Genomic DNA, 116,279 nt, shown 5'->3' on the forward strand with positions numbered 1-116,279 from the left:
TCCAAAGGATGTGCAGTCCGAGCGGGAGGTGAACATCTTTGCAAGGGCATCCGCTACTTGCACTACTACAGAAATGATATACTACGTCGCTTAATAGAAGGCGGTTTTTTAAATAACCGCCTTCTATTATATTTTGTTATACTACGACACATAATAGACGTCAGTTTTCTAAATAACCGTCTTCTATTATATACTACGGCACATAATAGACGGCGGTCTTTAAATAACCGCCTTCTATTATATACTACGACACTTAATAGACGGCGGTCTTTAAATAACCGCCGTCTATTATATACGGCGTCACTTAATAGACGGCGGCTGTTAAATAATCGCCTTCTAATATATATTTACGTCACTTAATAGACGGCAGTTTTAAATAACCGCCTTCTAATACATATTTACGCCACTTAATAGACAACGGTTTTAAATAACCGCCGTCTAATATATATTTACGTCAATTAATAGACGGCGGTTCTTAAATAACCGCCGTCTAATATATATTTACGTCACTTAATAGACGGCGGTTGTAAATAACCGCCTTCTAATATATATTTACGTCACTTAATAGACGGCGGTTTTAAATAACCGCCTTCTAATATATATTTACGCCACTTAATAGACGGCGGTTTTAAATAACCGCCGTCTAATATATATATATATTTACGTCAATTAATAGACGGCGGTTCTTAAATAACCGCAGTCTAATTTATATTTACGTCACTTAATAGACGGCGGTTGTAAATAACCGCCTTCTAATATATATTTACGTCACTTAATAGACGACGATTTTAAATAACCGCCTTCTAATATATATTTACGCCACTTAATAGACGGCGGTTCTTAAATAACCGCCTTCTAATATATATTTACGTCACTTATAGACGGCGGTTCTTAAATAACCGCCATCTAATTTATATTTACGTCACTTAATAGACGGCGGTTGTAAATAACCGCCTTCTAATATATATTTACGTCACTTAATAGACGGCGGTTTTAAATAACCGATTTCTAATATATATTTATGTCACTTAATAAACGGCGGTTCTTAAATAACTGCCTTCTAATATATATTTACGTTACTAAATAGACGGCGGTCGCCGTGTAAAGGTGTGATACTCCATATTTTTTGGGCATTGTACGAGGACCGTATGTGCATACGACTAATTTTATTAAATTTTCCAAAATCAATATTATTCATTAAGCTTAATAGTTTCTTAATCCAAGAAAACCTAGTATTTTTTAATTATATACATGTGCACGTATATTATGTTCCTACATAGCATAATTAACCATCTCCCTTGTGGTATGATGGTATTCGGTATGGACCTTCAAAAAGGCAGGCCAGGGATCGATTCCCATCCCAAGTGTTGGTTCGAATATTGTTGATAAAAATGATCCTTGGCCTTACACTGCACCGTGGGCTCCCTGAGCATAACTCGGATTATGGTGCGCTTGGTACTTGGTTGTGCCGAGGAGTGACACGACCCCCGGAGCCATCGAATATATAATGTAATTTAATTTTATTTTCTTTTAAGGTGAAAAATATATGTATAGACGGCGGTTCCTCAAGACAACCGCCGTTTATACATATGCATAGACGGCGGTTCTTACAGTGAACCGCCGTCTATTCATATGTATTGACGGCGGTTCTTATATTGTACCGCTGTCTATACATATGAATAGACGGCGGTTCCTCAAGAAAAGCGCCGTCTATACATATAATTGTTGAGATTACACGACATACATCGTGAGATTAGACGGCGGTTAGCAACCGCCGTGTTTTAGAAGTATACACGGCGGTTCAAATAACCATCGTAGAAAGTTTTTATTTACAAAGGCGGTCACTTACACGGCACTTCAAGAACCGCCGTGTATTTATAAAAATAACCTCCGTGGTAAGTCTGTTTTGTAATAGTGTTGATTTTGATCACGATTGAACAATTGGTTTGATCTGCCAAACTTCCATGCTCCGTAATTCTTTTTTGCATGCTTCTAGGATATTATGAGCCGCTATCCCTGGTCTATCATCTCCATTCATGTACCTTGTGATTTCTACTGCGTCACTGTAGAACGTTTGATTCTTTAAAACTCCTAGCTTTTCCTCCCTTTTTCATAGATTTTATAATACAAGTAAGCTCATTAATTGTAAATAAAAAAAAAATATCCCTAATAATAAGTTACTTAATTTGCGTAAATCTATATCTTCCATAAACACAAAACTTCAGCTAAATATATTTTCCATCATTAACCAAAGGTCAAGGGTTTGATCATTGGCTTTGGGTATGGAACAACATTAAATTTTCAAGCCAGCTGTCCCACCTAAAAAAAAAAAGTACCTACAATTCAGCAAGGGAATTAGTCACTGTGTCTGATGATGAAAACCCTGGATCTATGCAAAAAAATAATAATAAAATAATAAAAATTCATTAACTGCATTCTCATACATCTTCACTTTAGGCCAAAAATTCAAGTAAACCAAGTTGTTGACTCTAGACGTACGAATTTGAAGACAGGTGGATTGAAGACCTCACTAAGTTGGAGAAGGGATGCAACCAAGAAGAATCCTCTATAGATTTACCTAACACTATGTTGGAAAAATAGCATTAAAATGGCATTTTAAGTGGCTATTTTGTGGTACAATTATCATGGGTGCAAATCAAATTCCAACTAGACGAGATTGAAAAAGGCTTGATTCAAGCCCGAGCTCGTGTGCGCGGGCACGAATGTCCTCCGGAAATTGACTGGCCTTGCGGGCTAAGTTATGCCAACTTTCGGTATCAGTTTTTCCAACGCACTAGCCACTTGGGTTCGGGCTCGGTCCAGGCCAAACTGGACTATGGTTTCGGCTTGTGAGGCCGAAACCGAAACTAAGTAGCAGCATTTGTTTCGGCCTTGTGGGCCGAAACTAATGTCTCGGCCTGGGGCTGAGACTTGGCCTAATGGCCGAAACTGATGTCTCGGCCTGGGGCCGAGACTTGGTCTAATGTCTCGGCTTGGGGCCGAGACTTTACAAGGCCGAAAGTTTCGGCTTTGGAAGGCTGAACGTGTGATTAAATTCTTCAACTGCAGAATTAATTTTGGATTAATTCCAATTTCAATTTTGAATTTAAATCCCATGTAACGGTTTGCTGTTTCAGATGTTACAAAGCTAAGGTTAATGGCTTTGTTTAATGCTATAAAGTACTCCATTCCTATATAAGAAGGGTAGAAGGCAGAAGCTTTTACACACCAAGAAAGCACAGAGCTCTACACGAAATTTGTTTTCAAGCTACAAAACACTTATGCTTCTACTCCTTTCTTTGCCTAATTGTGTTCAAGGCTGTTGCTCTAGTTCGCCGGGTTCGTTCGTTTGGGTGCTCAAACGTCAAACCGTAGCGCGTTTTATCCTGGGAAACCTAGGCCACGGCGCTCCTAGCACTTTTGGGAGGTGGCAAATAAGGTTTTAAGGAAAGAGTGGTCTCTTGACTCACGCTAAAAACTCTTACCCAAACACGAGCCATCATTTCCTTCTCTCGGTTTTGGATTATGCTTCTAAGCAAAATCCGTTCTCCATATTTGTTTTGCCGTTGGATTGGACCTATAATCTGAGGATTATTTGTTCCTTTTTGGTTGATATATATTGGTATATCTTTTTCGTAGATATACATATATATACATAACCGTTGGATCCGTTTTATATATATTTGTGTGTATATATATTTTTTGGATAAATATCAAATAATATTTTATATACTTGTGTGTGTATATATAAATATTATTTTACGATATTAAATCGATTTTGGTTCATTATCACCAACACACTATGCTTTCAAAATGTAAAATAACGTATATTTAACTAATTTTATAACTTATAAAAAAAACATTAAATACAACCCCATTTATGGTACTAGCTAGGCGGGTAAGGAAATGGCAAGTAGTTATCAAGTAAAAATATTGTCGGTCACAACTAAAAATATATGGCTAACATTCTAAGTTGTAACAAAACTAGATATACATACTACAACACATAATATTGATGGATCCGGCCAATGTCACATTGAATATTGAGGGATCCGGCCAAGGTCTTCCAACATAGTAGGCCATGAGAAATATTACCGAGTATGAAAGAAATCAAATGCACACATTAAAGGGCAGGTTTATTTTGTCCTTTGGAACAAAGAATATATGTACCTTCATATAATATTACGACGATGAAGACTGGATAAATAATAATAATAATAATAATAATAATAATAATAATAATAATAATAATAATAATAATAATAATAAAAAGATTTAGGGGCCATAACCATATTTTAAAATAGTTTGGGATGTTTGCTCCTACTCCAATCTACCTATACCCATCAAAGTCCCCACCCCCAACTCCCAACAAATGTGCACAAGATGATGAAGAATTATATTTCTTTTTTAAATAATAGTGATGATATATAATTAACTTAAAAGAAAAAATATTGAAGATTTATCATTATACATAATACATTAAGTTCTCTCTTGATGGTTATATTGTCATTGGTAGGTAACGGGTTCATAAACATTAGTCAAGGTACACACATCACTCCCAACGTATCTACGTGTAGCTATTAATGAGATATCTCTTGCATTGTATTTTATCAACATCATATAATAGACACATATTGATAAATTGATGAGCTCTCGTAATTGTAATGAGACTACCAATCGAATTCATGTGTTCAGATTAAACCATGACAATTTTTTTGGGTTAACCCATATCCATTATCTCATCAAATAGTAAATTTAGATTTAAATTTCTTCACATTCGTCTTTCTCGTACAAAGGCAAATATTATTATTCAAGTTGTTTCCTAGTATTTGTACGTACTCGGCTGTTACTATATTCCTCTTCTTCAAATCAACAATATGTTAGTTAGTTAAAACTGTTGAACAATACGTTCAGACACCAAACGCTCCTACTTCGGATACGCTATGTTTTATGGGCCAAATTTCTTTTGTTTGAGTTCTAAGAAATATGACACATGTCCAACTCAAGACTCAACTATAGAAGCAAATTAAAATATACGATTTTAGATTTTATTTCATTATATTTACATAATAACCAATATTATGTTTCGATGATAGAATATTGGAGTTAACTTTTTAAATCTCTATTTTTTTTATTTACACAAAAATATGATCGCTATCCATATGTGAATTATGGGCAATGCTAATTTTGTGACACTAGTTGACAAAGAATTATAGTAAAATAACTTAATCTCGATTGATCATATTTAATTAGGTATAACTGAGAAAGTTAATGAGAAACTTTTACAAAAAAATCAAATTAAAATGTTATAATAATTACCAAATCAAATGGTGGACCAACTCTTTAAATCTCCATCTAACATGGTTCATTGTATGTTCTTTCTAACACTATATTAATTATGAAATTTGTGTCCGAGGGATGTGAATTAAATTCTTTTGCCGTGATTATATTATTCTTCCCAAATGGGTGAAGGTAGACCCCACTCTAATTGAGACATATAAACGACAAAAATATCATCAGAGTCCACTGGAGTGATATAATTAATGTTACATTGGACAAGTGGCCCCAGAACTCTTGTGCCATTAATTAGTCATGTAATTATTGTTTTAATTTATTGTTAAATAATGCGCGCTATCGTGGGAGAAAAATCATGGAATCAACCAGAAATTATATCATTGGAATTCCCTGTTTATAATGTTGTGTGTGGTGACACGACAAAGATAATTATATATTTGTCCACCTTTACAATCTTAACAATGCAATAGAGATAATATCTAAAATGATTTCTCAAATTAATAGAGATATATAAAGCACTATAATATTCCTCAATCTCACTCGACCTAAATAGTGCGCCTCCTGACCTATCAAGTCATGGGACTAGTCCCACCTAGCCACCTAGGCAAACCAATGTCTACGTGTAACACCCTCTCATATGTCTATCAATCCGTCTGATTCAACTTGGTATATATAAATATGTTGCGTGATCAAATTTGACCGAATTATTGGCAAGCGCCACCTACCTCCACCTACCCATCTCCTATAATGAAATCTGTGTGTCTATCGTTCTAATAAAGTCCATAAATCAGCCCTGAAAACTTAGAAATGGCCCATGTAAAACATAGTATTATTTTTTGTCAAAGGCCTAGTATAACAAAAACCAATAGTCATTTCAAAAGAAAAACCAATAGGTGATGCAATGGACTCGGGTCAAAATACACAATTTATATACTAAATGTTAAGGAATTGTGAACATTCAGCATGTAAATTGTGAACATTTAGTATATAAAATTGTAAACATTCAATATGTAAATTGTAAACATTTAGGCCTTGTTTGGTAAAAAATTGGCCTATAGGCCAATTTTGGCTTATTTGACCACTATTAATTGTTTGATTTAGTTAAAATATCAATATAAATGTTTGGTTAATTAGCTTTTTGCTACTCCAAAAGGCTATAATTAAAAAAGCTACTCCTAGCAACTTTTTCAATTAGCTTTTTGAGAAAAGAAATTATACCAAACAGCTATCAGCTAACAGCTAATTTACCAAACACTTTTCTACAATCAGCTAATGTTATCAACTATTTAGACCCTCTAATTAATACAATCAGCTAACAGCAAACAGCTATCGGCTAACAGCCATTTTACCAAACAGGGCCTTAGTATATAAAAATTATGAACATTCAGTATCTAAATTGTGAACATTCAATATATAAATTTGCCAACAAAAACTTAATAAGATGTACATGCTATGCTACAAAAAGACCTGGGATGAATTTCCTAACTATATCCATCAGATTCTATCCTCTAGTATGGGTCAAATTGTTAAAGTCAACCTATGACCTGTAGTTAGAGTATTCAATTAATTGAATAGCAAAAAGAATGAGCGATATAAGATGTTAGAGGATTTGGGAAAAGTTAAACAAAGATCCATAATCCGAATTTGTAAATGATTTCATTTTCTTTCTTAGGCCCAAGTGCCTATGTTAAAATACCTTCGAAATGAACAATGTAAGAGATTCGATTATCACTTTCTAGCAATAAAAAACACTTATACAGTTGTGTTTTTCCCCGACCGATTACCTCGTAGCATAAAACCACTAGCTGTGTTTCATGTCACAACCATTTCCAGGATATATGGCATGTGTAGTGAGTTTGTGGTTGGTAGTTTTGAGGAATGATTGAAGAAAGTTGAAGAATGTGGTGACAATTATACCAACGACGTTCCAATGTGTAATGAAATTTTGATTAGAATTGGGATAGTGGTTTCAAGGAGTCTTTCAATGGGAACTATTGTGGAGACCTTTTTGACAATTTGTGTCCCTAACTATTACATTCACAATCAAATTAATTCATTCAAACCAGCAGCCTCAATACAACATTCTTCACGTAAATCATAACACATATGACTTCTGCCCAGTTTTAACCTGTTCTGCTCCACTCACCTTACCAAACCTCTTCGGTTCACACACTCATATATGGGATTTAGAATTTTATTTCATTTTCTAAGTACATTTCACTTTAATACTCTTTGTAAAGTAAGTTAACACTTTATTTTACTGACCTAGTCGATTATGGACAATCAAAGTTGAAGGTTAAAGATGACCTACTAGGTTGCTCTATTGCGCCTAAGTCCACTTCGTATTTATCGTGATTGTATTTTTTTTTTCCCCTTTTGAAGTGTAAAAATACTGAAATAAAGTTATTTCCTTTTTAAATGAAATATAAGTTGACAAAGAAATATGATGGTAACCTAAAATAACGGTCAAACGGACATTGAATACTCTGTACCAAGAAATGTATACAAGTACTCCAAAATCTAACGACCAAATCCGTATGTACAGAACGAGTGGAACACACGGCAGAGAGGGGCGCGTTGGTGTGGGAAGCGGAAGAGCAATTACTGTCTCATCGGGTGTTGGGAAAACTCAAAAAAACTTACCCACAACAACACTCAAACGTCAGAGTGTCAGAAAAAGAGGAGTTGTGCCCTGAGCCGCTGTAACAAATGAATTCCATTTTCATTTTAAATGAATAATCACTCACTTTCTCTCTCCACCGGTCCATCGGTCATCACCGCCCAAAGCCCAGTCAAAGTTACTCAAAACCATGGCCCCACCACCACTTCCGCTGTCTCCTTCATCTCAGACACCACAAAATCTGCTATTTCCCGTTGTACCCCTTCCTCCACGTGGGGGTCTGACACCACCCCTCTTCCGTTTTTACCGTTTTACCCCCTTCATCTTCCTCGTTAAACCAATAACTACGTGACACCATTCCCCATCAACACCTGCCAAAAGCTACTCCGCCACTCAATTCCTACTTCTCTCCATCTTACGCAACCACCGTTACTGTTTTTTCCCCCTTCCCTTTTTACCCTTTTTTCTTTCCTCTCTAGAAATAAATTGTGTGTTATCCAACAATCAATTTAAGCTTTTAGTTGGGATGGAACACATGTTTTAATTTATTATAAGAGTCAGATCAAAGGTCATGAATTCGAATCTCTGCATCAACCCATGTAATACAATCAGTAACATTTAATTTTTTTTGTATATAATAATGAGAGTATAATTTATTGAAGAAAAATGTGTAATAATGATTGTGGTGACAGGGCGGTGAAGTACGCTCTTCATTGAATGACAAAACTCCGGAACAAGCAAAGAATTAAAAGCGGAGGAGAGGTGGAGGCGCCGCTGCCTGCCGCCGGGCAGTGGCCGCCGTACGCAGATGATTAGAATTACTGTTTGGGGAGGCTATAGGGCTGGCGTCATGGGGGGTTGTCTTTCTGCTACATCGTGTGGGTTGTGTAGTCACATGACTAAAAGGCCGCGCCGCGACACGTCTTATCAGGCGGCGGCTATTTCCTCCCCTACTATGCCCCATGCTCTCTGACTCTTCTGTCCATCACTGGGTCCCACCACTCATTTTTCCATTTTTTTAATTCACTTTTGCGTCTTTCTCCGCTTGCTTCTCTAGGTTTCGTGGGACCCGCCTCTGCCGCGGTCCCACCCGACCATTTTTCATATATATTTAACGCCGCTGGCTTCATTATTTATTTATTTCTAATTTTCTTCCCGATTGATTCTGATCCGTTTTACGATCCAACCCTTTTTTTAATCTTTAATTTAAAGGTGTTTTTCTTTGTGATAAAAGATAATGTAGCAGTATTTAAGAATAAATAATATAATGAAAAATGATGGTTACAAGAAAGCGCAGTGATCTAAGAATCTTGGGAAATATAAAATAAAAAGGATAGTATTAATTGATGTTGGATAAAAATGCAACGGTGGATACATAGGGGGGAAGATGACCGAGTCATGAGCGACACGGAATAACTCGCTGTTGTTTATTTAGGGTGAGGTCGTGCCGTCCAGCCGACGATTACGGGTGACACGGTGGGTCCCTTCAAAGGTTGTTTTTTTTTTTTTTTTTTTTTTTTTAAATAAAAATAAATAATTTCTCTGCTCTTTTTAGGTTTGCCAAGCTAACGTTGTTTCTGCGTTCTAAACAAACCAAACATATATACTCTCTCTCTCTCTCTCTCTGTGTACTCTCTCCCATGGCGTCCACCCGTGAGGGCCACTACAGAGGAGTGAGAAAGCGGCCATGGGGCCGTTACGCCGCCGAGATACGCGACCCGTGGAAGAAAACCCGTGTATGGTTGGGCACTTTCGACACACCAGAGGAAGCTGCGTTAGCCTACGATGGAGCCGCCAGGTCTCTCCGGGGCGCCAAGGCAAAAACCAATTTCCCTCCGCCGCCGTCTGTGGCGGCGCCTCCTGTTCTCACGCTCGATCTAAACCTCCCGACGGACAACACCAGTAACCACCACCACCGCCGCTGCTGGCCGCCACCATCCGGCCGCATCATGATCGGGGAGTTTCTCCAGACCGGAGTCCTCAAGGACGTCGCCTTGAACGTCGTCCCTCCTGACGTCGTCAATGTCGCTCCTCCCTCTGCCTCTCCGCCGTCCGACACCGGCGGCGCTGCAAGCTTCTTCTCTATCGTCAGACGCGGGCTGCCTATCGACTTGAACGAGCCGCCGCCGTTGTGGATGTGAACTTTTTCTTACATAAAGCCTACCCTTTTGAGAGCCACTCCGGTGATCTTACTCTTAACACTTCGTATGATTCTCTAACTCCATTTTCATGTTCAGGGAGACTGGAGTTTTCTGGAGATATTATATCTCTTCTTTATGCGGATAAATTTCTTGTATATATTTTTCTTATAATCATGAATATTAATCTGCCCAGATCTTTTTAGACAATCTCTTTTTTCTTGCTTCAGATCGATGCATCCATTATCTTCTTTCATGCATATATTATACTGCAATAATATATATTAGAATATTACAAGTTCAATTATGGCGAACGGCTTATTGGCACTTAATCTAGATTGATTTACTTAATTATGATACATACTTAGATAATGGTTGCTGATTTTTCTCGTTAAAATATATATATATATATATATATATATATATATATATATATATATATATATATTTGCATAAGTACATGCACATAGACCGCACAAGAAAGCATATAAATCTCTCTATATATTTTGTGTATAATTGAATTTGTATTTTGATGTTGGGTATCTTTGGGGCAGTGAATTTCCCAACGCAAATCCATGTTTTAAAGCACTGTGATCTGTCGTTGTACTGTCGATATAAATTAAAATATCAGCACCCGCAGTACTATCTTAATTAGCTTAATCAAGATTGTTACGAAATTATGATTAAAATATCAGCACCACAGATCATCATATACTAAATTTGTTCGCTTAACTGGGGGATTCTGTATATGTATGTTTGTATGACTGTTTTTATGCTTATTTTTGAAGTTACCAGGCTGATTGTACGTTACAGTAGACTGTGCTTCGCATGTTTTAGACTTTTAGCTATCGTAGGTAGACTTTTAGAATCATAATCCTGATTTCTCATTTTATATATAAGATTTTAGACTTTTTTTTTTTATATATTTACGAGAAAACTCACAACTACTAAGGTGTTCATAGATTGAAGTTGTAGAGATTAAAATTTAAATTTTTTAATTACCAAACAATTTATAAGAAGTTTACTGTGGATGCTCCCAACAATTTCCTTATTTGAGGAACACCTATAATATCATTCATCAAAATCAAATGGACAGTCGTAGGACTTAAAACCCAAGTAACTTGGTATCCAAAGAATTACATTATAAGATTTTGTTTGTTTTCTCAACAACAAGAACAACAACAAGATTCATTGGATAATTGAATGCGAAGTGTTAAATTATAATTTGTCCATCTTAATTAATGTTCATTTTAGTCTATGGTGTCTTTTGTTCTCTTAGAAAATTAATGTAGCATTAAATGTGATTGATTGAAATACGAACTGACATAAAATCCTATCTTATTATGATTTATGACCATAAGCAAATCTTTGATAGATTGTCTTAAAAGGTTTACATGAACTTCATCCGCTCAGATTTATTATTGACAAATTGATGATTGTGAACAAAGATACATAATTGAGTCTTGGGGCTTCTCAATTTTAATTTGTGCACAAAAACAAGTTTGTTTCAACCATCCAATTATTTTCATTACAACTCTTAATGTGCAAGCATCCACAAGATTCCACATGGATCCCAAAGCATTAGACATCCAAACATTCAAATTCAACATTTTATTGAAGAAATCATTAGATCTCAAGTGATTGTTATTATATTTTAACATTTTATGCACACAATTTTCTTTAAAGTTGATGAAACAAATAACATAATTCTACCTGCAACCACTATGCAATAATATATGGTATATACAGAATAAAACTCATTACAAAATAATCATTTACAAATCATACATAAGAAGCAATTACGTATACTAAAATGACTCTATGCGACTAGTTCGACCAAATAATATGAGTGTCCAACGTCAGGGTTAGAACTAAATAAGGAACGTTGGTTGATTCATAGTACGTAATACATAGAAACACGAATTGTGGGCTGTAGTTATTACGGCGGGAGTAAGTGGCACGCGCTGTGGAAAATGGGGCAAGGAGGAGGAAAGGCAGCCATACATACTGGACTGTAAAAAGAGATTCTTTTGACTGTAGTATAGTGTGATGGCAAAAGGAGAAAAGGGGATGACGAGCGTGTGAGCATGATGCAAGTGTTGCCTTTTTCCCCTATTTTCTGCATTGGTTTTCTACAACCTTCTCATTGGCTATCACTGCTTTTCTTTATTTGTTTTATTATTATTATTATTATTATTATTATTATTATTATTATTATTATTTACCTTTACATTAAATTTCTAATATATATTTATCTTGCTAATACATTATACATATGCATTAATCCAAAGCTTATCATCACAGGCCAGACAGCCCTTCAAACAATTCATAAAGTAGTAACAGAAGTAGCCAATAAAATTGCAGCCTTCATTATAATCATAACAGTCAAACATTTCCTATGTTACATCTTTATATTAAACAATTGTTAGTTGGTATATATAAAATTTAAGGCCACTTACATTTAACAATAAAAATAAACAGTCAATTTTTACCATTGAAGAAATTACAATAACATTTGTTTAGATTATATAATTGTTTTAACTTTTATTACTTCTAAAAATATTATTGTTTCTTTGTACTAATTTTATTGGTTGGTGTTATAAAAACTTTTAACAATTAGTCAATAGGCTTTAAAATAACCAGTTAATGAATAAGTGAAAATCTATTGTTTTTTTTTTGAAACCAAACAAAAGATTGAATAATGGATTATTTTAAAAAAGTCGAAATAAAGTCAAGAGGGATAGAGTCCCAGTAACAATATTTGGCCATCTAGGAGTTTATTGGTATTTATTTTTAATACTAATGAAGTTTTTAAATTCATTTGTACGTTTATTTTCTAGTTTGACATACAATATTCACAAAAAGTTAAGAGGGATTATCTAAAATATGACGTACAAATTACATGTTATTTTAATGAGTTATGAACTATTCTATGCATATTTGTCTTTATGATGCACCTTATAAGAATCAATCCTCTTATCTTATAATACTACGTGTTCAAGTACTAAGTATATAAATAACAAATATGTAATAAAAATAAAAAGTTTAGAGAAGATTGATTGTCATTGTTGGGTGGGGGCGAGGGAATTTGTCCCGAAAAATAGGTGTAAATGGATAAGATGGGGTAGTGGGTGTTGGGGTTAGGGTTAGGGTTAGGTTTAGGATTAGAGGATAGAGTTATTCATTATAGCATGGGACATGTGCGCCCCTCATTTTCCACTCTTCTGTCTCCTCCCATTCTCCTAACCATTTAAAAAAAAAAAATAGAATAATTATTACTGTAATACATCACTGATTACAGTATTCTCCCATTAATTATGTTCAATTAAATATGGTGTTGCATCCCACGTTATTTTGTGGCTGCTGCATTCCCAATTTCCCAAGTTTAATTCATGCTTTCTTTTGACTAATTAATGAATCCTGTTGCCTGCTGGCCAACTTGCAACATATTAAATTACATATATTAATTTCGCAAATGCAAAGATGGGGAGACTGACAATATATAAATTTTCTCATATTTTGGTTTTTATTAAAATTATTATGCCAACCAACAATAAATAATAGAATTACTTAATCAATAAATATATATAAAAAATAACATCAATACGTGATGCAATATAACAAATAAATAAATCTATAATTTATGATAATTAGTAAAGGTTGTTATCAAATCTCAAAACCGTAGCTAAAAAGTTCGTCCCTCCAAAAATGGGTCTTTGACCAAATGTTACGCAATATAAGTGAAATAGTAAATATGGAAATGATCGGTCAGAGATTAATAATAATAATAATAATAATAATAATAACATAACGCTGTTTTCTTTTAATGTGCATAATAATTAGAATAATCTGGAAGCGATACAAAGGACAATACATGTACAAAGGATGGGGGTTAGGTTAAAAGAAAATATAAAAGGAGTCAAAAGATTTGCGGTGTTCAGATGAATATAGTAATGTTTTTATTTACGTTAACTCTTCCGTAAAAACAGCCGACAAGACACCCGTTATAGATAAGGATTCTTTATAAGTGGCACCGATAATGACAGTTTAAGAATCAAAGAATATAAATAATGAGCGGGTAATGTGGATGGCATGGGCGGCCCGCGGCCCTCATACAGTAGCCTAGATTATACGTACTTTAGTTAATGGAATACGATTATGGATCCAGTCATCGTAATCATTGTGCGTTGAATCCGTCAGAAAACATCCTTAATTTCCAGAAACAGCCAAAGAAGAAAAGCAGCTGGGTAGCAGAAAATATATAAAACAAACAGCCCACAGAAAACCCAGTTTTTTTTTTGTTTTTTTTTTTTTACATCAGGTTTTCAGCTAACGTCAAACTACTAAGCCCTCAAAATTCCCGTCAAGAATCATTTAATAAAGTAAATCGCGAGTAGCGTTATCAATGCTTAGGTTTTCACCTATTGTACACTCTGCACACAAAAGGTCTTTGTTACATCTGATCAATCAAGGACACTCAATGACCCTCAAATTCTCAGTGTAATACACTAGGTTTCCAGCTAAATCCTCAAAACTCCTGTTAAGAGTTGCTAAAGAATGTAAATAGCGAGTTGCCTAATTAGTTCTTAAGTTCATACCAGACCCTTTGCTTGTACGTTTGCACACGTACAAAGGGTCTTCGCTATTAGACTAAATATATATCACGTGCATATAATATGTGATTAACCTCTAGCCATAGTTCTTCAGACGGTTGAACGATCCGGACAGCGGCAGATAACACGAGTATTTTGTCTCTCACTTTACTCATATCTTTCTAGAAGGTGTACGAGGTATGTAATATGAGCACTGAGAGGATTAGTGACCTTAGATAACCACTGACCATCATTGTGGTTGTATGTTTTTAGGTCTCCTAAACCCTAACCAGACTCCTAATCATAATGGTAGTTAAGTAGTTTAGCTATTAGGTTATTAGTGTTGCACCACATATCAAATACTGAATATTATCCTAACTTATCCTAATGTTATAATAATAATAACGGATAAACGTTACATTCGCCACTTTTAATCGGTCAAGATTTCTCAATAATCTAGTATAAATTCTCGAAATAATCCAGGTGAAATCAACTGAACTAGTCTTGCTCCATAGAAAACTCGATTTAATTATTGAAGGGCTGCTAGAATGGACGGAAGAAATTAAAAGGTGGTGAAAAATGTGAGAGGGGATGGGTGCAGGGAGCAGGGTGAAGAAGACAAAGAAGTGGAGGGGTATGAGGTTGAAAATGTCAGGAGGTGAGGCTGACAAATTTATGAGAAAAATGGTGAAGTGATGGGAGATGAAGATGGAAGAGTAGCGAGACACGCAAGTCCCCACAACAGTAAAAATATCACTTTTTCTTCCTTTCTTTCTTGTATACCTAATAAAGCTTTGGCAGTAGCGGCAAACAGCTGCAGAGCAGCCAGGCAGACAGAAAAAGAAAAGTCAGTCTCAACAGATTCCCCCCTCCCCTCCCCTCCCCTCACTTCATCATTTCTTTTTCTTCCCCCCCTTTTCCCACCCCCACTACCAACCGGCCGTCATTTCCATACCCAACTTTCTTTCTTTAATTATTAACTTATTTAATTAACAAATTATTAGCACAAATATAATATTATACCAACATTTTAGCCCAATCGGATAGTGAATGGATAAATTATTATGACTCAGTAATTTATTAAGTTAGAAGATCAGTGTCTGACACTTATGTCAGAGAACTCAATCATATGTTATTACTTTGATCTATCATTCAATAATTAACTGAGTTGTATGTGCAGATTGAAGACTTGGAGGTTAAAACCCTGATATAATGTGTTATAGTGTAAGGTTTTAGGTTAATTAAGCATTTATTCCAAAAAAAAAAAAGTTAAAAATTGTAGAATCTGATGATGATATCTATGAAGAAAAAGTAAATTTTCATGAAATAGGGTTTTACAAAGTGAATTTGTCTGCCTAGGATGGTTCAGTGGACGCTATTAGGGTCTGAGCCACTGAGCAAAAGACTCTGTAACCCTCTTCTCATGCGTTTGGTTCTCATTCAAATTTAGTGATAAATAATAATAAAAGAACACTATAAAAAAATTGTGTTGTCACATCTTTATAATATTTTATTACTGTTAATTTTTGTGGTGGGTTACAGTGCATACTATTAGCTTGGAAAACACAGTTGTAGCTTCTAAATCTTAATTATGAGCTTTCATTTCATTTAATGATATGATTTATATCGTACACAGATTTTATCAACCCTGTCACGGGCTCATATCCTAAAATTATTATTATAATTATTTATTATAGGTATTACTGATAATAAAAAGAAAGAAAAAATAAAAAGTTGTATTTAATGATGGGTGTTGTAACGTGGAGAGTGGAGACCACCAACGGTCTGACGAAGGAGACGAGCCGTTACGGCGGTCGTACGTTAGCAGTATGGTTTGTGGTGTCTTGTGGACTCCGTCACGCCTCCATGTGGCTTTTGCGTTGACGTAGCGCAGCAATTTCACCAGTGATATCTTTGACTAGGTTTTGCCTTCACATTGCTCACCAAAGTTATACATTTAATATTTAATTTTTATTTTTAAAGGTGTGAAAGAAAAATTAATAATAGGGAAAATAATTGTGGGTTGGTTATGCAATTTAATGTTAGGAAATCCAATTTTACGAGTGTTGAAAAAGTTACGAATATGATATTTTTATCGTTCAAAATTAAAAATTTTAAAGGGCTATTTTAAAAATGAGAATTTTAAAGGGCTCTATCAATTGAAGCAAGCTGAGGCTATTTCAGTTAGGGAAGAATTTAAGTGGTTGAAGAGATTGGGAGTAGATAATATTCAAGTTGAATCGGATGCGTTACTTATAATTCAAGGGCTAAAAAATACTGGTTGTGTTTCCTCTTTTTATTTTGGTCCTAGATGATATTAAAGAATTAACTATGAATTTCTCATGTATTAGCGTTATGTATGTTAAGAGATCTGCGAACATGACAGCTCATCGCGTTGCTTGGGAGACCGTGTTCTTTGCTAATTGTAAGGGGTGGAATTTCAACCCTCCAATTTTTTGTCTGATGTAATTTGCCGGGAGGCTCAGTAATGAATCATTTGTTCATTAGGCTAACTTGACATTTAATGCACATATGAGTAACAATGATAAACTTTCTCGAAAATCTAAGAATGACATAACATATCATATTATTGCACACTGTAAATTATATTACTCCTACAGGTAGGTTGCAGGGCTTAGAAATTGGGCCAGTGTAAAACTGTGCTCCCATGTGATGTAGGCAGGGTAAAGAAAACAAACGTTGAGGCCTAAAAAGTTGCATACCTTAAAAACAAATATGGGTCCAGTGTTTTCAAGTGTAATCTTATGTGGGACAGTAGAACAAGAATTAGTGGGATATGCTTGTCCCTCTTTCAACTTATGAATGCAGACATGTAAGACCCCTCTCTACAACAGGTTTTTGGGGCTATCATGTTACACGCCTAACTAGCTTCTTACCTATTCACAGTACGATGTATCATTATATTTTTGTCCACTTTTCAATCCTCAATTTTATCTACATCGCGTTATATATATATATATATATATATATATATATATATATATATATATATATATATATATATATATATATATATATATATACACTCTTGTTTGATTTATATGAATGTGACATAAGATTGAGTTAGAAATTTCACAAAATATTATGAAGCTTATAGGTTAATTAAAAAGGTTATCTCAATTAAGGGGAGATTTTGTGATAGATAATCATAAAGAGTAGAATCCGAACAGTGGATTGGCTACCACATTTTTATAATTAAAAACAGCTAATTATTGGTGTGGCACAATCTTTCTCATAGTTGTGGCTGTACTAGCCATCATTTTGACCGTAACAGTTGTATAGGGTTTTTTATTTTTTATTTTTTGGTTTAAAAAACAAAAAGGCACCCCACACAAAATTATGGCAGTCAAAATCTTCCTTAGCTTATAGGTAAATATCAATTTGATCTTCTATAAAACTATGTTGAATAGAAAACAAAGAGGAATCAATATAATCACCCTTGAATAAGACCTCAATAATATATAAAAAATGTCTTAATACAAAAATAAGCAAGGTGATTTTATTATCTTAAAGAACGCATTACTTGGACTTTTCAAGGGTTTCCAAGCATTTAATTTCTTGTTGGCATTCAATAGGTTAAGTATAGACTCTCCAAAATTCACTTTGCTCATCAACAAATAAACAATTATCTCGTAACTACACTCTACCTAAACACAATGAAAATCCTAATCCGAAGCGACATGTTGACTGTTACGCACAATCCAAACCGCAACTTTCTCTCTAGTATAAAACTTAATATTATAAGAGAAACGAATAGATTTTGGCAAGTAGGTTTGTCCTATAATGCTATCACTTACAATATTTTGTACAACTTAGGATTTGTATAGAAATTTTAGTACAATGGATTTGTTGAGATTCCAAGATTGAACAACTCTTAGCAATTTGAGAAGTATTTAGAAACTGTCAATTCAAAAGTCACTCACCCTCAAAACATTTATAGAATTTTATAGCATTGAATAAGAGACACATGTCAATATATAGGTTGTAATTTGATTTTTTTTGTTTTGTAAAATTAAATAATTGTTGGAGCATGAGATCGGAGGGTTGGACCTTGAAATAGTGCGAGATGTAAAGTTTGAAAATTTAAATAGTGAGTCTCGATTTAGAGACAGAGAAGATAATTTGTGTCGCCCAGAATATTACAAATTCATAATTAATTATCGGCAAGTCGTACAACGTTATTTTTCTTTCTTATTTACGCCAGAGAAGCAGCCGTCCGCGCCCACCTTCCTTGTTTCTTGCTTTCACATTTCTTATTCCATGTCTGAATCTACGCATCTTCTGTTCCTTTTCAAATTAAAATAAAAACAGAAAGTATAAATAAATTTCGCAATTATTACAGTTTTAAGTGTTTTTTTTTTCAATGTTGGCGACAAACGTGGCGCCGAAGGATTTACATGTCTCTTTCCTGGTGTCCAAATTGTGGGGCCCGCGCTCCACTAACGCCCCCCGTCACCGCTACACCAAACGGCTTTGCACTTACGCAGCCCTACTTGCCGGCGGATGCTGTCTGTCTCTATCCGACACATCACCTCCCACCGTGGCAAACCAAAGCTTTTGAACGTAGGAAATAAATTAAATTAAAATTTCAAAAAAAAATAATGTGGCGGGACCTACCCCTTGTGGAAAATAATGGAGTTGAGTTCGCGAATAAGAAAAAGCAAGTAGAAATTGGTTTCCTTTCTCCATACCCCCTTTGAAAATTTCCTAATTACACTCAAGTCCTTAGAAGAACATTGCGCGGACTATAATAAATAATAATAATTTGTGCAATTTTTTTTTTTTTTGGGTTGTATTGCCACCCTTGAAAAAAAAAATATACTTTTTACATTTTGATAGATCGATTAAATAATATTTTTTTAAAAAACGAAATATTATTTGGAGAAAAATAGGGGGTAAATGTTTTTGTAGGTATCCCATAACGTGTCATATCGTACAAATTCCGTCAAATTTCATTAAATTTGAGTGGTGGAATAAAGAAATGAGTAAACGCCGGCAGCGCACCAGTGGGGTGTGTTGGGGGGGGGGGGGGGTGAGGTCATAGTAGTTAGCTGTGTTGAATTTGTCAGCAAGTACGTAATAAGAAGCATCAATTCTCTTCCATCTCCTATACTCTTTTCTATATTCCATCTTCTTTTCTTCTCAATTTCAATTTGGGAATTTTATATTTTTGGTGATAATTTATTAGTATTGTGCTACAGCTATATTAGCCTCCATACGTGCCACATTTCATGTTAGTGGTCCAACCAAACTCCCAAGATCACCAGACCATAAATAAAAAGTATATATGAATTTTAACATATTGAAGTAAAGAACTTTTATAAAAAATTAATTAATTAAACACTTATATTGACCATTTAACCAAATTAAATAATTAAAATTGATTGATAAGTTAATTATGTTATCAAACAGGTCTATAATAAAGTTTTAGCCTTTTAATATAAAACTTTATGTAACTGAAATTTAGATTTGTAAGAAAAATCTGCCGTGTAAATCACATTGGTATTTTTTATTTCTAATAGTTTTAAATAAAACTTTAGATTTATATCAATTACTAGAGAACTATCAGTCTACAGCGTAATATTATTTGACATTTATTTGTTATGTTTCAAGAAGAATAAAATAATGCGTTAAATTAACGTACACAAAAATTATACATGTAAGACTTTATACTAGAATTAAGGACGTGGGCGTTGTTTGACAAAAGTAGCTAATACGGAATAATTGGTATACGGAGAAGCAGTTGGGTGATAAAGATTTCCATCCATCCAAACGGAGCATAAAGCTTCTATTATTACAGCTTTATCTTTTGTTGCCGTCTCGTCCACTTTAAATAAGAAGAAAGAAAAATTCAGCCTCCAAAATGGGACGCACAGCACCACGTGGCCGCAAGTCCGGCCGACACTCTCTCTGTCTAAATTTATCTCAAACTAATCTTCTATGTACTAACACCTCGTACCCCACTGGTCCCTCACCGCCGGGTTGCCGCCAAATCCGGATCTTCCGGCGCCGACTACACTTGCCAGATTTCATGATAATAATTTTCTTTGTAATATAATGATTGTACAGATCTGTGTTCTTGTAACAAAAACTGGAAAACTGATCCGATTAAAGATGTAATTAAGATGAGAATTGCAGGCTCATCGGAAAGATGAGCGCTGGATAACAACAGCCGGAAACCATAAAGATTTTTCTCTGTTGCAAAAAGGGAGATCAGATCAATTTAAAGTATTCACATGATCGGCGTCATTCATGGATCGCCGGAATCACTCGCCGTTATCCTATATCCTACCACCTCTTTTTTGTTTTTTCCTTTTTTTGGTTTAATGAAAAAGGAAATTACACCTAAAATTAACCAAAAAAAAAACAAAAAACAAAAAACAAAAAAGATTTTTGAGAGATTGGAGTTGAGAATATCAAAGAGCGCCGGTTCCGAGACTCTCAGGCGGTGGGTGGTTGAGATCGAAATTGTTAATGGGCCCAACCTTTCGCGGTTCGCGATAGCCGACGTTCAAGTCAATGACCGATGAAGAGTCGGACTCGCTGTGGTCCCCGAAGTTGGCGTTGGTGGCGAAGAAATTGAGGGTCTCGGCTTGGCGGTTGAGAGGAGGGTTCACCGCCACGGCACGGGCAAGCGCGTTGAGATAAACTAACTGGCTGACGGGATAGACGCCAGCCGGGTACGCGCCGGGGACCATGTGAGGAACGACGCGGTGGGGGTTCGGTATCGGAAACATCACCGGTGCACGGCCGCCGAGGCTTAGATCCAGAGGCGACGAGTCCGCCATCACGGCGGGCGAGATACGACCGCCCCCGCCGCCGTCGCGGCTCGACGACTCAACAGTGCTGCTCGGGCTAGGACTCTGTCCGTTTCCGCCGGCGTTCTTCTCACAAACGCTATTCTTCACGACGCGTAATTGCGTGGCAAAATTGATCGGAAGGAGATCCTCCGGCACCGGAAAATTAGTCTTGGCCTTGGAACCCCGGAACTCCCTGGCCGCCTTATCGTAAGCCCTGGCCGCCTCCTCCGCCGTATCAAACGTCCCGAGCCAAACGCGGCTCTTCTTGCCGGGATCCCTGATCTCCGCCGCGTACCTCCCCCACGGCCTCTTCCTCACACCCCTAAAATGCACTTGCTCCTTCCGAATATCGTGCAACTTCGCCGCCGCAACCGCCATCGCCGTCCCCTTCTCCTTGGGAGCCATTCCAATTCCAACAAATATATATAATTATTATTATGCGCTCCGGGCGTGTAAATAAATTATGGGTGTGGGCTGCAGTGATAGAAACATGGAAATGAAGCGTACGGCTGTGAGACAAGAAAGGGGAGCGGGGTGATATATATATAGCACAAATTGTGAAGCAAAGGCTTTGACTGACAGGAAATAGCCGCCCCAAATGGCTAATTGTGGGACCCGGAAGGTGACGTGTAATGTCGAATTTGTTGACGGCACTACCTCACTGGAACACGTGGGGAATTGCGTACGTACATCTCTCTCACTACTGTCTACTCAATCAATCCGTATATATTGCAGTATTCCCAGCCTATAAGTGAGCTATGTATACATAAATACACAATATTTGTTATTATTATTTTAAATGTGAATTAAATTAAAATAATTCTTGGATTTTCATTGTATATATTTTTAATATCTTAATTTTTGATTATTTGATAAGCACATGATAGCATACCAGTCACCCTATCGAATTAAGCTAACGATTATTATTCGTATTCTTAACGGAATAGAGCATCAATTATGTAAAAATTACTTTTTTTTTTTTAAATTTTAAAAAAAAAAATGAATACTCGGTAGTTTATTCCGAGGTAAACATTTATGCTAGATTCCTTTTCAACTCCCATTGATATGTTTTAAATATGCTGTTGCTGTACAAGTATGAAAGTGGGTATTAAGAAAAGGATACGAAACAAAGACCATAACGGCTGTCCGGCCCGTTCCCAGCTTCTCGCCGCGTAATAGGGATCCGTTCCCATATTCCACACTAGCCCATGGTTTTGTCCAAAACCACCAGGTTTCTCATCACGCCAAACTTTTTACACCTATTCAGTGTAAAATGTAAATTACTCATTAAGTTATGTACACATTTATATAAATTCTAATTTTCTTTGTGAGACCCTAAGCTGTATTGATCAGACCTTAATTATATACTTTGTACCATACTCAGACTAATTTTCATTCGCATCGGGTTTGTCTAATTAAGGAGCAAAGTGTTGGTCAGATTGGTACTTTCAGATGAGAGAGGGTTCAAAAATTATCCATTTTTTTTTTCACTAAAGAATTCATAATTCATAATTACTATTCAATGTGTACTTTGAGTAAATTTAATTTTTATTGTCCAACTATCTCAAACTAAGAAGGCGAATAAGACACACTAATTGAGAATGCAACTTTAAATCGTGTGGTTATTATGTTAATTGTCTGATCAACTTGACTGATATTGTCGTCTATGTCTTTTGATTTTAACCAATGAGGAATGGATGATCGAGTTCATTTATGTTCTTGTAAATATTTTCTTTAAAATTTGGATTTATGGAAAAGAAGAAAAAAAAAAAAACAGTAGGGAAATGGTTCACAAGGTTGCTAGGTATATCTTTATCATGAAAATAATAACGAAATAAATTAGTTTTTGTAAAGAAGTTCAATTAGGTTATAGGATGAAGGCATTCAAAAAAAAAAAAAAAAAAAAAAAAAAAGGTTATAGGAAGAAGATATGGTCGGCAGATATGCGTGTGTGTGAAGAGGCACTTAGAATAATTATTACATTGTTAAGCGTTTATGATTATGATTTGTTTAAGGCCGCCATGCTGCCATTATTCAAAGCATTCTCGTAAAAAAGGTTGCCCCAAAGACATGTCGATTCCGTTAATTATTTAAATTTACAAGTTGCCCCCACCCTCTCAATTATTGTTTATTTTTTATTCCTAATTTAATTAGCTTATAATGCACTCGTGTTTCCCTCTCCAGCAGCCACATTTGCTGTACGCCCATCCTTCACATGTGTCATTACGCGTCCCAATTAACTAACTTTTCACTTTTTATCAAATTAATTACTGATTAATTAAACTTAAAAAATATTGGGTATAAACAACTCATATCCCATATGTTTGGCCTGCTAATACTGCGATTAAGTTAACATTTAGACAATGAGCATTTGATAATTAATTTATTTATTTCGAAATCTCAATGTTTAAGGAAACAATTAAACTCAAGAATGAATTCAGGCCTCAAAATAAATCCAAATATCCTTAACTTAATGGGAGGTCAGCTCAATAGTTCGGCTAGCAAATTCACATGAAGTGTTGTCAATATGTTTAGAGACAATTCATAAATTAACACAATAAAAAATTATTATGCACGTAAGTTAGACATGAATCTATTATTTAACATGGAGTTACGATTAGTTGATTTACTCAACTTTATTATAAGTACCAACAACTTGATTTGTATCGTATACAAATTTAAATGCATAATTTTCTTGTACAGAACTCAAAGATTTATTTATAGAAAAAAAAGGAAGAAAGAATAAAGAAATGTTGCCGTGGGTTTTGCTTCGTTCCTTTCTTAATTATTGGAGTGTAAAATAATCTACGTATAGACTCCAAGTAGCAAGAAAATCCCCTAGCAGCAAATGACCAACAGATCCTGCTTGCTGCTATTTGATTTTTTTAGAAGATTTTTTTCTTGTTTTTTATTTTGTTTTTTTTTTTTAAAAAAAAGAGAGAAAAATTTCATTGGTGATGTGGACAGACCAAACAACCACACCACCATGACTAAATTAACAACACGAATTAATTAATATTTAGTCGGACCAACCGATCGAATAAGATTCTGATAATCATCGATGTCTCCAAAATGATTTCTCGATCCTTAATTATTTTCGTTCGATCAAACGGCTCAAAAAGGTTTCCGAAAATTATTGCTGACTTTGGATAACATGATTGACTTTCCAGATACGTTATCAATATATTTTTTATTTTTATTTTCATTCAGCCGGCAGGCGGCAGCACATTACAACCAGAAGAAACGTATATCTTTCTTCTCTCTCTCTTTCTCCCAAATAAATAAATATATTTAAGACATTTATTAATTAATTATATGGGTTTCTTGGACCACACTGTTAAAGAAAAATAACGCTAAAATGTTGGGCGCATTTAGAACATGACCTATTTTGTGGTACCTGTCAACGCCACAATTTGACAATTGCGACGCGGTCGTTTTGTCAAGTTTCACGTTTAAGGTTTGGATGCGGTTTTTTTCTCGGTCTGGTGGCCTGTGAATTCCGCCGGTCATCGTTTCCGCGTTATAAGCATTCGGTTTGTATGTATTTACCAAAAAACAAAAATACATTTATTATGTTGGTAGACTAGAGTGCTTTGCCCGTGTGTGAAGACGATCACGGAAGAATGTCTATTGTAAGACACTGAGCTTGGCCCTCCTTTGGGTCCAAAAATAAAAATAAAAAATACATTATGATCAAGTGATAAAGTTGTGACTCTCCCAAACATAAGTAGTACTCAAAAAGAGGCAATTAACTTTAATTAAGTTGATCAAAAGATTGATTTGATAACCATAATGTTATAAGTTTAACCTTTTGTGAGAGCAGTCTATTGGCCTTCTTAATTTATGTCGGTTATATGCTAAATTACTTACTTGTTGTCCTTTGCCAGCTAGGGTCACAACCCGTGGTTTACCCAATGCGCAAATTAATATTGATGTGACAAGTACCAAGGTATACGATTGGGTTAGTAGTTCTATAGTTTTCTGTCAGTGATGAGATCCGTAAACGAAACAGGGTGCTCAGAAGCGCTTAATGTGTGAAAGGAGTCAAAAGGTCTTTCCTTCTAGCAATTAATGCACATTTTATAAGGCGACTATATCATGTCAAGTGTTCATATGAAATTGAAATTATAAGGTGATAGAGATGTGAGAATGACTATTCGTTTTTGTCCAGTGAGTATCTTCGAATTAATTGTGGCGCAAAAAGCTTAGTGACCGGTAATGTTAGGCTCTGTTTGGCAAATAAAACTAACTACACAACTAACTTAATTGAGATAACCTAAGAGTTTTGGTTGAGTGGAAGGAACTCATTAATCCAAGGCCAAGAGTTCGATTATTAGCTTTGGGTATAGAGCAGCCTTAGCTTAAATTTCCATGTCAGTTATTCTACTCAAAAGAGATGTCTACAAATCAACGAGGGAATTAATCACTGACTTCACTGTGTGTTCAACGGTGGAAACTCTGGGTACACCAAAACAAACTCAATTGGGGTTGGCATAAAATTCTTGGTTTCATACTTGTTTGACAAAATGCTAGGTGAGTTTAACGTGGTGGTCTGCAATGATGCATGGTGTCGCGTGGTGAGACCATATTCATTAATTACAAGCAGCTGAGATTAGTCAATTAATGATCCAAAGAGGCAGACAGCTAAGTGAAGTAATTAATGAATATAATCCATTTCAAGTATGAAACTTATTTAAAGCTTCTTCACTAAGCCCATTTTTGAGTGTTCAATTCCTTTACTGTACGAAAACAACACCTGATAAAGACGCTTCGCTTGATAGATAATCATGATATGCTCACAATTTTCTACGTTACATACATCTGAATTTGGCTCTTTCATATCACTATGGGGAAATTAAAGATTCTTCCTCCACACACCGACTGTTCATTTTATTCTTCTTTTATATGCATTGGGTTGTTAAAACTTGTTTCCACTGGCCATTTTCGTGTTCAGAATTCGGAACAATTTGATGGGCATTAAATTAAGTAGGTTTTGGAGGAGTTAGTAGATGTAGAATAGCTTCTCAAATAAGTTGAAATTAATATTTAAAGGGAAAAGGATCAAATAGGCCCTCGAACTTTAGCTTAAAAGTCAATTAGGCCCCTAAACTTTTTAAAGGTGCAATTACACCCATCAACAATTCATTTAAGTGCAATGAAACCCAAAAACAAATTAATGACCTGTTATCACAGGTCATTAGGGTTCAGGCCACCTTCCGGCAAAAAAAAAACAAAAAAGTGACCGGCGAAATTTTCGACAAAAGAAGTGACCGGCGAAATTTTCGACAAATCTGGGTTAGTTGCTGGTCACATTTTTTTTGTCGAAAAATTCGCTGGAAGGTGGCCTGAACCCTAATGACCTGTGATAGCAGGTCATTAACTTGTTTTTGCGTTTCATTGCACCTAAATGAATTGTTGATGGGTGTAATTGCACCTTTAAAAAGTTTAGGGGCCTAATTGACTTTTAAGCTAAAGTTCGATGGCCTATTTGACCCTTTTCCCATATTTAAATAATAACGTTAACGAGTGTTAGAGCATCCACATCAGTGGATATTATGGAGATAATGTCAGATGAATTATCTCGGGTGGGGATAATAACAAGTGTGGGGGGGAGTTATTGGTGGAGATACTTCTCCTGCAAATTCAAGGATAATGCAGAAAAAGAAGAAAAAGAAAGAGAAGAAAAAAGAGGCTGCAGCCCGCCCACACGGGCGCGTCAGGCGCGCCTGACCCATTTTTTTTTTGTTTTTTTTTTTTGTTTTTTAATATTTGATTTTGTTTTTTTTTTTATTTTTTTTTTTCCTCTCCTAATCACTTTTACATTATCGCCCAATTCTCCCCAACCATTATGGATGCTCTTAGGTCTAATTAAAAACTACTAGTTAAAAATTACTAAATGATGTTTATTGTATGTTAGAAAAGGTGGTATAGACAATAGAGTTGTAAAATCAGTCAAATCTAAGAATCATGAACTTTAAAACCACAACCTTAAAAAGATTAAGGCCCTGTTTGGTAAAATGGTTGTTAGCTGATAGCTGTTAACTGTTAGCTGATTGTGTTAATTAGAAGGTATAAATAGTTGATAACATTGGCTGATTATAGAAAAATGTTTGGTAAATTAGCTGTTAGCTGATAGCTGTTTGGTATAATTTATTTTCTCAAAAAGCTAATTGAAAAAGTTGCTTGGAGTAGCTTTTTTAATTTTAGCCTTTTGAAGTTGCAAAAAGTTAATTAACCAAACGTTTAACTAAATCAAACAATTAATAGTAGTCAAATAAGCCAAAATTGACCTATAGGCCAATTTTTTTACCAAACAAGTCCTAAGGATACTTGGTAATATTTTTTCAATTGAGTAAAGTAACATATGTATAGAAATCTTAAGCCAAAAACTTCGATCCTCTATTAACTTTACATAGGTATTAGATTGGCGATAAAATAAAAGAATTTAAACCGAAAAAAATGTGGTTGCATTTTGATAAATATTTTGATCTTTAAAGAGTATTGACTAACACTACAAAGTGCATTGATAAACATTACAAATACCACTTCATTTTTAAAAAAAGATTTACATGTATTAGAGTCATTGATATTATCCAGATTAATAGCTGATATTTACCTAAGGAATGGTTTTCACAAGATACACACACGAAGATGGGTTTGAAACCATAACTTTCTATCTGAATATATGTTATTGATTTTTTTAAGGAACTAAATTTATTAAATCCCTTATTTTTTATAACTCTAATATCCTGGATCTTATGAATCCACGGATAGTTATGCTGTGCATCCGTATACACCATGCATGGTACATACGGATGTCAAAACGACGTCGTTTTATTAAAAAACGCGCGTCTCCCCTTTAAAAAAATTCAGATTCGATTCCCAGCAACAACATTATATTGTTCATTCATTCTGGAATTTTAGTTCATAGATTATAGAATTATAGTTCATTGATTATGGAATTATAGTTCATCGATTATGGAATTATAGTTCATCGATTATGAAATTTTAGTTTATAGATTATGGAATTTTAGTTCATTCATTCTAAAATTTTTAGTTCATAGATTAGATTATGGAATTATAGTTCATCGATTATGGAATTATAGTTCATCGGTTATGGAATTATAGTTCATCGATTATGGAATTTTAGTTCATATGTTGTTGCTGGGAATCGAACCTGATTTTTTTTTTCTTTAAGGGGAGACGCGCGTTTATTAAAACGACGTCGTTTTTGCATCCGCATGCACCAAGTAAATATGAGTTGTTTAAATTATTTTAGGCCTCCTGCTACGTGTATGACAAATTTTACAAAGGAACATCTTTATGTAGCAGTGTGGTCCATAAAGTAAATATGATTTTAATTACACTTCAGTTTTATTTGACAATATTGCTTTGTCTTCAGTTTCATTTTCTCCCTGGATTAGTTTCATTATAGCAACACCAACTATCATTTTAATTCTACTACAGTTTCATTTAACTATATACATTATTGCATGAGCTCTATTTTGTAGTTTCATTTTTCACACACACTAGTTTCATTATAACAATACTACAATATCATTTTAATTATACTACAGTTTCATTTGACAATATATACGTTGCTGAATAAATTCTACTTGTTAGTTTCATTTTTCACACACACTAGTTTCATTATAGAAACACTGAAGTATCATTTTAATTGTACTTGATGAATATATTGTAAATGGAGCAAACCGACTCGGGAAGACGGAGCGAGGAATATGGAGTGGACCCTAGGTTGAATCCCGTGCTCGACCCGACCTCGGCCTAGGCCATAACCAGGCGCCTCGGCAGGTCAAGCTGCGGCTTTGGTCTCGGTCCGAATGCTGTCAAAAAGGAGATGCAACCTCCCCACCGCGTTAGGGGTCCGGTTAGAGGGTTTTCTATGTATAAATATCCTCCATTTTGTCTCATTAAGACATATTCTATCTCTTTTGTCCTAAACTACTCTTGTAATACCATTACATACCATTGTAATAGCTTGACAACTACATTGTTAATACAACATTTGGTCTCCGCAATCCTACAATACTTGTTTTTGCCTATTTTTCCTATCCAATTACATTATCCATTATTTATTGGGTTTGTTAATTCGGTCCACCCGAATTAATTAAATCCATCAGTACTACAATTTTATTCGTCAATTATGATTCACACAGCACTCTGTGGACCATGATCCACTGTATAACAATTTTACATGTATTAGGCTGGTTTCTTCTTTTGTTTCAAAGGTTATTAGCCCGATAACAAATTTATTTTAATCGACTAAACATTATAAATCAAACTGATTTAAGAACCAAAAATATCTTGTTCTCGGCCCAATATGTGGTTTATGGCATATAATTGCTTTTGCGCCCGATGTTCTCAGCCTGTGAAGCTTATTAGTCGTAACTCGGTCCATTTCAAGGCCCATGTAATATGTCATTTAACCCATGAACACTGACCCAATCACTACGGAAATGTTTACGAATTTAGAACTCAAAAGGGGGGAAATTATATCGTGCACAAGGACGCATAATGTATGTCATTTTGTATCTTTTCGCGTGTCTGTTGTTAATTTCTTTAAAAAAAAATCATATTTTAAATGTACAGAATTGTATAATAGAATACACAGAATTTTATATCCGAAAACACAAAATTTTATAACTGAAAATTCCCATGTTTTAAATGTACAGAATTATATAATAGAATGCATAGAATTTTATACCTGAAAATATAGAATTTTATAACTAAAAATTTCATGTTTTCGAATGTACATAATTATATAATAGAATGCACAGAATTTTATACCTGAAAATACAGAACTTACCAAAACAACGTTGTTTTGCGAGGTGCGGGACGCACATTGCTATGTGCGCCCTGGTGCACGGTATAACGATTGCAAAAGGGGTTAAAAAATAAAAAAGTCAAATAAGTCATCATCTTATTAGTAATTGTACAATTAAACCTGTGAACTAAAAAAATGTTTAAATTAAACTCTTGAACTTGTAAAAAGAAAAAAAAAAAAAAACCACAATTATCACTTTTAGCTCTTTAACTTGTAAAAAGAAAAAAAGCACAATTAACACTTTTAGCAAATTACAAAAGTAATGTGTTGAATGGCATGCCATTAGGTGATTTGGCATTAAGTTTAGTATTTTTTTTTGAACTGACGTGGCATAATAATAATAATAATAATAATAATAATAATAATAATAATTATTATTATTATTATTATTATTATTATTATTATTATTATTATTATTATTATTGATGATTGATATTTAAAAATTAAAAATTAAAAATTAAAATTTAAAAGAAATTGGACTTCCATCATAGTTGAAGGATGGAAATTATGTTTTTCCCCCTAATTTTTTATAAAAATTTAAATTGTTTAATGTATTATTATTATTATTATTATTATTATTATTATTATTATTATTATTATTATTATTATTATTATTATTATTTTACCATATCAGGTCTAAAAAAATATGTTGTTCTGCTCCAAATCATCTAAAACGTCAAATGGCATGTCTAGTCAATAGATTTTCATGCTAAAAGTGTTAATTACATTTTTTATAAGTTTAAAAGTGTAATTGAAACTTTTTAAATTAGAGGGTTAATTGCGTTTTTTTTTTTTTTGAGCCAAAGAGGGTTAATTGCGTTATGCATATTAATTTGAGGGTTTATTTGATATTTTGAAGAACAGAATAATATTGTGTTGCGACGTGGCAGAAAAAGTCAAAGTCAGCTAGTCTACTTGCAAGCTATAAATTATAAATAATGTATGTCAAAGTTTTATGCCCCATTTAATAAGTTGGGTTAACTGACGTCAATCGTCAAAGTCAACACCCTACTCCAACGCGCAATGCATAACTTTACTCTCCCCGCCCCTGACAAACTCCGTATTGCCGTCTCTGTCCTCTCTGCCCATTTTCCCTCAATATTTAAATACCTGAAATGACTTTACCAACCAAACTACTCCCAAAACCATCACGGGAAGCAAAGGCTATAGCTGTCATTTGACCCCCATCGACTTTTCACTACAAAACGCCACACTGCCCATACAAGAAGATCGTCAGAATCTAAGCTTCGAGTTTCGGGTTTCTTCTTCCATGGCGTTTCATCCGAATAACAGAATGGACCCGCAGACCGCGGCGGAAAAGGCGGTTTCCGTTATGGGCTTCGGGTACGACATGGCGGCGGATATACGTTTATCCGCTTGCAAGCCCGGCCCGTCTGGGTCGGGGCTGATCGAGCTTGATCGGAGCTCCACAAAGGACTTGGTTATGCCCGGTGGCGTTGTCGTCCGCAATGTTTCCACCTCCATCAAGTGTGATAAAGGTGAACGGACCCGGTTCCGCTCCGATGCTCTTACCTTTAACCAGGTACGTAATTTCTGGAAACTTCTTATTTCATTCGTAAATTTCTTAGTTGCATGTATATATATATGCCTATGTTAATTTCGTTCACGGAGAAATGATATTGTTAAGCGCGAGAAAATGAATGCTGGAGATTTTTCATATTTGTGTACCTTTCAAATTTCCATTCTGCATACTGAAATGAATATTTGAATTTCTCTTTTCAATTTTGGAATTAAATGCTGAGAATTTTACGTCTATTCAACTATTCTTTGCTTTTATTTTTCATTGACCTTAATTGCTTTGAAGACTTGACTTTGATCATTGACCTCAAAAGTAGCATTGGAGAGGTTTTTTTCTTTCTGGAAAGTTCAGACCTAAATTATGATATCACTTGACTTGATCATTCAATCATTTAAGAAAAATGTTTTTCCAATTGCTTTCAGATGTCGGAGCAATTCAATCAGGACGCAGATTTATCTGGTAAAATACCTTCTGGTCTATTTAACACAATGTTTGACCACAGAGGGTACTGGCAGAAGGATGCTGCTAGCACTAAACTTGTTGCTTTTGATGGTTGGTTCATTACCTTGTATAATGTCGAGTTGGAGCGCTGCCATGTTACTCTATGTGAGCAAGTAAGAAGAGAAGTTCCTTCTTCTTGGGATCCTCCTGCTCTTGCTGAGTAAGATTCTTATGCTGAATTTTTATATGCCAAGGATGACATACTAACAGATAAAGTATTTTATAAGCAATTACTGAAACAACAGAAATTATCTGAATAAAGTTTCTATTTTAAAAGAAGGCAGCATAGGAACTGGGAGTTGCCACTGCGTTGCTGGTAGAGAAAAATGTTTTCAAAGATCTTTTCGTGTTAATGATGAATGTGACTTCCAACTGGTACAAGAGGATACTCTCTAATTGTAGGAAATTACTGACTGTGGAACTAATGGCATGATTCTCCAGGTTCATTGAAAAATATGGCACCCATGTTGTTGTTGGATTAAAGATGGGAGGAAAGGATGTAATCCACATAAAGCAGCTTCAAAAATCAACTCTTGAACCTATTGAGGTGCAGAAATTGTTAAAACAATTAGCTGATGAGAAGTTTTCTGAAGATGGAAGTGAATGCCCAAAATCAAATCCTGACAATTCTAATGAAAGACTAAAGGTAATCCTATTTTAGGACTCTTTAGATCTCCTGACACATGCTCTCAAAGACCATAGATTCAGATGCATAATAATTGTAAAGTTCAAACTGATGCACTGATGGTACTTTCTTTTTGTCCACAGGATGAGAAGTCCATCTTCTGGGATCCCAGTTTACCATTTGCAAGCTCAATGAGACCGTCTATCACATCCCACTCAAAGAACAATGTATGCTATGCTTTCAGTTTCTACAGCAGTACCTTTTGAAGCGTTACAATTTTCTGCAGCTTTTTAAATAAAAGATAAATTCAAGCTAAGACATGATATTTTCGGTGCAGGACATAGTAAGCATTCATGTTCGTCGGGGTGGCAGTGATTGTGGTCAAAGTCATAGTAAGTGGCTTTCTACAGTGTCACAGTCTCCTAATGTTATATCAATGTCCTTTGTGCCTATTGCTTCACTATTGAATGGAGTTAAGGGCAGTGGATTTCTAAGCCATGCAATTAATCTATACCTACGATGTGAGTATGTCTAACTGTACATTCTCAGCGATTTTCTATTTACACTCTCCTACATTAGATAGCTTTATTGGATAATAATGGCCATGAGATTATGAGAGACATTCTTGTTTTCTTTAATAAAATTAGCAATAACTTGTGTAGTACATTGCCAGTAATACCATCTTCTGTTTGAGTATGTAGTCGATTACTTGAGTAAGAAATCTTTTTGTATAGTAGTGCTCCGATTTACTGGAATAGATACATATATGAATCAATATTAGCTGTTGCAAATATATAAAATTTAAACAGTTTTGGTATCTGATAAGAAATACTTGTGCAGACAAACCGCCAATAGAGGAACTCCTTCAATTTCTAGAATTTCAGTTACCTCGGAGGTGGGCTCCAGCATACAGTGATCTTCCCCTTGTTCATCGTCGCAGGAAGCAGGCTTCTCCGTCATTGCAGTTTACTTTTATGGGTCCAAAACTTTTTGTTAACACAGTGAAGGTGAACTTTTGTATGCCAAAACAAACATTATACATACATTTTAAACTTTATTATTGCATATTTGCATCTTCTCTATAATTAAATGGTAATAAGAGTTGTACAAGTAGAAAAGAAAGTGGAGAGATCACTGCTTCCTAACCCATTAGCTGTTGTCAACATACTGACCATTTATATGGTTAAATTGCTTTCCCCCTTTTTACCAAAAATAGTTGGATTGTCATGTCTTCCTCTTTGCAGCTCTAACAATGAGAATTTGCAGGTTGACTCTGGAAACCGGCCAGTCACTGGAATTCGGTTGTACTTGGAAGGTAAAAGGAGTGATCACCTAGCTATCCATCTGCAGCATTTATCAGCACTTCCAGAAAGCCTTCAACTGACAGATGATCACACCTATGAGCCCATTGATGTGAAGTTTGAGCAAGACTACTTTGAACCGGTTAAATGGAGCATATTTTCACATGTTTGCACAGCTCCAATCGAGTATCACGGGGCACGAATAGATGACTTTGCATCTATTGTGACCAAGGCCTGGTTCGAGGTGAAGATTATTGGCATGAAAAAAGTTCTGTTCCTGAGGCTTGGTTTCTCAATGGTGTCCTCTGCATTGATCCGAAGGTCAGAGTGGGACGAACCCTCAAACTCAGCTCGAAAGTCAGGACTGATATCAATGCTTATCACCACGCCATTCAGTACAAAGCTCACTCCACCTGAAAAACCAGCCAAGGCTGATCTGAATTCAGCCATTTATCCTGGCGGCCCTCCCACACCAGCAAAGCCACCAAAAATGTCACACTTTGTCGACACAAAAGAAATGGTGAGAGGCCCTGAGGATTCACCTGGCTATTGGGTGGTCACAGGCGCAAGGCTCTTTGTTGAGGACAGCAGAATAAGATTCAAGGTGAAGTATTCACTCCTAACAATACTGTCGGAGGATTCCTTGATGTAAGAATCAAAGTCGCTGAGTCCCTGCCTTATATATTTTTTCTTACGCTATACTAATTCTAAGCCTCAGAGCCCGTGTCAAAAGTCACTAGATGAGGTAAATTGCGAGTTGCCCGTCAATCCTAAGTAACCATTTGGTAGAGGTGAATTTTTTTTTTTTTTAACAGCATGGTGGTATAGTTCAAATGTTCAATCAATTCCTGTAGAAAGCAACTCAAATTTTAAGTAAATATTACAAAACATCTCTGTTCTTTGCCCCTCATCTGTCTGGCACATGTTTCCATTTCCTTTTGTTTAAAGGAGATTGTATATTTGTAAAGTGAAAGAGACACTGAAGAGCAATCCTATTCGAAGTTTTGTTACTGATAACATTTCTGCCAAGTGCAGACCTTAAAAATCCTCTTAAAGTTTACAGATTTACAGAATTACAGTGGCAACCTCAACTAAGTATAAATTCCAAACAAAAAGTTGGAAAGAAAATACAGTGAGGATGTTGATTTTTACAGTTATGATTAGGGACAACACCTCTTGTTGGGAGGATTCTGGGAATTATACATCAGTAATATATGACTTTGAGACGAGGCATGTGCCGGGTTGTTTAATACACCAAATTATTTTAACCCAGCGAGATCACCCCTTTTATCTGAATCTATATTGTTCAGTCACTATTATTTGCAAAATTCAAACTTACTGGTATTTGTCAGCTAACAAAGTCGAGGCAAGCATATCCTGGATAAAAAAAGCTCTTCCAGTGGCTTGCTCTATCCTTTTTTCTCGCTCTTCATAACTTAGCGATGGATCCAAACTGCAAGAATTAACGGAATAGAAAGAGAGTGGAATTATAAGGTTTTGTTAGTGTGTATATATATATACACGGCTAAACAAGCAGAAATGTAGAATCCATAGACCATAGTGACAAAAGAGTGCACATTTCCATCTTTGAGTGATTCGAATAACTACCTTAACTTCCATATGTGTTCAGATCCCGCACTCTTTGTAGGACTGTCCTCAATACTGGATACCACAGATTTTGAAATTTCTTCGACTTCAGACCCGGGGAAGTTGAGCACAAGAGACGAGAGGAAGGGATCACTAGGGGCACTAGATGAAGTTGCGGTGTTTGATCGATACCCGCTGCCTCCTAGAAGCACCTGTAGATGGGCTTCCCGAAGATCCCTTCCTAATAAAGAAAGTGCCTGACTGCTGGGAATCGCAACCCTGCGTAACCTCCGACGGCGCTGCAAGTATTTTTAAGTTCAGGAAACCTTAAATATTCCCAGGAAGCAGCTGCCTGACGGGATTAAAAGAGTTCATTCAGAAAGTAACAAAATAAACACATCAAAGGATATCTTGAGCAATTGTCCGTGCTGCAGTGTGATATGGCTTAACATGTCCCTCGAAACTTTAACAGAACAAATGGGACAAATCTGCAAGCAAAAGAAGAAGCTATAAGATTCTTGAAGCTAGAATTAACAAATAGTTTTACGAGCAGAATTAATGAAACAAAAGAAAATTTAAAATTTATGTTCCCATTCCCCTACGTCAAGGGCAGGCATAAATGCATAATGTGAAATAGATTCCTATGCTGTGTGTTAGATTAGACGGGAAAAAGGCTTATCTGCACACAACCCTTCAATGATAATTTTCTAGCATTTACTTAATCATCCAATCATATTCCGTCATGGATACCCATTACCTAAACAAACCACATATGTTCTTTTATAAACAAATGGCTAATATTTGCCATTCTGGAGAACAGATTTCCTTATACATGAATACTCAACCAGGCCATCAAACATATCAACCAGATAAGGAGTACTCGCTAACAGATTATTATAAATAGTCTCTGCAACAATGTATAACACTTGCCAATATTTCCTTCAATCAAAACTAGCAAAATTTCTTCAGGGAATAGAAGAAAAATGACCCCAAAAAAAAAAAAACAACTTTTTTTGGCCATAAAAGAACTTATTAGATTTCCAGAACGATAATATCAACTTTTCCCACCAATAGAAGCTAACCCAATAATTCAGACATTAAATTATACATCTAAATTTCTTTTCTTTTTTTTTTTTTTTAAATGGAATACGAGTAATGGTCTATACATATGGATATAGATATAGATACGTGTTGTATATATTGATGAAAACAGAACTTACGGTGACTTTGGACTCGCAAGAATGCTCGTCTTCCAGATGGGAGCAAAGGGAGGTAATATCGAAGTCCTCATAACAATACGGGCATGGGAAATCGGGTCGGGCCTCTTCTTCAACCTCGAAATCATCTAAGCTCAGCCGATCTACATATCACCCAGAAACAACAACAAAACAAAATCCGATCTTTATACGAATTAAAGCACCCCAAATCGATCAAAAGCAAAAGAAAGAAAAAAAGAGACAAACCCAATTGAGAGGTGTTGTTATGGTAGTATGTGTGATGGTGATGCTGCAAATTGAATTGCCGCTTGGCAGCTGCGAGGCGAGAGGTCCAGAAATCAGTATCCATGAATGAGAGAAACGGTGAACAAGCAAAAGACGAAAGAAAGTAATTTTTATTCTCTTTTCCTGATTTTAATGTCTTTTTTTGAGTGAATTGTGTTCTCGGTTGCTTTGACCTTTTCTTCTGGTGATGGTTAGCTGAAAATGAAAGAACATTATTGTATTTTCCAAGTCGGCAAGTCCTATTTTAATTTTAATTATAATAATTATATAGGATGTGTTCTTAACGGGTGCCCGCGACACTTTATTACGGTGTCTATCTAGGGATGTCAACGGGGCGGGGTGGGGGCGGGGGACATACCCCCATCCCCGTTCCCGATTTTCTTTCCATTCTCCGTCCCCATCCCCATCCCCGCCGGGGAATGAAAAATTCCCCCCATCCCCATCCCCACGGGGATTATTCGGGGACGGGGAATCCCCACCCCGTTAACAAGTTATAAAAAAAATAAAAATTAAACATTAAAAAACATTTAAATAAATAACTCATATATATCCATCCTCAACTCAAAGTTGTATTCAATATTTTACAATTAAACATTTTATTTAAATATGCATGACATACAATGACAAGAATACTTCTAAAATTATATATATTGTATACAAAGTACTACATTTGTGTGTGTTGTGTGGCAATATATATATCGGGGACGGGGCGGGGCGGGGAGAGTACTCCCTATCCCCGCCCCCGTCCCCAGCGGGGAATTCAAAATTGCCCCCATCCCCATCCCCGATCCCCTATTTCTGTTCCCATCCCCGTCCCCGTAAGGGCGGGGAATCGGGTTCCCCGTCAGGTGCGGGTTCAATTGACATCCCTATGTCTATCTAGTTCATTTCTAGATCAATGAATATTGTTACTTATATCTTAGTTAGGCCAGCTCGTTCTCAATCCGGTCATATTGTTTGGTCTTTCTCTATTCCAAATTGTATTCAACATTTGATTTAATAAAAATTGGTTCTTGGTTTTCAAAAATAATTGTATTTTTATAAGAATATATTATTAATAATAATCATGACATTTATTGTGTGGAAAAGAGAATACAAATTACAAACACAGTAAAGATATCGTGGACCTTGATTTAAAACGGTTGCTCCGTTTTTTACAAATAAAATTAATATATAAAAATATATAAAAAAATGAAATTTTTTTAAATAACACTTATATATATTTCTTTTTTTTAAAAAAATAAGACATTACTTTAATATATAATTTAGTTAATAAAAGTCATTATTGTAGGTAAGTCATGTATATATATTCACTATTTTAGTTTTTTTTTTTTTAAATATATATTCATTATTGTAAGTACATAAATTCATTATTGTAATAACATAGATTAATTGTTTTAAGTACATAGATTCACTACTGTTTGTGTCACTTTTATGTACATATAATGTGATATTATTTTTCAATCATTATACTGTAAACTATTATCCACATTGCAAGGTGAACCACTAACATATATGTTCATTTTTAATGTATTTTGAATTCTTTTTTTTTTTAATATACTAATTAAAAAAATCATTACATTAAAAATAAACATTCAATATCATTTTATTTATTTATTAATGGTCCAAACATTTTTTTTTAAAAAAAATCACATTAAAAGGTCAATTAGGCGAAGAATTACACTCTTTCTTCTCTCCAAAATTCTTTGGATGCGATGCTTTTAGGTGGATTGAAGTGAGAGGTAAGTATAAAGGATATCTAGTGTTAGTGTGCCTTCTTCGTACAATATTCAATGCAATTTTATTTTTATTTTATTTTTTTGCAATTTATATTAAAATATCTGTGCCTAACTGGGCATCAGGAGTTATATTAATTAGTGTTTCAACTTACCAAATTAGATGTCTAGAATATACGTGGATAATATTTAATTGAAAATCCTGTAATTAATTTATTATTATGAGTACACACACTTAAGGGGATATTTGGTTCATGGAAAATGTTTTTCAAAAGAAAATATTTTTCAAGTAGAGGAAAATGTTGTTTTCTAGTGTTTGGTTCATGGAATTCATTTTTCATTGGAAAATGAATTCCTCAAATTTGAGGAAAACAAAATCTTTGGTTGGACCAAAGATTTTGTTTTTCATGGAAGATGGGAAGAAAAAGTGGTATGGATTACCTATTTTACCCTTGTTTTCTTTTTTAATTATATTACTTTTATTTATTTGTATGGACATATAGGTCTTTATACTCGTTATTCCTTACAATTCCAAATCTAACCAAACAATAGAATTAGTATTCCCAGTAATTCTTTTTTCATCAACCAAACAATGAAATTAATCTTCATAATAATTGTTTTTTCATGGGATTTCAATTCCACTTCCTTTAAAATATTTTCCGCGAACCAAAGAGCTCTTAGAGGCAAGAAATATTGTGATTGTGTTTGGTAAAATAGTTAGTCTATTAGTCAATTTTGATTTGTTTGATCACTACTGTTTGTATGACTTGGTTAAACAATCAATATATATATATATATATATGATATGTTGATTAATTAACTTTCTGTACAGTTTATTGCTCTAAAACACTAAAATTCAAAAAGCTACGCAAAACATCTTTTTGAATAAACTTTTTGAAAAAGTCATTTTGTATGTAATCAGCTAACATCTAATTTACCAATCATCTTTCTATGGCAAATTATGCTGTGGAACCTGTCTACTTTGCAAGGTGGACACGACTCCAAAACTGTTCATAATTATGAATATATAGTTCTGTAATTATGAATATAGATATTCAATAATTATAAATATGAAGTTCAAAATTTATGAATATATATCTTTATAATTATTATGAGCATATAGTTCAGTAATTATGAACATAGAGTTATGTAATTGTGAATATAGAGTTCAATAATTATGAATATGAAGTTCAAAAATTATGAATATATAACTTTATAATTATGAATATATAGTTCAGTAATTAAGAAGATAGAATCGTGTCCACCTTGCAATGATTGTCATTCTACAATCAATTAATATTATCAACTAGTCAAAACCCACAAACCCAATCAACTAAGAGCTATCAGCTAACATCTATTTGCAAAACACTTCCGGCGCACCATGGCCTATGCCTCAAAAGTTATTTAAATTCTTTGATTGGCTCCGAGACTCTATAATCCTGATATTTAGAAACAAGGCAAAATATTTGTACGTGTTAAGCAGCTCATTGTTTTAGTCCATAACAAATTGTGGTTCCAGTTCAATGATGTGAAATAACACCAAACTCAAATTGTCCCTTTTGTATTATAATACCTGCACTAATAATCCACCATAAGACAAAATTCTAAATGTGTCTAAATAGAGAGCTCGACCACAAGTTTTTCATACTTTGCAACACCGTCATTTTATTTAATTATTTTCAACTAACACTTTGCACTTTATTACTCGAGTTCTATATTAATACAACGAAAAGAGTTAATTCTGTCCTGACAAAGCATGTAAGAAAATATAAATTATACTAACTCAGCAGACAAACCAAATGTCAGTGTGCACAAAGAATATATCTGTCCACTTTAGTCATAATCTCTACATTATTGCTGTTGAGTTTTAAACTTTAATCTATTCTCTCAAATACTACTACTTCTTGAACAAATGAGTTAAGTTCGTGCAGTCAATTACTATTTCAGTCTAATACTATGGTATTCAGTACTCATCACCGACTTGTTTTTTTTTTTTTTTTTTTTAATATAAAAATAATATATAATATTTTGTTTGGGAATGTATATAATGGTGAATTGAATATTATGAGGGTAGGGCAGAGGGGATCTTTTATTATGCTCAAGGGAGCAGAAATGCAGAACAGCAAATACAGAAAGAAGAAAACAAAAGAGCAGAATGGAGCTAGCTAGCTTATCTCCGATCCCCGGCCGGCCCCCAATCTGGGCTAGTTCTGGAACCCCATTCTCAGCTTCGTGCTGCTTTTACTGCGACTCATCTTCCCCATAACATTCTGCAACAATGGAACACAAACACCCTCCCCTTCTCCCTCTCCCTCTCCCTTTCCACCTTCTGAATGCGATCTTCTGTGATCAATATCACTCTGCAGATTTCCCTCAACCTGCACTTTCCCCGGAAACCCTCGGTTTCCCGGTGGCCTAATTCCGATCAGCCGCCCCAGAGACACGCTCCGGTCCGGGAAGAATGATGCCGTGGACTGAAACGTAGACTCAAATTCCAACATGTGACTCAGAAAGTTTCAGAAAGCTGAGGTTTTTAATATAGGATAAATTAAAGTTTTTACCTCGGTGTCGAGATTTGAAGAGGAAAGTGAGGAGAAACTTGGGGAAGAATATGTCGCCGTCGCCGTCGATGTCTCCAACAATCTCAGCCTAATATTCATGTTTCCTAGCCGGAGTGGCCACCCACTGGGAACCTCACTGTCCTGGAAACATATATGTTCTTAAATTAGCTTCTTTATCATCGTACCATTATATTCACAGTGTCAACAATAATCATCCAAACAAAACAGATACAAGAATCATTCATATATATATAGTATCTAACAAAACAAAACAAATTCAATATGCAAATCATCAAGATTATATTATAGTACCATACCGCTGGAATGACCATGGCTGATAGAGGATTTTCTGGGGAAAAAGACAGATAGAAATTATATATGCAGATAGGCCTAGGAAGATGTTGGTGATGAGTGAAGACTGAAGACTCTGATCGAATGGTTTTGAATCTTTTTTACATTCTTTCTTAAACATCAACTCATAATAGCATTGAATTGTCTGCCCCAGGTCCCACGTAGGAGTTCGCCCTTTATATCACCGCACTACTGATTTAATACCATGTTTGGCCATCCATGATTATCTCATTTTTCTTTTTGTCTTTTTTTTTTTTTTTTTTTGGGTTTGCTAATTTTCTAATCAAGCTCCTCCAGTAATAAATTTGTTGCTAAACAACAATAATAATAATGGTCCGTTGAGGGATGTTAATTGTTAAGCAGTGTGGATGATGATATATAGCAAATTAATAATTAATAATACACATAAAAGAGCCTAACAAGTGGTGGTTGGATGAATACAACACTCTTTAATGTTAGTTCATGTTTCAATATCATCAACCCCATAAACCCTACAACAAATCTTCATTTATAATTTTATTATTCTCTCCTTTTTAAAAAATGATATCGTCTTCTTAACATTGCATGCTTGGACAAATTATACTAAATTTTATAGTGTTAGATGTTGTTTCATTTGATAAATGTTTAATATATATGATTCGTTTTTTACAAATAATATAGTTAATGAATAAATAAAATAATATTATGTATCACAAACTTCACTGCATTGATGCAAGCTAACTACCATAGAAAAGTCATATTTTGGTGGTATGTAATATGTATATAGCAGAGCTGTATAACACAGTACATCCACCGACAGCTTTATTGACATGTTAAATTTAAAATATTTGTTTCTGCACGGAAACTCTTCAAGAATAGCATTTTCACATTTTAGAAATATTTATTTCTATTTATTTACAAAAACTTCCTAAATTGTTTTAATATTGTTTTCTCATTCTGTATTCGTGCAAAATTGGTAGCTGCATCCAAGGCCGTAGCCCTCCGTCACGAACGAGGGCGGCGATCAAGGCCGTAGCTCTCGTCCAGATCTAAAAAACAGTTATGGCCGTTTTTTCCTTTGTTGGCTATGGTCATTTTCTTTAGACGGTCGTGTTATTATTTTTTTTAAAAATTAATTATTATTATTATTATTATTATTTTAATTAGTTTATAATAAATAATATTTTTAATAAAGAAATAAAATAAGGACACATGTCAACACCGTATGCATTTAACCTGATAAACAAATAAACTTGAACTTATTAATTGAACAATTTTATCGATTTAGGGGACTTGAATGGAATTTTTTTCATTTAGGGGACCCGATTGCACTATCCAGTTGACTTAGGTGGCTAATTTGACACTTTTTCCTATATAAAATGTAGGAAGATTATGACCCTGTTTGGTATATGGTTGTTAGCTGTTAGAGAGTATGACTAGTTGATAACATTATCTGATTATAGAAATGTGTTTGGTAAATTAATTGTTAGCTGATAGTTGTTTGGTATAATTTATTTTATCAAAAAGTTAATTAAAAAAGTTGTTTTGAGTATCTTTTTGAATTTTAGCATTTTGGAGTAACAAAAAATGATTAACCAAACACTTATATTGATTTTTTAACTAAATCAAACAACTAATAGTGATCATATAAGCTAAAATTAGCACGCTAAATATTTTACCAAATAGGCCTATAATTGTTTAGAATTACTGATTGATTGGGATAGCAGAAGCATGTGGTGTTGTTGGTAGGTGAGAACAATCAACTTTCTTTCTTCTCAACATATTTACTTATTTAGATTTGAGGAGTCCCAGGATATGATGTAGTGTGTTACTTCTTTTATCATTCAAATTCACTCACTTGTTTTTTTTTTTTGTTTGTTTGTTTTTTTTTTTTAACTTCAAAAATTCAAATTTGGGTTATAGTTAAAGTGTTTGTTAAATTTAACGGTTTAAAAAGAAAAATTTAGCGTATAAAACACTAATCAGATTAAGTTAGATATGTGATAGTAGTTCTCATACAATGTGGGATCCATTCATTAATTTAGTCAAATGATAAAATGATTACCAGCCCAAAGATTTAATTTGAGTGGCAAAAACTTGTGTGAGATCGTCTCACGAATCTTTATCTGTGAAACGTATCGAGTCGAGTCAAGATGAAAATGTAATACTTATAGTAGTAAATGTAATACTAAATCATGAATAAAATGTTTATTATTTATATAAAAAAATGTAATACTTTAATTTTGATGAAAAATATTACTTTGACTTGAAGGCAAGGCATATAATCCACACATTTGAAATTTTGGAAGTATTGCATTTAGCGACTAAGGATATTCCAAATTGCTTGCATTTCGTGTTGAAAATTTGTAAATTATATGATTATAAGTTGAAAGTTTGTAAATTACATGTATGATTATAATAATTGCTTTGAATAATAATAATAATAATAACAACAACAACAATAATGTGATGATTTTATCATGATTGTGTTTACCATACACTGGGTATAAATATATAAAATGGGGATAGGAAAAGAATGATTTTATTACTCAGCGCGTTAGACTCAAAAGAGTATACACAATGTCTAAAACAACGGTCCAAATAAACACCACTAAGTTACTTGGATGTAATGAACAAACTATGACGTCTTAAAGGAGACAATGATGCCTATTTATAGTGTAGAGGCCCCTTCAAATGCATAACAAGTACTCCGTATATGACTTAGGTTATTCTCCATTCTTAGTCATATATGTGTCTCGCTTCAACCCTACTACTTTTGTTGCCAGTGTCCTTCGTCATAATATGTATAAGTTGATGTATTTTTATACACAAGTTAAGTAACTTGGGGGGTTGCGGCTTGTACGTGCTACTATGCTTGTGGTTAAGAAGTGTTTGAATCTTGTTGGCTGCACTTCTTTAGCTCATTTTGCTCCATCACCTTTTAATTTGGACCTCCTTGGCTCATTCCCTCCTTTAATCCAACAAGACCCCTCATCCCCTTTCACTCTTCTTGGGTCAACCTTTTTCAATAAAATGAGTCCAAAGTCATATACCACGATCATTATTGTGTGCACCATAGTCCAAAAAATACATAAAGTATATTATTTTTTAACTCATAAAATACATTATTTTAACACATAAGGTACATTATTCTAACTCATAAAATATATTATCTTTTCTAAAAAATATCATTATTCTAACACATAAAGTACATTATACATTATTTTAACTCATAAAATACATTATTCAAATGCATAAAGTACATTATTCTAACTCATAAAATACATTACCGTAGTGTAGGATATAAATTGCCTAGTAGTAGTCCGCGCATCTAAGGCAGCCTTGACCGACCCTTAAAGCCCAAGTTCACGAGCAGAGTTGGAACACCACAATTTACAAATGTAGTGGGTTCAGTCCAAGTCTCTTGAAGAAAGTTTAAGCCCAACATTTCAAAGACGTTGGATTTCGTCAATCGTTATATCGTGGACCAGAGTTCATAACAATTGTTATACCGTGGAACCAGTTTCACAGTATAATTTGTCAATTCACAGTGCACTGTGGATCCTGATTCAATACACAGAATTCATGTTCATAATACACATACACATAAACACGATATAATGAACATGAATTATGTGTATTATATAGCTGAGGACACATAAACACTTAACATAATACACAGAATTCATGTTCATAATACAAAGAATTTATGTTCATAATGCACAAAATTCATGTTCATTATATCGTGTTTATGTGTATATGTATTATGAACATAAATTTTGTGCATTATGAAGTCAAATTATGTGTATTGGACCAGGGTTCATAGTGCACTGTGCACCCTGGTCCACGATATAATTTGCCGGATTTCGTCCACTTACTTAGAAGTGTGGAGTATGATTTTTATAATTGATGATCACGAGTTTGATTGTTGTTATTATTCTCTCATTAGAGTCAATCATACAAGGTTTTTCTAGGTCTAGAGAAATTAACAAACACTACCGAATAATATGCATTAATCCATGAAGCACTTTAGGAAAAACTTACATGGGTCATTTGAATATACAACTACCTGTCCTGGATTATTAATTTTGGGTGGCAATTGATACAAGCCATAATGTGGGATGGCTAATCATTTAATAAGTGACTTTATTTTTTGGTCACTTTCTCAGTAAGATGTTTATTCTTAAAAAAAAAAAAAAAAAAAAAAAAAAAAAAAAAACTATAAAAAACATTCAATATTATATTATGAACTCCAATCACAATCCTCAGGGTTGATTAACATATGCAAACACTATATTCCATAATTATGAACTTACCTGCATGTTATTACTTTGTTTTAGTAAATAAGGCATTTTAATATTTTACGTGACTCGGTGACCTATGATCTAAATGATAGAACTCATAGAAGTGAAAGGGACATGCAAAAGGGTAAAACATGACTCTTGTATTTGAAAGTCACAAGTTTGATTATTGTCAACATTTTCTTGGTCGAACCGTCATACAAGGTCTTCTTAGTGTAGTAATTTACATCTCATGTGTGATTTGCAGATTATAACACTTTTAATTCCAATCTTGTTTCCTGTTCAAAAAATTATATGTTCACATTGTTTTTTTTTTTGGGGGCGGGGGGGGGGGGGGGGGGGGAGGGGGAGGGGTGCAGATTATTAACATTTCATTGAATACAGCCTTTTGAAAGGTATGCAGTGTAGTTATTACACTTCACTAATTGATTTCTACTTATGACTCCCGTGAATCTCTACTACAATATCTACAGTGAGCAAAAACATTCAATTAAATCAGCTGATTTTTTTTGGATAAACATAGGCCATATTTGGTAAAATAGTTCGTCTATAGGCTAATTTTGATTTATTTGACAACTATTAATTGTTTGACTTAGTTTAAAAATTAATATAAGTGTTTGGTTAATTAGCTTGTTGTACTTCAAAATGCTAAAATTCAAAAACCTACTCAAAACAACTTTTTCAATTGCTTTTTGAAAAAAAAAAATTATATCAAACAGCTATCAGCTAACAACTAATTTACCAAACACATTTCTAGCTATAATCAGCTAATCCTAAAAATGGGTGTCCGTCCATGAAATGAGGATGGTCTCTTTCGCCTTAACTAGAAGTCTGGAGTTGTAAAGAAAGACTGAATTTTTTTGAATGGTTGAAAAGGTGGTCGAGAAGTACAAAGTTTCCAAAAAATGAAAGGAAAGATAGATGGGAACAAAAAAAAAAAAAAAGTTGCAATGCAAGATCGATCCTTCTCCATTCACGGCACAAATGTCCATTAGTTGCCAGTATGGTATGGTAGTGACTGTTTTTGGCTCTACCTCCCTATTCATTCATTACTTGCATATGACTTTCGCCATCATATATTCATATCCTCCGCCCGCCGTCATCTCCTCTGTCCTATGCCATCTGGCATCTGCCATATCAGATCGACCAGTAGTTCAACCTCTTCTACCATCTAACTATATATTAATTAATTAAACAACAACCCACCTTAAAGAAAATATATACACTTAATTAAACAAATTAAATGATATTCCAACGATACTCTTTTTTTTTTTTTTTTGGTGCGCCGGGTAATCGAGAGGTACCAAAGATTAGTAAATTCTTCTAGAAGCAATGTTCCTAGCATCGCGGTTCAGAATGTTTCTAACACCATCACGGGTGAACCAGGACTGTTACGTTGTTCCTCATTGGCTGCCTTGACCCATGTTTACTAGGTAGTCAGTACATTGATTATCCTCACGAAAGAACATGGACAATCTCACACTCATGAAATTGGTATTCTATTATTTTTATTTAATATCTACCATATCATTCATTAATTTTTTTTATTTATTTTTTTTGTTCAAAATGACGATGCGACCAAAAAAATAGAGCCTATCCACAGATGACACTGACGCATTATATTGAATTGAATGAGCTCCATCTCTACATTATATATATATATATATATATATATATATATATATATATATATATATATATATATATATATATATATATATATATATATTATGACTGATCATCAAAAAGTCCCGTTCAGGAGAACTCTCTCTATTGGATATTGAGGTTAGGTTGATTGTGCCCAGAAAATCTTCCAATTTCATTTTGTGGTTTTTCGTACGTTGCATGGCATTATGTACGTAATTAATATGATGAATATTAATTATAAAATTGGAGTGACAGATGAATCACGCAGAGAACCAGACCACTTGAACACGAAATTTTGAAATTGATTTTATGTAGAAAAAGTTTGAGAAAAATAAATAAATAAACACATTACACTTTACTCACACGGGCATATCAGCATATATTATATGTGAAGACATGTGAAAATTATAATGAAAACAAACCGATCTTATTAATTTTCGGAGAATATATGTATATAAACTTTGACGTTCAAACAATTGACTGGCGTGATTGTCGCCGCACATGTGAAGGTGGGACTACAAAAAATAAATAAAGGAAGAATTTTAATATTATATTTTCCTTCTGAAAATTTAAAAAGAAAAAGAAAAAGAAGGGCATTATTCTAATTTATTTGTTGTTTTGAATTTTCTTTTTGGGGCAAACAAAAATCTGATAATTGTCCTTCTCATGTTTCCCTGTGTACTAAACAAATTAAAGAATCTTGAGGGAGGGACCAATTCCAAAGACGACAGAAAACTACTCCCCCAGCCGGAGAGAATGTGACGCAGTAAATGTTACTCTCCACTCCTTCCCAATGTTTCTTAAATCTTAAATCTTAAATGTAACACCACCAAAAAAAACGTATAATTAGCCAAGTCAGTCATACTAGTGACATGGTAATTATTGAATTTGATCCCGAACAGGGTGACCTATTGACTTTGTTAGTTGTATGGCCGGTTTATTCAGTTTGCACTATACTGTCAAGTAGCCACCAGAAAAACACTACATGGTTTTTGATTCAATATAATTATTTATATTTTGGTAGGTTTAATTTCTACCAGTTTGCTTTTTGTTTTATAAGAATAATGAAATAATGGTGATTATAGTCATTCTTGAATTAGAAAATTGAGAAAATGATTTCATATATAAAGAGATAGAGCACAACTGTACTCAAGGATAAATCTGTAGTTTAATTAACATTTTTATAAGTATTAAACATTTTATCATAGACATATATATATCAAACAGAAATGATATTGGAATAATAAATAAGACATGCATGCACTCGATGGTATGTATCATCATCATCATCACACATTTGCTCAAAATTACTTTAATTTAATCAGCTGTGTAAATTACGCAATGAAGATGAAAATCTCGATCTCAAGGCATGTCGTCTTCATCCTGGAACTGCTCCTCGTTCTGGTAGTTGTTGTTCTCCATGAAATTGTTGTTGCTGTTCTGGAACTGCTTTTTAAAATCTTCAAGGTTAATCCCTGCGTTCTCCAATGGATGTCTTGCGTACCTTTCAGTGTTGGTATCGTAGTAGTACTTCCCGTTCTCCAAGAACCTGGTGTCGCTCATGCCCATCTTCTCAACTTTGTTCCCCGCCGCCGCATTGTAGCGGTTGTTGGTGGTGGTGGGGAAGCTTTCTTCTTGGCGGCCGCCGCCGCCGTAGTAGTTGCTGCTGCGGCGGCTGTTGTAGTAGTTGTTTCTGGCGGTGTAGCTGTTGTAGCGGTTGTTGTTATCGGCGGCGGTGGTGAATTCCTCGCCGGCGAACTTGGAATCCTCGTTGTTCGTGTTGTCCTCCGGGACAGTCACGTAGGAGACAGGGTTGTAGTTCCTCGGAAGGTATCTCTTGTTGGGAACCTCCTCCTCGGTTTTGTACGGCAGTTTGTTGTTGTTGTTGTTGGTGGTGTACGGTTGGTCTAGGCCGCCGTTTTCGTTCTCCGGGATGAAGTTTTGTTCTTGCTGCTGGGGAATCACGGTGGTCTGCTCTGTATTGACGCCATAGTTGTTGTTGTTGTTGCCTGGGATTTTGTTGAAGAAATACTGGGTTTCTCTTGCATGAAGAATCTGGAGAGAGGATAAAAGTGTGAGGAGGAGGAAGAGAGAGAAACGGCGGGTGGGGACGGCCATGGCTACGCCGGAGACGGTGAAGGAGAGAATTGGAAGAGATGATGTTGCTTTGTTGTGTACTTGTTACTTCTTCCTATCCCCTTTATATAAGCTAGACTCTTGTTATATATTTAATAATAATAATAATTGTTATTATTATTTTATGTTTTTAGGGTGAAAATTGAAGAAGTGGGGAGTTGAGGGTTTATTATTATTGCGAATTATTTCTCCGGCAAAAGTTTCTATTGCTTAGGTGCAAATGGGGACAGGAAAATGGATGAAGCTAATGTGGTCCCTAGCCATAATTTCTTTGAAATTTAACCCAAGGCTCCACTGTTCACATGATGTTTATTTTCTATGATGTCGAGTTGATTGAAAATTCCTATATAAAAAAATTACAGATAATTCAAAAGTCAATAATTGTTACTCTCCCAAATGAGAGGTTACAGATTCAAATCTTAATAAAAAAAATATCTATAAATATATATATATACTATATTATAACAGAATTAATAATGCTCAGAAAAATAGATTGTGCACCCAATATAAATATATCATCTAAATTTAAATATGGTATTATGGGTGGGAAGGCACAGTAGTAAACGCCTATAGCGCGGCCTAAAAACCTTTGTCAGTAAGGCTTGGTAGGTCAGTATAATTTTGGCACTTTTTTCTTTGTTACCTCCAAATGGGAAAAAGATAAAGAAAATGGCATCAATTGAGAACTAAAGTGTAATTTATTGGCCATAGCTTTTAAGGTAAGACAACCTCCAAAGTAGCAGAGAATCCCGAGGTGGCAATTTCTTGTCAAGGTTGAATACATAAAGCTTTTGGAAAACCTTCCAATTTTAGAAAAAAAAAAAAAAGAGAAATTACATCAAATTTTATTACTCCGTATTTGATTAATACTTTTAATATATAATTTTTTTCCTCATAAAATTAATTTGAATTCGGTCTACTAAATTATTGTGAAAGGAAGCCTTATCTAAAATCTCAACTTTGCCGTTGTTCGTTTATTAACTGTTTTAAATTAGTAGATTTATTAGTACATAAGATTTGAAAATTCAAAAAAGGTTAAGAGGACAAAAAGAAAAAGGAAAACAGTAATAGAAAAGCATAGAATTGAATATTAGAAAATATAGGCGTTCAGTATTGCGGGGATTGTGGAGAGGTTGAGAGAGTGAGGGGCGTGGGGTATAAAAAATTATGGCATTTGATGAGTGCTCTCACTCCATGTGCATGCCCTCTAAAATGGGTTATGTCTACACCTAACATTTTTACTTCATTTATGTTAAGTGAATATCAACAACGACCCATTCTGTTAGACGGTTCACACTTTAAACTCTCTCAACTTCTATAAACTAAACTTTATATATCGAATATCAGGTAGTCCTAATTAAATATTTTGGGAATTATTACGAACCTTAATTACTCAGTAGTTGAGAGGGAGATGGGAGTAGATGAAGCACATTCAATATTACTCTAAAAGCTTAAGAGTGAAGATGGGGAGGGTTTAATTTCATTTTCTGCCTTGATGAAATAATTGAAAGTTGAACCACCAGAAGTGCAGGAGTTATGATGAGTTGGCTGATCGATGAGGAGGCAAGGGCACTGCAGCACATATAGTTTTGTATGTTGAGAATGTCAATTTCTATCTTGTTTTAAAGTCTACAGCGTATCTTTATAGGGAACATCAAAAATGGGGTTGGTTTTAGTTGCCATTCAATAAGAATGGAGAGAAACATGCATGCATGGTAGGGTTTCTCCAACACCTTTAGTTTTGCTCAGACCTATGGCAGTTTTGGTTTATTATCCCTACAACAATTATTGATAAATCTACTGACTCTATTACATTGTATTATCTGTTCATTTATACTTTCTCAATCAGTTAAGTACAAAGAGTCAACACCGGCTTCACTGATGCTACATCTCATGACCTCTCATATGAGAGAGTCACCACATGTCATCTGAGCACAAGATGCTTGACAATCTAATAATAATGTATTCAGAAAAATTAACAACTGTTATATATACTGTTGATTAATTGATCGTATTTTATAGACTATTAAGTCTTAGGTCATTATATTATTTTACTACAAATAGGACGATTGTATGTGTTTTCAGACCCGTTTGTTCTTTGATTGTGGATGTTAGCAAAAATATAGGAGTTATATATAACAAACTCTAGGTGTTGTCCCTTAACGGCCCTAAGAAGTTGATGGCTCAATCGGTCCTCCCAAATATCTAATATAAATAGGTCAATCAGTCAATCCTCTAGATACTTAAAAAAAAAAAATATATTGAATCTTGACATGGCTAATTTAGCTTGAGTTACCAATCTATCATTGATATTAACCTTATTAACAACAATATAATATACATCATTATATCATCTAGGACCGGTTATTGTTATTAATACTAACTACCATACCACTTTACAATAATTTTGTAATTGTAAGAGTTGGGGTTCAGCTTTTTGGAAGAATAATTTTTTAATTGTAGCAGTAAATTTGGTTAGGTATAGAATGAATATATGGGGACAATATTTGGTGGAGATTGACATGTGATTGTGGCAAACCGGTGGACAGTAAGTCTATCTAATTAATTAGTTCTACTTCTAGAAAAAATAAATATGCATGGCAATCTCATCTTCAATTCTCAACCAAAGTGTTTGACTAATAACCAAATCAAATCAATCTCCCGTACAATCTTTTCCTTAGTGTTGTTGATCAATCTATTCCGCGATTGACGCAACAATATACTGAAATTATAGTGTGAGGCCTTCAAACTTCAAAGTCTACCTCCACACTCTTCTCTCACTCATTGCCAACTGCTAAGTGGATGATGGAATACAAATTTTATATTTAAAGGTTACGAATTTTATTTTTGTCAATACCTTTTATATGCGATGGGATATTTTTAATTAATTTTTTAATAAGAACGAAATTTTTTCAGTATATATCTTCATATATGGACTCTTGAGTTTAATTTTCTTTATCACCCCAAGAAAACAAAGGTAGGTCACACAAATTCCCAAAAAAAACCCCGATATTTGTTGTTCCCAAAAGGTTGAATTCCCAACCTCAAGGGCCTACCACGGTCCGGCCCGATAGAGCTTCGTTCTAGAAGTATGTAAATCATGATAACTCAGTTGAATACAGAGATTAGACCTTTGCTTACTACGCACAAGGAGCCCCGGCCTTTCACTTTGAGAGGTTGATCCCACACCGTCGTTGGTGAAACTCGATCCTGGATTATTGTTCCGAAACCGCTTGTGAAACTCGATCCCGTGTCAGTCTTCCCGATAGTTAGGTTGATGAGCTCTAGTGGAGTGTTCCCTCCAAAAGGTCCAAAAAAATATGAATAGCTCTTTACTTTTTCTAATAGAAAAATATTACATGTACTCTCATAGTCTCATTCTATACTCTCAACTTTTACTCCACACTTATAATATTGATGTAGACACTTTAACAGGGACCCACATAAAAAATAAACTATCAAAGTCTGCCACATCAATAAGTAAATGTAAAGGAGTAAAATTTGGAACCACATATAGTAGAACTCGATCTTTCTATTATGTTATATTACGGCAGAAATCAAAGAATTAAGGTACAAAAAACAACTAAAACAACATCAAATCTTGACCCGACCTTTGCGATTCAGTCCATGAAACATTCAGTGCCAGCAAAAATATGAGAATCCCTAGGTGGAACCACAAGTTTGTCCAAAGATAGTGATATGACCAATTGACCAGTATATTTGTATTTCACACTCAAGAGAAAATTTCAATTTTGGTCACACGACTATGGGGGCTTTGTTAATTTCAGCACCTAACTTTTAAAAGTGTCAATTTAGTACCTTGAGTATGTAATTTTTGTTAATTTTGGTCACTCCGGCCAAATTGCCGGCCAAATTTGGCCAGAAAAATTTAATCAAACAGTTAGTCTAAAAGTTGAGGGGTAAAATGGTCTTTTAAATCCTTCCTCCTAATTGGTTTCTTGGTGGGCAGCGGCGAAGCTCCAGTGATGGGCAGCGGCGAGCAAAGCTTTGTCGAATGCTTCAAAGATATCAATGCTTGGTTGATGAATGGTGCAAACAACAGTTCTCCCGGTGTTGCGGCGAGCAAAGCTTTGTCGAATGCTTCAGATCTTCTCGAGCAGTTGTCTTGCTTGTGCTGGATGAAAAGAAGAACACCACCATGTAATTAAAAATCACAGAGAATCATAAATTAAGTTCAAATTAAGTTCAAACCACCAAAGAGAGAAAAATAATAATTAAAATGATGAAATGAAGGAAGCAACTTTATATTAACAATTAATGTAAAGCAAAAACCTATGCAGTATCACACCCAACAAAGTCACAAACTGAAAACACACTTTTCTGTGAATCCGCAATTTTTTGAGCTCCTCATCATGCCGTGGCTAAGCAATAGAGCACAAGAATCCAAGTTGAAACATCCATACAATATAAGAAATCTGATGGTCGCGACTTTGCTTCGCCGGAGATGAACGACCATCGAATCTGCCATGGTTGCTGTCGCCAAGCTCCGTCGAGATTCCGGAGACATTGATATACCCGCTACTTCACTCTGCCCAGCCACCCAGAGAGAACGCCACCGAAGAGCTTTGCTCGCCTAGAACAGGGGACATCACCGGAGCTTCGCCGCTGCCCACCAAGAAACCAATTAGGAGAAAGGATTTAAAAGACCATTTTACCCCTCAACTTTTAGACTAAATGTTTGATTAAATTTTTCCGGCCAAATTTGGCCGAAGTGATCAAAATTGACAAAAATTACATACTCAAGGTACTAAATTGACACTTTTAAAAGTTAGGTGCTGAAATTAACAAAGCCCCTATAGTCGTGTGACCAAAATTAAAATTTTCTCTCACACTCAATTTTCCGGTTATTACTTGCAATATTAAAGTGTCTACAAAGTAAATCTTGCAGAGCTTTTATGTGGTCCAATGGTATCCGGGTTGGACTTCCATTTGGAAGATTATAAGTTCGAGCCTCAGTGAAGGCGTTATTGGTTCTAATACTACAATGTAATAGAGCCAGGCGTTATTGGTTCTAATACTACAATGTAATAGAGCCAGTAACTTTCAAATAAAAAAAAATCTTGCAGAGCTTTTATGAAGTTGCCTATAAATGTGCACCGAATAATATTTTATAGTATTATTTATTTGCCAATTCCACCCACTATTAACAATTTTTAGACCCATTATTGGTGCTACTCACTCTTCAAGATTCATTCCACTCAAGTGATGCACCTACCATATTCCAAGTGCATGCCTTCTTAGGGATCTTAGCAGTCAAATTTATTACAGTTTCAAGGAATATATATTATGGATGTGTAACCTTTTTAAAGTTTATGTCTGTAATTCTTGCTATAAAGTCATTTTTCGAATATCTAAATGGAGTCTAAATTAAAAATTAAACATTATTTTGAGATTGAATTAAAAAAAAAAAGTAATACAAATAAAATAAGAATGGTACGTAACTGAGTATCTTTTAATTTAATTAAGAAAATATTGTGAAATAATAAAATGTTAATTTATTTACTACAATAAGGTATATATATATAGATAAGTAAATGTTTTTACTTTGTATTGATGTGATATATAGTTTTTTATCATTATTTTTAATCTTCTTTTGTTTTTGTATTTAAAAAAATTGAGCGGATTATATGTGTTTGAATGTTATTTAGAATGTAACTCTCAATTTTGATAACATACACAATAAAACTCATCCACTAACAATTGGATTAAATACCACTACTAAATTAATATTATAATAAATATTAATTTAATTTAATTTTAATTACTAAATGCTTAATTAATTTGAAGAAAGAGATTTAAAAAAAAAAAGTAATGTTATTAACCAATGAGACAATGACACCTAAACCTTTAATTTATTATTAAAACAACACATAGGTAGACAACAAATACTTTTTTTAAAGAGAAAAAATAGAAATATTGGTAACCTATGAGATATTGGCACATATGCTTTTCAAAACCTTATTTTACTAGAATAAATAATTTCTATTTGGCCCTACAGAGCTTAGCGTAGTGGTTTGTCGTCTGACTTGATGTCACGATGAAGACGACACATGAATAGAGAAAAATACTCAACATGATGGAAGGTGTGGATCTCGTGATTTACCTCTGCAATGAATTTAAGGTAGAATCTTGAGAGTTAGAATTAGTTTAACAAAGTTGAGGTCACCTAAGTATAAAAAATAAATAAATAAATTATTTTTGATAATAGGTCTTTCCACAAGTGGGCCAATGAATCCATAAGCAAAATGGATCACCCATCCAATATTGGGCCTATCAAGATTGAACTCTGCCATTGTCCATTAAGCAACCAATTGTTGATGTGGATCTTCATTTATTTTGGACTTCGGCCTTTTAGCTGATATTTGTTTTATCCAGTGGCGCAGTAAACATTATACCAATAGAAATTGTGTCATTTGTGTGGACCACGGCCCAAAAACAACGTCGTTTTGTTTAATTTTATTTTTTCGCGTACTCAGTTACAACATACATTTTTATAGCTTATAATGTATATTATTCTAAAGCATAATGTACATTATTTTTAAAACATAATGTACATTATGTTATTCCAAATGTTTCATTATTCTAAACCATGGTTGCAATAGGCGCTAGGCGTTAGTCAGACGGTAGAGTAGCGCCTAACACCTAGACGGCCTAGGCGGCTAACTGAAAAAATGAAAAGCAGTGCACGGGGTGCATATATGTCATATTATCCATACATACATACATACATACATACATATGTCATATAAATGAAAAAAATTAGCAAGGTCAAGCCGGCCGGGTTAACTCGGCTAACTCGACAGAAATTGACGAGTAAACTCGGCGTAATCGACCGAGTTAGGCGCTAGGCGGCCGAATTAGGCGCCTAGGCGGGAGCCTAGGGGGGAAATCGCCACGGCCTAGGGGCGCCTAGCGCCTAGGCGCCGATTACTCGGTGCCTAGGCGGGATTTTTGCAACCCTGTTCTAAACAAGTAATGTACATTATTTTAACGCATAATGTACATTATTCTAACACGCAATATACATTATTCTAACACATAATGTACATTATTTTTACTCATAATATTCACGACGATATTTTGGACCGTGGTACACACAATAATTTGCCCATTATAATTTATACATATCAAGAAAGGGGTTTTTTTTTTTTTTTTTTTTTTTTTTTTTTTGACAAGGATGTTTATTAGATGACAATATTGCTATGTTTTTAGTTTTACTTTTCCTCCACACTAGTTTCATTATAGCAATACTAAAGTATCATTTTAATTTTACTATAATTTCATTTGATAATATACACTATTGCTTGAGCTCTATTTTTTTTTTTTTTTCATTTTTTACACACACTAGTTTAATTATAGTAATGTTGAAGTATTATTTTAATTGCACTACTTCAGGTCATTTGATAATATATGTTATTGTATGGCTTTGGATTTTAGTTTCATTTTCCATGCACACTAGTTTCATTATAGTAATACTAAAGTATTATTTTAATTATACTACAGTTTCATTTGATAATAATGTACTCTGTTTTTAAATTTCATTTTTAACACACACTAGTTTCATTACAGTAACACTAAATTATCATTTTAATTCTACTACAATTTCATTCGACGATCATGGTCCACACAACGATGTGTGGACCATTATCCACTGTATAACAATTGCAACACGACCATGCATAGGGTATATTATTTATATGCATAAAGTACATTATTATTTTATATGCATAGGGTACACTATTTTTATGCATATGGTACATTAATTTTATACATAATATTCATTATTTGAATGTGTATAAAATAACTTGATGGTTCATTATTTATACAAATAAGGTTCATTGTTTGTGTGCATAGGTTCATTAGTTGAACATGTACAAATTGATTGAAGGTTGATTATTTAGATATGTATATTTTAAGGTCATTTATGTTATAAAGCTATAAATATCAAATGTTCAATCATATTAATCAGCAAAATAATTTGTATAGCATGGCATTATGTAATTAAGAAGAATTTGTATGCATAAAATATACTCCGTATCATTTATGTAGATGTGTTTTAATGCGTGGTCCATAATAAAATTTGCCTCAAGACGGGATCCATCTTCTCGGTTAGACTATCCGAGCTAATTCATTTGTTAAGAATTCATTCTTATAATAAACAATATTAATTTTGTCAAAAACCTTGATTTTTTTTTTTTTTTTTTTTTGTGTGATCAAAACAATATCGGTCAGACTATCTGAGGTAAACATTCTTTCTACTAAGAGCCTTTAGCATGTGACTCATCAAAAATTCAAAAGAAGGTGTTTATATTAAGATACTAGCTTTCGGATACTCTTCTCTTTTTGATAAAAATAAAAAGAATAAAGCTCAAATTAATCACTGAACATAATCTGAAAGTGCAATTAAGTCACTGAAAAAAAAATATAATTAAATTGCTGAACACTCCAAATATATGCAATTTCACCTTATAGCAGGTTACCATCCATTGCATCAAGTTGTCTACTTACGTGTATGGTGAGTTGACATTTTTAAATAATTTTAAGGGAAAATGGCACTTTTTCCCCCTGTGTTATATACTTATAGCATTTTTTCCCCCTCAATTATTCAAGTGGCTATTTTTCCCCCTGAAATGTTAAATGGACATCTTTACCCTTAAAATAAATATTTTATTTATTTTTCTTCTCCAACAAATTATGACCACGATTCGGTTCAAACCGAACAGACACTATAGCAACTAAACTGAAATATTCCAATTACAATTTAGAATCGAAACTTGATATTTAGAGTTTATTAAAATCGCTAACTGAAACGGCCGGTTCATGTTTCAAACTGAAAAAAATAAAATACATTTATTGTTGAATTTGGACTATATTAAAAATAAAAATTAAATGTTAAAATAAATAAGATTCAAAATCGCAATCCGCATCTGGAACCGCTGGTTCACGGTTCAGAAACCAATTTTTTTTATTCATAATTTTAATAAACTGAAATCTAAATATTGAGTTCTGGATCTGAATCATAATCGAAAACTTTCAATTCGATTGCTATAGTGTCCGGTTCAGTTTGAACCGAACCGTGGTCACCCCTATGTATAAACAATAATTTGTTGGAGAAGAAAAATAAATAAAATGTTTACTTTAAGGGTAGGAATGTCAATTTAATATATCAGGGGGAAAAATCACCACTTTTAGAATAATTGAGGGGGCTAATGTGCTTACATAAATAACTCAGGGGAAAAAAGTGCTATAAGTATATAACTCAGGGGGAAAAAGTGCCATTTTCCCTAATTTTAAACAATAAACTTTAAAAAGAAATAAAAAATAAAAATAAAAACGTGGGGTGGCTATCCCTCCTCCTTCGTCTCCAACCAGAGACGAAGAGATTTGTCTTTGTCTCCAGCCAAGACGAAGGAGGGGGAAGGGGGTGTCCGTTGTTTATTTTATTTTATTTATTTTTAAAGTTTATTATTAAAAATTATTTAAAAACGTCAACTCACCATAACAGACAACATGATTGATACTGCTAATTATACGTAAGCAATATAAAATAACCCGAGATCGAGTAAAGCAAATAAAAGACTTTATTGATCACGGTAAAGGCCCTAAGTACAATCTACTTGGTTGCTCTGAGTGCCGACTGACTGCGGTCGGGATGCTCTAATAACAACCTATCGATCGTCCAAAAGTCCTTTACACTGTAGCTACTGTGGGTATTTATAGCCGCTATGCCGGGGACAGGATTCCAGCCGTTCGGCATGTCCTCCACGTAGCCACCACGTGTCATCCTCCCGGGTGCCCTGTCTGTCGTCGTGAAGAGCCGCCACGTGTCCTTTTGCCAGCTCTCTCGCCAAAGGGCTACCGCTCGGTGGTCGACACCAGCGCTCGGGCAATTCCCGGTCGCTTCCCGACCGGGGTCTTCATGGAAAGCCCGACCTGCTACCTGCAAAGACAAAAAGACATAGACAAAGGCAAGTCGATCGTGGTGGAGCTTATGTCGGTCGGGATATTCCCTACCAAAAGCCCCCCAGCCCGGGCCTTTTTGATCATCTGGGAAAAAACGGGACGGGATGAAGAAGCCCAACCGTCAGCCACCAAACCGACCGGCCAGCTGTCATTCCCTCCCTCGCCACGTGTCGGCCACTGCTGGCCTCGACGACTGCAACGGTTGCCTCGGAATCAGCGCGGGTCGCGTCAAGCAAGTGGGCCCGTTTCCCGCCTAAATGCTCTCCTATAAATAGGCCCTTGAGGCCCTCATTTGAACTTTCCTCACTCTTCTGCTTCAGTCGGTACCCTCAGAGAGCCCCGAGCAGAGCACCTTAGCAAGGCAGTCGAGCTAAAAACTTCAAGCTTTCATCCGCAAAGTTCCTCCATTCGGTAAGTTCTCAACCCCTCCTTTTACTTTGCGTTTTCATTCATAAGTAGAACTGATAGGCCAACTAACTGTCCCGGACGTCTCAAGTCCCTTACTAACCCCGACCGACCTTTAGGTAGATCGAAATGACGGATTCTGACAGTCAAAATGCCTCGATTGGGGACTACGATGAGGAGGTCGAGTATCTCAGCGACGAGGAGGTGGACATCATGTCCTACTCACCCGAGGACATCCACCGACCGACACCAGCCCCCGAGCGAACTTCCGAACAAAACAACGCGTCAAGCTCCTCCGGGTCATCGAGCTCCAGCTCAAGCGGATCGGGGAGTTCCAGCGAAGAGGAAGAAGAAGGAGCCTCATCAGACAGACAAGGTTCCCCGACCGAAGGCGTTAGGGAAACGCCTACCCGGGTGGTTGGGGACCACCCGGAAACTGCTCCTCGACGAGGCGACCGGGAAAATACTCCCGAGCCGGCCGAGGAAGATACAGCTGGGCCGAGCGCACCAGCAGTCACAGAGTTCGAATTCTTGAACAGCGAGAATGTCGAACAACAAATGAGCCGACTGACCAAAGGTGAAGCGGCTAAGATCGCCGAGAGGCTCAGGGGTCGGGTAGAATTCGACACGAGCCGGAAGCTAGGGAATGTCATCGATCGGCATCGGGGCAAATGGATCGGGATGCACTATGATTCCCTGATGGCCCCGATCGCCATTCCCTTCCCCCCCCCCCCCCTCTTGAACGCCTTCTTGGCCTACTACCGGGTCGTCCCGGCCCAGATCTGCCCCAACTCACACCGGATCATCGCCTGCTTCCCTCAGATATGCGCCCGGCACGAGGCCGCTTGTACGATGGAGTTATTCAACTACATCTACCAAGTCAAAGTTCTCCCGGGCAGCTATGGAGGCGGGTTCCTAATGCTGCAGTCTCGGGCGGACATGTGCGCCATCAAAGGCCTGCCCGGGAACAACAAGGGGTGGAAGAATAGAATTTTCTCCATCAAATACGATCCCTGGATCCTCCCGGTCGACCGCGCTTGGAGCACCCACTTTCGGAAACAAGTGGTACCGGACGAGACGCAAGCGCTCAAGGAGACGGTCGCTCGGATCTCGAGCGAGCTGCACGAGTATACAATCTTCCGGACGGCCGAGAGTCTCGAGGCGGCTAATCTCCCGCCCCCTACATACGAGCTACGGGAAAAATATCTGCCCGTACCTATGGGCGTGACGGTCGCCAAGCCGTCGAGGCGGAAGAAGAAAGGTTTAACCCGAGCTTCACTTCCCGATCTAACTTTATATTCCGATCAATCTAACTTTGCTTCTTTATTTGCAGCCATGGCAGAGTTCGGAGATGAAGATGCCTCCCTTCCCCCGCCCGCCAAGATCTCCCTTGGCGGCAAGAAGAAGGCGAAGGCGAAGCCAGCCGGGGAAAAGGAGATCCCCTCGGCCCGACCGCTAAGCGCCTCGACCGTGACGACGGCCGAGGGCTTCATCGTCGAGCCCTCAGACGTCCTGGTCACCCGGGTGGAAGTCGCCCGTGGTAAGGAGAAGGTCTCCGACCGGGGCGTGACCGAGGTAGGCGGCATGAAACGCCGTCGAGAACAACGCAGTCCGAGCCCCTCGGTCGGGCGAGGGAAGGATGACACGTCTATACTGGCCCGGATCGGCAACGCCGGGCCAGCTAGGGAGGATTTGGGGAAGATGACCCCGACCCAAGTGGCCGAGAGGATTGGCCACGACCTGGCCGAGGTAAGCTTTCTCCCACTGCCTTTCTCTTTTTGTACAAGCATCTTCATCCGGGCTAATCCCACATATCTTTTTGTACCGCAGATTTCCCGAGCGGCCCAGCTTTTGCAGGGTCGGGCCATGCTGGCCGAGGAAGCCGACCACCATAAGAAGACGGCCGCTCGTCGCTTGAAGGAAATCAAGGACATCCAGGCCGAGCTGGAGAAGGCCCAGAAGGGCCTAAAGAAGAGTGAAGAAGACCGGGTTCTGGCGGAGAAGGTCGCCCAAAGGGCGATCGGGGAGGCCAAGGAGCTGAAGGCCCGACTCGACAATCCGAGCGAGTTGGTGCAGTCTGTCTTCAAGGACAGCGAGTCGGGCTCGGCGTTTCTCACAGCGGCCCGGGGAACAAAGGTCGGAGAGGACCTAATCCTCTCTTTTGGATGATGGGCCTTCAAAGCCGGGCAACGCAAAATGCTCGAGCGGGCTCGTACCCGGATGGAGCAAGCTCTTGAAGGAGACGACCTCCAGCTGGTCCTATCGACCTTGCCCCCAGACCTAGCTGACCCCGGTCCCTCTCCCTTTGCTCCGAAAGAGAGGGCGGCCGAGCCTGGTGGATCGTCTGCGGCCACTTCGAGCGGGAAGGAAGCGGCTGCCGGAGCTCAGGAAGTGAAGAAGTAAAATAGGCTTCTTCTTTTTTGTAAAGGAACACTGATCGGGAGCCCGGTCCCGAATTTGTACCGGGCACTCTTTTTTAATCAATGAAACTCGTTTTTTGTTAGACTTATGTCGTTCGTCTTTCTGTCTGCTTTTTTACTTTTAGTCATGCACATGCCGACCCTTAATGCTCGACCTCATGGCCTTTTGGCCCGGTCCTGCACTACTCGATCCGTTCGACGCCCGACCTTATGGCCTTATGGCCCGGTCGTGCATCCGCGATTTCGACGTCAAACTGGCCAGCCCGATCGGGTTTACCCGATCTCCAGGCCTTGTCAAAATTTTGAAAATAGGTAAGCCTCTACGATCGGGATACTTTCGAGCGACGGGCCTGTTAGTACTTCCTTCATCCCAGCCCCCACACTATTGTGCGCTCGAGGCACGAGTGGGTGCAATCGTGGAAAGAAGTTGGACGGATCGAGGAATTATGCTGAGAGCTCCTGGCTTCCCCGATCAGTGGCGTGACTCGGATGTCCGCCAATGTGGAGCGCATCTGACCGGTCGATAGATTCACCCGGTCGATGTAACTTGAAGATGAATTGATCTGCGTGCACTGAAGGTAAAGAAAATAACCGACCGGGCCGCCGCATGCAAGCGGTCGAGCAATCACCGATCGTATATACATTAAAACCTTCCCGCTCGCAGGCGGTTAATAATTACAAACATAGGAATTTAATTACAAACGACGACCGGGACCTACACACAGGTCAAGCCCCCTCTTCATCCAAAGATTACAAAAAATAGGCTTAATGCCTAAACGTAACGAGGTGCTCGGAATTCCAAGTCCCCTCGATTACCCGACCGGTTGTCGTCTTCAGTCGGTATGTGCCCGGCCGTATGATTGCGCTGATGATGTACGACCCTTCCCAGTTCTGAGCTAACTTTCCGCCCTCTAAAGGTTGACTGGCCTCCCTTCGTCGTAGAACATAGTCTCCAGCCTGAAAATAACGAGGATTGACCCGAACGTCTTTTGAACTCTTAACACGCTTCTGGTATTCGGCCATACGCCGAGCGGCTAGCTCTCTTTTTTCTTCGACCGCATCGAGATCTACGGCCATCGCATGCTCATTCTCCTCCGCATTGTAGGTTCTCTCTCGATCGGTCGGGATCCAAGCCTCGATCGGGAGTCGGGCTTCAGCTCCATAAACTAGGGCGAAAGGGGTCTCCAAAGTAGCTTCCCTCGGGGTCGTCCGATAAGTCCATAAGACATATGGCAACTCATCGGCCCAACTACGACCAGCCGAATGCAGCTTCTTTTTTAGACCTTCCACAATCGTCCGGTTTGCATTTTCCACTTGACCGTTTCCCTGCGGGTAAGCCACCGACGATCGGACGTGAGTCGTCCCGATCGTGGCCAAAAAGTTCTTGAAGTACTGGCTTACGAACTGGCGGCCATTGTCACTAATGAGATGTACGGGCACGCCAAAGCGGGAAACCACATTTCGCCAAAGAAAACGAGCACATTGCTGAGAGGTGATCGTGGCTAAGGGCTCGGCTTCTATCCACTTGGAGAAATAATCAATGGCGACAATTACGAACCTTCTCCGACCGGAGAGCTGAGGGAAAGGGCCCAAGATGTCCACCCCCCACCTAGCGAAAGGAATGGCGGTCGTGACTGGCTGGTAGAAGGTTGCCGGTCGTCCAGGCATCCGGGCGAACAGTTGGCACGTCTCGCATTCCCGAGCTAACTTTTCACAGTCTAGCTGGAGGGACGGCCAGTAGTACCCGATTAGCATGATACGACGAGCCAGGGATCGGCCTCCTTGATGTGAGGAGCAAATTCCCGAGTGAAGTTCCTTCATGACCAAATCGGCCTCAAATGCGGTCAAGCAACGCATGAGAGGGCCTCCATACGATCGCCTATAAAGACGGCCGTCCAAAACTTGGAACCTCGGGGCTCTCAGCTTGGCTTTTCGAGCACGCTGGGGGTCGTCTGGAAGTCGACCGTGCTCGAGGAACTCCTTCAGATCGGTGATCCAATTGTCTTCTGCCGGTTGGATTGGATTGACCGGTAGACGATGGATGCTATGTCTCGGGATCACCAAAATCCGAGCTATCTTCGACATGTGTTCCGGGGCGTCTTGAGCCAATTTAGATAAGATATCTGCGTCGGCATTATCCAATCGGGGTATATGTCGGACGGTATGCCCCCGGAACTGAGCAAGCTTCTCCATGGCAAGGTCTCGGTACAGTTGCAAACGCTCTCCATTGACTTCATAATCCCCGAGAACTTGCCCGACCACGAGCGCGGAATCCGTTTGAGCCCGGATGTATTCAGCCCCCAAGTCCCGAGCGCACTGTAAGCCATTAACAAAGGCTTCGTATTCGGCTTCATTATTGGTCGGGTGGAACTGATACATGAGAGCAAAATAAACCTTGAATCCTTCCGGGCTCGTGACCACCACCCCTCCTCCTGCTCCTTTCTTGCTACTCGACCCGTCAGTAGCCAACGACCACCACTCAGCCTCGGGATTCGCAACCTCAGGAGGTCGGGTATCCCGGGCGGTGCACTCGACCAAGAAATCAGCAAGGGCCTGACCTTTGATAGCTGGTCTCGGTCGGTATTCGATCGCGTACTGTGTCAGCATTAACGCCCACTTGACTAGGCGGCCGGATGATGAAGCGGTTCGGAGGACTGGGCCGATCGGCTGATCGGTCAACACGCGAATTGCTCGACCTTGAAAGTAGGGGGCCAACTTCTTCGTGGCAATGTATAAGGCGTAGACGACCTTCTCTAGCCGGGAGTACCGGAGCTCGGGACCATGTAGCGCGTGGCTTACGTAGTACACCGGTCGCTGGACCCCTTCCGGATCGGTTCGGCACAACACTGCGCTTACTGCACGATCGGACACGGCGAGGTACACGTCTAGCTCTTCTCCGAGCTCAGGCTTTGAAAGCACGATCGGTGATATGAGATATTCCTTCAGCTCATCAAAAGCCACTCGGCATTCTTCGTCCCAGACAAATCCATTAACCTTCCGCAATACCTTGAAGAAAGGTAAAGCGCGCTCGGCTAGCTTGGAGAGGAACCGGCTGAGGGCTGCCAACCGACCGGTCAATTGCTGGACTTCCCGAACGGTGGAAGGTGGTTGCATGTCCAGAATCGCTTTTACTTTGGCCGGGTTGGGCTCAATTCCTCTCTTGGTCATCATATAGCCGAGGAACTTGCCGGTCTGAACCGCGAATGTGCACTTGGTCGGGTTCAGCCGCAACTGGTACTTCCTCATGATCTGGAAGCACTCCCGGAGATCCCGAGTGTGGTCGGATCGGTCCCGATTCTTGACCAGCATGTCATCGATGTAAGCTTCCATCGTTCGGCCCAATAGATCGGCAAAGAGCATGTTGACCATCCTCTGATAGGTCGCTCCTGCGTTCCGGAGGCCGAACGGCATCACTCGGTAACAATACAGCCCGTCCGGGGTCACGAAGGCTGTCTTGCTCTCGTCTTCATGGTGCATCATGATCTGATGGTACCCCTTGAAGGCATCCATGAAGCTCATTAATTCGGCCCCGGCCGTCTCGTCGACCATCTGGTGAATGCTCGGTAGAGGATACGGGTCGAGCGGACAAGCCTTGTTGAGGTCCGTAAAATCGATGCACATCCTCCATGCTGGGGGCTTAGGAACAAGAACGATATTTGCCACCCAGTCGGGATAGACCACCGGACGGATGTGCTCGATCGCCGCCATCTTTTTGACTTCTTCTCTAACAAATTCGCGGCGATCGGAGGAAAGGTGTCGTGTTTTCTGCACGATCGGCTTGGCTGTGGGATCGACGGCTTTGTGACAGATGACCGATCGATCGATCCCGGGCATGTCTTCAGGCCCCCACGCAAAGATATCAGCATACTCCCGGAGTATGGCCAAAACTTCCGCTCGAAGCTCGGGGGTGAGGGCTCGGCCAATTTTGATTTTCCTATCCGGGCGGTCGTCGGACAGGGGAACCTCTTCTATTTCTTCGGAAGGCTCAGGTTGTTCCTTCCGATCCTTAGCCTCCTCCTTGGCTATGGTGTTCACCCGGGAAGATGGACTGGAGTCGCGTCTATTAACCGCTCGGGTGTAACATTTCCGGGCGGATTAGACATCGCCACGGACCACACCGACCCCATTGGGGGTGGGGAATTTCATGCACAGGTGGGGCATAGAAATTATCCCACCGATCTTCATGATGGCGGGTCGGCCCAAGATTATGTTGTGGACGCAATGGAGGTTGACCACAACAAATTCCAGCTCCGTTTTGATCGACTTTGGAGGTGCACCAATCTCGACCGGGAGCGCTATTTTTCCCTCGGGGTAAATAAGAGCCCCGGTAAATCCTGACAGTGGTACACCGACCGGAGTCAGCTCCTTCCTGTCGAGGCCAAGCTTCTCAAAGACGTCCAAGTATAGGACGTTCACACTGCTGCCCGTATCGACCATAACCCTCTGGACGTCTGTCCCCTTAACGTCAATCGTGACCACGAGCGCCTCCATGTCGTGGTCACTGCTGCTAGGTTGGTCTTCAACGGTGAAGGTTATGGGCTCCATCTTCTGCCTCTTCCCGGTCTCCCGGGAATCCACTATAGCGACCGGGCAATTGGTCCGCGGTCGGGAAGCATCTTCCAGCCCACCAAAAATGACATGGATGGTAGGCTTTCCGGACGGGCGGCTACCAGACGGATGGTCAGGGTCCCGTCGGTCATCATGACGATCGTCTCTTCGGTCCTGACCTGATCAATCGGAGCGGTGATGAGAACGCCTGTGATCTCTCCGATCGGTATTCCTCTTATTGTCTTCTCTCTTCCCCACGCACTTGTCCAATTTTCTCATGTTAAGCAGATCTTCCAACAATTGGCGCAAGTGGGTACACTCCTCGGTGTCATGCCCGGCGCATCGATGGTAAGCACAATGCTTACTCTTGTCAGGGCCGTCTCGATCGGGATGGGGGAGTTTGATGAGATTGCAGGACTGGGCGTACTGCATGGCCTCCGCTGCGGATCGATTCAAGGCCGTAAACTCGCCAGGCCTGGTGCGGGATCGGGGATTGTCATCTCCCGACCGATGTTCCGCCCGGCCGGCCGGTTTACGGGACGAAGAGCCGACCTCCTGCAAGCGCTTTACAGCGTTCGCCTCGCCGGCGTTGGCATAGTCTGTGACCCTCCGAAGGGCCTCCTCATAACTGGTCGGGGGGTGTAGGATGAAGTCTTGATACAAATGTCCCGCCCGGAGAGATATGTGAAGCATATGGGTGGCGGTCGCATCGTCCATAGGCTCGACCTCCCCGACCGCTGCCTTCCACTTGACGAGGAAATCGGTCAAGCTTTCCCCTTCTAGCTGCTTGGCCTTCTCAAGATACATATAGGACTTTCTCACCACTTTGGAAGTAATGAACTTCCTCACAAACTTGATCGCCAACGTGTCAAATCTGTCGATCGAGCCCGGTTGTAAGGTCCGAAACCATTCTGCTGCTCGACCGGTGAGCGTAGAGTAGAATGCCCTACACATTACGGCGTCTGAAACGCCCTTCATCATCATGTTGCTGTAAAAATCATTCACATGGGCTTCAGGGTCTGCCCGTCTGTCATAACTCTTCTTTCCAGAGACCTTCAAGTCGAGCGGGTAAGGCTGGGCCATTACCGCTGTTGTGAAAGGCGTCTGGTGCAGAGTCGATTGGTTGACCGGGGGTGTTGCAGGGTACGCATTCCTGAGCTGCGCAACTTCCGCCTGGAGGTTATAGAGCAATCCTCGGGTTTCGTTGAGCTCGACGGTTTGGACGGCTTGGGCTGTTTCCCGAGCGCGTCGCCGTCGGTGTGATCTCGACCCGCTATACCCGGATGAAGCATCCTGACTAGCGTCCTGCATGTGCACGTCTTCCGGTTGGCGATTCGGATCTTGGGGTCCCAATCTTTGCCGCATTTCCGGTCGGAGACGGTCAAAAGCTACCGCTCGGGCAACTTCTTCAGGGTCCTCCGCTTGGGCGGGAACCTCTTCTGCTTGTTGGGCCTGCCGTGGTGCCTCCATCGCAACAGCACCCCCCGACCCCAACCGCGAACGAGCCGAGCGTCGAGCCCGGGAAGTGGGCTGATGCTGCGGCTCTACCTGAGCGGCCGGGTATACTGGAGGGGCGGCGGCTGGAGCCGTGTACGCAGGCGTGAACGGTGGGTAGCCAACCGGAGGAGTATAGTACATCGGTTGGCCTGGCCAATACCCATACGGTTGAGGTGGGACCGAGTACGGATACTGACCGGGATACATCATCGGTTGCGGGTATTGCTGAGCGGGCGTATGAAATCCCGGTTGTATGTAGTTCACCGGCTGTTGGGCGGCCGGGTATGTGTTTGATGGATGCGGTGGCGAGAGGTTGAGGTTTAGAACGACCGTCTGACCTTGCTGTTGGGTAGCGTGATGGTCAGATGAGCTCGCCGCATCCGCTTGGTCGTCGGCGAAGTTGTTGTATGCCCACGGATACATTGTTGCAAAGAGGCCGAGTGCTCGTCAAGACGTAGCTTTGTTGCACAGGTCCCCACAGACGGCGCCAAAATGATACTGCTAATTATACGTAAGCAATATAAAATAACCCGAGATCGAGTAAAGCAAATAAAAGACTTTATTGATCACGGTAAAGGCCCTAAGTACAATCTACTTGGTTGCTCTGAGTGCCGACTGACTGCGGTCGGGATGCTCTAATAACAACCTATCGATCGTCCAAAAGTCCTTTACACTGTAGCTACTGTGGGTATTTATAGCCGCTATGCCGGGGACAGGATTCCAGCCGTTCGGCATGTCCTCCACGTAGCCACCACGTGTCATCCTCCCGGGTGCCCTGTCTGTCGTCGTGAAGAGCCGCCACGTGTCCTTTTGCCAGCTCTCTCGCCAAAGGGCTACCGCTCGGTGGTCGACACCAGCGCTCGGGCAATTCCCGGTCGCTTCCCGACCAGGGTCTTCATGGAAAGCCCGACCTGCTACCTGCAAAGACAAAAAGACATAGACAAAGGCAAGTCGGTCGTGGTGGAGCTTATGTCGGTCGGGATATTCCCTACCAATGATGTAATGGATAGTAACATGCTATTAGGTGAAATTGCATATATTTGGAGTGTTCAGTGGCCTAATTGTACCCTTTTTTTTCCGTTCAGTAACCTAATTGCACTTTCAGGTTACGTTCAGTGGTCAATTTGTATCTTATTCCAAAATAAATTGATAACTTATGTTCCAACTTTGTTATTGTTTTGAGTGACGAAAGGATGAAAGATGTGAATCGATAATTAGATTAACCAACAGAATAGGAGCTACAAGTATATCAGAAATAGACCTCTAACTAACGCTCAGTAAAAGTCTAAACTAACTACACTATTCTATAACAATATTTGACTATTACAATTGAAACACAATAAGAATAATAATATTAATATAACTAACACACCCCCTCAAGCTAATGGCTGGTGCAACACAAAATTTAGCTTGTCCCATAGAGTAGCAAAGCGAGGAGCAGGTAACGGTTTGGTGAGGATGTCTGCTAGCTGATCTGTAGTAGAAACATAGTTGACGACGAAATCTCCGGAGGCGACCTTATCTCGAACAAAATGGTAGTCAATCTCCACATGTTTTGTGCGTGCATGGAACACTGGATTAGCACAGAGGTAGGTAGCCCCAAGATTATCACACCACAAGGTAGCCGGCTGACGAGAATGTAATCCAAGTTCACGTAGCAAGGAAACCACCCAAGTAACTTCGGCAGAAACATCAGCCAGCGCCTTATACTCAGCCTCGGTAGACGAACGGGCAACGGTGCGCTGCTTCTTTGATAACCAGGAAATAAGATTTGACCCCAAATAAACTGCAAACCCACTCGTGCTCTTCCTATCTATTGGACACCCGGCCCAGTCGGAGTCCGAAAAAGCATGTATGGTGATCGAAGAAGATGGTGTTAACCGTAGCCCGTAGTGAATCGTCCCTTTAATGTAACGTAGTACTCGCTTAACCAGACTCCAATGATCAACTGTCGGCGCATGCATGAATTGACACAGTCGGTTTACCGCATATGACAAGTCTGGTCGTGTAATGGTGAGATACTGTAAAACCCCCACAATACGACGGTATTGTGTAGGGTTGTCAAACAACTCGTCAGAAGGAGTAACAACCTTGGTGATAGCAGCTGGTGTAGCCAGAGGTTTATAGTCAATCATGCCTGACCGACCAAGTAAATCAGACATATATCGGCGCTGTGAAAGAACAATATTATCCCCGTCTGTAACTGTCTCAATCCCTAAGAAAAAACTTGGTGTTCCAAGATCTCGAATTTTAAAGACCGAGGCAAGACGGTGTAATAAGTCACGAACCAAAACTGAATCATTGCTCATCATAATAATATCGTCTACGTAGACCAGTAAGTAAACCCGAGAAGTCCCCTTAGTATAGTAGAACAAGGAGACATCAGTTTTAGAGGCCTTGAACCCTGTAGAAAGAAAGAAATGATGTAGCCTTTTAAACCACGCCCGTGGAGCCTGTTTGACGCCATAGAGAGACCGTTGTAGTAAACAGACATGAACAGGTTTAGTTGGGTTTTCGTAGCCTGGGGGTTGTTTCATATACACTGTTTCTGCCAGATGACCGTTTAAGAATGCATTATGTACGTCTAACTGGCGTAGTGTCCACCTGTTTGACACAGCAAGAGAAAAAAGCATACTCACCGTGATGGGTTTGACCACGGGGCTAAACGTGTCAAAGAAATCCTCCCCCACTACCTGGTTGAACCCTTTTGCAACAAGACGCGCTTTATAGCGCTCTACCGAGCCATCGGCATTGCGCTTGGTCCTGAATACCCACTTACACCCAATAATATTCATATGAGGTTCCGGTGCCACTAACCGCCAGGTATGATTATGTAACAATGCATTAAACTCTAGATCCATCGCCTCCCGCCAATGAGGGTGTCCTACAGCCTGGGAGTAGCAAGATAGGTCAGTAGTTACTGTTAACGCCTGAAACGGCTCATCTGTGCCTCTAGTCATATGCCGAAGACGCATGACATGATCCCTAGTTTGAGGCTGAGTACGAGCCTTACGAGCTCGCGGCCTGGCAGGTGTGGTGTGAGTAATGGCCAAAGGTGGCGGTATACTAGCCAAAGTCATAGGTTCAGGACCTGAGGGAGGAGGTGTCGGTGCATGCGCCGGTGGTTCAGATTCCGGTGGAGAGTACGGTATAATGGGCCCAGTACCCCAAGGCACCGCAGGTAGTGGTGGTGCCTGTATCACATTACCTGTTTCAAAAGGAAACACATTTTCGTCAAATCGGACGTGGCGACAGATGTAGGTTCTGCCACTCGCCAAGTCGATGCATCTATATCCCCTAAAGGAGTTTGGGTAACCTAAGAAGACGCAGGGTGCTGAGCGATACTCAATCTTATCCCTGTTATATGGGCGTAAGAAAGGGTAGCACCGGTACCCGAAGACACGAAGAAAAGTGTAGGGTGGTGGTGTACTATAGAGACGAGTGTATGGACTATTAAATTGTATAGCAGACGAAGGTAAAAAATTGATTAAACAGGTAGCCGTTTCAAAGGCGTAATCCCAGTATTGTTGTGGGACTTTGCCTTCAGCTAGTAGAGCAATCCCGGTTTCGACAATGTGTCTATTCCGGCGCTCCACACGGCCGTTTTGTTCATGTGTATAGGCACATGACTGACGGTGATTAATTCCCTGTGTTTGAAACGTATTGTGCAGTTTGCGGTATTCACTCCCTAAGTCCGACTGAATTGATTTGATAGAGCGCGAGAATTGTCGCTCTACCAGGACCCGAAAAGAATCAAAGATTTTATAAATATCTGATTTCACCCTTAATGGGTAAAACCAGCAGAAGCGGGAAAAATCGTCTACAAATAGAACGAAATAACGAAAGCCATTCGTAGACATTACAGGTGACGGACCCCATATATCGGTAAAAACCAAATCTAATACATTTTCACTTTTATTTGGGACCCTATCTAATTTAAATCTTGCTGATTTCCCAAGGTGGCAAGCTGCACATAACTCCACGGACTCGGTTTTATTGGACTTAATCGGACAATTCTGTAGAATTTTATTTAGGACGACTTTGTGGGGATGACTAAGACGACGGTGCCACACAGTGGGTGTAGCACGGGAACTGACGAACGCATGATGTGTCCGGGAAACCGGGAGCTTATACAGTCCGCCCGATGCACGACCTTTAAGAAGAACTGCTTTGGTTGTGGAGTCCTTCACAAAAAAACAGTCAGAATGAAATTCAAAGAAGACCCTGTTTTCAGATGTAAATTTGTTAACGGATAAGAGTGGAACAGACAAACTCGGTACGTGTAAAATATCAGACAGATATAAATTTTTAGATACAGAAGGAATTAATGCACGACCGACTCGCGAGATCGCCAAACCTGCCCCGTTTCCAACTCGTAGCACATCGGGTCCCCCATACTCCTCAGACTGCTGCATCATCCCCGCGTCCGGAGTTGCATGTGCGGTGGCGCCAGTGTCCGGGAACCAGCCGTCGCCCGAGCCAGAAGTCGACGACGCCGGAGCTTCCCCGGATACGGCCATGTGTGCTTGAGGCGGCTGTGTACTGTACCGTTTGAAGCAGTACACAGCCGTATGACCATGCGAACGACAAATTTGGCACCTCGGATTCCCGTTTCGGCCGCCACGTCCGCCACGCCCCTGTCATCCGCACCCACCGCGCCCACGGTGGTTCTGAGTCTGCCTGCCGCCATTGTTCGGCGCTCGGCGAGCATACATGGCGGTCGGAGGAACACCAGGCTCAACCGCCGAGGGGTAGTCATCCACGAGTATAAACTCGTGCGCCTGCAAATGGTCAGATAAATGAGCGAGCGTTACTGGATTCCCGGAGGCAGTGAGAGAGGTTGCGATCGCCTTGAGCTTCGGCCTGAGCCCGCGGAACACATACAAATTTTGTTCCATTAAAGAGAGCGGCCGACCAGCCTGAACAAGAGCCTCGTCAAGCATCTGCGCACGGCCTAGATAGTCGGCGATCGTGGCATTCCCCTGGCGTAGCATTTGGAACTGCCCGGGCTGAGGCATCGCGCCTGACTGGATGAGCCGAGAGCCTGCGTAATCGACGCCCAAACTTCTGCCGATGTATTGCGCCCAACCGCGAGATGAAGAACCTCATCTGACATTGCGGAAACGAGGAGCGACAAAATTGATTGGTCTTGTCTCTCCCATATTTTGAACGCCGGATTGGGAGTGACAACAACCGTAGCAGCCGCGGAAGTGGACTCGCCGGATGATGGCACTTCGATGGTGGCCGGCGGACACGGAATGGTCCCATCGACGTAGCCGAGCAAGTCCTGACTCCGGAGGAATGGGAGCAGTTGCGTACGCCAGAAGAGAAAGTTGCGAAAGTTTAGCTTCATGGACACAAAGTGGTGCGCCCCGTTGAGAGGATTGGCGCTGGCCGGAGACGGAGAACCGGCGGCCGAGACAGTGCGTTCCGATGAGCTAGAAGCCATGCTGCCGGAAGGTGGTGGTGAGAGGGGGTAAATTTAGTGGTGGAGATAGATTCTACACCTGACTTGATACCAGATGAAAGATGTGAATCGATAATTAGATTAACCAACAGAATAGGAGCTACAAGTATATCAAAAATAGACCTCTAACTAACGCTCAGTAAAAGTCTAAACTAACTACACTATTCTATAACAATATTTGACTATTTCAATTGAAACACAATAAGAATAATAATATTAATATAACTAACAAAAAGAAACCCTCATTTGTTATCTAAGAATATGCACTGGGTACATTTTGCATTGTGTCCGTATATAATCAACAAAGTATTACAAGAAAGTAAATCAGTGTAAATTGTTTATAACTATCTAAAATTAAAAAAGTCAACAAATCATTTTGGTTAATAGTCAAATTTGTAACTTTGTGGTTACTAAATTGAATTTTATTGTTGTTAATTGTTGATTAAGAATGTTATAGTTAGGGATCTTTTGGTCCAAATGGAGTGATTTGTTTCACTAGCAGCCATGGCTCAACTCGAAACTCGAAAGGATAGAATATAACTGAGAAAAAAATAATAGTTTGGCATATATTGCGTCGGCTTGTTAGGCTGTCGAGATAGACCAACAGCACCGCTGAGTGCTGACATCAGAAATCTTGAAGCTTCTTTCCATCTTGAATTGGTATTCCTTCTTTCCAGTTTCCAGACCCCTTCTATCTATTCCAAGATCAAGCTTCACACATATCAAGATTCTCTGTGTTTAAGTTCGAGAAGAAGAAGACGAGGTGATGGGGGTGGATTACTACAAGATATTGCAGGTGGATAGGAATGCAAAAGATGAAGATTTGAAGAAAGCTTACAGAAAGCTGGCTATGAAGTGGCACCCTGATAAGAACCCCAACAACAAGAAAGAAGCTGAGGCCAAATTCAAGCAGATCTCTGAAGCTTACGATGTATGTTAACCTCTTTCATGGATCTATGCTCTTTTTTTCAGATTTGTGTTTTGTGACTTTGATGGTATTGTAATGTTTGGATTAAATGACACTAGATTCGATTGCTATTATTCTTAGCTTCTCGTAAAGATCCATCCTTTTGGAATTTATCTGGATTTCGTGATCGGATTGCAGATAGCTTATTGATTTGATATGCTTACTATGAGGTTGATTAGAGAACTATTAAAACGAAGAAGAAAATTTTAATGGAATAGCTCTGCAATTGTGATGTTTGAATTAGAAGCACAGATTTTTATTGCATAGAGGTTAAACCCTTTAAATGACTTCTTGAAATTATGTTATTGGATTGAATATTACACCTGATTTGGATATGCCTATAATGGATTAATGAAATAGCTAATGGAAGGAAGAAGAGAGGCATGATGGATTTGTCTTGAAGGTGATTATCTTGATAATTTCTCGAGAATGATTGTGGAATTGGATGCATGTGTCTATAAGCGGAAAAGAAACCTTTGATTGATGTTAATATTCTGTTAATGAATTGGCATTTGCTCAAAACTGGAATATGGTCTCGTGTTAGTGTCATGTTGGATCAAACGGATTGACTTGTGTGAGTCTTTTGCTTGTGTTTGTGTGTGTATCTTGTGGTTTATTTGAAGATTCGGCTATTTATTCAACAAAGGCAGATGTTTATGTGTGCCTGTTTCTACAGGTTTTAAGTGACCCGCAGAAGAGGGCAGTCTATGATCAATATGGCGAAGAAGGGCTTAAAGGACAAGCACCACCACCAGATGCCGGTGGGACAACATACTTCCATCCAGGGGACGGGGCATTTAGATTCAACGCCAGAAATCCGAATGATATTTTTGCTGAAATTTTTGGTGGGTCGAGTCCTTTTGGTGGTGGAATGGGAGGTGGTAGCCGCATGAGAGGTAGTTCAAGATTCCCTAGTTCATTGTTTGGGGATGATATCTTTAGTTCGTTTGGGGATAGCAGACCAATGAGTTCAGGGCCCCGGAAAGCACCGCCAATTGAAAGAAAGTTGCCTTGTAGCCTAGAGGAACTCTACAAGGGAACCACCAAAAAGATGAAAATCTCGAGGGAGATAGTTGATGCAAGTGGGTAAGTGCATCATTTGCCATTCCCACAATACTTTCTTGTTTGCTATGTTCTCTAATAGTGATTATTACTCTCAGGGCCACAATGGTGGTAGAAGAGATTTTAACCATCACAATCAAACCCGGTTGGAAGAAGGGAACCAAAATCACATTCCCGGAGAAAGGGAACGAAGAGCCAAATGTCATTCCCGCAGATCTTGTATTCATAGTTGACGAGAAACCACATAGCACGTTTACGAGAGAAGGCAATGATCTCATCGTCGTACAGAAAGTATCGCTCGCTGAAGCGTTAGCAGGCTATACAGTCCATTTGACGACGCTGGATGGAAGAAACTTAACAGTGCCTATCAACAGCGTCATACACCCGAATTATGAAGAGGTGGTGGCGAGAGAAGGGATGCCGATACCTAAAGAGCCCTCAAAAAGAGGCAATTTGAGGATCAAGTTCAACATCAAATTCCCAACTAGATTGACATCAGAGCAGAAGACTGGAGTGAAGAAATTGCTTGCTTCCTGAGAAGATAACATCTCTTCCCCCTGTTTTCCCCAGTTGAAGCTCCTCTTGATGCTTTCAAGTTCCATTATATGCACTTGTCCTTGCAAAATTTGCTTGCAATCTGTGTGGAATTATATCAATGGAGAGTTTTAGATTTCAATCAAAGATTATATAAGTTAATATCTGTACAGTTTATATAGATGAGTATATCCTCCTTGAGTTCAATTGCATTCATTCAAGGGCATTTCATCCTTATATTTTATAATAATATACTATTGGAATATAAAAAATGAAAATATTGTTACTGACAAATGTACTCGAAGCAAACTCTGTCCTGTGATTCTAACTAATAAAGAACTACATCACTTATAATTGACCAGTTTAAAAATCAAAAAGACCAATAGACTGCTCTTGTTGGAAGTTAAAACCTTTCTCTTAAATGGCATTATAAATGGTGGAGGCTTAACTTAAAAAAACACGACAGAAAAGCATTAAAAATGTATTTCTAATGAACAAAATTATACCAATGCTATGCTAACAAATAGTACTAACCCATTGGTTGCCTTGTATTATTACAGTTCGCGCTGGCAACTCTTGTGGTATTCTAAGACATTGTTATATACAAAAATCGCACTTCTTCAAAAACTGTCATTGGAAGAGTACAAATTTTAGTACCGGGATTTCCCCACTGCAAGTGGGTAGTACCCCCAAAAATTTCTAGATTTTTTTTTTTTTTTGAAGCAAAAATTTCTAGAATTTAATCACTATAATCTCCATGAACTTCAGAATCTGAGCCTTGATCATCCTCTGAATCTCCATTTCCATCCAACTCATCTTCACCGTCTTCCATGTCTACATCGCCGCCCCCTAGATTTTGGTTATAATCTGGATATCCACATTGATTGTCATCGCTACTATCATCTACATCGTCATTTGGTATTTCCATCATGTCATCACCTCTATTGGAAACCTTGAAGTGTATTTGTCGTTTCCCAAACTCGTATGGGTTTTCTTGGGCACTGTCATCAGATTCCCCGCTAGAACTGTTGTCATCGTTCTCAACTTGCATTCTTCCAATATTCATGTCAATTGCTTCTCTTTCATGGCCATTGCTTCTAGGTGATTGTGAATACCTTTCAAGGTTTGCCTCGTCACCCAGATAATCGGGCTGTATCTCGTCGATGACTAACTTCTCAGTTCTTCTCCTCCTCAGAGTTCGACGACCACGCCTATGCTTATGTCCCTGTGCTTCGCCCTGTTGGATTAAAACTTGAGTCAATGTCTCGCTGTGTCTTGCACTAGGCCTCGAAGATCCTGAAACCGATGCAGCAGTTTCTTTTGGCCATCTTCCACGTGGGCGACCAATTCCTTTACTGCGGACCACTTGCCTGCCTGAGTAATTCCAGTTTTCCTCTTTCAACTGTCCATTCTGATCCAACATCATGGGCTCTACCTTTTGAAGGTTCTTTGTGGAAGCATACCCTAAAGCAGGCTTCTATGCAATGGAAAAAAGATGTTAATAAAGCTTCATTGTGAAGTTACCAACCATAAATGAAGTAAAATGCTACATGATCACAACTCAGAAACACCAAAAACAATTTGGCTTCATCTAAAACAATTAAGTTGATAACGGAAAATAACACTTAACTATAAAGCTGACTTTGAGTTCATTGGTGTTCTGATCTGGATCATAGGAAACAGCGGCATCAAGTTCCAGGAGTCTCAGCCCCACAGCTGCAGTAGTTTGTGGTATCCAGGGAAGCTCAGGAACAGATCCAGGAAAAGCAGAATGGCAAGCAGTAAATCGTGAAGTAGAGCAGCCCAACAATTCCTTAGTTGTCTCAAAACTTGATGACAAATAATCACGCTTCAGGAATCCTTCAAGCTGAGTCAGATTCTGCAACAAATTTGTCAAGCATTTAGACAAACTTCTTGTTCTACCCTTTTCATTTTAAAAAAAGTTGTCAAGGGAAAGGAGGGAGGGGAACTAATGGTTCATGCAAGAGGTGCACCATTTCCCACATACAAAAGTCAATATACACGTGCAATTTACAAAATATGAGGGAAGAGACATAGATTCCACATAGTTGACCCCAACTAGCTTGGGGTTAAGGCTTACTTGAGATTCCTAATCTATTCACTATTTCACTTCACTCCTTATCCTTGTTTTCCTATCTTAAAGACAATCCATCATGATCCAGACATTTGGATACAAATCTTATAGAAACAAATAACTGCAAATCCCCGTCTTAAAATAAACCCAGAGCCCTCAAAACTTGCAAATGCAGCTGTTTTGTTTGAATATAGAAGTGTTTGTTCATTACCATAAAATATACATATCCAGCTATATGAATATAAACAAAGTATAAATTTAAAATCTTCAAAACCTGCAGAAGATCCTCAGTGGATGATGAATTGTGCAGCCTTAAACCCCATATCCTCCTACATTCTTCTGTCCAAGAAGGCTGAAGTGCCTCAGATGGTATAGAAACCTATTGATTGAAGCATGCAAATAGCGTTTGTTAAAAAGCAGATCCATACAGGTAACAGGTTAGAATCTGGGATAAAAAGGTCCCAAAATAAACAAGAGTTGTAGGGATGAAAGTTTAGAATCCTTACCTCAAGCATAGATAACAGGGCCTTGATCATTCTGATTCTCGGAGGACTTGAGACAATCAAATCCTTAGAGTCAACTTTAATTTTGTCCACATTGATTGATGGTTCCAAAAAAGTTATAATGCCATCAACTTTGCCAAATGCCCTGTGGCAAGACGGGCAAAGGCCCTCTTCAAAAAGATAAGAATCAAGACAGGCATCACATATTCCTAATAAAGGTGAACACCTTTTCTTCCTGAATTCCACGGAACATAAATTTGAAGAACCAAAGAACTCTTTCCACATCCAAATTTGAAAATCTTGGTATTTCCTCAAAGCACTCCCCTTCTCCATCTCATTTCTTCCCAGCTCAATTTTAAAAGAAGAAGAATATTCGCATCCTTCAGAATTTATATTACAGACCATACTGTTAGGACTATCAGCACTGGCATAGCAAGCAGGGCTGATACTTGCTTCATGTCCAGTTGTGTTTCTATGTTGAACCATAGAATCAGCATTTGATATAGTACTCCGAACACACTCCCTGAAGGGAATCTCGATCTTTTGCAGCATCATATGTAAATGAGATTCCCGAATCCCCCGTGTTTCCAAAGATGTCAAAAGAGCATCAAATACCTGGAAAAAGTGAAAACACCAATAACATAGACGAACTGTTAGATGCTAGGTACAACAACCAACAGATGAACATGGCTATAAGATGTTTAAGTGACATAAATGGATGAACATGATCATAAGATATTTAAATGAAGTAAATTTCCATGGTATAATGTCCACAGGACACTCTAAACCGATTGAGAGAAGTTTGAAATGTGTCACCATCAATGTGATATAGAGGCATTCAAATTGAACCATATAGAGTGTGAAGTTTAACCTCAAGGATATTTCTAGTTGTAATAATTCATGGAGACATAATTACTTATGACCAAACTTTTCAATGCCCATACAGCAGAAAATTAGGCCATTAACCCCACCTCCTTTAGTCATAATGATTCCAAGGAAACAACTAAAGCACACATCATAAATAAAAGTTAAAGTTCTTACTTCTTCAGTGTCAATGACCTTCCAGCAGCCACCAGGTGATTCAACAAAGATCCTGCCAGACCCTGGATCATGACTAGAACCAGAGGCAACAAATACCCAGTAACGATTACGCCTTCGATCTTGACCAAGAGGCAAAGACCTGTAGACATACATCTCCTCTGCTTTATGGCCTATGAATGATTTCAACTGCATGCGTGACCTTTCTGCAGTATGTCCACTTGGCAGATTCGTGGTAAGTTCCTGTGCTACTGAACTCTTTTCGGCTGAAAATATTTCAAGATGACGCTTCGTACTGGTATTACCAGTAGAAGTCTCATTTACCTCTGCAGTTGTTGATGCCTCATGATTTTTATAATCGGGAATAGCCAATGGACTTTGACTGCCCTTAGCCACAACGTTGAAAGAAGAATCAGGTAACTTATTTAGATTCTCATCCTTTGTACGCCTTTTGTCCAATTGTGCTTCAGCCCACATCTGTTTCTTAAGAGCATTTGCAGCATCAAGTCGCTCCTGGAAAAACTAACCTGGTTAGATAACAAATGGAGTATGCAACTTCAATACCAACTTAGGAGAAATTTTCCCCCTTCTAATGGGATCGATCTATTAATCACAAAAGCACCCAAAACCAATCAGGTGCATCATGCTTTACGAAAAACTGCTCTGGAAAGGAATTAGAAGGTAACCTCAAGAATTGCACGGATAGAGTTCCCTTCATTTGCAAGACTGATCAATGCAGTAAGAGCATTTAGGCGCTCTTCAACACAAAGATCAGAATATTCACCTTCAGTAAGTCCTTGAACCCATGGTTCACCTGATTTGCTTTCATCTATTTCTTCACCTTCTTGGCCAGGGTTTCTTTCCCTAATACCTTTATGAGCAACATCAATTAATAAATTAACAACTAATAACTTCCAACAATCTGCAAAGTCAAATCATAACAAGGATAAAAGAATTAATTGGAACACCAAGCAGACAAAAAAAAAAAGAATTGTCCATACCAACAGTATCAAATCCATTTGGCAGAGTAACTTCTTCAGGAAGGTTGTACTTCTCATTCAGTGAGCAAGCCTCAACTTCACTTTGTTGGTAACTAGGTTTGTTAGCAGCAGATGGAGTACCCAAATCATCAACTTCTGGAACATCAGTGGCATCACATTCAGAATCATCATCTCTTTCTTCATCATCACCATTCTGTCCAGCTAAGAATCCATTTAGATATCTCTGTATTTTCTCTCTTGCTGCTGAAATTATTGCTTCAGCATCTGCAGGATCCTTCCTAAAAGCTGGTCGAACACAGTATGTTGAAGGGGCTATTCTTTCAAAAAGTACTGGGTCCCTTGACAAAGCAACTGAAATAGAAGCTTCAGGCGTCTTGCTTGTTCTGAGGTCACGAAGACCAGATTTCTTCAAGTGAAAACAATTTGATCAAAAAGGAGATTTCAAACAAAACAATCAAATTAACACCACAAAGAGAGAAATAAAGCTACCTGAATCTTCTCAGCAAGCTCTATAACATTTAAGCCCTTCTCTCCTTCAAGAGCAAGAACATGATATGCAGCAAACTTTACAGTTCCAGGTGCCAACCGATGCCTGGATTTGCGCTGAAGCATATGCCCCTTTTCTTGCATAACTGCAACTGCATTTTCAGCAGCAGAACCACTTCTTAGGGTGGATACAATGTCTTCACATCCTTTAGTCTGCATACAAGGAACCATAACACGATTTGGAAGAGAAGAGAGGAATGCCACACTCTACAGTCTACACCTTGTTCTCTTTGTTTATTTCTTAAGGTTTCTGCTCTTTTAGTTAAAGTTACTCCAAAGGGAGAATTCATAAATCCACAGTAAAGCAAAAGCTGAGTATGCTCTACAGAGGCGTTCACTTGTCCAGTATGTTCAGATGCACAATGAACATTAAACAAATTCAAGACAGTTAATATATAGGGGTATTGATAGATAACCTTAACCTTAGAAACAAGACCCAACTAAAGAATAGGAAAAAAGATATGAAATATGAAAAGTAGAAGCACCTCATCACTATCATTGAAGTTTGCCCCTTCTTTATTCTTTTTCTTCAACTGAGGCCCAAATCCAGCTGAGAGTCCAAGTTGCCTCAGTACTTCAGGCCATGTTAATAGATTTAAATGCTTCTTCCAGTTGCATATATCAAACCCCCAAAGATAGGCCTGCCACAGAAAGCATCATCAAGTAAGACTCTGCAACCTACTAGATGTAAATTAGCTTAAAATGCAACAGTCAAGGGATTCAAGTCCCAGAAAAACATAACATGTCTTGGGACTTAAAACCCATAACCCATCATGGAAAAGAAATTGCCCAAATTTGGGACTATAGCAGGCCTCTACGGATTCAATATATCTAACATGGGAAAAGCGGTATTAGATCATAAACCCCCACTAGATCCTTGTACTAAATGACCCCTTCATATCATATCAAATTGAGCCGCCAAAGCTTTGATTACCCCTTGAACTATTTTAGGATGTCCGCCTTCAGGATTGACAGCATTATATTGATTTGTTCCAGGCCCACCAGAAGGTGTTCGCGCAACATCTTCAATATCCTTTATTATCAGTTTAAGAAGCACAATATGTATCTCGCTCAGAAGTCTTGAATCCTGATAATAAGAGGCAATTTAGATACTCTCCTTTTGCCAAAGAGAACAGAAGAGAGAGAAAGATGCGAAATAAGATCAAAAGGAAATAAATAAAGGCTATCTAGTAATTGTATTGATTGACCAAAGCCCTTCCAGGAAACTCACATAGTCATGGAAACCTTGAACAAATTCATCAAGAGTGAAGGGCCAAAGATCAAGAACATCAGCAAAATTCAGGCAAAATCTCCAAGCCTGTAAAAGCAAAACAAAATGCCAATAACTTTTTAGGAAATTTTAACCAATTAAAAAATCAAACTCCGCACACAATAGCATAAACTATAAAGAATTAAATCCTAAGCACACAAATTAGATTATTGGACATTCTGAGAAGATGAGATAAAGGATACAGAAATAATAATAGCTACATACCATGAGAAGATTCCCGACATTGTCATCCGAATCAATCCATGGTTGGATGGGAAATGGCTTTTTCATTTGGACAGATTTTGGAGGGAAGTCACAAAGAAATTCTGAACCAAAGAGCACACAATCATTTAATATAGATTTTGGAGGGCATAAGATAATTTAATATAGTAAATAATATATGTTCTATTATAATGAATAAAATTAGACAGGAAAAAAAATAGTCCAGCAGAAGAATGCCAACTACACCTACCTCGGAATAACTCAAGGTTTTGCAAGGTGTTATAATCAAGAGAAAGAATTGAGGGCAACCCTTTGCTGGAAGCAGCCAATTCCATTAGTTCCAATCTTTCATCCTCAATTAACTCCATGGATTCCTTTGCAAATTTGCGTGCTGCTGCCCTCTCCATAGCAGCCTTTTGTTTTGCTGCTTCCCTCTCTGCGCGCAGCTCTTCTTTTAGTCTCTTCCTCTCAGCCTATATATAATTGACAAATGATGTGGTAGCTAGTTAGCAACTAAATTAAAATGGAAGTATAAGGTGAAGCTAAATTACCACTCAAGCTTACCTTGATAAGCTCTTTCTGCATAAACTTCTCTCGCCTTTCCATTTCACGCCTTTCCTCACGCTGAAATCTCTCCTCCATTCTCTGCTGTTCTCGCATCATTCTCTTTTCTTCTTTCCTTCTCTCACGGTCCTGTCTTTCCATTTCCTTTTTCATTTGTTCTTCCATCTTAAGGGAGATGGAAAATGTAAGTTTTAAAAAATACAGATATAGCTTCAATTTGCTACTCAGTTTCAAGAAATTCCAAAGGCCAAAATGGGGTTACCTTTTTCCTTAAAAGATCCTGCTTCTCAAGTTCTTTTCGGATCCTTTTCTCATGAGCTTGAACTTCTCTTTCAGTTCTAGCTTCATCAGTCTGCAAGAAGAAATTTAGTAAATAAGCAAACAGGACAGGTCACAGATGGGAGATAACAGCAATAGCAACACTGCATAAATTCATCAAACAACAATACCTTGCGTTTCCGCTCCATCTGTGAAGTGCCATCATTACAAGCAATAAATTCACCATCACCAGTAGGAGATGAAAATTGTCCCTGTCTGCTCTGTTGAAACAATAAATTGGCACTAGAGACATGGCCTTCAGCAACATATTCCCTGGAAAGGTTCCCATTGCTTTCTGTGACTGACAAGGCTTTAGCACTGGGACCATTGGCAGGTGAATCATAGATATAGGATGGGCCAACTTGACCATATCGATCAGATCTAGCCTTATGCACAGCAGGCTCACAGGAAGTTTTTGGTAATGTCTGAAAATGAAGTGCATTTACACTTTAATACAAATAAACAACTTGAATATTGCAATTCAACTTCCAAAACGAAAGGCGCATGATATACTAATTATAACAAAAGATTTACACTGGCAGGTCCACAAAAATAATTAGCTGCAATGGAACTATAGAAAACTATGTGAGACAGGCTTTAAATACACCAAGCTAATTCCTACTCGGTGTTATTAATAATATCATAATGTGATGACATCATAAAATGGGAGGTCCATTTATGCACGCATGGTAGAGTAGAGTTCAAGGCTAACAAGCATAAAACTTTTAGCTTGAGAAAAGCAAAACATTAATGGCTGGCTTACACGCCCATCTTATAGGCCTCCATATTTTCTTAATGTATTTATTCACAAAGTCATGTAGCAAATATTCAACACAGACACACAGTTCCAGCTCAAATACTATAGTATTCCAAAGTCATCTATTCTGTTTAAACACACATTTCCCACTATAACTCTAGAATGGGTGCCACCTTCCTGGGCCTCAACACTACCATTCCTCTTGAAAGATATCTTTAAGAAGTATGCCTCAACAAACAAAATTCGTAATAGATTGACATGTCACATGTATGCAAATCAACATGAAATTTGTAATCCAAAGTAATTAGTCATAAAGAAGTTAACAAGAATACTCAAAAAACAACCAACAAGCAAAAAAGCACTTCACATTCAAAACAACTTGAACAGATAAAGAGTGGATCTATCAATCATCACACAGAACAATGAAACACACACAGAGAACCACGAACCGACATTGATTTGCTTAGCTTCACGTGACCCAAACGACATTCGGTCATAGGAATGCTGATAACGATCCCGATGCTCTGTCTCCGCTGCTCAACAAGCAGCATAAATAGAATCAGCTAAAATTTCTAGAAAAGAAACTCCAACTAAAAGTTGAACAATCACAAACCACAAGACATAAGTATAGATGCCCCAAATGCACCAAATGAGCAATTTAAATGTACCTATAGATGCCTCAAATGCACCAGGTGGCAATTCATCGAACTCCACACCAAGAACAGGTCCATCTTCCCGTAAAGGGTGTCCCAACTGCACCTCAATACAAGCAATAATTTGGTGTTGCTTTACCACCCTTGGTGGCTCATAATACTTTGGAGGTCCTGTCAGCATGTCATCCCCATTATCAAACTGACTTGATCTGGAACCAGAGCCTGATCCAGACCCATGATCACTACCTGGCTCAGCCATTTCTTCATCCCTAGGTGACTCCATGAGACTTCTCTTACCACCAATCCCATCAGCATGTCCAACGCGTGGCTTCAATGCTGCCCCACCTGCTGCTTCCTTCTTATCCTTCAATCTCCGATGACAAAACCACATCTGCAACTGCCGATCAGTCAAGCCTAATTTATCTGACAGATCTGCTCGAGTTGCCTCAGTTGGGTATGTCTCCACTACAAGTCGAGGAAAATAAAAATAGAACACATTATATGATCATATTTGAACTTAATTGTTTAAATATCTTTAAAAAATAAGTAGAGATACACTTGTATAAATTAAACTAACCAAAACTTATTGAAAATCATAGTAAAGATGAGTTCTTCTCAATCATTTATAAGATAAAACATAAACAACTGGATGTGAAAAGAAGGGTTGAGAATTCAGTTCTTTCTAGACATGCTTTCTAAATGTTCATCAAATTTCAATAGGCTTTATTAGGCAGTGCATGGGAATGGCCTCACACTCCCGCATGATAAAGACCCGGTTACATATTTAAACATCACCATATCAAACATAATAAATTAACAAAACTAAAATGCAAGAACTGCAAAATTATATTAGCAGATAAGCATTCTACTATTCTAGCCCAGCATTAGTGCCCTGTATGCATTACAGCACACTCTGCTATAACCTAAATGCTACATTTCAACACTATAAATCATCAGAACAAATGAATTTCCCTAACACTCACGACTACACCAGACATTGCCAATTCATGGATCACCATAACATAAGAGATAGCCAGAAACAAAACAACAAAACAAATAATAATCAATTAACACGTTACAGTCCTAGCATGTAGGAAAAAAAAAAAAAATTGCAACACGAAATTACGAATATTAAACAAGCATACGTCCCAAAGCTGTGCTCTTTGGGACAAAACAAAGACCCAGCAAAAACAACGTGTAAATGTAGAGGGGCAAGAGAAGAAGTGGACATACTGGCATATACTTTTTCTAGGGTTTGCAATTGAAAAGGAGTCTTCATCTGGCGCTTAGGCTTCTTGTGCTGCCCCCCATCTGAAGGGCTGTGATTAGCGTTCTTGTTGCTCTCCTCTCCTTCTGAACCTCCCTCCATTGCAGATCAATCAAAGCTCACAGCGCCAAGATTTGTATCGCAGGAGCAAATGCTAGGGCTAAATAGCCCCACCGCCAAAGATTCTTCTACCGTGACAGCGAAGAATGCATAAAAGCGAGAAATTTCGAGGCGCAGCAACATAAATAATACTCCGTAACTACATAAATCTATATTGGGGAAGAAATTATAAAGGATTAAAAGAATAATACTGGAATAACAACAATAATTATTATAATTATTAAGAGAAGAAAACAAAACAAGGACGAAATTGAATGGTAGAAACATATGAACACAACAGTGGAAGCAGTCCCTTCTCTTGTTCGTTACAAGAAATCCCATTTTTCTTCTTCTATTTTTACTAAAATTGGGTAAAAATAAATAAAATTTTATGATGAATTTCAACTGAGCTTCTTTTTCTCTTTTTTTTTTTTTTATTCAATTATTCCATAATTGGTTCTGTCAAGTAATCATAAGTGGAATATTTTTCTTCATATACGGAGTATTAAAATTAAAATATTATTCGATTCTTTCTAGTTTTGGAGTTTATGCACTGCAGTTTTCAAGGGAATTAATCTCAATCGAAATTATATTTTTGAAAATTAGTTGGTTGTAATTTTTATTTTTTTTGTATTTAAAAAAATGGCGTTGTTCAATTTCATCACATGTTTATTACGTTATAAATATAATTTTTACATTGGTAAAAAAACAAGTATTTTTATAATATAACAATTTTAGAATAATATTCACCGGTATGTTGACTAGTCATGCAATTAATGTGACACTCAATTTTTTTTAGTACTAGTGCTTTTATTACAATGTAGTATCTCAATTGAAAAACTCACAAATGTTTCATTGAGCTACAAGCTACTTGTTGGCACACTTAAATTTTTATATTAACATGTCAATAATATGATTATGTCTAATGATGGCTAAAAAAATAATTCGGTTTGATGGTTTTATTAGTTCCATGCCTGACATGTACTATGTTAATGTTGTTTATGGGGTGTTTGGTTGAATATAAAAGTTTTTCTAAGGATTTTTTTTTTTTACAATTTGAGAAATATGTTAAATTTTGTTGTTTGATTCATGGAATTAAATTGCCAATGAAAAATGAATTCCTCACATTTGATGATAACAAAATATGAGGTAGGGGGGAGGTTCAATTGCGAAGGAACTCTTGTGTGAGAAATGAAGTGAGATTTGAGGCGTTGATCTAATAATATAGACTAACTGCCCAAAATGAAAGGGAAAAAAACTCTTCGTATGAGCGATAATCAATCAATAGCAACTTCAGATGAGAAATGTCTCGTAAAGAATGCCAATTTCCTTTGCGCCAAATATCACAATGAGAGACTCGTTTGCTGATTTGCTACTTCAGCTTTCGTGCATTGTGTATTTGCCAAAATTTTTATTTGACATTTTCGAAGATGAAGGAAACCAAAATATTATAAAAGTATAGTAAGTCCACTTGAAAATCAATAACAAACAACAAATACAGGATAATGTGCATAACTTTGCAACATGAGGTGCAGATCAGAACTTTGAACATTATATTAATGTGAACAAGTTCAAACCCATAATGTGCATGACTTTGTAACTTAGGATGCATAACTTTGCAAGTTAGGTGCATAATTTTGAATACTCGGGTGCATAGCTTCGCACCTTGTTTAAAAATTTTAAAAACAAAAAATAAAAAAAAAAAACAAAAAATAAAAAAAAAAAACAACTTCGCACCTCAAGGTGCATAACTTTGCAACTAAGGGTGAATGACTTTGAATACTCAAGTGTATAGCATAGCTTCGCACCTGATTTTCAAAAAAATAAATAAATAAATAAAATCGCAACTCAAGGTGGATAACTTTGTAACTAATGGTGCATAAATTTGCAACTTAAGGTGCAGAACTTTGAACATTTAGGTACACAACTTTAACTTGTAATGTCCATAACTTTACATCTTACGAAGAGAAACATACACTAAAATAAGAAACATATGTACTCGAAGGAGGAAAATAATGCACACAAAATTATCATAATGTCACCGTATTTTTTTTTTTATAATCTAGACGAAATCAATGATTGAGATTTAACCTCAATTTTCACCTGGAAGAATCACCGCATTTGATCTCTAATCTATGGGGTAAGACATTGTATCTTGTTTTTCATATCAAGTACTCAATTAGGAAGAAAAAATGAGTTGACATGACTATTTTACCATTGTTATTAATCATTATTATTGTATATGGGCATATAGGTCTTTATACTTATTATTCATTAAAATTCCGAACTCAACAAAATAATGGAATCAGTCTTCATAGTAATTGATTTTTCATGGAATTTCAATTTCATTCCCTCTCAAATATTTTCCACAAACCAAACGGGTTCTTAGTGTAGAAGATCAAGAAGTAGTGCACAAGATGCATGAAATAATGATAGATAGGCAATTGAAAGATAGTGTTCTTTCGGTCTTGTATTTGTATATCGACAACGCACTTATTTACTGAGACAATGTGTGACTATGACTATTTGATTATACTTTGAATAATATTAGTACTCTATAATTCTTTCCGAAAAGGTTGAATCCCTAACCCTAATGGCCCCCACACCCCGGTTCGACAGAGCATCTGGGAGGATGTATATAGTAACTCAGTTGAACACAGAGGTTAGACATTTGCTCTCCCCGATCCGACAGAGCATCTGGGAGAATGTAAATCATAGTAACTCAGTTGAACACAGGGACTAGACATTTGCCATCCTCACTTTGAGGTTCCCACACTACTACTGGTGAGATTCGATCCCTAGTTATTCTTCTCAAACTTTATCCCTATGACAAATTAAGTTGCCTATGTGAACAATATTAGTACTCTATAATTCTTCCAATATTAGTACTCTATAATTCATAGTATTATTGGGAGAGAGAGAAAAAGTGAATCCTTCATTGTATGTGCTTGTATCTTTAGGTGTGCTTAACTTCTTAATTTATTATGCATACATTCACCCATGAATGTCATGATGCATGTTCTCCGCAACATCGTGTAACACGTACATTGTTAACATTGCCTTAATTTAACTATCATTCTATTTGTTCATGCACAAATTAGTTGTCATCTATATATATATATATATATATATATATATATATATATATATATTATACGTCGATTAGTCACACACCTTCATCAATCGCTACTTGACTTAGGCAATTAACCATGCCCTTCGAAAGTACATCTCGAGCAACTGCTCCTCCACTCCCCCGGGCTTAATTAGCACAATTGTTCAATTCATCACCTGACTTGATGTCACGACTAAAGGTTACAATGTGGCAGTTCAAATCCCACTAAAAATATGAATGGGAAAAGGCCTAGCTAGGATGATGGAGGATGTGGATTAGGGTCCCTTGTGTGCGAATAAAAACTATGATTTAACTTGTGTGTTGATTGCATGACTCGCGTTTTATCGCTCTAAGGGCGAGATCCTGTGAGTTTAAGATTTATACAACGACAAAGCTGGTATCACTTAAGTATTAAAAATAAAACATACTTAACATCAACCCTATAGAGTTAACACAGCCAATTATTCACCAAAATTCAAGCAGCTCATTGTCCTATACTCCTATCACTATTATAGGAGGAAATTCTTGAAGATAATGTTCTATTGCAACAATACAGGTCTTCAACCGGTAGGTGACTTGGAAATCTTCATTGGGTAATTTGATCCAACCTACATTGGGCTATTGCTCTAGCCCAGTAGCCTCATCAACTCGCACTTTAATGGACACTGTAGTGGGTATACATTTTCACAATGGACTAGTCAGTTTGTGTAGGCCCAAAATTGCACTATTTGGTCTACCCAAGTTTGTATTTTAGATTGGGCCTGTGTGGGCCTATTATAATGGGCAAATTATGCTGTGGAACACGGTTCCAAAACTGTTTATAATTATAAATATATAGTTTAAAAATTATGAACATATAGTTCTATAATTATGAACGTAGAGTTATGAACATAATTATGAATATATAATTCTGTAATTATGAATATAGAGATTCAATAATTGTGAATATGAAGTTCAAAATTATGAATATATAGATTTATAATTATGAACATATAGTTCAGTAATTATGAATATAGAACCGTGTCCATCTTGCAAGGTGGACACAGTTCCACAGCATAACGATTGATTATAATGCTACTTAGGGAGCTAGAGGCGGAAATAAAATTGTGAATTCATCATCTCTTATAACTTTTTATATAATAATAAGGCGTTTGATCTAACAATTAATATATGTTAGATATGAGATTTGCCTAACACATCACACATATGTATAGATGAAACACCAAGCCAATCCCCCAACTGAATCTCTGTCCTAAAAGTATATAATATAATATGTTAACTGTAACATGTATATAAATGTATATAATTTGTTAACTGAAAAATATATAATAAATTACCTGCAGTTACATAATATATACAAGTCTACCATGCAATGGAGAGTCTGGTCCACAATTGTATATTTGCTATGTACATTGCCCAACCGATTTCGAATAAGGAATCTTGGGCAGGAAATAAGAAGTGTAATCAAAGCAGTTAGCTGAACTAATGCCTAATTGTCAATTATATTCTATTACTGTATTACTAAATGTAAGTTGGTCTATGCTTCTTAGAATCTTAGTTCTTACCAGAACTAAGATGTCATCACTGAATTAATGTTGTAATTAAGTACATACCTAAAATCTAAACATTGTCAGTCAAATGTGGCAGTTGACCTCACAGTTATTATATCGCAGACCGCTGAGTAATAGTCACCATCAAAGTCCAAACAGCAATTCTAAAAAAAAACAGTCATTAAAATTAATGTACGTACATACATTTATAAATAATAAATGACATATTTCATAATGAAATGCACTTTTTTTTATACAATAATAAAATAAAGTTCAAAGAAATTAATAAATTCATTCAACTTCACAAGTACAAGAATGTTGGGCGCGGGGCAGTCTCCGTGTGGCCAATTCAAATCCATTGGTAATCATCAAAGTATATGGCCAGTGAGAAAAACCTAGTTGGTCAAATACTTGATTTGGTAACCACAACGTTTTAAATTTAATTTTTTGTAAGAATTAACTATTAAATTTTCTTTTTTTGAATTAGTCAACTATAAACAATCTTTGTAAATTTTGAATGCAAGTTTTAACCAGAACGCCCATTATTTATTTTGACATTAATTTGATATTGTTTTGGAGAAACAATAATTAAAACATGACCCTAACAAATTATTTTTAAAAAATGTAAAACGAAGATTACAATAAGCAAGAAGGCCCACATGTAATTAACTATAGTATTACGTATGTATTATCTGTTATGGAATATCATACATTTTGGAAACCAAGAAGGTCCAATGGGTTAGGTATTTGTTCACCTGTTCAAGACTAGATTATAATTTCAAGCTTTGTGGGGAAAATTTAAATCTACACCATATATATCAACTATTTTTCAATTCGCAATAAACATGACCTAGTATGAAAAAGTAAGACCTACAACAACATCATTGGCTAAGTTATGAGCTCAAATGAGAAAATGTTTATAATAATTTAACTTGTGACCTAAAAGATATTAGAATTATTATTGGACAATCTTAACTAAGTTGGTTGAACAATTAATGTTACTTCTGATGAAAAGTGTCTATTGACCTTTTTGGTTTGAGTCAATTATCTATGACAATCTAAGTTAATTAACATTCTTGGTTTGAATCGACCAGTTCTAGGCCATTAAAGATGGCCTTCTTGATTTGAGTTGATCAGTTATAGGCAACCTAAGTTGTTTTACTCATTGTGGTCCTTTAACGGCTAGGGTCACAAGGCGGGTGATAGGGAATATAATCCGGGCTACATACTTTTTTTCGTACGGAGGACCTGGTCGGATACGAGTCATTGCAAGACGAGAATCACTTCCCGGTTGGACCTGACTTGAATACCGTGCATAACCGACCTGATGGTCGAACGTCTCCGTGGCTTAACGAGCCTCTGTCTTTGCCTTTCTATGCTCGGTCCCTACCTGATTACTCGGATATGATCCCAACTGTAGCGCTCAAACCGAGCCTGATAATAACAGTTGGTTAGTCAAATATACTCTTACACGTGCATGCTCATCCTTAGCCGCCGAGTGCATGTGTCCCCTCCTCTTAGCTTGTCTATAAATAACCTCGCTAGACGCTTGTTAAAGGAGACTTTTCGCTCTCTCCCTCTAGAGCCCTTTGGGAGCTCGGGCCTACAGACCTTGTAACCCGAGCCACAATTCTCAACTACCACTACTCAAAAAGATACGAAGATACAAATACCTATACCCGGTGAAATTTACCACATTATTGAGCTTCATTCGCACTTTCGTATGGTCACTGTAAAAACTTTTCCTTAAATCAAAGATATTATTAGAATCATGTTTTACCCATTTGGCGATCTGGACACTATTATTTTAGCATTTGACTTGCGGTGAGCACTGAATTGGGGGTGAAGGACATGATAATTGCAACCTGGAATGATTTGCATAGGCCTAGATTTAAGGATCCAAAATCATGATAAAAAGGCATTTGAATGAATGGCAGTGCATAATAGTGTCCATCTCAGGTTGGCCCCCTGGAATGATACATATATAGAGAGGAGTTGATGACAAAAAAGCAATTTGCACAAACAAATATGTACCCAGAAGATCATATCGATCAGTGATGAGTATTAGCATGGCAGTGAAATGATGGTAATTTTCAGGCTACATAATAATTGGAAGCCTGATCAACTTTTGTACTTACTGCTGTTTGTCTTTCCTTTTTAATTGAGGGAAAATTTCAAAATTGAGCAAATTATATAATATATACAATGAAATATTCTAGGCAGAGCAACATCAAAATTATCTTTCATGAGAATGCTACGAAGAGGACTTAGTTTGGTCAGGCTAAATAGAAACGCTTGTTAAAATAAATTAGTTGCTTGGTTCTGTTTATAGTAGCCATGCATGGACTATTTTCACCTAGCCTCTCAATAACTCAATTCACTATTACACGCTTTTGACAAGTTGAAAATTAAAAAAAATCCCGAGATATCTCATTTCTGACCCATCATTAACCAACTAAAAAATAATCAGGAATTATGTAATTATATATGTAATAAGCAAGTGATCGAGTTTATTGGATAAGATTTTAAGGGAATTTCTTTTCTTTGTTATCATCCAAATATTAGCCTCTGATCTATTTGTGTAATGCAATTATATTCATTTTTATTTTTTTTTGGGTCTAAATTAAAGTGCATTCCTATCTACCAGCAAATTCAACATGCCAATGCATGCCTGTAAAGTGGTAGTAGGAAACTTCAAACACAAACAAAGAATTTCCGAATATGTCAATTTGTCTCATTTTCATTGATTTATTAGGTAAATGCCAAAAATTGGAGATACATGCACTACCCTAGCTAATGTCACTTATTTTTAGCAAATTGCATGTTTTTTTTAAATTAATTTAATTTATTCCTTTTACACTGAGAGACTGTTCAAAATTCCACCTATTCTTGATTCTCCCAGAGATAAAAAACCAAACACAAGTAACAAAATAGAAGCAAGATGAGGGCCATGCCCATCAAATCACTTCCCATCCATGGCCAGTTTCAAAGAAAATCAAGAAAAAGTTTTTATAATGTTTTAAGTGATATGTTGTTGTCCCTTAATCTCTTCAAAATGACTTGTTTCCTACTACAATCATAGATTATGATTAATTAATTAAGTGATTGAGTTCCTGTCCCTTGAAGCTAGCTAGCTAGGGTGGTTTGTATGCATGTGAATTGAATTAGTTTCTGGAACTTATTTTTCAAACACTTTTTTTTTACTGGTTTAATTACTTGTTTGTGATCTTTTGTCAGTTAGAGTCACAAGACTGAGACTTTCTCCATGCATACTTTCAGGTAATGACTGTGAATTTTTCAGGTCGTTGCTCAAGAATTTTAGTAGCTCAACAAATTAAAATAGTACTGACGGTAATAATGTTACCGGTAATAATAATATTATAATAACGCTATGAGAGAGTAACAATAGTTGTATTGCTGTTGTCTCAGTATAGAAAGTACAGTGTGTCCCCTGCTCAGTTGAGGGAAGTTCTATTTATGCTAGGTCCTAACGCTAACAACATGAAGAGTCATCATTGGGGAGATGAGCTAACGGCAAGAATATGAAGAGTCATGAATGAGGCGTTGAGGCTTTAACTCTCTCTCATCAAAGGTGGCATCAATGGTGGCTTCAAAGACAATAAAGGTGACACCTGTTGGAATTCCTAACCGTTGGAGTTCTGCCCGTTGGGTTCCCATGTGATGCTGAGTCAATGCCCATTTGTGATCCGGGTCGGGTGCCAGCCCTATTATCCTGTCACCAGTCCGCCCTACTCCTGAGGCAACGGATGTGTTTGAGTTGACTTGGGAATAAAGCTGAATTTGCTTGATATCGTGGAGAATCCCGATTGATCCCGAGTATGTGATTTTATTTTCCAAATCACACATGAATTTTTTTTTTATGCTGGCCGAGACGGGCCGCGACTTAGGCTGGCCGAGGTGCGTGCCTCCGGCTGAGGCGTCGCCTCAACCGAGCGTGGCCGAGGCGTCGCCTCGACTGGTCGTGGCCGAGGCGTCGCCTCGACCGATCGTGGCCGAAGCGTCGCCTCGACCGACCGTGGCCGAGGCGTGCGCTTCGGCTGATCGCGGCGAGGCGTAGCCTCGACCGATCGTTTTTTTTTTTTTTTTTTTTTTTGCTGAGACGGACTTCGGCGTTGGCCGAGGCGAGCGCCTCGGCCAACCCCTCGACTGATCGTGGCCGAGGCGTCGCCTCGACCAATCGTGGTCGAGGCGTGCGCCTCGGCTGACCGTGGCCGAGGCGTCGCCTCGACCGACCGTGGCCGAGGCGTCGCCTCGACCGACCGTGGCCGAGGCGTCGCCTCGACCGACCGTGGCCAAGGCGTGCGCTTCGGCTGATCGCGGCCGAGGCGTCGCCTCGACCGATCGTGGCCAAGGCGTCGCCTCGACCGATCGTGGCCAAGGCGTGCGCTTCGGCTGATCGCGGCCGAGGCGTCGCCTCGACCGATCGTGGCCAAGGCGTGCGCTTCGGCTGATAGGCGTCGCCTCGACTGATCGTGGCCAAGGCGTGCGCTTCGGCTGATCGCGGCCTAGGCGTAGCCTCGTCCGATCGTTTTTTTTTTTTTTTTTTCGGGGCCGTGGCGTGCGCCTCAGCCATGTGGCCGAGGCGCGACCTCGTCCACTTGGCCGAGGCGCCGCCTCGACCAGGAGGCCGAGGCTTGTGCCTCGGCCTTGGCTGAGGCGCGCCCTCAGCCATTTTTTTTTTTTTTTTTTGAAACAACATGGGCGGACCACAAGCACGAGATATTATTCCAAAAGATTTCAGAATGCAAAGCGGGCGGACCGCGATTTCCAAACACCAGTTCCAAACGACTACTAGAATATTATGGAAAATACTTAATCAAATGTTCCTAGCTCCATACCCGATCGATCATCCTTACAGATGGTGTGGACTTATAGATCATTTCTGCCAATCTTTTTGCATGCTTTAATGTAACAACTGCGGGCCGCTCGCTGGTCTCCTCTGACGACCCCTATCCCGCTCGGAGTGGGGAACTTCATACACAAGTGTTCCACCGACACTATGGCCTTGAGGTTCTCCAGTGCCGGTCTCCCCAATATGATGTTGTGCGCGCATGTGAGTTTTACCACGATGAATTCCAAGTTAAGTTTGCGAATGTTAGGGCTCGTGCCTATCTCCACTGGTAAGACCACTGACCCCTCCGTCTCCACTGAATCACCCGTAAATCCAGAGAGTGGGGTACGTACTTCTTTGAGCTGGTTCCTAAGTATCCCTAACTTGGTGAAGGCATCGTAATACATCACATTGACTGAGCTTCCCGTGTCGACTAAGATGCGGCGGATAATGACATCATTGACGTCCATCTCAATTACCAGGGCGTCACGATGGGGTAACGGGCCCTCTGGGAGGTCATCATCAGAGAAGGTGATGGCCTCCTATCTCTGTTTCTTTTCTCTGGGAAGACTCGCCACTTCTCCCACGTATAGTTGCCGGCTCCACTTCTTTCTTTCCGCGGGCGTGTCGCCCCCTGCAGGTCCACCATAGATAAAGTGTATGGTGTGCTTCTTTTGTCGTCTGGGCGCCACCTCGGTTTCTTTCTCGCTATCACTCTGCTCAGATATTTGGTCGTGGTCTCTTTTTTTGGCGTTTGAGGTGGACGGCTCGGTGCCATCCTCATTCCTCCAGACATTTTTTGGTGGATTGTGTTGCGGCTGTTGCTGCTGCTTGGATCGCTTGACGAAATGTCGGAAGTAGCCCTGCTGGATGAGGTTTTCTATTTGTCTCTTCAAAACGTGACACTCATCCGTATCGTGTCCGACATGCCTATGAAATCTGCAGTACTTTGTTTGGTCTGCCTTTGGGGAGACCTTCATGCACTCCTCGGGGAATTCTACTATTTCCATCTCCTCAGCTTGCTTTAGAATGACACTGACGGGATGGGTAAGAGGAGTCAAATTACGCAAGGGGACCAGGCGAGGCCATTCGTGGTCTCGGCCTTTCCCTGCGGTCGGGTGGTTCGAGAGTGGTGCCTGGCTGGGCGGACCAGCTTTCCCAGGCTTCCCATCTTTCCTACCATCCTCTTCGTCCTTCTTCTTCCTGTCGACGTCCTCTGCTTCGGCATAGCGGCTAGCCGTCCTCATCAGATCTTCGTAAGAGCGGGGGTGGTGAGCGTTCAACTGCTTGTGGAAATACCCTGATCTTAAGGCATGGATAAATATCGGGATCGCCGCCTTGGAGTCGAAGTCGTAGACATTATTGACTTCCTTTTTCCATTTGATCAGGAAGTCTTTGAGGCTCTCGCCTCTATCTTGCTTCACTACACAGAGGTGAGAGAAGGGTTTCTTGCGATGTATGCTACCGGAGAAGTATGTTAGGAAGCTCTTGGATAACTCCCCAAAGTTTTGGATCGACCCATCTGGGATGGTGTTGAACCAGTCTTGGGCCGCTCCATCCAGTGTGGACAATAACGCTCGGCACATGATGGCGTCCCCTGCCCCGATCATTACCATAGCAGCCTTGTACCTCGTCATGTGGACACGTGGGTCAGTGGCCCCCGTGTACTCCTTGATGGCGGGCAACCTAAAGTCCCTCGGCAAAGGTACGTCCATGATGCTCGGGGAGAATGGTGCTGCCATCCGTACCTCAGGTTCCGGCGACTGCTCCCGTGCTTCCACCCTTCTTGCTAACTCCTCGATTCTTCTCTGCAGCCTCTCGACCAGGGCCGACTCGTCAGGGTGCCGACGCGGGGCCGGCTGCCGCTCCTCCATGTGTCGGCGTGGAGCTAGTTCATCGACGTGTTGTCTATCTGAGTGTCGACGCGGAGCGGGTTCCTCGACGTTCCGTCCATCCAAGTGTCGGTGTGGGACTCGCTCATCAGCGCGTCGCTTCTCCGCCGAGTGCCGACGCAGAGCCGGCTCATCGACGCGTCGCTCCTCCAAGTGTCGACGTAGGGCCGACTCATCAACGTGTCGGCGTGGGGTCGGCTCCCGAGACTCGCCCACCTCCTCTGTGGGTGATCTCTCGGCTTGTCTGTTCTCGTGTTGGCGAGGGCCTCTGGTAGAGGACCCTTCGGCCCGTGATCCTAATCTTTGCCGCACGGGCGCCCTCTGTCCCAATCGTTCTGGCGCAGATTGGGAAGGGCCTGGTTGTCGTCTGGCCGGTCCACTTCTTTGGGCCTCTACCCCTATTTGCTGGGGCCGCGGCGTGGGCACTTGGCCTTGCAATCCCACCGCCACCGTCACTTCTTGCTGAATGATATCGGCGGTCGCCCGGAGGTTCACGGCTTGGTTCACCCCCCATTGTTGAGTTGGTCTCGAAGGTCCCCGGGCCTCCCGTTCACGGCTTGGTTTACCCCTCCATTGTTGAGTTGGTCTCGAAGGTCCCCGGGCCTCCCGTTGTTGAGCTGTTCTCGGAGGTCCCCTCCGCGATTGTTGGTGAGTTGGTCCCGGAGGTCACCTGAGGCATTGCCATTGTTCACGTTGCGAGAACCGTGGGAGCTGCGGGACGCCATTCTTTCAGGCTTGCTGTTGAAAGAGAAAAAGAGTAGTGTTGTAGCCTGCTTGAGTTCGGCTCTCAATGAAAGCACCAATGACGGTAATAATGTTACCGGTAATAATAATATTATAATAACGCTATGAGAGAGTAACAATAGTTGTATTGATGTTGTCTCAGTATAGAAAGTACAGTGTGTCCCCTGCTCAGTTGAGGGAAGTTCTATTTATGCTAGGTCCTAACGCTAACAACATGAAGAGTCATCATTGGGGAGCTGAGCTAACGGCAAGAATATGAAGAGTCATGAATGAGGCGTTGAGGCTTTAACTCTCTCTCATCAAAGGTGGCATCAATGGTGGCTTCAAAGACAATAAAGGTGACACCTGTTGGAATTCCTAACCGTTGGAGTTCTGCCCGTTGGGTTCCCATGTGATGCTGAGTCAATGCCCATTTGTGATCCGGGTCGGGTGCCAGCCCTATTATCCTGTCAAGTACAACCATGATAATATAGAAAAAGGAGGTAGCTGGCCATTAACGTTGTAGTGATGGCTGCCGAGGTTGATTGATTTGAATTGATTGCGGCCTAAGCCCACATGAAAATTAAAGTTTCCACGGTGATAGATCAGAAGAAGAGAGATATATTAGGTGAGAATGGATGGGGGTCCATTATGCATGATGCATATGGCTTCGGTTCAGTCATCTCTCCCCTGTTCCCATGTGATAATCATCACTTAATTAAACTGTTTGATATGACGTGAGTTAGTTTGAGAATTGATATTTCTAAGTCTAAACCATTGATATTGAGAAGAATAATTAATGGTATATGTATGGTGAACTGCCCTAACCAAGACAGAGTATTATATACATCCTGGTTAATTAAATTTACTAATCACTTTGAATGAATGATTGAATAATTTATCATCAGTATGACAAACATGGCCTAACAATGGGGGTTAACCCAACATGTTATTAAAGAATTCAACTCCTAACATTATGCTAATAAGAGATCGAATTATATACGCTTCACCTGTTTGGTCTTTTTTTTTTTTTGAATATTTGTTTAATATACAATATATGTACAAGTATAATATTGGCTGTCTGAGCAAGAAAGAAACCCAATTTCAATAATTGTGTTATCCATCCAATCTCATGTTTCCAATTGTAGAGATTACCACACTAATTTGATAAGGGCTAGCTCAGTTGGCCTGGTTAGCGGTCTGGCTTCCAGTAATAGCAATAGGGTGACAATTCGAATCCTGTTGGAGGAATAGTAAGCGAAGGGTTCTTTATGCGCAGTAGTAGATCGATTTACTTCTTCCAACCGCTTTAGGGGCGAGATTTAGAGGGTCTAGGATATAATCTGAATTTAAAAAAGAAAGAAGAAAAAGGAATGGAGTTAATCAGCATGCATGATGAGAAAAAATAATTAGTTTCACAAATAAAACACAGTAACACGATTTTCTGACTCAGAAAGCAGAGTATGTATCCCAATCATTTTAAAAAATAATAATTGTCACAAATTAATGAAAATTATATACGATGTGCATATGGAGGACCAAACTCAAATGGGTTGTTGAAATTTATGCTCTTTATATGCGTTTACAGAACTTTATACCTCAATTTTCTCTACATATTATAATGAAATTGGGATATGGTGTTGCCTCAAAGTTTGTAAAAGGGAAGACCGAAGATGCTGGGCAGGGGCCCTAAGAGATCCATCTCCATATATCAGATGGTGATCTCAGCTCCACCAAGCAGCAAACTATAGATCAACCACCCAGGTAGGAAGGAGTGGTTTCACACCACTTCCTTAAAAAACAATAACATCTCAATCACGAAACAAATTATGAAATATGTCTTACAATTGAATTTTACATCCTACACTTTACACTTTGCAATATGTCAATCTGCACTACTCTACAATTGTTAATAAAGTAAAATAATTATCTTTTTAAATTTGATTAATCAGTTAAGTTAATAAATTATGCAGGGAGGTTCCTTCTTGTAATTTTGATTTTGTAATAGCGATAAGCATGAGCAGCCTTAAACTTAGATTACAAACTTTTTTCATTTTGAAAAAAAAAAAATGAAAGGGAAAATGTTCAAAAAGAATTAGTCATCATTGAATGAGGAGTGCCATTGCTTTATTAAGGACCACCATTAGTAGCATCATTAGACCAGAAACAAAAAAATTTTATTTTATTTTTTGGTGTGGAAGAAAATTTATAATTACTGTCCGAGGAAGGAGCTTTCGGGACGGACTTGGACATTTTGATGTTTAACTTAAAGGTATAATTACCGAAGAATATATAAATTTTGATCAAAGTATAGTAATTAACATTTCATTTGATAATATTTAATAATAATGATAAAAACGTAGCTTTATATAGTATGTATATATGCACACCTACACATAATGAAGACTTAGAGTATAGTTATTTTGATAATAACTAACACTTATTCTTATATACGGAGTAATATATAATGGTTGAAATCTTAATTAAATATATTTTTTGAAGAAGTAATTATATAGAGCATAGGCTAAAAGTATTAGTTTTATATTATATTAGTGTTAAACACTTGATTGCTTGAATACGAGGACGTTAAAATAATTGAACTCGTAAAATAATTCGGTCTTTTTAATTGTTGAACCGAATTACCCCCACCAATATTTGATTTAAAAAGTTGAACGTCTTTCCGGTCAAATTCCACCGGCAATTTGGCCGGGAGGACCAAATCTGCTAAAAAAATGATAGTTAAAGGACTAAATTGTTAGTTTTAAAAGTCACGTACCCAAATTAACACACCACCTATAGTCACAGGACCAAAAGTGTAATTTGCTCTTTTCAGGTATGAGCATTATATTTCTCCACTTGGTCACCTTGCTCTGCTCTGATGATGATCTTTTGGAGCATGATGTGTTTGTTTTTGTCTATATATTGTGTGCTCTAATATTCAATTCGTCATGAGTAATATTAATGTTCCTTTAACGTTGAATGTTGTCTTCTAAGTTGGAACTGTTTGCTTTTGAGTTTTAAGACTTATCTCATCTCAACCCAATTATCAAGCATGCAATATGGGAGGCCACATAATTTTAAACATTTTTTCTTAAATATTGAAATAATGCTATATATTAAACTAATTTAACATGCAGAATGCCGGAACTATCCTTCGGTATGCATGTACAACGTAGTATTTGGTAGAAATATACTCCGTATAATATTACTCCGTATGTATTATTGTAGGCCCGAACAGACCAGCCCAAACCCAAAGGAAACTATTAATATCTCAGTTCGGGCTCGGGAATCAAAATGCCCAACCCGAATTTAGCATCGGGTTGAGCTCGACCCGTGTCTACCCCTAATTGAGGATATTAAAGAAACTACACATTAAATTTTGTTATTATGAGAATCCACATAAAATAATTTGTGAATCACATTGTCCATAGTCTTGTTAGGGAGGTTGCTTTTATATATGTCTAATTTTAAAGAAGTGATGTGTCACTCCTGCTAATTTTATTGTTGATGTTTTGGATTGAGATCATTAATGAAGTTGCATTTTATTTTAAAAATAAATTAATAAATCATTATTAAATTAAGAGTAAATATCTAAAATAGTCCTTCGACTATAGCTAAATTCACAAATTGGTCATCGACTTTCAATTTCAACCAATTCAGTCCTTAACTTTGCAATTTTAACACGATTTGATCACCCGTCTATTTGACCGTTTGTTGACTGTGATTTTTAAGGATATATATGTAATTTCATGGTCCATCGTCGGTTTTTTAAGATTCCGGTTGCATTTTTAGACCGCACTCTAGTTGAGTTCGTACCAGAGCGAAGAAGGCGACGTCTTTCTGAAACGGTCCAACGTCATCCTGGAGGCCTCCATGTGCTTCGACGAGAGCTGCAGGTTCTTCTGGAGATCGTCGATGACAACGCAACCGCTGTCGATGATGCAAAATCGTGAAATTACATATATATCCTCAAAGATCACGGTCAACAAACTGTCAAATAGACGGAGGACCAAATTGTGTTAAAATTGCAAAGTTAAGGACTTAATTGGTTGAAATTAAAAGTCGAGGACCAATTTGTGAATTTAGCTATAGTCGAGGGACCATTTTGGATATTTACTCTTAAATTAAAAGCTAAAACTACGTATACATAATTACTAATTATTTACGATTTTTAACCACTGCAGTATTAGACTAATCTTTGATGTTAATCAAAACAATTTTGTGTTTTGATTTTTCTTTTCTTTTTTAATAATAATAATATCTTATTTATTAAACTCGTTTTCGCTAAGCACATTGTGCTTAGATGACATGTAGTTGACTCTTTGTGCTTCATTATGTTAAGAAAGTATGTTTGAACAGATACTACAATGTAATAGAGTCAGTAACAAAGTAAACTTGTTTTCGTGTCAAAAAAAAAAAAAAAAAACTCGTTTTCAATGAAAATGATCTATCTCTAATATAATATCAAGTGTAATCTTTATTTCACACCAAAGATTACTACTACTGATGAGTACAGGGACATAATTGATTTTAGAAAATGGAATAAATTTTAAGATCCTTGGCATTAATTAAGGACAATATGGTCCCCTTTAGCTTTTATTAAGTTCTAGTTGACTTGGATTCTTGGAAGTGAGATTGTGACAAATTTTAGTAATTAAATGAATAGTATAATGGTACCCGGGTTGGACTTCCATTTGGAAGGTTATGAGTTCAAGCCTCAATGGAGGTGTTATTGGTTCTTTGTGTTTCAGTAGGTTGAGAAAGTATATGAACAGATACTACAATGTAATAGGGCTAGTAATATTCAAAAAAATGAATAGTATAAACTTACATTATTAGTCTTCATTTATGAAAAAATTGCTATCTAAAAGTGCGTTCTAGATGAAACTTACTTTATGATCTTAACTAGTTAATTATAAGTAGGTAAACCTCTAAATTAATCTTTTTTTTTTAAGGTCAACCAATGGGTTGTATTTATAGATAAGCTGAAATAGCGTCGGGTGGGATATCATCCCAATACATAGCTGTATCATAATGAAAAACCGAAGCTGCTAAACTATGTGCTAAATAATTTTGCGATCTAGGAATAAAATGAACATAACAATATGTAAACGTAGTAATATTGTTCCTGCATCCATCAAGAGCATAGCCAATATACGATCTTGCTAATTGATATGGTGGTGTCAAATATTTATGTAGCGTCTGATATGATGGTCTTATTAAATTAATCTAGATTACTCATAATTGACTGGTTTAAACAAGAAAGCCAGTAAACAACTCTGTATTAATAATCGGTTTACTAATTGTTTAAATTGTTTGGTTAATATATTATAAAAATGTTAATGTTGATTAGGGAGTATGAGTTTAAGGCAGTAGAATTAGAATATTATTGTTTAATCTGTTTATGGTAAAAATGTCATTTGGTCAGACATGACAGCCCACTATACATTAAAGTAAATGGGACTGATTATATTGCTGGTGTTTAACTCCGATCCATGAAATTAATTACTGTAAGGTTATGATCGCTTTCATCAACATTTTAGTCATCATTGAGAGAGAATTATACTCCTTATCACTTACCTTGCAAGCATACTGCGCCTCTATCATTTTTCACTTTCACCTTCCACCACTACCGCTTTTACCTGCAATCTTAGCTTAGCTTGTAAATTAAACCATCCACTTCATAATTTTTACCTCTTAATTAATATTTAATTAATATAATTCACTTTTTTTATTTAATTACTGTATTTTTTTTTTTGACATTTCCTTACATGATTAAATTGCGTTAGAGTTAACTAATTCATGATGTAATTTTGGGAAAAGAATATAATGTAAAAGGATTTTTTTTAGTGTGTTGGGTGAGACCTATCTAGAAGCTAGGCCGGTAAGTTAATGTGACGCTACCTATTATGCAAGTATAAATAAATAAAATTATATTTTTATGACTAATTTTAAATTTTGGCATTTTATTTACAGAAAAGTTCACAATCGCCACCCAAAAGTATTATACTATGGGAGAAGTCCGTCTTGTGATCATAGCCGGTAAAAGATCACAAAAAAGTAAATCAGTCTAAGTTGTCCTGACACTATGTTATAATAACCTTTCCAACAATTATTTAACTCACCAATATATCACTCATAATATGGAAGAATTACAATGTTTTACATTATTACATATTGTTGTATATTCTTAATGAGGTTAGTCAATAGGGCATACTAAAGCTGAGGTGATGGGCACGGCATGATGAGTGATGATAATTAATTGCAAGCATATATATATATATGAAAAAGTTCAAATGTAGCGATGTCCTTAGGTGCGACGGTGCGGTGGAATTTCAGAATATACCAACAGTGTAAGGGAAACACACTACAAAATGCAAAAAAAAACACCAAAAAGTACACAACAGACCCAAAAAATACACCATATAACTCACCACACCACAATGGTGTATTTTCGAACATTGTATGGTGTTTTTACTCACACCTAATGGTGCGTTTTGGTGATGCGTACCTAATTTGTGTGTGTTTTTGTGGTGCACTTTCCTAACGTTGATGGTGTATATTTGTTGAACTATTGGTGACGCCGCACCTAAAGACATTGCCGCACTTGAACCTTACAAAATATATATATATATATATATATATATATATATATATATATATATATATATATATATATATATATATATATATATATTACTAGAAAATTACTAGTTCAATTCTTGCCAATACTCTTTTGGTAAAACTCATACAAGTCATAGCACATGATCTTTTTAGTGTGTTTACTCTTCTTTTTTTTTTTTTTTTTTTTTTTTTTTTTTTTTGTGATTTGCAGGCTATTACACAATGAGTTAATTCCAGCAATAGTCCTCCGACTATAGTGATTTTCCAAAATTAGTTCCCGACTTTTAATTTGGACACTTTAGGTCCCTTGACTTTCAATTTATTTCCAATTGAGGTCCTTTCGTTAGAATACGGTTCATTAGACTTTAAATGAAGGGGTAAACTCGTCCTTTCACATGCCTATGTATTATTCTTCGTATTTCTCCCTTCGTATATCGCTGTTATACCTTGTAAACATCTCAATAATAGAGGAACGCACACACGAGTAGTCAGCAAATGGGGAACGACGAGGAACATTTTAGGGTTTCGACTAAGATTATCTTCATAGATATTGCGTATACAATGGAGAAATACTAAGAATAATACATAGACAGGTGAAATGATGAGTTTACCCCTTCATTTAAAATTCAATTAACCATATTCTGACGAAAGGACCTCAATTGGAAAGAAATTGAAAGTCAAGGGACCTAAAGTGTCCAAATTAAAAGTCAAGGATTAATTTTGGAAAATCAATATAGTCGGAGGACCATTGCTGGAATTAACTCATTACACAATAGTAAGTTTAGCCGGTGCACACTTTTAAATAGTGATTGGTTTCTTTGTCATCTAAAAATAAAAATAAAAATAAAAAAGTCTTGTTTAAGTTGATTTTGAGTCATTTTCATGATTAGTTAATGATTTGCTCAAATTTATAATTACATACACATAAGTATTAACGTTATCTTTTCAAAAAAAAAAAAAAAAAGTATTAACGTTATCGATCAAATTGTCGCAAAATCTGTATTATTTTAGTACTCCTTTGTTAACATTATCTTTTATATCGTATGACTCATGTGTGGCAATAATAAATACCCCATATAAAATTTATTAATATCTATTCTCATTAAAAAAAAAATTTAAATTTTAATAATTAACATAAAATGCCTACTTCAAAACAGCTTCTGTCTTAAAATGCTCCGAGCAACTTGTCATTAAAATATTCTCAATTATTTGGATAATTAAAAAAAATTGACCAACCCATGATAAAAAGCATTGATAATAAATATATATACATCTATTAAAAATAAGGTTTTTAAAATTTATTTTGATTGGTTGATAATATTGATTACATGTCAACATCTTACTGGATACTCACAATATGATGTTAATCTTAATTAAAGTTGTTTAAGAAGGTTGTTGACTAACCTATTATTAAATAATAGTAAAAAATGTTACATTTTTTCCTCTTATAAATATAGTTACTAATAATTTATAATAGGTTAGTTATAGTTATTAATTTAATGATTATTTTCTATTGATTAATTTGAAATGATATTGGTTAAATTTTCTTACTCTACACAAAGGAAAAATAGTTGATTGTATTTGAAGTTAGAAAAATATTTATGGAGTATTATTTGTTTAACAAATGAGTTTGAATAAATAAAATTTATTATCCATATGCCACAACTATACTTGTGTATAATAAGTACCATACTATCACAAATCTAAAATTTACAAGTAATTATAATAACTAAATAAAAAATAGTTAAATTAGAATCAAAACCACAAACTTACAATAGATGTTAGTAATCAAAATAAGGAAAACAACATTTTTGGTACTTGAATTGTTTCATTTTTGAAAATTTAGTCATTGTTAATTGATTTATACAGGTTTAGTTCCTTAATTGTCCATTATGTTACACTTTCAGTCTCCGGTGTTATATATAATTATCAAATTTAGTAAGCTCTTTTTATGAGGTTATTTTTGTCATTTAGAATCGATATCTATGGTTAAAGTTTCATGATCTCTATATGAACATCATTTTTAGCCATGAATATTGATTCTAAATGATTAAAAATAACCTTATATATTAATAGAATTCGATAATTATGTAACACTAGAGACTAAAATTGTAACATTATGAAGAATTAAGGGGCTAAATTTGTTTAAATTAACTTACAGCGATCAAATTTCCAACTAGTCGCGCATTCCTTACTAGCTAGAGCTTATGGCATAATGGTAAACACTTAATTTAAAAAATTGATATCTGAGTAGGTCACGAGTTTGAATTGATCGATGATACGATAGACATGCATGTGTTGGACACTTGTGCTACACTTTCGCTACTAGTTACAACTTTTGACGTAGTGATAAGTATTTGGTTCTGACAATGTATAGTAGTATGCAAACTAAAATAACAAATACGCATTTTCACCAACATTTTAAAATTTTTTATCTAGAATGGAAGATAAAATACTCCGTAATAAATATACATTTTCACCAATATTTTAAAATTTTGATCTAGCAAGAATGAAAGACATTGATCAGTGTGGCAGCCCCACCCAATATAAGGATAGGTGCAGTGCTTATGTGTATCATCACTATCATGCATGCATGTATGTTCACTATCATTTTGACTGGCAATTACCATAAGCGCAGCCGAGATGTAGCTTTCAGTAAACTGGAAAAAACGAGTAGAATTTAAGTTGCACTGCTAAAGATGCTTCAAAACAATGCTACAAATATAATCATGCATTTCTCTGCCATTAACTAACATACACATACCAGTATACCAATATTGCCTTATCCTTACATCAAATCAAAAGTGACCTCCAAACAAAACATTTGGACCATTTTTTGTTAATAATATAATGATCGGTCTTTGACGTTGTCTAGTGATGCGAAATCGTTGATGGTAACACAACCGCTTAACTGTACTTTGATTCATACAATGATAACCACTTTGGTCTTTGCCAATTCTTACAAATAGACAAATCTGGGAAATAATTAAAAGTCATATATATTCTTATAAATAATATTATTAAGTATAATTATACTATTTTATAAGAATCGGACAAATTTCTTGTGTGTGATAGGGTGTGAACTTCTTTATAGTGACTGATTCAAAATATGAAGGTCAATTAGTCAAACTCTTTGTGTGTGACATGGTGTGAACTCCTTATGGCGACCTACTAATAAAACTAAAAAGACCAAAAAGACAACTTGTATAGAATTAAACTTGACATCTTGTAATTACAAATTAATTGTTCAATCAATTTTAGTTAATTGCTCCATGATTATAAACTTTCTGATCTTAGATAATATGAGATTTTTTAATATGTAACATAAATGAACTAAAAGTTTTTCTAGAATGTGATGATGATTCAAGCTAGGGGAATGTTTCAGTGTCAAAAGGCTCATCACTATCATGTGTACGAGACTTTGAGTCAATAATGCAAGCACTGAAGCACGTATTTTTGACTTAGTGAGTGGTGCAATGGTTCAGATCAAATCGGAGTTATATCTACATGCCTTCTTCTCAATGAAAAAAAAAAAAAAAAAACGAAATTTAATTTATCGCTCCGAGAATCTCACATCTTGATCATATAAAAATTATGGAAAAATTAAATCACGATAATTCAGATTTAGGTGGAATAATTAATTCCTAACCTACAAGGAGCCACTATCACAAGAGGGTGAAACTCACAGCTACCTGAATTGATACATGTCTTCTTCTTCTTGTATGTATATATAATTATATTATTTTATTCAATAATCATAACACATATAATTATATAAATAATAAATATGTAATCTAACTGTCAATTTAAACTTTAAGTTAAGACAAAACATATCGTTGAAATGTACGAAAAATTGCACTCCAATCTTTTTTTTTTTTTTTTATTTTTAAAGAGCCTCCAATCACGAAAAATTGCACTCATTTTGTTTATAGTTAATTTTATTTTTGGTCCTAGATTTATAGGTGATAACAATCTATTTCTAATCTTTTTTTTTTTTTTAGAATATTCATCTTTAATTTGGTCATAGTATCATTGTAGCATGATCATTTTTTGTCATTAGCCAACAAAATCATTGAAATGTCGTTAAATACAATGATATTTCAAATTTTTATTCAAAGTGGATTGACCCGCTATATTTTATTATTTTATTATTATTAATTTTTTTTTCATAATTGAACACTTAAATATTCTTGTATTCTACGGAATTTAAACAATTTTATTAATGAAGGACAAAAAATGATCATAACATAATAATACTATGACCAAATGAAAGTGTTTTGAAAAAAAAAAAAAAAAAAAAAGAAACTAAAAACGAATTGTCACCAATAAAATTAGGACCAAAATTGAAAGTAACTCGTTTGTTTATTATGGATTACTAAAATTAAACAATAAATATGTATTCCCTACAAATTTATTGACAAGTAATATCACAATCTAAAATGAAGCATCAAACGGAAGTGCATAAAATCTGGCATATTAATCGATGAACATTGCTTTCAAGAAATGGACCACAGATTAGCTTAGTTTGAGACCTAGGGAACACATAAATATATAAATTTGAACTCTAAATTTAAAAAATAATCACAATTTTAATTTTTAAAATTAGTGAATGAATTAAATTACGAAGTATATCTCGACTGATTGATAAATTTTTAAATATATATATCTAACACGTTAATATTATTAACAAATTAAAATTTATAAATTTATTTTGAATGAATTGATTAGTTATGTTATGTCTCGAAGAATTGTATAAATTTATATGGGTGTAGGTGCGCACGATCAGAGTCGTCGACGTTGGCACGGGGCAGCCGCATAGTTTGAAAGTCTTAGCATAAATCGAAGCTTCCATGTGTCAGATTAAATGTATATAAACTATGTGGTTCCAACTTAAACTCACTCCAATGAGTTATATCTTCGTCTTATCTTTTTTCCTTTTTTTATATAGTCAAAAAATAATAATTTTTGGGTCCTTGCTTTTCCATTATGTAAATGATAATGGCTATTTCAATAATGAAAAAAAATGTTTTTGTTTTATATCTACAACTTTTCACTTTATTTTTTAAATAATTTTTTTTATATTTAATTTGAAACAAAAGAGTGTACATTTTATTGTTTATAGAATACGAAATGAAAATCTTCAAAAAAAAAAAAAGAAAAGAAAAAAGAATACGAAATGAAAAGGTAATGAATCAGCATATTCATGATATAAAAAGTAGAATTAATTTAAAAGTTTTATTATACGTATTTTTAATTAATTAGTCATGGGTCAAATGTATTACAGATTACAAGCACCATTTCTAACACCTATCACCTCTCACTTAAAGGAGCAATCGGATACCATTGGACCACAAAATCTTTGGTTAGCTCCAATAGGTTGAGAAAGTATATATGAACACATACTACATGTAACAGGGTCAATCGTACTAAAAAAAAAATCATTAGCTTCTAAAAAGTATTTAAAAAGTTAATTAAGCTCTCTAAGTTGAATGACTAGTAGTGCAATTAGCCCCATAATTATTTATTTATTTATTTATTTTTAAAGCTTCCTAAAGACCCATTAAATTGATAAAAGAAAATATAATTGAATCATAATCAGTTATTCATCAACTTGCAAAGGTCTTGATTTAGATCAATGTTGCATAAGACGTTAATCGGTCGGCCGACTAAAAACTGTCTAGGGCTGAATTCGCCTTGACCTAGGGATGCTAGAATCAGTGGAATATGTAATATTAAAATTTAATTAATTAATTAATTGTACTTTTTCCCTAATTTAATGAATCTTGATGACATTTTTTTTTCAATTAAAATTTAATTTCACTATTCATCCAACTTTAACTTATTTAACTATTTTTCCTTTAGAAAACAATACTTTTTTTTTTTAATTTGTTTTATTTTCTCTTCTATTTGATTAATGGAAACAGTATACCTAACAAACTAAGGTCAAACTTTTGAAATAAAAAAAATCAATTAACACTATCTTAGTGTAGTTTAAACCTCAATTAACGTATGTAGAGAATCTTTCCGTATAGTATGCTGTCTGATCTGTCACTAGGAATGACCATTGTCGGCGGCTAAGTTAATTGTAATTTGCCAGTAAGTATTAACAGACGAAACACCGCAAATTAATAATCAAAGTTTGTTTTTGTTCATGCCTGCAGACATGTATGCATGGATGGGTCAAGAACTGTCCTTAAAGGACTGTAGATCATTTTTTTGCGGGGGACTTTCTGAGAACTCATACTAGCTAGCTTTCCAATTCATGTTTTTTTTTTTTACTACTACTGCTGAGTTTATTACAATGTAATTTCTGTTCATAACTATTTTCTCAACTTATTGATCGAAGCACAAAGAGTCAATACCGTCCCCATTGAAACTCAAACCCACGACCTCCCATATGAGAGAGCTACTAGACTACAAAGTCATTGACCAATTCGCTCTCTAATCATTAGTTTCCTGCACTAATATTTTCAAGTTTTATTTAGAAATTTAAAAAATATTACTTTAACTATGACGTATAAATGATACCAGAATATATTTTGTGTGTTAGAAAATAGAGACAAATTCTATTGCTATATATTGAGTACCAATTTATAGCCTGACCCCTGCCCCACTACTATCACAAGGGCTTAGGTTTTATAATGGACAATGGTTAATGGTTACAAGGCAGAACGACCTCCTAATAACTACAACGGTTCCACTCAGTAATTGTGACGCTCTCTTTCTTAAGTGTCATAGTCCTCCAGAACTGCTTCTTCTTTATGTGTCGGTACTCCAATAAGTGCACTCGGCTCTACCTTTTAAATGTACCGCTCCACTTACTTTTTGCTTAATCGTTACTGTTTGACTATCTTTAATGTTTTGATGGATCAGACCAAGAGTGCTCTGAATCGGGTCCAGTACCTTATCCAATTATCATGTCATTCACTAAATTCAAACCAAAAAAAATAAAAAAATTCACTTCAATAAAGTTACTGTAACTTGAACTGAGGTGTAATCGTCAATCCTGTAAAAAGGAAGAATAATTCAAAAAATAATAGCAATAAAAGAGTGTAATCGTGAAAGGTTTGAAGCATGCGATCGAATGAAAGAATTGGGAACAACGTAAAACAGGTCGACAGTTTTTACTGGTTTCTTTGACCTCTTTTGTTAACTTTGGCAGTAGCCCACTGTACACTTGTTTAACCATTTCCTCCTCCTTTTGTCTCGTTGTCTGTCTGCCTGTTTCTTGTGTCTTATGGTGAAGTGATGAGGAGAGTGAATCTCTCTATTATATTCAGCATTTACAACCATCAATATAATATATTTTTTTCAGATGGTTCGCAGTACTTTCTTGCGTTTCTTTCTTATTCTCCCTACCCCACGACACCTCAAAGCATGCAACCAAACCATTTCAAATCGGATAATACCTAAGCTTTTGAAGGAAATCATATTCCTGTATATAAAAATAATTAAAAATTTAATGCGAAAGCCATTTTACATTCTTTAGATGAAAAAAAAAAAAAAAAAACATATTAGTGGAACTAAAAATGTGAATATACTTCTTTTCCCAAAAGGTTGAATTTCCAACTCAAGGGTCCTCCATACCCTAGATCGAGAGAGCATTTGGGAGGATGTAAATTATGGTGTGGCTTAACCGACAGGGATAAATGCTGGTGCGCACAAGGGATATGTCTACTTTGGACATAATCCCTACACTACCGCCGCCGAGATTCGAACATTAGTCTCTTCTCCCAAATATTGCATATTGAACCATAGCTAAGCCTATGCGGGCAGAAATGTGATGTATTGTACCAAGGTCAACTAGGGTCAATTGTTTGTAACAATATAATGTATGAACCACACTATAACTCTTACATTTATTAATTAACTTAATCATAAATGAGCCAAATTGTCAAGACCTTGTGATCTAATGGCACCCGGGTTTCACTCCCATATAGGAAGGTGTGGGTTCGAGCCTCAGTGGAGGCAGCATTGACTCTTTGTGTTTCAGTTGGTTGAGAAAGTAGTTTATGAACAAATACTACATTGTAATAGAGTCAGTAGCATTAAAAAAAAGAGCCAAATTGTATCACATTAGCTAGTTAACTAAAATTTAATTAATTACAACTGACATTATTTTCATTAAAAATGATAAATAAATTAAACAAAATTTAAATTTTAACACTGTAATTATCTGGCAATTGAGTACAGAATGTTCTCTAATAAGGAATTAATAACTTGACAGCAAATGATTAATTTTTTGAAGTAGTAAAGTTCTTGACGTTATGGAGTTCCAGCTAGTACATAACATTTATTGCCAATTGAAATTTTTCTTCCGAATTGAAGTCCGAACATTGTGCCATCCAATGTAAGTGCACAATAAATAGTCACATGTCGCTCAAGAATCGATATATAATAATTTAGCAACATTTTAAGGCAAAAAAAATAAAAAAATTCAATGATGAGTATAGGACAAATTGCATGATATTTATATAAATGAATATTAAATAGCTACGTTATTTCAAAGAATTGGTGCAACACAATGTGGTTAGGTGGTTTACGTAAAGGGAAGGAAACTCATGCTGCTGTGCACTTGTCTGATCATGGTAGATATATAACGCCATTACAATTTAAAAATATTCTAAAGAATATTTTGTACTTTAATTGTTTATGAATTAACTGTTGTGAATTACAGCTTAATTATCAGTTATTTATTTAAAATTTTTGTTTTTATTTTTTTTTTAATTTATTTAAAATTTTTAAATTACATTTATAAAATTATTTTCAAAAAACTGCCACACTTTACTATTTTTATTGAGAAAAAAGTCTAGACTTGATTAAAAAATTAATTTTTGAATACAATTTAAATATAAAAAATAGTCATTTGATGTATTTAATTGTTGATATTTTAGATATTGTAATTGCCATATTTTACTATTTTATTGGGAAAAATGTCTATACTTGATTGAAAAATTAATTTTTGAATATAATTTAAATGTTAAAATATATATATATTGAACACATAAATTTAATCAAATATGTGACACTTTGTACCCTAAAATCGAGCTTCTGATGTTAAAAACGAACAATTAAGAAGTTTAGACAAGTTTAGACTATTTATGTTTATTAATAATTTTTTATATAAGTATTTTTATGTAATCAGTTATATACTAACCTCTAGTTAAGTCTTGTTTCGTTTGTTTATAAATCAAGCATAATAAAGGTTAATTTGATTTAACTTGATAATTAAGTTCACATGTCAATACACAATTTGGGCATTTGATCTAGTTTTGAACTAAATTTGCAAAATCTATTAACTTGTTACAACCATAATAAGCAATGTAATACAACAAAACTAAGTTATATGGGTCATTAAACAAAAGTTGTAAGTAAAAAACAATTATCATGCATACAAAAAAGACTTCCAACCATAATATTGCAATTGACAATATTTCTAAGATGAGGACAACCTTAGAGAGTTAATGAGCAAGGTTAAATGTGTTTATTATTAATGTTTTTTGAAGCTTGGACCCACAACTCTTCATGTACTTGACATTTTAAAACTTACATATGTTTTAGTTACTGATGCCAAAAATGAAAAAAAATAAAAATTTGTAATATATAAATTTTAAAACATGGCAAATATATGTTTAACTATTTAACAGAATTTACCAGGGTTAAAATTACAATAAATCAGTGTTTTAATCTAAGCTAGTTTTAGAATTGAAGCTTCCCATAGAAACTTGTCAACTAATACAATCATGTAAATTCCTTCGTACAAAGGACAAAGCATATAGTAACTACACACTCAAGTAAGAAAAAACAAACATATTCATCCCATAATCTGATGTCATATCCTGAAAAAATTCATCATTAAAATATTTATTCAATTTAAACAAAATAATCCGTAATTAGTACTCCCTAATATACTAACATCATATCTTTTAAATAGATTTAAATAATTTTTACATTTAAAATAGATCCATAAAAGAATAGATGTAGGGGTCGTTTGGTTCACGGAATGTCAGATTACCTTAGGGAATGTTAGATTGCTGGGAATGTTAGATTACTGGGAATGTTAGATTCCTGTGTTTGGTTAAAATTGGGGTATGTAATATAATCATGTTTGGTTTAGGGTTATCTTTTATTCACACACTATAATATCCTTAACATATTTTTATATATTTTAATAAATTTAAAATTTAAAATAAATAAATAAGATAACGGTATCATATATAATTACATTATT

General features: G+C 37.2%; 8 protein-coding genes across 9 annotated transcripts; 3 read left to right on the top strand and 5 right to left on the bottom strand.

Moving 5' to 3' along the window:
• Positions 1-9,470: 9,470 nt before the first annotated feature.
• LOC109158665 (ethylene-responsive transcription factor 12) lies at positions 9,471-10,264 on the top strand. Its single transcript, XM_019306557.1, has one exon. The coding sequence runs from the start codon at positions 9,556-9,558 to the stop codon at positions 10,054-10,056; it is 501 nt and encodes a 166-aa protein (XP_019162102.1). The 5' UTR covers positions 9,471-9,555; the 3' UTR covers positions 10,057-10,264.
• A 10,489-nt stretch (positions 10,265-20,753) lies between these two features.
• LOC109159278 (ethylene-responsive transcription factor 4-like) lies at positions 20,754-21,996 on the bottom strand. Its single transcript, XM_019307381.1, has one exon. It carries the CDS (start codon positions 21,869-21,871, stop codon positions 21,083-21,085), a length of 789 nt encoding a protein of 262 aa, XP_019162926.1. The 5' UTR covers positions 21,872-21,996; the 3' UTR covers positions 20,754-21,082.
• Positions 21,997-31,486: 9,490 nt separating this feature from the next.
• On the top strand, positions 31,487-35,188 carry LOC109159223 (MACPF domain-containing protein NSL1-like). Its single transcript, XM_019307309.1, has 7 exons — positions 31,487-31,854; positions 32,274-32,512; positions 32,794-32,998; positions 33,121-33,204; positions 33,315-33,498; positions 33,818-33,984; positions 34,244-35,188. Exons 1-7 carry the CDS (start codon positions 31,582-31,584, stop codon positions 34,928-34,930), a joined length of 1,839 nt encoding a protein of 612 aa, XP_019162854.1. The 5' UTR covers positions 31,487-31,581; the 3' UTR covers positions 34,931-35,188.
• On the bottom strand, positions 35,084-37,569 carry LOC109159224 (protein DEHYDRATION-INDUCED 19 homolog 4-like). The gene is made up of 6 exons (XM_019307310.1): positions 37,329-37,569; positions 37,086-37,225; positions 36,276-36,353; positions 35,887-36,170; positions 35,618-35,731; positions 35,084-35,126 (listed from the first exon to the last, which is right to left on the bottom strand). The coding sequence occupies exons 1-6, from the start codon at positions 37,429-37,431 to the stop codon at positions 35,120-35,122; spliced, it is 726 nt and encodes a 241-aa protein (XP_019162855.1). The 5' UTR covers positions 37,432-37,569; the 3' UTR covers positions 35,084-35,119.
• Positions 37,570-41,154: 3,585 nt separating this feature from the next.
• LOC109158839 lies at positions 41,155-42,161 on the bottom strand. The gene is made up of 3 exons (XM_019306733.1): positions 41,982-42,161; positions 41,665-41,805; positions 41,155-41,577 (listed from the first exon to the last, which is right to left on the bottom strand). Exons 1-3 carry the CDS (start codon positions 41,994-41,996, stop codon positions 41,308-41,310), a joined length of 426 nt encoding a protein of 141 aa, XP_019162278.1. The 5' UTR covers positions 41,997-42,161; the 3' UTR covers positions 41,155-41,307.
• Positions 42,162-49,304: 7,143 nt separating this feature from the next.
• On the bottom strand, positions 49,305-50,060 carry LOC109158719 (protein E6-like). The gene has a single exon (XM_019306617.1). The coding sequence runs from the start codon at positions 50,058-50,060 to the stop codon at positions 49,305-49,307; it is 756 nt and encodes a 251-aa protein (XP_019162162.1).
• Positions 50,061-74,965: 24,905 nt separating this feature from the next.
• LOC109159295 (dnaJ homolog subfamily B member 4-like) lies at positions 74,966-77,143 on the top strand. Its single transcript, XM_019307401.1, has 3 exons — positions 74,966-75,330; positions 76,043-76,452; positions 76,527-77,143. Exons 1-3 carry the CDS (start codon positions 75,166-75,168, stop codon positions 76,963-76,965), a joined length of 1,014 nt encoding a protein of 337 aa, XP_019162946.1. The 5' UTR covers positions 74,966-75,165; the 3' UTR covers positions 76,966-77,143.
• Positions 77,144-77,427: 284 nt separating this feature from the next.
• Positions 77,428-87,638, bottom strand: LOC109159130 (homeobox-DDT domain protein RLT1-like). Of its 2 annotated transcripts, none has more exons than XM_019307153.1 (20): positions 87,163-87,638; positions 85,945-86,394; positions 85,730-85,809; positions 84,651-84,944; positions 84,464-84,553; positions 84,202-84,366; positions 83,888-84,110; positions 83,641-83,741; positions 83,377-83,463; positions 83,080-83,232; positions 82,631-82,786; positions 82,089-82,298; positions 81,600-82,005; positions 81,285-81,469; positions 80,602-81,111; positions 79,564-80,175; positions 79,332-79,436; positions 78,593-78,841; positions 77,699-78,439; positions 77,428-77,665 (listed from the first exon to the last, which is right to left on the bottom strand). In XM_019307153.1, the coding sequence occupies exons 1-19, from the start codon at positions 87,296-87,298 to the stop codon at positions 77,702-77,704; spliced, it is 4,950 nt and encodes a 1,649-aa protein (XP_019162698.1). In that variant the 5' UTR covers positions 87,299-87,638; the 3' UTR covers positions 77,428-77,665; positions 77,699-77,701. The 2 variants fall into 2 exon arrangements, with proteins under 2 accessions (XP_019162698.1, XP_019162699.1); XM_019307154.1 differs by having other exon boundaries at positions 77,428-77,659; positions 77,693-78,439.
• Positions 87,639-116,279: the final 28,641 nt, after the last annotated feature.

This window comes from Ipomoea nil, unplaced genomic scaffold (genome assembly GCF_001879475.1).
Source record: "Ipomoea nil cultivar Tokyo-kokei standard unplaced genomic scaffold, Asagao_1.1 scaffold2826, whole genome shotgun sequence".
Lineage (NCBI taxonomy): Eukaryota > Viridiplantae > Streptophyta > Magnoliopsida > Solanales > Convolvulaceae > Ipomoea > Ipomoea nil.

Coding starts and splice junctions, on each gene's coding strand:
- LOC109158665 (XM_019306557.1), top strand. CDS start 9,556: ATGGCGTCCACCCGTGAGGGCCACTACAGAGGAGTGAGAAAGCGGCCA.
- LOC109159278 (XM_019307381.1), bottom strand. CDS start 21,871: ATGGCTCCCAAGGAGAAGGGGACGGCGATGGCGGTTGCGGCGGCGAAG.
- LOC109159223 (XM_019307309.1), top strand. CDS start 31,582: ATGGCGTTTCATCCGAATAACAGAATGGACCCGCAGACCGCGGCGGAA. Junction 33,499..33,817: donor AATTAATCTATACCTACGAT/GTGAGTATGTCT, acceptor ATACTTGTGCAG/ACAAACCGCCAATAGAGGAA. Junction 33,985..34,243: donor TTTTTGTTAACACAGTGAAG/GTGAACTTTTGT, acceptor GAGAATTTGCAG/GTTGACTCTGGAAACCGGCC.
- LOC109159224 (XM_019307310.1), bottom strand. CDS start 37,431: ATGGATACTGATTTCTGGACCTCTCGCCTCGCAGCTGCCAAGCGGCAA. Junction 37,226..37,328: donor TAACAACACCTCTCAATTGG/GTTTGTCTCTTT, acceptor GGTGATATGTAG/ATCGGCTGAGCTTAGATGAT. Junction 36,171..36,275: donor AGCACGGACAATTGCTCAAG/ATATCCTTTGAT, acceptor ACTTAAAAATAC/TTGCAGCGCCGTCGGAGGTT.
- LOC109158839 (XM_019306733.1), bottom strand. Junction 41,578..41,664: donor CTTCAAATCTCGACACCGAG/GTAAAAACTTTA, acceptor TCTACGTTTCAG/TCCACGGCATCATTCTTCCC.
- LOC109158719 (XM_019306617.1), bottom strand. CDS start 50,060: ATGGCCGTCCCCACCCGCCGTTTCTCTCTCTTCCTCCTCCTCACACTT.
- LOC109159295 (XM_019307401.1), top strand. CDS start 75,166: ATGGGGGTGGATTACTACAAGATATTGCAGGTGGATAGGAATGCAAAA. Junction 75,331..76,042: donor AGATCTCTGAAGCTTACGAT/GTATGTTAACCT, acceptor CTGTTTCTACAG/GTTTTAAGTGACCCGCAGAA. Junction 76,453..76,526: donor GAGATAGTTGATGCAAGTGG/GTAAGTGCATCA, acceptor TATTACTCTCAG/GGCCACAATGGTGGTAGAAG.
- LOC109159130 (XM_019307153.1), bottom strand. CDS start 87,298: ATGGAGGGAGGTTCAGAAGGAGAGGAGAGCAACAAGAACGCTAATCAC. Junction 84,111..84,201: donor TGCAGAAAGAGCTTATCAAG/GTAAGCTTGAGT, acceptor AATTATATATAG/GCTGAGAGGAAGAGACTAAA. Junction 82,787..83,079: donor ATCCTAAAATAGTTCAAGGG/GTAATCAAAGCT, acceptor TTTCTGTGGCAG/GCCTATCTTTGGGGGTTTGA.